This window comes from Budorcas taxicolor, chromosome X, assembly GCF_023091745.1.
Source record: "Budorcas taxicolor isolate Tak-1 chromosome X, Takin1.1, whole genome shotgun sequence".
In the NCBI taxonomy this organism is placed as follows: domain Eukaryota; kingdom Metazoa; phylum Chordata; class Mammalia; order Artiodactyla; family Bovidae; genus Budorcas; species Budorcas taxicolor.
The window spans coordinates 78,721,370-78,865,548 of record NC_068935.1 but is presented as its reverse complement, the minus strand read 5'-3'; the positions used below and the strand labels follow the sequence as shown (position 1 = coordinate 78,865,548).

The window sequence follows — 144,179 nt, the reverse complement described above, 5'->3', positions numbered from 1 at the left end:
TCAGACAGCCATTTTGCTTTTTTGCATTTCTTTTTCTTGGGGATGGTCTTGCTCCCTGTCTCCTGTACAATGTCATGAACCTCTGTCCACAGTTCATCAGGCACTCTATCAGATATAGTCCCTTAAATCTATTTCTCACTTCCACTGTATAATCATAAGGGATTTGATTTAGGTCATACCTGAATGGTCCAGTGGTTTTCCCTACTTTCTTCAATTTATGTCTGAATTTGGCAATAAGGAGCTCATGATCTGAGCCACAGTCAGCTCCCAGTCTTGTTTTTGCTGACTGTATAGATCTTCTCCATCTTTGGCAGCAAAGAACATAATCAATCTGATTTCAGTGTTGACCATCTGGTGATGTCCATGTGTAGAGGCTTCTCTTGTGTTGTTGGAAGAGGGTGTTTGCTATGACCAGTGCGTTCTCTTGGCAAAACTCTATTAGCCTTTGCCCTGCTTCATTCTGTATTCCAAGGCCAAATTTGCCTGTTACTCCAGGTGTTTCTTGACTTCCTACTTTTGCATTCCAGTCCCCTATAATGAAAAGGACATCTTTTCTTGGGTGTTAGTTCTAAAAGGCCTTGTAGAACCGTTAGGTAGGTAGAACAGGGAAAAGGAATCCAAAATGGCAGTGGCTAAAAGACAAGGAGGGGAAAAGCCTGTGAAAATAGAACGAATGAAGGTTCGAGGACCAGAGTGAGGACCTCAAGTAAAACAAACAACACTCCTGGCTGGCCCAGTTTACATAGGACAGGTCCAGGGAGAGAAAAACATATAAAAAGAGGAACCAAAGCTAGCTCGCTCTCTTGCTCTCTCTTCCCCGCGCGCTGGGGCACTCTTCTCTCGCGTTTTTGGATCGACGTGCCCTCACGCCTCGAAGATGGGTTTTCCTAATATCTTCTAAATAAAATAGAGCTGTAAGTAACACTGAGCTGTAACACTGATTTGTCTAAGAGCTATAACACGGTCCGTTTGAGACCTGAAAGCTATAGCACGGTCTGTCCAAGACCCGAGAGCTGTGACATGCCTAGGGGGCTTTAATGTCCATCACTCCAAGTCTTTGTTGTGATGAAACAAAAACTGAGCATCCAGTCGCCTGACATCTATGGTGTCGTGACTCGGGTTTAACCTGGCTGAAACAACCTCCACGCAGAAGAGGCCAAGGACAGCAGGAGCCCAACTCAGTGAAGCTCCCGTGGTAGAAGCTGAACGCAAAGAAAACCCAGCACAGGGGAAGGCCCATCGTGCTGGAAACCGGGACAGTGAAAAATGAACTCAGCAGAAACTCACGCGGCTCAGTGTCAGATTCCAGAAGACCTCTGGTTAAGGTAGGAGGTCCTCGCTCCTATGGCTGGAGGGACATGCCTAACAAAATCTTAATTCCTTTACAATCTCTCATTTCTTGTTTCCTCGAACCTCCCGCCAACAGGCGGGTGGCAGTGGGCATAACTGAGGGACTCTGGAGAGGATACTCCTCAGCATGTCCCAAAGGTGCTATCTGCTGAGCCCCAGTAGCTGTTACACAAGCCGGTGGGGGTTCTTCTGTCCTTACTTTTCTTTGTGGCAAGGATCAGACCAATGAAAACTGTGAGCACCGGTCAGATATTTAGCAAATTTTCCAGCACACTATGAAGGGGATCCCTTGGCACATTTTTCCCACTGCTTTTTTTTCCTCCTGTCCTTCAGCTCTCTTTCCCGGGACTTGAGACCGACCAAAACCCAGGATGCCCGGCTTCAGGACCTAATGAAGCTCAGGCTCTGATGTCTCATTGCAAAAATTCAGTGAGAGACAAAGCGATAGGTAAGAGTTGGACTTGTTAAGATTCAGAGAGAAGCGCCCACTCTACAGGGTACTGGCCACGGAATGCGGCCAAGCTAGGTTTTGCGAGCGGGATGAATTCATATGCTAATGAGTGGGAAGATCATCCCAGCCATTGGGGAACCACCCACTCCTCTGTTTTTTGACAGTGACTTGAAGCTGTCCTACCTCTGGGTGTGTCTGTTGGTTTATAGATTGGGGATTAAGGTTTACTTGAATTTGACTTGTTATCTTGGACCCAGTTGATTTTAATTGGTTTCCGTTATACCTTGTGCTATGTCATTCTTTCAAAGGTTGTGCTCTGCCCTCTTTCTTCCTGTTTCATGCTCTTTTCCTGAGCCCCATCCAGGCCCACAAGGTTGCCTCTACAATCTTCTGGAGAGACAACCAGAAAATAGCTGGCCTTGGGAGGGAAATACTGTGTAATATCCAACCCCTTTATCCTACCTAATATTGGTCACACTGGAGATCTTGGGGACGCCCAACTCCAGTCTGGGGGTCCCAGGAGGTCATCATGCCTTGACCTGCCTAGGGATCTAGTCCTCAAAAGGTTGTCACGCCTCAACCTGCTCTGGGATCCGCTAGTCCCAGGGTTCCCAGGAGGTTGTCATGCCTTGACCTGCCCGGGGATTCAATCTCTAGGAGGCTGTCATGCCTCAGCCTGCCTGGGGATCTGCACCCTGACCCAGGGACGCCTGGCTCTCAGGTTGCAACAGTACTAAGTAGGATGAGGTTACATCATGATATCTATTCCCATCCATGGTGGGCAAACTAGCAATGAGTTACAAACCCCTTAATTCTACCCAGCAGTGGTCATGCTGGAGACCTTGGGGATGCCCAAACTCCAGTCTGGGGGTCCCAGGAGGTCATCATGCCTTGACCTGCCTAGGGATCTGGTCCTTGAAATGTCACGCCTCAACCTGCTTGGGGACCTGCCAGTCCCAGCGGTCCCAGGAGGTCGTCATGCCTTGACCTGCCCAGGGATTCAGGAGGCTGTCATGCCTCAGCCTGCACCCTGACTAAAAGAGGTCCTCCAAAAGTTTACCAATCTGGACTTAGACTCTTACGAGGGACAGGCGATTTTAAAGGACAAATTCCTGTCCCAATGTGCATCAGATATCAGAATTAAGTTACAACAGCTACAGCAGCAGGACCCTGCTTCCTCTTTAGAAGAAATGGTCCAAACAACCACCAATACCTTTTATAACAGAGAACAGGAGAAGGAGGCCAAGGCCCAGGAGAGGGAGAGAAAGAGACAAGGCATGCCCAGATGCTGGCCCCCCTCCAGAGAAGCCCTATGGCAAACCCCGAGTCCTTGAAGGACAAGACACTAGGCAAATGCCTAATCTGTAGACAGGCGGGGCATTGGGCCAAAGAGTGTCCAAACTGTGACAAGTCTAAAACGGCTTGCCACACATGCCATCAACTGGGACATTGGGCGGCACTCTGCCCTCGGGAGCCAAGGGCCTCAAGGTCAAGCGCCAAGCCTTCCCTCATAATGGTTCAAGAGGACTGAAGCAGCCCACTCCAGCCAGGCTGCCTGTCACAGATAACCATCATGGGCCTGGAGCCAAGGGTGCAAATGGATGTGGCAGGTAGGTCCGAAAATTTCTTGGTACAGGGGCTACCTGTTCTGTCTTGATCTCCTACTCCAGAGCCTTCTCCTCCCAAACCTGTACCATTTTGGGTGCTACAGGAAAAAACAACTACTAAAAGATTCACCCAAGCACTTCTTTGTTGCTGGGATGGGCAAATATTTTCCCACCAGTTTCTGGTGGTCCCTGAGTGTCCTACTCCCTTATTGGGAAGAGACATACTCACTAAATTAGGGACCACCCTTGTGATGGGAAGTTTTTCAGCCCCTAGAGCTCTACAGCTCCTGGTTACTACTGAAGAACCCATTACACGTTCTTCAATAGAGAGGGACCAAAAACTATGGGAAAACAAAATTAACCTCCAGGTGTGGGACCAGGGAATTCCTGGACGAGCCCACCAAGCTGAACTGGTCATCATTGTCCTCTGAGATCCCACTCGGTTTCCTAACCGGAAACAATATCCCCTCAAAAGAGAGGCTCGGGCGGGACTACAGCCTTTAATAAATGAATTCCTTGCTTTTGTGGGCTATTGGTCCCCACCAGTTGACCATGTAACACCCCAATCCTCTCAGTAAAGAAAAAAGACGGGACCTGGCGAATGGTTCAAGATCTCCGGATCATAAATGAGGCTATAGTCCCCCTCCATCCCACAGTACCCAATCCCTATGTAATCTTGGGAGAAATCCCACCCAGTGCCAAGTGGTTTACAGTCTTGGATCTCAAAGATGCATTTTTTTGCATACCGCTGGCTACAGAATCCCAATATTTTTTTGCCTTTGAGTGGGAGGCCCCCGGAGAAAAACACCAACAGATGACTTGGACAGTGTTACCTCAGGGGTTCAGAGATAGCCCCCACCTGTTTGGACAGGCCCTTAGCCAGTATCTCCTAGATCTGGACCTGGGGCCTAATGGGAAAATATCACAATACATAGATGACCTACTAATCTGCTCTCCAGATGAGAAAGTGCCCAACAACATGCAATTCAGGTTCTAAACTTCTTGGCAGAAAGGGGATATAAAATCTCCTGTGCTAAGGCACATATGGTCAAGACAAAGGTCACTAACTTGGGAGTTCAGATTACACACGGGTCCAAGAGGCTGTCCTCTGATCGGGTACAAGGAATCCTCCAGTTGCCGTCCCCCACAACTTGGAAACAATTGAGAGCTTTCCTGGGGCTAACTGGGTATTGTAGAATCTGGATACCCAACTATGGTCTAATTGCCCAGACCTTATATGAAAGCTTAAAGGGAGATGATTCAATTCCACTGATGTGGGAAACTCCTCAAAAGAAGGCAGAGGCTACACTAAAACAGGCCTTAACCCAGGTACCTGCCTTGAGGTTGCCAGATCCAGAAAAAGCATTCCAACTTTATGTCCATGAAAGAGAGAGAATAGCCTTGAGAGTGTTAACTCAAAGGTTGGGATCTGAGCCCCAGCCTGTAGCTTACTTATCCAAGAGGCTCGATCCAACTGCCCGAGGCTGGGCCCCCTGCCTTCGAAATCTTGCAGCTATTGCAATCATGATAGAAGATGCTTTAAAACTCTCCTTTGGGGGCAAACTAACTATTTTTTACCAGCCACGAAGTAAAACAACTCCTAAATCGGAGAGGCCATTTATGGATGTCTGATCAAGAATCCTCAAATATCAAGCAATGCTGATGGAAAATCCAGGCCTCACTATATATTGCCTTGTGAGGTTCTTAACCCAGCCACCCTCCTGCCTACCACTGAGGGCTCTCTCCCCTTTCACTCTTGTCTAGAAACTTTGGACCGCTGGACAAAACCCCAAGAGGGATTGTCAGAAGATCCTCTGACCAATCCTGAGGAAATCTGGTACTGATGGAAGCAGCTTTGTCTTAGATGGAAAAAGAAGAGCCGGGTATGCAGTAGTCTCCAATTTTGAGATCATAGAGGCTAAGCCTCTGCCACCAGGTACTTCAGCCCAATTAGCTGAGCTCATAGCCCTGACTCGACCTTTAGAGCTGGGAAAAGGAAAAAAAAATAGCCATTTACACTGATTCCAAGTCTGCCTTTCTGGTGCTACACGCACATGCTGCTATTTGGAAAGAAAGGGGCCACTTGACCACCCGAGGGTCCCCAGTCAAATATGGTGATCAAATTCTTAGACTCTTGGAGGCAGTCCATCTGCCCACTGAGGTTTCAGTCTCCCATTGTAAAGGACACCAAAAAGGGAGCACAGAAGTGGCACGAGGAAACCAAGAATCTGATCAGGCAGCTAAGAGAGCAGCATTACAGAACCATGACCTAATAGGGGTTGCCACCTTAGTTCCACAGACCAATTTGCCAGAAACTCCTTCATTTACTGAAGGTGAGAGTCAAAGCTAAGAGTGAAGGCTTTCAAGATCATATTGGGTGGTTCCAAAAGGAGGGACTCCTTTTTCTGCCTGGCAGCCTCCGATGGAAGTTGGTTAACTCCTTACATGCCACCACTCATTTAGGAGAAAAGGCCCTCCAAAGATTACTAGAAAGGTCCTTCAGAGGAACAGGCTTCCAAACAACTATAAGACAGGTGGTCTCCTCTTGTCCCACTTGCCAATTAAACAACCCCCAAGGAGCTCAAAGACCCCAGCTGGCCCAGCCTGTCCAACGACGTGGGACCTACCCAGGAGAGGACTGGCAGATGGACTTCACCCAGATGCCAGTTTCTCAAGGGTATAAATACCTATTAGTTGTGATAGATAGATTCACAGGATAGATTGAAGGCTTTCCCACCCGGACTGAAAAGGCTGAGGAAGTGGTAAAAAAAACTGCTCCATAAAATCATTCCAAGATTTGGTCTGCCCACGTCATTACCAAGTGACAATGGGACATCATTTACTTCCAGGTTCACCCAAGGGGTCTCAAAAGCATTGGGCATTACTTATTATCTCCGTTGTGCCTGGAGGCCTCAATCTTCGGGAAAAGTAGAAAGAGCCAATCAATTCTTAAAATCAGCTATAAAAAGATAACCCAGGAGACCTCCCTGGGATGGAAGGCGGCTTTGCCAATAGCTCTCCTCCGCACCCGCATTGCCCCTAGGGAACAGCTTGGTCTTAGTCCTTATGAGATGCAATATGGGAGACCTTTTGTTTATGTCAATGACCTCTTCCTAGATCCAGAGGTTCAGACCCTCCAGTCTTATACCATGGCCACTGGGCAATTCCAACAGGATATACGCTTGTGGGGTATGAACCAGGACCCAAAAGATTCTAAGGAGTCACCGCTCCAGGGACTCAGGTCCTAATTAAAGTCTGAAAAGATGGGTCCCCAAAGGCTCAACTCCAGCCCACATGGAAGGGCCCCTACCCTGTAATACTTTCTACCCCCACAGCAGTCAAGGTACCAGGACATGACACCTGGATTCACTACTCATGAGTCAAGCTGTGGAAGAAAACAGAAGAGGACACTCAATACACCTGTGAGCCCCTGGGAGATCTCAGATTCCTATTCAGAACTACAAATGAGTGCCAGTCTAATGAACACCCCCCAAATCTGGTTTCTACGGGTAAGATTTCTCAGGATAGGTCTAAAGAGCCAACACAGCTTGGTAGGGACTGTACTCCAAAACAGACAGGAGATAGATCTTCTGATCCCTGAACAAGGAGGGACTTGAGCCATCCTGGCAATATGAATTTAAAATGGGCTAATGCCCCTACTAGTCCTCGTTATGCTATATTGATGATGCTTATGATTGTTCCATGTACTGACAATTGTCTAACCTGTTTTGTCTCTACCTAGGTCAACAAGCTACAACATGCAGTACCAGTTCAACAAAGATATAAAACTACAGCTGACCACAGAAAATATCACACACCCTTAGACGGACACCGCTATAAGGACTCTGAGGCTTGAGACTAGCAAGAGCGGGAGGCCCAATACCCCTCGCCATTCCAGTTCAGCAGGAAGTAGCCAGAAAGACCTTGACGCTCCTATTCCCAAAGAATTGGGCCTCCCATCTCTTGAGGGGGGAATCTTAGGTAGGTAGAACAGGGAAAAGGAGTCCAAAATGGTGGTGGCTACAAGACAAGGAAGGGAAAAGCCCACGAAAATAGAACAAAGGAAGGTCCGAGGACCAGAGTGAGGACCTCAGGTAAAACAAACAACACTCCTGGCTGGCCCAATTTACATAGGACAGGTCCAGGGAGAGAGAAACATATAAAAAGAGCTCTCTCTCTCTTTCCCCCACGCGCTAGGGTGCTCTTCTCTTCGCGTCTTTGGATCGATGTGCCCTCACGCCTCGAAGATGGGTTTTCCTGATATCTTCTAAATGAAATAGAGCTGTAAGTAACACTGAGCTGTAACACTGATTTGTCTAAGAGCTATAACACGGTCTGTTCGAGACCTAAGAAGTATAACACTGTCCAAGACCCGAGAGCTGTGACACGCCTAGGGGGCTTTAATGTCTGTCACTCCAAATCTTTGTTGTGATGAGGCAAAAACCGAGGAGCATACACTCGTCTGACAGAACCGTTCAACTTCAGCTTCTTCAGCGTTACTGGTTGGGGCATAGACTTGGATTACCATGATATTGAATGGTTTGCCTTGGAGACGAACAGAGATCATTCTGTCGTTTTTGAGATTGCATCCAAGTACTTCGTTTCAGACTCTTGTTGGCCATGATGGCTACTCCATTTCTTCTGAGGGATTCCTGCCCACAGTAGTAGATATAATGGTCATCTGAGTTAAATTCACCCATTCCCGTCCATTTTAGTTTGCTGATTCCTAGAATGTTGACGTTCACTCTTGCCATCTCGTTTGACCACTTCCAATTTGCCTTGATTCATGGACCTGACATTCCAGGTTCCTATGCAATATTGCTCTTTACAGCATCGGACCTTGCTTCTATCACCAGTCACATCCACACCTGGGTGTTGTTTTTGCTTTGGCTCCATTCCTTCATTCTTTCTGGAGTTATTTCTCCACTGATCTCCAGTAGCATATTGGGCGCCTACTGACCTGGGGAGTTTCTCTTTCAAGTATCCTATCATTTTGCCTTTTCATACTGTTCATGGGGTTCTCAAGGCAAGAATACTGAAGTGGTTTGCCATTCCCTTCTCCAGTGGACCACAAGCTGTCAGACCTCTCCACCATGACCTGTCCGTTTTGGGTGGCCCCACACGCCATGGCTTAGTTTCATTGAGTTAGACAAGGCTGTGTTCTGTGTGATCAGATTGGCCAGTTTTCTGTGAGTATGGTTTCAGTGTGTCTGCCCTCTGATGCCCTCTAGCAACACCTACTTGGGTTTCTCTTACCTTAGACGTGGGCTATCTCTTCACGGCTGCTCCAGCAAAGCGCAGCCACTGCTCCTTACCTTGGGTGAGTTGCCCCTCCTGACCCTGAACGTGGAGTAGCTCCTCTCAGCCCTCCTGTGCCCATGCAGCCACTGCTCCTTGGAGGTGGGATTGCTCCTCTCGGCTGCAGCCCCTGACCTCGGACGTGCGGTAACTCCTCTCAGCTGCTCCTGGCTCCTGGGAAGTTAAGTTACTTGGCAACAATTTGATCTTTTTGAGACTTGTTTTTCAGTCCCCCCCCTCAAATCCAGAATCAAAGCAGCCTTTTAGTCTTGGGCTAATTTTGCTCTACTACTGAGGCAAAACTCTCATCAGTATTTTTATCCTGTGTCTTGTGACATTTTGCCATGCAGGATGTGGGAATACAAACGATCTGGTCCTTTTGTGAGCTTTGAATATTTTCCCCTCTAATCCTTTCAGGTGGTTCTTTCTCCAGCTTTAGGTAATTTCTTTACATGTATTCAGTAACCAGTCCTCAGCTGGAAGACTCAAGGAGGATCCTCTGCAGATCTCCTGAGCTTTCTCTATATTCAGCCTTCTTCTCTCTGGTACTTTGTCCTGTGAATTTTAGCTGTCTTGTCCTCCCTGAACTCCCAGCTCTCTCTTCTCAGCTCACAGAAGCTGCTAGGCTCTGCTTAGATTCCACCTCTCTGCACAGTAGCCTAGAAACTCTCTACTGATAGTATGCTAGAACAGTCATAAGACTCAGCTTGTTTGTTTCTCCTCTTTCTGTGATCATTATCATGTCCTGCCTGAGGTCCAATACCTGAAAACTTGTTTAATAGTCTGTCCATTTGTCTTTGTGGCAGGAAGGTAAATTATTCTATCTTGGCCACAAGTTGAAATCCCTTCTGGCTTTTTGTGAGACTGTGGCATGAGATTTCAGAAGTCTTATTTTTCTGAGCAATGAAGAAGCCCAGGATGTGGCTCTGAGAGTGGAGGCTGAAAGGGGATGGAGATCAAAATTCCTGGAGTAAAAGCAGAATAGGAACTGGAAGGCTGGATTGTTAAATGAGTCATTCATATGGATGCTCAACTGGCAAACTAAGTGGGGGTGGAACTGGCATTATAGACAGAAGGAGGAAGATGGCAAAGGGCCTGGAGGAATAAATTAGCAGTAGCTTCAGAGAACTGTAAAATATTTCTTATAGCTGGAATATAAAGTACCCAAGAAGCCATGCCAGGAAATAAAGTAGACTGGTGACTATATTTGAAGGATGCTGTCTGTTATACTAAGGAATTTGGATATTTTCTTGAAGGCAATTGATAAAGTCAGGAAATTGGGAAGCCGGGGAGTCAGATGATCATCCAGATTAATTCTGGAGTTGTCTAGCTGATGACAGGACATGGGGTAGAGAGGAAAACTGAAAGCTGGATTCAAACATTCTTACTGAATAAACAAGGGTGGGATCATAGGCTTCCACGGTGGCTCAGTGGTAAAGAATCCACATGCAATGCAGGAGTCAGAGGAGGTGCAGGCTGGATCCCTGGGTCAGGAAGATCCCCTGGAGGAGGGCATGGCAACCCACTCCAGAATTCTTGCATGGAAAATCCCATGGACAGAGGAGCCTGGTGGGCTACAGTCCATAGAGTTGCACAGAGTCAGGCATGAGTGAAGCGACTTAGCATATATGCATGCAGACAGTTATAAATCCAGATACAGCCTCAAAGGAACAGAAATGGTTCACCCATGAGTGGGTGGACTTGACAACAGAGAGCAAGGAGAAAGCTTCCCTCATTCGCCCTACTGCTCCTCACCTTTGTGGTAATCAGAGTGTGAGAGAAGAAGCGGCCTCCTTCTGGAGAGGAGCAGGAAAGCAGGAGCCTCAGGAGACAACCCCAGATCAGTTAAGGACTGGAAGGAAAAGCTCAGCAGAGAAAGCCAATGTGTCAGAGGGCACAGTGGAAAGGGCTTTCAGAAATCAAATAGTGGCAAAAACAGGTTGCGGGTGCATGTGGAGGAAACAGAGCATCTGGGGCTCTAATATCAGTCTTCACCTCTTTTCCAATCTTGCAAAGGTGGTAACACCTCCTCTACTGTCATTTGTTTTCAATGCCCTTAATGTGCTCCATTATAACTGATTTTAGTTTCACTTGAACATATTTCTAACTCTTACTTTGCTTTCTGTTTAAAATTCATATGATCAGATTGACGTATTTCCAAGGAAATACTTTCTCTAGCCCTCATGAAATGTGCTCTCTCTGTAGCAAAAATCTTGTCATTCTGATATCTTAAGTCTTGGTCCAAAAGGCCAAATTGCTTTCTCTGACCCTGAGAATTTGATATCCTCCCTGCTCTTCCCAGAGCCCTTCTTTTAGTGGATGAAGAAATGGCAGTGCCCCCTTTCTCTCCCAGGATCGTCAGCTTTTGCCCAAGCATCCTTCCACAGAACTGCTTTGCAAGTTATTTGTAGATGTGCCCTTCAGCCCTGTTGGAGGTGCCAGGAGCAGATAGAAGTCAGAAGGTTAGGTGGATGCTATGACATACTCCGTATTCATAGTGGGAAGATGGCACTGCGTTCAACATTACTTGACATACAATATTTAATTTTTGTATACCTAGTGATAGTAAAAAAATTAAAATCTCCAAAAATGTATTTGGTAAAGAGTAAGTTTCACTTCTTTCTGTATCCCCAATTCACTTCCCCTCCCTGGAGATAACTACAGTTATCAGTTTCTTGAATATGCTTCTAGAAATATTCTATACATTTATCAACTTATTTCCTCTTTAAAAGCCACAGATAGTAGCATCATATACCTACAATTTTGCTTTTTTCACTTAAAACTATATCCTGAAGATCTTCCTAGGTCAGTCCCTATAGAGCTGCTCATTGTGTGGCTGTGTAGTAGTACACTGCTAGTTATACCATAGTTCATTTAACCAGTTTCCCACTGGCAGACTTTTAGGCTACTTCCAATTTTTTGCTCTTGCAAACAGTGTTTCAGTGAATATTTTTGTACATGTGTCATTTCAAACATACATTTATAGAGTATATACAGATTAAATATGTAGGTTATATATAGAATGCATCACTTGAAGTGGATTTTCTAGATCAGACTATGGCACTATTGCTTTTGATTGGCCCCTGAGGAAGCTTTATCCAGTGATCTCTTGAACATGATGGCAGTAAGCCATCCACTTCCACAGTCTCCCTTACTGCTGCCAAGGGCAACTGTTTCCACTTCTTTTTGTTTCCACTTACAGAATCCTCCCTCTACTTCTGTGGAGAATGTGATAAAACATCTTTTCTAGTGAGTGTGCAAAGCCTTCACGGAGAATGCTCTGTTTCTGTGGTGTAATGTGGCTGGTTCAACTTGTTTTTCTTTTCACATTTTTCTGCTTATCATCATAACCTTGGTTATGAACCCCTCGGCTAACCTCCTGGTGTCTTCCTTCTCCTTTTCCTCTTTTTCCTACACCTCTTTCTCCCTTCCCCCTTTCTCTCCCTCCTCTTTGTTCTCCTTTTCCTTCTTCTTTTTCTCTTCCACTTCTCCCCTCTTCCTCCTCCTTTGTGATGGTTTCTGATGGGTCAAGTTGCTAGACTACAGTCCGCAGTTATTGAATCAAAATAATCTTGCTGTTTGCAGATGTGAAGTCCATAAGTAGTTGGCTTTAAGTAAAGGAGATTATCCTAGATATCTGGGTGGGCCTCATTTAATCAGTTCAAAGGCCTTAAGCTGGGGCTTCTCTGATGAAGAAATTCTTCCTGTGAACAGCAGTTCCAGCCTGCCTTTCTTGACCAACTGCCCTACAGGTTTTGGACTTGCCCAAAACCAGCCCCTATAACTATGTAAGCTTGTTTCTTGCAATAAATCTCTTAATATATAATCTTCTATTGGTTCAGTTTCTCTGGTTGAACTCTGACTGATACATCCTTCAAAGTATTTTCTCCATCCAGTCTGGGAAGTCCTCATTTCATTGACAAGTGTAAGAAGGTACTCCTCAAACTCTTTTATCTGTTCCTTAAGGTGGAAGGTGAACTTCAGTAAGTACTTACCGAGGGCCATCATTGCCTCTGATTGGAAGGAAACCATTCTTCAGGTCCCAGGAAAGGTTCCCCAGCATCAGGAACAATGTGCTTGGGTTGTCTTATTAGTTGATTGGTTGATGTCAGATCACTGTTAATTGCATTAAGAAGAAAGTAAAAATCATTGAACAAAAAAAATGAGAATGGGCAAAGTATAAAATAAATATCTCTGTGTCCATACTGATATAAATAAGTGATTGACTGAATGAACAGATAAATACATGGAAGAGAAGAGGCAAATCTCCCAAGCAGAAGAATTTCAAATAATTTACATAGGTAATCTGCCCTCAAAGAGATGGATCATTACTCTCTATTTCCTAAGATTGAGTGGGCATAGTGACTTTCTTTCAAAAAGTACACTGTGGAAAGAGGGAGGGAAGACTAACTCTATAGTGTAGAAATCTGACAAATGCTACCTCAGTCAGGCTATCAAGTTCAACATCAGTCGTGCAAAGTCATGTTGATACTACATATTGCAGCTATGATGCAATGAAAAGGCACTTTACCTCTGTGGTCTTCTCCCCCAAACCCATAATCCTAGTCTACTCATGAGAAAAACGTCAGAAAAATCCATGTTGAGGGACATTTTGCTAAGTAGTTGACCAGCACTTCTCAGAACTGTCAAGTTAAAGTTAAGTCACTCAGTCGTGTCCGACTCTGCGACCCCGTGGACTGTAGCCCACCAGGCTCCTCCGTCCATGGGATTCTCTAGGCAAGAATACTGGAATGGGTTGCCAAACTGTCAAGGTCATCAAAAACAAGAAAAGTCTTAGAAACTATCATGATCAAGGAAAAGCCTAAGGTAAGACATGACTAAATGTGATGTGGGGTCGCAGATGGGATTTTGGAAGAGAAGAAGGACATTAGGTAAAAACTAAGTAAGACTGAACAAAGTGTGGACTTTTATTAATGATGATGTATCTTAATAATAGGGATGGATGGATGTTGGGCATATGATAGTTCTCTGTATTATCTTCTCAGTTTTGCTACAAATGTAAAAGTGCTATAAAAAATAAAATTTATCTCTGAAGACAATAAAAATATCAGTGATTGCCAGAGGTTCTGGGAAAGAAGGAAGAGAGGGTTGAATAGGCAGAGTTCAGGGGGGTGTAAGGCAGTGAAATAAAACTGCATGATACTGTAATGGTGGATAAGTGTCATACACATTTGTCAATGCCCACAGAATGTGCAACAAAAGAGTGAACCCTACTGTAAACTATTAACTATTAGACTTTGTAACAACGTGTCAACATTGGTTCCTTAACTGTCACAAATGTACTACACTGTTGCAAAATGTTCATAATTGGGAAAATTGTGCATGCCAGAGTTGGAGTGGTGGGAGAGGGAGAGGTGGGTGGGGTGAGTATACAGAATTCTATGTAATATCTGCCTAATTATTCTGTAAACCTAAAACTGTACTAAAACACTGTCTACTAAAATAAATGAAGAAAGAACTTGACTATCATTTCTCCAAAGAAGATATACAAATGACCAACAAACACTTGAAAAGGTGTTCAATGTCACTAGTCATTAGGGAAATGCAGCTGAAACCTACAGTGAGATACCACTTTGCACCCACTAGGATGGCTATAATTTTTTAAAAGTAAAATAACATGTGTTGGTAAGAATGTGGTAAAATTGGAACCCTCATGCATTGCTGGTGGGAATGTAAAATTGTGCAGCCACTGTGGAAAACAGTTTGACAGTTCCACAAAAATCTTTTTAAAAATAGAATTACTGTATGATCCAGCAATTCCACTCCTAGATATTAAAATAATTGAAAACAGGTATTTAAACCATAACTTACCAAAACTTGTACACAATTGTACCTATCTCAGTATTCACAATAGCCAAATAGTGGAAACAACTGAACTGTCCATCAATGGATGAATGAATAAATAAAATGTGATATAGCCATACAATTAAATTTTACTTAATCATAAAAAGGAATGAATTACTGATGTATGGTACATAGATGAAGCTTGAAAACATTATGCTATGTGAAAGAAGACAGACATAAAAGGTCATATATTGTATGATTCCGTTTTTATTAAATATCCAGAATAGATAAATCCATAGAGACAGAATGAAGATTAGTGGTTGCCAGAAGCTGGGGGGCACTGGAGGAATGGGAAGTGACTGCTTAATGGGTATGGGGTTTCCCACTGGGATGATGAAAATGTTTTGGAACTGGATAGAAGTGATGGTTACACAACATTTTGAATATAGTATATGCCCCTGAATAGCACACTTTAAACTGGTTAATTTAATGTTATGTGAATTTTACCTCGATTTAAAAACCAAGGAATGTACAAAGTACATAGAGAAGGAAACCACTAACTGCTTTAGGAGAGGTCAGAAGATGGGAGGATGGGAAGGTTTAAAGCAGTTTTCAAGAAAGTATTGTTTGAATTGAATTGAGTCAATCAATGTATGAATCAACTATCAAACGTTTATTGTGGGCATGCAAATGCCAAGCACTAAGGCACTGAGGATATATATATATATATATATATGAATGAATATGAATTGAGGTCTTATTTGCCCCCTCAGGGAGCTCATAATCTGGTTGGGAGAGACAGACACATAAATAGGCAATTGCAGGGCCTTGTAGTAAGTGCAGTGATAGATGTGTGCACAAGGTATTGTTTTTTTTTATTTTTTTATTTTTATTTTTCACAAGGTATTGTTGAAACACACCCTTGGAGTGTTTGAAAGGATAGGTAGGTAGTATGAGTGAAGAGGGAGAAGGAAAGTAATTTTAGTAGAGGGAACATAACAAGCAAAGGCATGGAACCAAGATAGAAAGGGTGTGTGTGTGTGTGTGTGTAGGGAGTAATTACAAGTGGTTCCATGTTGTAATAGCAAAAATTTTCAAAACAGCAAGTGGCAAATGAGGTTCAAAGCAAGAGGATGACAATCGGGCTTATATTTTAGATAAATCCCTCTATTAACAGTGGAGACTGGGATTGGAAGGGCATGAGACTAGAGGCAGGCAGACTAGTAGGAGGCTGTTGCCATAAGTCTGGTTGAGAAATTATCTGGGCCTGAGCCAGGGAAGTGGTAATTGGGATAAAGAGGAAAGATCAGAACCAAGAAATGCTTAGGAGATAAAATGAACAAGACTTGAGGATTGAGTGGATGTTGGTGGCGAGGGAGAATCAAGAACAACTCTAGGCTTCTGTTTTGTGTGATGGTATGATATTTGTCAAAGGTATTAGTTGATAGCAATAGAGTCTGACTCCAGTTGACTAAAGAGAAAAGCCAGTTTTTAAACGAAAGAGTATTGAGGTGCTCCCACAAGTGTTGGAAGGGTTGGAGCTTGAAGGCTAAGCTTCCAGGAACAATGCCCCAAACCATTGCAGAAGCAGTCAGATGATACAGGTAATACACGTAGAGCCCAAAAGGAAACTGCTACTGATGCTGCTGCAAGAGGTCAATCTTGAAAACACTGGGAAATCTCTGATAGCAAAACTGGAAGCTCTGCATAAAGCTGGTTTCCCCATGGTGCTCAGTTCTGAATCAGTCTCATGCAGATGTTTCTGAGTGGAGAAGTGGGGGGGCTGGGGGGGGGCCAGCAGGTAGTCCTGACTCTTACACAAGGGAGACAGAGCTCATAACATGCAAATACTTCCATATGTAAAAAGGTATTCCGATAATGAGGACAGCCACAAGTATAACACACACGGTGCTGCTGTCAGCTAATGTAGAGGATGCAAGTTTGCAATTTCCCCTACGTTCCGGGGGTTAAGACTTGGCCTTCCAGTGCAGGGGGCATGGGTTCAGTCCCTGTTGGGGAACTAAGGTCCCACATGTTGTGGGGTGCAGCCAAAACTTTTTAAAAAGTTTTTGGGGATGAGGGTAATGAGTTCCATCTCAAACTTGTGTAGTTAGAACACTCAGCTATAGATGTCTGGAAGGTGGTTGGGGTATTTGAAGGTCCCAGCATAGAGGTAGCAGTTAAAATAACAAGAAGAGGTGGGATGGCCCAGGGAGAGCATGTAGAGTGAGACGAGAAGACAGAGGATAGAATCCTAGAGTGGGAAAGAAAACTTCCCAGGATTTCTCAGTGCCCCTGTAAAAAGCCTATAACACAGGAATGTATACAATGTAAAGATGGAGAATGTTTGCTTTCACTTCCCCTGCATTTCACTTTTTACATACCTTGAGGATATTTCTAGTCCTTTGTCTAGCTCACTGCTGTGATCCAAAGGGATGATAAAACTTCTCTTATCTCTCCAAGAGCTCCAAGCAGTGACAGCCTGGACCAGGTCCCCAGGTGAAGTGCCCAAGATTCCAGGAAGACTGAGCACTATTTCCCTAAGTATTAACACTTCAAAAGGGATAAAGCCCAGACTTTGGAGATGTCTCTAGGCTGTAAAAGCTGGAGACAGGGGACTTATCTGGCTTTTGGAAGGACATGCTGACCTTACAAAAGATTGGTATAAGAACCAGGACTCTTTCCAGCTCCTGTCCCAGGAACAAAGGGTTTTCTCTTTCCTTTTGGAGGGGAGCAGGATGGCTGTTTCTTTCCCATATATAAATGGAGAAAATCCACTGTTCTCTATCCTTTATCTTGGGGGTGAATCCACCATTCACATAGAAAGTTTCCATCAGTTCTCACCCTGTTGCCTGTGGGTCCAGGTATGGTGGATTGACATGGTAATATTACTCTGGCTGTTGATCTGGTTCTGAGTATCAAAAAAAACAAAAACAAAAACAAAACAAAACAACTTATCCCTGATCCAGGTGTAGTCTGCTTCTTTAGTATCCATACATATATATAATGTACATAACTGTGCAAGTGGGGTAACACCTCAGACCCCTTGACAAAAGTTCTTGGCAAAACATTGGGGAAAATAAGCATTTAAACGGTGGAAGGAGGAAGAGATTTTAAAAAGAGAGTACAAATGAAATAATGCCATTTGCAGTGAGATGGATGGACCTAGAGATAATTATACTAAGTGAAGTTAGAGAAAGACAAATATCATATGATATTACTTATATTTAAGGCCTTAAAAATGATACAGATGCTTATTTGCAAAACAGAAATGGATTCACAGATATAGAAAACAAATTTATTGGGGACTTCCCTGTCAGTCCAGTGGTTAAGATTCCATGCTTCCCATTCAGGGGCCATGGGTTCAATCTCTGGTTGGGGAACTAAGATCTCAGATGCTGTACAGACCAAAAAAAAAAAAAAAATTATGATCACCAAAGGGGAAAGGAGGGGGGATAAATTAGGAATTTGAAAGGAACAGATACATACTACTATATATAAATTAACAACAAGGATCTACTATGTAGCACAGGGAACTATATTCAGTATCTTATAATAACCTATAATGGAAAAGAAACTGAAAAAGAACATAGATGTGTGTGTGTGAATCACTTTGCTATATACCTGAAACTATCAGTTCAGTTTAGCTGCTCAGTCATGTCCGACTTTGCGAACCCATGGACTACAGCACGCCAGGCTTCGATGTCCATCACCAACTCCCGGAGCTTGCTCAAACTCATGTCCATTGAGTCGGTGAGGCCATCCAACCATCTCACGCTCTGTCGTCCCCTTCTCCTCCTGCCTTCAATCTTTCCCAGCATCAGGGTTTTCCAGTGAGTCAGTTCTTTGCATCAGGTGGCCAAAGTATTGGAGCTTCAGCTTCAGCATCAGTCCTTCCAATGAATATTCAGGACTGATTTCCTTTAGGATTGACTGGTTGGATCTCCTTGCAGTCCAACGGGCTCTCAAGAGTCTTCTCCAACACCACAGTTCAAAAGCATCAATTCTTCAGTGCTCAGCTTTCTTCCATCGTAGCTCAGTTGGTAAAGAATCTGCCTGCAATTCAGGAGACTCTGGTTTCATTCCTGGGTCAGGAAGATCCGCCTGGAGAAGGGATAGGCTACCCACTCAAGTATTCTTGGGCTTCCCTGGTGGCTCAGCTGGTAAAGAATCTGCCTGCAATGCAGTAGACCTGGGTTCAATCCCTGGGTTTGGAAGGGTCCCTGGAGAAGGGAAAGACTACCCACTCCAGTATTCTAGCCTGGAGAATTCCATGGACTGTATAGTCTGTGGGGTCGCAAAGAGTTGGACACAACTGAGCTTCACTTTCACTTTTCAGCTTTCTTTATGGTCCAATTCTCACATCCATACATGACAACTGGAAAAACCATAGCTTTGACTATGTGGACCTTTGTTGGCAGGATAACAACCTCGTTATCCTCAATGAGACTATGAGCCATGCTGTGTAGGGCCACCCAAGATGGACAGGTCATGGTGGACAGTTCTGACAAAACGTGATCCACTGGAGAAGGGAATGGCAAACCACTTCAGTATTCTTGCCTCAAGAACCCCACAACAGTATGAAAACGCAAAACGATGTGACACTTGGAACTGTCACAACATTGTAAATCAACTATACTTCAATAAAAAGTAAATAAAAGAAAATGCCTGAAAATAATATTGCCTACAAAACCAACAAGGATCTACTGTATAGCACAGGGAACGATACTCAGTATTTTGTGATAATCTAGACAGGAAAAGAATCTGAAAAGGAATATATATATATATATATATATACACACACACACACACACGCACACATATATTTATAACTGAATCATTGTGCTGTATACTTGAAACTAACACGATATGGTAAATCAACTATACTTCAATTAATAAATAAAAATAAATTTTAAAAAAGAAAGAGGGACTTCCCTGGTGGTCCAGTGGTTAAGACTTCATGCTTCCACTGTAGCAGGCATGGTTTCGATCCCCGGTTGGGGAACTAAGATCCCATATGCTATGCACAGTGTGGCAAAAAAGAAAAAAAAAAAGTAATGCCCAGAGAAGTACACAATAACCAGGCAACTGAATGAATTCCATGTGATGGAAACCTAAGAACAAGAACGTTTCAAGGGGAAGGCAATTATATGCAGTGTCAAAGGCATAGAGAGGTTCGATAACATCAAGACTGAAAAGCCTTGGCAGTTTGGAAGTCACTGGTGACTTTTCCAAAAGAAAATTCAATAGAAACATTTTTCAGTAGTTTGAGGCATGAATGAATTTGAGGAAGTAGAGGCAGAAACCATAGGCTACTACTATTTGGAGAGGCTTAACCTGAGAAGGTAAAGAGAGTAATTGGCACCTCATGAAGATTTCAGGTCAGGAAACATTTTTTTTTTTTTTAACAGGAGAGACCCAAGCAGGTTTAAGGATAAGAAAAGGTACTACAGATTGAAATCAGAGACAGAGGGATAATTGATGGGGCAAATTGCTAAAGGTGGTTGGAAAAGATGGCATATAGGGCCCAAGTGGGTGAGTGGATCTTGAACAGGAAGGTGGGATGGAGACAAGGATGGTTGTGAATGTAGGTTTGTCTGTAGAAGAGATTAGACAATGAATTTAATAACTAGGTGGAGGAGAGAAGGGTGGTTGGTAGAACTGACACAGAGTGAGAAGTTTGTGGGGCTGGTTTGGCAGACAGGAAAAGGGAACTGAGGCTGCTGGTGAGAGAGTAGTTCAGGTGATCAAGCATGACGTTAAGAAAGGTTGGGAAGAGAAGGAAATGAGGCCAGGAGGGGCTGGGAGATTGGGAGAAAAAATGGAGGGTGCAAAGGACTAAAGGGGTAAAAGAGGTATATGAGGTAAAAGAACAAGTGTCCTGTGAGACCCTTACTCCTGAGGGATCAGGTGGAGAAGAGATTGTCTCAGAATGGAAAAGTGAAGGGTTCAATGTTAGAGGTGAGCAATTCTGGGCCACAGTAAAGTTCAAGATGTGGTGCTTTGGGTGCAGGTGGCTTAAGTGGAATGGGGAAGGTAACTGAGAGGGCCAAGGGACCCAGAGGTTGCTGGTTGTGTCATCTCCATGGACAATGAGATTTCCTAGTATGAGTACCAGGAATTAGGGTGGAGTGGGAGGGCATGGGGGAGGCACCAGTCTCCTTATTTAAGAAGGGAGGAGTGAAGGATACCTAAGAATTTTCTCAGCAGACTGAGATGGAGAGGATGACCAGTCTAGATAGAGCAGATTAAGAAAAGGCATGGCTGGAAGTGTGAAACAGCCTGATCTTTTCAGGGAACTGAAACCAATATGAGTGTGAGCACAGAGATGTGGCAGCAGATGAGGCTGGATTAGCAGGTGGAGCTGACATTGGAGGCACAGCCACTGAGAGGTCTTAAGCAGAACATTGACATCATTCTGATTTGTGTTTTAGATTTTCTAAGGTGAAGTGTGGAAAACTAGAGTCAGGTAGGGTTAGAAACCAGTTAGATATAGTAGTGTGCTATTTATAAAATAGATGACTAATAATAATAGACCTACTGTATAGCACAGGGAACTCTACTCATTATAATTGCCTATATGGGAAAAGAATCTAAAAAAGAAGGGATATATGTGTACATATAGCTGTTTCACTTTGCTGATTTCCTAGGCAAGAATACTGGAGTGGGTTCCCATTTCCTTCTCCAGGGAATTTTTCCAACCCAGGGATCAAACCCATGTCTCCTACATTGCAGGCAGATTCTTAACCATCTAAGCCATCAGGGAAGACCCATGTGTCATGTCACTTCTGTATGGGAAAAGAATCTGAAAAAGAAGGGATATATGTATACATATAACTGTTTCACTTTGCTCTACAGTAGAAACTAACACAGTATTGTAAATCAACTATATTCAAATAAAAATTTGAAAGAGAGAAACCAGTTAGAGGGCTCTGGCAATTGCCTGGGCCAGTACCAGGGAAGTGGCACTGACAGAGGAGGTGGAAGATGAATTTCAGAGCTATTTTGATATCACAATTGTGTTTTTGCAGCTCTACACCCTTTCACCTATTTTCAGCATATGCAGTATGAAGCCTGCTAGGTTTATCCTTTCAGTTTATGTATTTTATGGTTCAGCTCTTCATCATAGAAGCTTTGATATTATCAGTAATATCTCCACTTTGTCCATTGTATAGGACAGGGTATGCACTTATCAAAGATTTTGGTCTCAATGAATTTACTTGTCTTTGCTTTCCCCACCCACTACCAAATCCTTCAGTTAATCTGAGGCTAGAATATGGGGTTGGGCTGTTTCCCTCTTTTTGTGCTCTATTGCCTGGAGCTCACATGTGGCAAATCCGAAGGGCTAGTATGGTATATGAGAGCTGAACTCAGTATGTGAAACTGACAGCCTCTAGTTAGCACTTTGCTTCCTTTTCCAGGGTTACTCTGCCATTTGTTGCAGGTAGGATTCTAATGTGGTCCCCAGGATTCCTGCCCTCCTGGTGAATACACACCTTCTCCCAGATCTTTGCTCAAAAACTAATCTAGGTGCTGCTGTGAAGGGATTATGCAGATGTAATTCAGAATCATCTAACTTAAAAAAAACACAAAAAACTAGATTATCCTAAGTGAGCTGACCTAACCAGCTGGGTCTCTCTTTAGTCACAGAAGACAAATACTGTATGATTTCACTCACATTAATGTAGTCAAATTCATAGAAACAGAAAGTAAATTCCAGGGGCTAGAGAAGGGGGAAATGGGGAGTTGTTTAATGAATCTAGAGTTTCAGTTTTGCAAAGTTTAAAAGTTATAGAGATCTGTTGCACAGCAGTGTGAATATACTTAGCACTACTGAACTGTACACTTAAAATGGTTAAGATGGTACATTTTAAGTTATTTTTTATCACAGTTTTTAAAAAGTGGGAGAGATGGGGCTCTTTCTGGTGAGATTCAAAGTGCAAGAGGAATTTGACCTGAGGGAGATTCTCCATTGCTGACTTTTTGGGTTGCCTCTACCAGCTGAGAGTAGCTTCCAAGATGACTACTATTAAAGATGTGGAAACTGTGGTCCTATGACCACGAGGAACTAAAATTCTGCCACAACCACATAAGTTTGGAAGAATATCTGAAGTCTCAGATGAACCTACAGCCTGACATCTTCATTTCAGCTGATGAGACCCTAAGCAGAAGACTCAGTTAACCTGTGCCTGGATTTCTTTCTTTCCTTCTCTTTAAAAAAATATTTATTTATTTGGCTGCACCAGGTCTTAGTTGTGACATGTGGGATCTATTTCCCTGACCAGGAATCAAACCCAGGCCTCCTACATTGGGAGCACGGAGTCTTAGCCACTGGACCACCAGGTAAGTCCCTGTGTCTGGATTTCTGATCCATGGAAATTGTGAAAAAATAAATGTGTGTGTTGTGTGTGTGTTTGGTATATGTTTTTAAATGAAAATTTTATTTATACACTGTATATGGAAGTAGATACATACATTCGTGTACAGTTTATTTCCAAAAGTGTGCAAGAAATTGCTATTATTTATTTACAAACCAAACCACATATTGCAGTCAGTGGACTTGGGATGATAAGTGAGGTTCTAAATACAAATGGTTTTACACACCTGATTTGAAACAGAGAAAAAGTATAAACTACAGCAGTCTGGTTTGCAAGTATTAATCTCATGACACACCATGATTATAAAATTTCTAACCCAACGTGTACTTATCACAAATTCCATAAGGATTTTTCATCATCTCTAGATGTAGAGTTTGTAACACTTTTCAGAAACAGCAGCTAAACATTTTGTCATGTCATAATTGATTAATAAAGAGTGATTATAAAAAAAACCTTCTTTACCAGATTAAAAAAGTACTAAAAGAAATGAAATTTGTGATTACTAGCATATCAACACTTTATTCTAGAAATGCAAAGTTATTTATGGAACTGGCAATTGTTCTTTATTGGAGTATTCAACAGAACTGTCTATTGCTGATAGTAATGATTTCATTTTTCAAAGACTTCACATTTGAAGAGCAAGGACCTACTGTATAGCACAGGAAACTATATTCAATATCTTATAATAACTACAATGGAAAAAAACCTGAAAAAAAATATATGTATGTATAACTGAATCACTTTGCTGTATACCTGAAACTAACACAACACTGTAAATCAACTACATTTCAATTAAAAAAAAAAAAGAATTCACAGAGTCCCCTGGTGGCCTAATGGTTAGGAGTCTGAGGTTTCACTGCCGTAGCCTGGGTTCAATCTGTGGTCAGAGAACTGAGATCCCACAAGTGGAGCAGTGCAACTAAAAAAGAAAAAAATGTTGATGAAAAGCAATTACAATATCCTGCTGCTAAGTCGCTTCAGTCATGTCCGACTCTGTGCGACCCCATAGATGGCAGCCCACCAGGCTCCCCCGTCCCTGGGATTCTCCAGGCAAGAACACTGGAGTGGGTTGCCATTTTCTTCTCCAATGCATGAAAGTGAAAAGTCAAAGTGAAGTCGCTCAGTCGTGTCCGACTCTTCGCGACCCCATGGACTGCAGCCTACCAGGCTCCTCCGCCCATGGGATTTTCCAGGCAAGAGTACTGGAGTGGGTTGCCATTGCCTTCTCCGCATTACTGTATACATATATATATAAATACCTATTATGGAGTCTCATAAAGCAATATCTCTCACAACATGAAATGTACAATAATTAAAGCTGCAATTTCTGAAGGCATTTATTTATATATATATTTTTATATTTATTTATTTGGCTGCATTGGATCTTAGTTGCAGCATACAGGATCTTTGCTGCCTCATGTGGAATAGAACCCCAGTTCTCTAGCCATGGCACGCTCAGGCCCCTGAGTACCCGGGCTCAGTTGCTCTGTGGTGTGGGGGATCTTACTTCCCCAACCAGTAATCAAACCCATGTCCCCTGCATTGCAAGGCAGATTCTTAACTACTAGACCACCAGGGAAGTCCCTCTGAAGCCATTTTATAGAGGAAATTATTGTTTTAATTAATTAATTTATTATTTTTGGCTGCCTTAGGTCTTCGTTGCTTTTGTGCTGTCTTTCTCTAGTTGCAGTGCACAGACTTCTCATTGTGGTGGCTTCTCTTGTTGCAGAGCACAGGCTCCAGCCTCTGCAGGCTTCAGTAGCGGCCCCATGCGTGCTCTAGAGTGAGGGCTCAGTAATTGTGGTGCAGGGGCTTAGTTACTCCACTGCATGTGGAATCTTCCTGGACCAGGGATTGAACCCTTGTCCCCTGCATTGGCAGGTGGATTCCCAGGGAAGCCCTCTGAAGGCATTTTAAACAAAATGTTTAGACTTTTACCTCTAGCAGAGACATTGCACATAATCTATTTAAGATTTTAGTAACTTTTATCTTTTTATCCAGTTTCAATAATACTGGCCCAGAAATTATATACATACATACATACATACACACACACACACACATATATATTTTAAAATACATATGTATATTAATATATATTAATATACATATTAATATACATATTTTTTGGTCATGTAGCTTGCAGGATCTTAGTTCCCTTATCAGGGATTGAATCTGGGCCTTTGGCAGTGAGAGTGCAGACCACTGGACCACCAGGGAGTGCTTACTTCAGCAGCACATATACTAAAATTGGACCACCATGAAATTCCTTCCCTTCTATTTTTAACTAGACTCTTTGAGTATCATGTAAAATTAACATTTTACATTCTGTTGTACTACCTATGTCTAATGGCTCTCTATGTATTAATACAAAAGTGTAAAATACTGCAATAAACTTTTCTTTTTATACATTTATTTTTTGGCAAAAATTTTTTATTTTAATTTATATACTGTTAGAACCTAATAATTTCAGATTGCATTATAACAGGGCATATTTCTTTAAAGTATTTTATCATCCAGCTTCACAAAGACACATTAAAAATTGTCTTTCTGAATAGAACAGTATTGACATTTTCCCTCTAAAATAACACAAAATTTTAAAAAAAGTTAACATTTAAACAGATAATCCATTTAAAAAATGGGCAGATGACCTGGACAGACATTTTTCCAAAGAAGACATATGGACAGGCACATGAAAAGATGCTCAACATTGTTAATCATCAGGGAAATGCAAATTAAAACTACAATGAGATATCACCTCACACCTGTCATAGTGGCTGTCATCAAAAAGAACACAAATAAATGTTGGCAAGGATATGGAGAAAAAGAAACCCTCATACACTGTTGGTGGGAATGTAAATTGATGAAGCCATTGTGGAAAACAGTATGGAGGGTTCTCAAAAAACTAAAAATAGAACTGCTATATGATCCAGCAATTCCAATCCTGGGTACATATCTAAAGACAATGAAAACACTATTTGAAAAGGGACATGTATCCCAATGTTCACAGGAGCACTGTTTACAATAGCCAAGGTATGGAAGCAACCTAAGTGTCCATGAACAGATGAATGGATAAAGAAGATATGGTATATGAATACAAAATGAAATACTTCTCAGCTATAAAGAATGAAATTTTGCCATTTGCTACAACATGGATGGACCTGGAAGCTATTATGCTTAGTGAAATAAGTCAGAGATAGAAAGACAAATATTGCATGATATCAATTACATGTGGGATCTTAAAAATAAAACAAATAAATGAACATAATGAAACAGAAATAGACTCACAGATATAGAGAGAACAAACTAGTGTTTACTAATAGGGAAAGGGGAGGGGAGAGGCAAGAGGTAGGGAATTAAAATGTACAAACTACTATGCATAAAATAAGCTACAAGGATATATTGTATAGCACAGGGAATACAGTCAATATTTTATAATTAAAAATGGAATATAAACCTTTAAAAATTGTCACTATATTGTACACCTAAAACCCTATATAATATTGTACATCAACTATACCTCAATAAAAAAAGAGTAAAGTAAAATAAAAATGTGTTTCAGGGAAGTCCAAAGACTTCTGTGCACCATGGTTTCACACAAAGCACATGTAAATGCTTCTAGAACATTTTAATATACACTGGCTCTCTGACAACACGTGCCATCTAATATAGATGCACAAGATTTTTAACTCATTCTTGCCTGGAGAATCCCGGGGACGGGGAGCCTGGTGGGCTGCCGTCTATGGGGTCGCACAGAGTCGGCCACGACTGAAGCGACTTAGCAGCAGCAGCAGCAGCAGATACATCTTAAATTGTTTAAAAATAAATAACTTTGCAAAAGAATAGTTTAAATGTATTACATTAATTTGATAACAAGCTTACAACTGTGTAATAATTCTTAATATGAATAGCTTATAGTGAACACAACTGGTATTATTATAATAGTCTGCATCTTCTTATTAGGTGGAAACATCAGAAAATGAGAGAGGAGTTTCCACAACAAGGTATAATCAGCATCTGCCAAAACTCAGTATTTTCCTCTCAAGTCAAAAGAAATAGTGCCATGATATTATGGCTTTGTACCTTTTCTTGGTAATATCTCAATTCTGACCTTAAAGAACAAATAGAGAAAAAAGTAGGGATACAGATATGTTTGAATGACAAAGCAAATAAATTTGACTTAAGACTTTTACCCTTAAAAAAAAAAAAAAGACTTTTACCCTTGTGGTTAAATGAGGCTAGGGAAAACTTAGCGACAAAGGAAGAAACATCTTGAATTACATGTGTCATCTTAGATAGAAACATTTTTCTTGTGCAAATGGAAACATTTTCTAGACAGGGCAATATCAAAACACTATGTTACAGCATTGTGCAATGAATAAACACTCTGCATTTCAAAATAAAAAAATATTAGGGATAATCACCCCCACGACTACTGAATCAGAGGTAAAATGTTTAATGATTTCAAATTACTCAAGACTTGGCTAAATTTAAAATAAACAAGTAAAAAACTTTCAAAAATGGCAGTACATATGATAGGCAATAAGACTTCCATATATCTCATATGGTTTAATATTTTTCTTACACAATGCTTAAGAATTTCCACACTTTTTTCCACTACAGTCTTTGGTGGGGGCAGAGGTCAAATCTAGCACATTTTACTAGTGACTACATTAAGGAGAAATATAAATTCAACTGCAAAACAATGTTTTCTTTTTATCTAAGTCAATTCCAAACCTAATGTAAACTTTAATATTGCACGAGAATCCTCCAATCCATTTATGCAAATTAGTGGTACAATCAAGTTCTACCAAGAAAATGTTGACTAAACTGAAGAAACTGAGATAAAGCGTTCACCATAGGAAAGTACAGATGTAAAAACTTGCTACCATAGGAATCTAAATTCATGTAATATTTATTTAATAATAGTTCTAGTTCCATAGGTCTTTATATGTTATGTCAATTTGTATCAGTGTTTATAAAGACAGAAAAGGCAACAATTTCTAAATTGGCAGGCTACATTTCTTCAAGATTTTTAAATGCAAGGCCATTTTTATAAAATATAGAAATCACTGGATGAAAATGAAGGCAACAGAAAAACTGAACTTTTCACAACCAAAAGGTTAGCACAACCTTAAAAACAATTTAGAAAAAAAATTGTCATAAAAGATAAATTGCAGATCTTCATTTTATTACCCAATCTACGTCAATTCATAATTCTAAATCTTTCTACAGTATAAGATTAAAGATCTTTTTTAGTGTATATGTAAATTCTGCATTTTATCACATGGGCATGTTTCTTCAACACTATCTTTTGAAAATAGGCCACTTAAATAGACCACAATTTTTATTCTAAAAATTTCTTTCAGCTTAACTTCAGGTTGCATACAGGTGAAATGTGTTCTCAATGCATAAAAATCACAATGGATAGCAGCAAAGGACTTGGGGGGGGCATAGATTAAGGAGAATCTGATAATTTACATTGTATTATTTTGCATATGATAAAAGACAACTCACACTTCTCAAACCTTTTGGTTCTTTTTAAAGAACCAAAAATGAACTCAAGACATGTTGGCAATACTTCCTCACCCCTAAACAAATTGACTTTTCTTTTCACTTTAATTTTGAACAGTTATGGCAGTGAAAGATTTTGATAGTAATGTAAGTTTATAAACTATAGTCCAGTCTCATTTCTGGAACCCGAAGTGCAAGATGGAGGGTTCTCCTAATCTTTCAATAATTCTTCATTTTGTTTGGCAAAAGCAGTTTATTAAATAAATCTATTCTGATATGCTTACATATAAAAAAACAGCACAGGTGTGGCAAAGAATGCACCTGCAGGAATCTTGATACTTGATTGGTCAGTCTGACAGGGTAAACTGCATATCCAGGTAACAGAGACCTTGAATAACAAAAAGCTCTATTTTCCCAGTTTCTGGCTGAATGTTTAATTAGATCAGCAAATTGTCCATCCATATCTGGTTGTTCATAAAAGCAAAACCTAACATTTGAGCACTCAATTCTAGTGTAAAGTGTTTTACTATGGGAGTGATAGCTGGAGCTTAAAAGATAACGGTCATCAGAACTAGCTGGAGCAAGAAAAGAACCATCTGGCATTTTTGCTAGATTTCCTTCCTTCTCCCAGCATGTGATTGGTCCCCAGCACTATCCTTATTTCGCAAGGTTTTTCAACTCCTCTGTAAAGCTTGTCACAACCATAAGACCACTACTCTTGCAATCATAACTCTTGCAACCACAGGAGCAGAGTCAGGATCAAAATTCATATGATAGCACACATACTTTCAAACACATGGACATCTGTGCTGGTAAGTCCAGCGATGTTCATTTGGATTTGATTATTCTGTAATGGTGAGTGTGGAGGGACATCATCATGACTCACTCTTGGGATTTGCAACGTGACACCTGTGGTGTCAATGAACAAGCTATACATAGACGGATCCACGAAGTTCTCTAGGGCAACGACTAGGTCCTTGTCTTCCGGATTTTCATTTTGGGAGAAAGAGTTCTCTCTGGATTGAGAAGGAACTGCAGAAACTTACATGGGAGAACTATCCAGACAATAGCTAGGCTATCCTTCCAAAGCATACATTACCTCATTTCTAGGCACAAAATATCAAACGCAGTATTTTTTTAAATTATTTATTTATTTTTGGTTGTGCTGGGTTTTCATTGCTGCCAAGAGGGCTTTCTCTAGTCGTGGCAAGTAGGGACTGTAGGGTAAGGGAGTCAGTGAAAGCGAGGTTCGGAGAAAGAACAATACGGGCACTTTAGAGGAACAGATCACCTTTAATGAGGTGAGAAGGGGCAGTAGTCAGATTAGTGAGCTGCTGCACTAACCCAAGAAAAGAGTAAGTATATATAGGCATATATGTGGAAATCTGTCTTAAGGGGGCCTGTTCTTCTCCAAGGTTGTTCAGAATAGTTCTCTCTTAAACGGCTGGGGCAAGGCATTTGGAGATCTGCCAGAGGCTGGGACGGGCTGGGAGCTGGGTGTAATCAACCTGAACGTCCATTTTTTTTCTTCCAGTGAGAGAGTTCTTTGTTTTGCATGGAATGGTGGGGAGGACCCGGAGGGGATTTTGAGCCTTTCCTTCACGGACCACCCTCCATTGTGGTGCCCCGGGTTCTCAACGCTCTCTAGTTGAGGAGCACAGGGCTCTAAGTGCATCTGCTCAGTTGCTCGGAGGCATGTGACATCTTCCCATATCAGGGATCAAACCTGTATCCCCTGCACTGGCAGGCAAATTCCTAGCCCCTGTACCAGGAGGGAAGTCCCAAGGGCAGCCTTGAGGCATAAGTCCAATAACTACAGGTTCATTGAGGGAAGATGCAAATCTCCATTCTGAGATTCTAAACTCTTCAATTATTTTGTTCTCAGCACACAGTTTCAGTCTGAAGACTGAAAATATTTTCAGACATCATTCTGTGTTGGATCTGGATTGGAAGAATGAACCAAGACTTTGAATCTTACTTCCTCCATTTTGATACAGGCCTCCTCAAGAGTTTGCTGGTCAAGAGGCTAAGGGGTATGACTATAGTGATGATTGCCAAGGGAAGTGGACCTTATTGATCTTTCAGAAGTCACATCTTTAAAAACGACTGGTGCTGAGGAGAAGACACTGCATCCTCATCTGGCAGAGCTCCCAGAGGGTGCGATCCTCTTGCCTTTCTGCTTTTGTTCTGCAGAAAGCCACCTTTTTAAGGTACCCATTAGGCTTTCACTCTTTGATCTGATCTATTTTGTTCTTTTTCATCTTCCCTGTTGATATCCCAGCTGGCCATGTCTTTACCATAGCAGCTACCAAATAAGGAATCATGTTTTCCAAACTCACTGGCTAGTGATGGTTGCTGTGCTACCATGAAATCAGTTTCATCCTTTTATTCGGGTTCAACGATTTCCGGAAGGTTTTTAAACAAATTTTCTTTGTTATGACTGGTTAGCTAATCCGGGGGGGTGGAGGTCGATCTCTCTCTGGAACAGTATCCGCAAACATCTGATGAGCCTGTGGTGCTACATCTGTGTATTCTTCCCGCTTCACTGAACCATTTGGTGGCGGCGGCCAGAGCGTGTCTCAGGTTCCCTCACCGAGCGCTGGTGCAACTGCTGCAAAATATGTATTTGTTTCAAGCCGCTAAGTTGGTGGTAATTTGTGAGACAGTAGCAGAAAACTAATACACCATTAGCGGTGTTATTAAGGTGGCAAAGTTTGGGGTTGTGGTGGAAGAAGCACCTGGTTTGTTTTAGATGATTCTGAATTTTGAATTGCTACCCATAAAAGGGAGAAAACAAAACAAAACACTAAACAGAAATCGGTGTGAAAGAGAACACACAAAAGCACCCCCTTCAACACCTAGGTCAGGCCTTCTTCGTCACCCTTCTCCAGCCTGAAGTGACTGTTCCCTTCTCAGATATTTACAGACACTGATGTATTTTATCACCTTTATAATGCTCTTCTTTTTTATGCTCTAGTGGCTTTCTGAGTCTAACTAACTGGGCTTCAATTTCCTTGAGGGCAAAGATCTTCTCGTTGATTTTTGCATCTCCCACAGTGCCTTGCACAGACTCTAGTAAATGTTACTTGATTGGCCAAAGAAGATGGTTTTATCTGGTAAGTCCTTCAAACTAAACCCTCCAGGTGCTACTCCTGGAAAGCACCTGGAGGGGGTTCTTGAGATTCCAACAGGGTGTGTGTGTGTGGGGGGGGTGTTTCCTTATTGATTCACAGTGAGCCCCACCACCCAGCTTTTCCCAGCAGCATCCCTTGATTCCTCTCTCAGGAGAAGGAAACTTAGACACAAGTATGGATGGGCCAAATAGCTGGCCCAGCTGGCAACATAACCTGGCATTGAAGAAGAATTTTACTTAATTAGCTAAGCACCCTCTACTCAGGAAGGCCTAAACATCTGCCAGTGGAATTTGAGAAGTCTGTTATAAAAGTTGAAAAGCTGATTTTATTCACCACAGATCAAACACTTGTAGTGAGGGGTGGGGCACCGGGGGGAGTGGGGTGGGGGGAAGGTTTTATCAGTTAAATTAAGAGAAGAAGCTGGTGCCCAATTTCCAGGAGAGTTTGTGCAGTGAACTTTTTCACTGCACCTGACTTTTAATTATGGATGTAATAGAAGAAATTATCAATATTACAAATTTCTTCTGCACTTATATCCATAATTAACAGTATGTGAACTGTCTCAAATAAAGCAAAATTTGAGGACCTAAGTTTTTTTAAAAATAAGAGTGGTCAGATGACTAGGTAGTAGAAACATTTTGAATAAACTCACGGACTTGTTGTCTTAGATCAAGGACTATTTTTTGGGAAATAAAAAGGCTCTGAGAGCCCCAGCTTCTTGCCTTCATTGGTTTGTAATTTCTTGCTAATGTGGCAAGCTACTTTAATCCTTTCTGGAACAAGAGATGCAATAAAAATTAATACCAAATGTGACAAAACGTCTGAACAGTGGACTTGAAACTGCAGGAGGATCATAAAGAACTGATTTGTTCAAGGAAGCGCAGCAGTTTAGTCTCTAGATGTGTGGTTTAGGTAGATGGCAAATGAATCAATTTATCATTGTTGAGCTGCCTTGAGTTAAATGGTATCACTGATTGTAACAATTCACAAAGCAATGTGGTGGAAATGAAGTCAACTCGGAAGGGTCATGGATTTTGAAGAATATGAATCTTTAACATTTTTATGGCTGCTACCTTTGCAGTGCAAACTGTCAGCATGTCCCTGAGTTGTGAAGCATTTGCCGTAATACTGTGGGCAAAATTATCGTGAACACCAAGAGGATTTGGAACTTTCGGGCTATATGGCCAAAATCTGAGATGCTTGGGTTCATTTGGCCCTGAGAAACTCAATCCTTTTAATCAAAGTGCTTAAACCAATGGCTGGAATCAGAACTAAGACGTGTTCAAATTGGAACTCTCTCTTTTGAATTCTAGACTTTGAAATATAACCATTTAAATTTACTTGCTCAGAACTGATTCATCATCTTTCAACTATACGAATGAAGTTGATGAAACTTGTATACGCCTTTGGCATTCCTATTAAAATCTATGCTCTTTGCTAGGTAGTAGACTATACCATGGAGAAGGCAATGGCAACCCACTCCAGTACTCTTGCCTGGAAAATCCCATGGACGGAGGAGCCTGGTGGGATGCAGTCCACGGGTTCGCTGGGAGTCGGACACGACTGAGCAACTTCACTTTCACTTTTCATTTTCGTGCATTGGAGAAAGAAATGGCAACCCACTCCAGTGTTCTTGCCTGGAGAATCCCAGGGACGGGGGAGCGTGGTGCGCTGCCGTCTATGGGGTCGCACGGAGTCGGACACGACTGAAGGGACTTAGCAGCAGCAGCAGCAGCAGCAGCAGCAGCAGCAGACTATACCACTGGCAAAAGTATCATTCAAGTGTATAGTTTCTTTTAAACCATCCGCTTCGCTAGTAAAAAAAACTTGGTGGCTCCTGTCCCAGACAGTGCCCTAACAGCCAGTCGGGCTGACACGGCTGCTCGCATGCGCTCTAGACATAATCGTGTTTGTCGCAATGGGCCCTGCGCGGAAGGTTACATAGGAGCGATTGACTTTGATTATAGTCATTTTGTTGGTAGCACTGGTTACCGCGCTACTTCCGCGCTGGTACTTGATTGTAACAGAAAGTAGTTCCGGTCCGTGTTGTTTCGGCCGAGGAGCCGTCGCCGCCATTTCAAGACCGTGAGAGGTAGATGGCCAACCAGAGTTCTAGGGTTCGAAAGCTGTAACTGTTGCTGCTGCTTAAGCCTGCCAAAGCACTGGTACGGCTGCTGCCCTCGTGCTCCTACCTCTAGAAACATTATTGCCAGTAGTGGCGGCTGCAGGATTCAATCACCCCCTTCTTGCACTCGCTCTAGAAGCTCCAGATGGCGTCTTCCGTGGGCAACGTGGCCGACAGCACAGGTACCGGTGTCTGTTCTACTTTGGCAGACGCCCCCTTGGGGTCTCGCGCCGTCCTCTGCCTCTCATCACTCCCTCCCCTCTGGCCATCCCCATTGCATCAGTGGCATCGCTAAGCTTTTCGGCGTCTAGCGGCATCTGATCTGGGTTTTCTGCTGTCGTCCGTTCCTAAAACATTTTCTCTCGCTTGCTTGCTTTTTGCTTCCTTTCTTGCTTTGTAATCCTATACATTTTCTAGCCTTCTGCTCTCTCGGGATCCTTCTACACCTGCGCGCTTAGACTGTCTCAGAATGGACTGCATTGGAATCCCTGCCCTTCTCGCTGCCTTTCATTCTCCTTCGCAGTCGTTTTCTCCCCAGTTCAGCTCACCGCCCCCTTCTCTTCCCCCTCCACCCCGCTCCCTTTAGCCCGATTTGGTGGTCCTCTGTCAATGTAGGGCGGAGGTGCCGTGCCAATGAAATCGTATCCTCACTTTGCATCACCCCAAGGACGAGCGCAAGCTCCTGGGTGCGCTCCGAGTAACCTCTCCAGCAGGGGATTTTGAGCAGCACCGCGCCTGGCAGCGCCTGTGTGCTGTGCCTTGGGTTGAGCGGCCCCGGTTTCGATTGGAAATTTCCAGGGGTTCCTTTTGCCATCGCCCAATTCCACTCGCTGCCCCCAGCCTGGATTTCCCACCCTGTCCTCCTCCCTCCGCTCCCGCGGGGAGCCACACCCTTTCCTTCGCGTGGTTGCCAGCCCTGCGGTCCGTTTCCTACCCTCGGGGAGAAACCACTCTAGTGCGGGGGCTTCGGCATTGACCATCCTGCCCGCCCAATTTTCGCTTTGTGTTACTTTGTCCTTGTATTCCTCCGCCGCCGTCTCTGGGTCTTCCATCCCCATTCTTTAGCCCGGTATTTCTTTATTCATAGGGGGTATATTTTTTTGAGTTTTCATCCCTGCTTGAAGAGTTTGTAAAGCAACTGGAGTGTAGCTGCACAAGTGCAAGGCGGTTGCCCTTTTAGACAATTAGTCTGAGAGCATTTAGTACTAAAAATAAGAGAACTCCAAATTATAGGAGTGTCCTTCAGCTGCCTTTCCGTATTGAGGCTATTTGGGGCGGGAGGGAGGGGGGATTGGGCTGCGGTTCTAAGGTTTCCCACGAGGTTATTTTTTTGTTGGTTTCTCAGTTGAGATATGTCAAGGGTTTTATTGTTCTTGGACATTGTGCACTAAGAGATGAATCTTCAATTGTATCTTATATTTGACTGTAGGTAGTGAGATTGGTAGTGTTCCCCTCTCGCTCAGGGATTTTTTTTAAAGATTTAAGAGTCTGTCCTAGATTCTCTTGTTCTAGCTTGCCCTTTTCTTTATTTTTTGGCCGCACCATGCGGCTTGCGGGAATCTTAGTTCCCCGGACCAGGCATGGAACCTGTGCCCCCTGCAATTGGGAGCGCATAGTCTTAACCGCTGGACTACCAATGAAGCCCCTGCTTGCCCTTTTCTGCCTGTTATTTTATTTGAGAAAGTTGTCATTTCTAGTGTTAAAATAGCAGATAGGCGGCTTTTGAAAAGTTGATAAAGTATGGGTTAAAAATAAAGAGCAAGGAAGGGAGTTCAAGAGACTTGTTTAAAATAGATACAGTGAATAGTGAAGTCGCTCAGTCGTGTCCGACTCTTTGCGACCCCATGGACTGTAGCCTATCAGGCTCCTCCGTCCATGGGATTTTCCAGGCAAGAGTACTGGAGTGGGTTGCCATTTCCTTCTCCAGGGGATCTTCCCGACCCAGGAATCGAACCCGGCTCTCCCTCATTGCAGGCAGACGCTTTACCGTCTGAGCCACCAGGGAAGCCCCAAAATAAATGGGACCGAATTGAACAGAAGCAGAGTGAGCTGGGGAACAATAGCAGTCTGGAATTCTCCAGGCCAGAATACTGGAGTGGGTAGCCTTTCCCTTCTCCAGGGGATCTTCTCAACCCAGGGATCGAACCCAGGTTCCCCACATTGCAGGCAGATTCTTTACCAGCTGAGCCACAAGGGAAGCCCATAAGAGGTATAACCGTCCACAAATGTGGATGCAGGTCTCTCTGCTCTTAACGTTAGTGGTCAGCTAGCTGTGCCTTGTTAGGAAATTTACTTTACTTTCCTGAGTATACAGTTCATTTGCCAGGTCTAATGATTGAGGGTCTAGGCTCAATATTAGCTTCTCACTTGGAGCTTGGTAGAATTTAAGTTATTTAATTTGTAGAAAGTTTCTTACTCTGTCTTGTGGAAGTACTGTGGTCAAATTCCCAAGTAATGTATCATTGTTAAAGTATTTACTCTTGAGACTTAGGCAGCTTGTTGTTGTTTTCCATCTCTGGGCTTTAGCTGTATATTCTTTATCTTTTTGTATCTGAACAAAGTTACACACAGCAAAGTACATTCATTTATTATTAATTTAGTTGCACTTTATTGAATGGTTTTATATTTTAGCATTTCTCCATTCTTTAAAAAATTCATTGCAGTTGTAGGTAACTGCTTAGTTTATATAGGGTTGTTTGCAGTGTTTTAGTCCTTTTAGTCAGTATCAGAGCTCTTTAGAAAATGCTAGTGTTAAACCATCGTGGGTGGGATTTAGCTAATTTGGTCTCAGTGTGAGTTTGGAATGGTTACAGGAGCAATATAATATAATCTTGGATTTTGATTTAAAATGTTTGACCCCTTTAAATATTTTGGCTCTTGACAGATGAATTCATCTTGTTTATCAGCTGTTTTAAAAATAGCACCTTGACTTTTAGTTTTTTCCCCTTATGCCTGTTTCTAGTGTCACCCTTAAAATAATTTAAAAATTAAGTTGTGAAATAATACAAAAGCATGAATATAATTTGAAGAGTTAACCACACATCTGGTGTCCCCACCCAGGTTAAGAGGTAGATTGTTACCAGTACCCCCCCCCCCCAATCCAACCTAAAACATGGGACAAAGTATTAAGTTTCCCAGTAGGTTATTCTGACATTATTACATCTATGTGACCTTGCAAATCACATATTTTATATTTCGTTTCTCTATGTTAACTGAAGTATAAGGAATAATGTTTAGTAGTGAATCTTTAGATGCTACATCCGATTTGTAATTTAAAATACCAAGTATTTTTGGTCATAAAATATAATCTTATTTGCAAGTAAATATTTCTGTCTAGGCGGGGAATTCTAAAAATGCCAATTCTGCACCTGATGTTAACTTGGGGGTATCGATAATGTGCAGAACATTCTAGTGCTTTACATAGTTTCAAGCGTTTTCATCTTTAAGTTTAATATACCATATTTTTACATTTTTTTGTTTGCATTTCTAACTTTTTGTTTTCCCCCCTCCTTCCCTCAAATGTTTTGATGATTCTCCAGAACCAACGAAACGTATGCTTTCCTTCCAAGGGTTAGCTGAGTTGGCACATCGTGAATATCAGGCAGGAGATTTTGAGGCAGCTGAGAGACACTGCATGCAGCTCTGGAGACAAGAGCCAGACAATACTGGTGTGCTTTTATTACTTTCATCTATACACTTCCAGTGTCGAAGGCTGGACAGGTAGGAGATGTGGGGGTGATGCTGGTGATTGCTGCCTCTGAGTGCTGAGCTTGAAAAATGTTACTTAAATATCTGAACTTGAAATTTTTCCAGTTCTGGGTTTCACCTGGAGCCACCAACGCACATCTGCTCTCTTGCCCACTTGTGATAGGCCCAGCTGCCAGTTTTCTTCCCTTCTTTTGTGGTGGTGGTTGTATTATTGGTATAACTAGGAACCTTTTCTAGATTTTTCCACCTACGTCGGCTGCTTTTTTAGAACTCTTTTTCAGGTAATAAATTATTCTTGGTCTACATCTGAGCATCCAGTCTCACCTTTGTAAGATGTGTCACCTTGAGGGACAGAAGTGTTCAGAGATAATAGTGTATATGTTGCGGTAGGAGGTGCATATGTAGTTCAAGTTGCAAATGCCATCATTAAATCATTATGATGTACTACTTTTAGCTAATCAGTTCAATTAATCAAGAGGGAAGAATTTGTGTTCTTGGCCTTTTAATAAATTGTCACTGGCTTATTTAGACATTTAAAGATGTGCATCATTGAATTTTATCAGCAAATGGAGACTCATGCACATAGCATTTTCATTCTTGATCTTATTGATCATTGTTTACAATGAGGCAGTTTGGTAATGAGACTAGTTAAGAATTTTCTCTCTTAAGAAAAAAGTGTTCCGATTTGAACTCCGAATGCCTCCACGTCTGAAAAACTTTGATTTCCACAATTTTTCCTTCTATGAGCTAGTTAAAAGATAATATATTATTATATAATGATCATTACCCAGGATCTTCAAAAACTGTTGCATAAGGGCCATACCTTCTTTCTGTAACATGCATACCCATGCATCAACACTTTTCCCCTTTTCCAGATCTGCCCACTTTAGTACTCTGGCAATTAAACAGAACCCCCTTCTGGCAGAAGCCTATTCAAATTTGGGGAATGTGTACAAGGAAAGAGGGCAGTTGCAGGAAGCAATTGAGCATTACCGGCATGCATTGCGTCTCAAACCAGATTTCATCGATGGTTATATTAACCTGGCAGCTGCTTTGGTAGCAGCAGGCGACATGGAAGGGGCAGTACAAGCTTACGTCTCTGCTCTTCAGTACAATCCTGTAAGTATAATTTTAATGGTTATTATTTTCCTTTCACAAAAGCCTAGAAAGAAGCATAGTTTGATACTTTAGACACTAAAATAGGTTTTTTTGCATGGAATAAAGTCAAGAGTTTGGAAATGTTTAGTTTACTTAAAATGATGAAATTGCTTTGACCCAGACCTGTGTTGTCATCTTTAAAAAATTCATTTTATCTAGCAAGTTATTAGCATAAAAATTACCTTATTGCAAGAGAGTCTTACATCTATTTCTGGAATGCCTGTAAAAGTACAGAACACATGATATTGTTTCTTTGGGCTCTTTTGATTAAATTTGGATAATTTCTGCTATAATGTATTCACAACAGGGAATTGATTTTCAAGGAATAGTGGTAGCAGGGCCTTAATCTGTAATATAGACTAGTTAAAATGAGATGTCAATGTATGGATCCATAACATGAAAACTAGGCTGCAAATTTTTTCCCTCAATATCCTATTCTCTCTTCTTTCAGCATAATTAGAAGTGGTAAAATAGAGGTAATAGTATGCACACAAGGCTTTTGATTAGTCCTTAAAATTTTTTTTTATCTAAATTGCAGATGTTTTCTGGGAAGCAAGTGAGGCCCAGTTGGCGGACACGTTCAGTGTGTTAGGGTCTCTGAAAGGTACACAGAAAAAGTAAGACTTGCCCTTAGAACTTTTGATGTAGTTAAGGAAATAAGATAGACATAAATTTAAGAGGAAAGTGATAGAGAGATTATAGGTTCCAGAAAAAAATTTAGGGATATGTTTCTAAGCTGTGTCGTCAACTTTTAGCTTTGCAGCAACCCAGGAAGTGGTTAATAGTTAACTGTTATGGCTACCATTTATTTAAAGTCTACTGTATGCTCAGACACTGTGCCAGTCAGACATTGGTCTTTCTTAATGCTCACAATGATCTTTCAAAGTAGATGGTATTCCAGTTTTATCACTTAAAAGTAATGGAGGGGTTATGTAACTTGGGAGCAAATAGAATGATGAAGTGGATATTGAAACCTGAGTCTGAATATCTTGAAAGCAAACATTGAAGAGAGGAAGAAAGACAAGATAAAAAGGGGAAGAGGTGCTCAGAGGGCACTCATTCCTCAAGATAGCCCTTGAGCACAGTGTGAAAACCATTCTGCTATCCCTTAATCCTTATTTTACAGGTAGGAGACTGAAGCTTAATTTAGTAGTTTATGCAAAGATCTGAAATCACTTTTTATCAGGACATCTATTAACAGTTGTTTTTTTTTTTTGAGTTAATTTTAAGTGTAAAATTTTAAACTTTATTTATTGTTTTTTGTATGGATACAGTGTATCCTTGGAGGTAGCTGATACTAATTTCTTAGGTATCCTTTTGGAGATACTCAATGGGTATATATGTAAATTTAAAGGACTTCTTGTAATTTTTATTGCAGTACTATCTAGCTAGTTACAGAAAGTTTTAGGTACCCCTGTATGTGCTGCTGCTGGGGCTTGGACCTTGTTCTTGCCAAGGTTCAGGGCTTACTTGTGCATCTAACTGTGATAGTAAGTTCTTTCCCTTTATTAATTAGGTTGGTCCCATCCTTCACTTGTTAATTGCATAGACATTCATTTGTGTCCTCTTACCTAGCCGTGGGCCCAAACGTCTTGAACTCTGCTCCCCTTTGCTCAGGTTTCCACGTGTGTGGCAGAGCAGTCATTGCTGCTGACAGTATACCAAACTGCAGGAGTATGATGAGAAAGAAAAACTAAAGTGGGAGACAAAACCATGCATTTCAGTATCTAACCTGTTAACAGAAAGCTTATCATTGTGCCCTACCAAAGAAGTAAGATAATATGAAAATAAGTCATGGGACTACCCTTGAAGGTATTGAACAGCTCTGCATTCCCTGCTTTTGTTTCTACTAGTGAAAGGTGCTGCTTTATTTCTCTGTCTTTACCAGTGAGAATGAGAAAGAGATTGTGCCTACTGCCTTGATTTCACCTAAATATATCGTAGTGATCATGCTTTAATTCATTTCAGAGTATCTTGTCTTAACTAGATTTAAGAGCTTCCCAATGCACTCTGTGCGTGCTCAGTTGTGTCCGACTCTGTGATACTATGAACAGCCTGGAGGCCACTCAGGCTCCTCTGCCCATGGAATTTTCCAGGCAAGAATACTGGAGTGGGTTACCATTTCCTCCCTGGGATCTTCCCAACCTAGGGATCGACCTCGCATCTCCTGTGTCTTCTGCATTGGCCCGCAGATTCTTTACCACTGTGCCACCTGGGAAGCTCCTAACTAGATTAAAGCTTACTGTCAAATGTCTTTGTCAGTTCAGGACTGACAGAGAAACTTGAGTCTGTCCTTAATTGTGCTTCTGTCACAGTGCATTGCTGGCCTGAATCAGAGTTGTAGTTGGCCTTCTGTGAGAAATAGTTAAACTCAGGTTATTCTGGTTTTGCTGTAGTGAAAAAGTAAAATGTTATGGCGGTAGTCTTGGCAACATGTTTTCTCTTTTTCGTTTGTCACTTTAGGTTAATGGTATGTCAGTTTGGAAGTTATTCTCTGACTTGGTTATAGAAATTACTTTTAAGAAGTAGAGCTGTTTCATATTTTTACATTCTGAATTGGCTTCCATAATGTTGGGTGATTTAATAATTTCACTAAAATTTTAGTCCATCGTATTTGAATGTACTATTGCAGCTGGTAATCTTCACATGATGACTCACTAGAGTTGCTCATACTTGACAATCCCTTTTATGAATTATGTTTAAAATGTTCTTTGTAAAATGGCTGTAACCCTGAGTTGCTATAAGGAGCCCTGTTTCTGATTCTATAGGTTGTACTTCTGTTTTGATTGTGGAAGCATAGCACTGAGATCTGCTGGCATCCTGACCATCAAGTGTTACTGTCTTTTGTTATTTGTTACTGTTGCAAGCCTCACTCATACAGCTAAACTGTAGAAAAACTTATACAGTCATCCGTTGGTATCCATGGGGGATTGGTTCCAGAATCTGTGGGTGCTCAAGCCCTTAGTATATACCTTACCACTTAAATAAAGCAGTGTAGTATAGTTGGCTCTTCATGTCCATGGGTTCCTCACCCAAAGATGCGGAGGGTTGATTGTATTTCTATCCCTCTCTGCTTTGCTCTTTTTTAAGTTTGCTGTGCATATGTCACATTTAAATATTTGAGTACTTATTGTATGTACAATACTTTGTTAGGAACTGGGGAGATGTGTTGGAGGGGGTTGTGGATTATAGCATGAGCAGGACCTGACCCATAAAGGAAAAAAGTTGTAAGCTCCTCAGATGATTATTATTAGAGTATTAATCATGAGGTTTTCTTGAGTGGATGCTTATAACCTAAGCATTCTGTAGGAACGTAAATAGCAAGTAGACTTCCTTGTCTGAAGTGGTGAGTCAAGTAGTAACAAGAAGTAAGCGTAGTAGAGGAGAGTCAATTGGAAGATTTAGAAAGAATAGAGAGGCTGAGGAGTTTGAATTTAATTTGAGAGGCAATTGAGAACTACTGTAGGCTTTTATCCAGAGAAGGCAATGGCACCCCACTCCAGTACTCTTGCCTGGAAAATCCCATGGGTGGAGGAGCCTGGTAGGCTACAGTCCATGGGGTCACACAGAGTCGGACACGACTGAGAGACTTCACTTTCACTTTTCACTTTCATGTACTGGAGAAGGAAATGGCAACTCACTCCAGTGTTCTTGCCTGGAGAATCCCAGGGACGGGGGAGCCTGGTGGGCTGCCATCTGTGGGGTCGCCCAGAGTCGGACATGACTGAAGTGACTTAGCAGCAGCAGTAGGCTTTTATCAACCCGATTTTATTTCCCATCTATGTTGGGTGTCGGGGGTGGGAGGCTCTAGGAGGATAGGTGGGAAATAGATGCTATCTTAGGAAGGGTTGTTGTACAGGAAATTCTTACTCATTTCCATCTTACCTTTATTCATACTATTTTCCCTTGTCTACAATGCCCTCCTCTTTTGTCTGTTAAAGCCCTACTCATCCTTTAAGGCCCAGCTTTTAGTGTCTCCTTTGAGTTCATTTACTTCTCTAAAATTCTTTACAGTTATGTGGCTGGTTAATATGTATGGGTTTAGTGTTGCATGAACAAAAGTTTGCTATAAGAAACTTACCAGATTAACCATCATTAACATCTGTATCTACTTTGTGTTTAAAAATCAGTTGGTAATTCTGAAACACTGTAGAATAGATAAAAATTATTTTGTGATCCTAACTCTTTGTTGAACTAGATTATTTTTGCAGCATTCCCTGTAATCAGAAATACTGTTAAAAGTTTAAAACTAGAAGCAGCAGAAAAGTAGCTTGTAAAATTTATCCAAGTAGAGTGAAGGCTAGGCTGTCTTGGGGAAATAAAAGTAAAACTCAGAGCAAGGGCTTCCCTGGTGGCTCAGTGGTAAAGAGTCTGCCTGCCAATGCAGGAGACACAAGTTCAATCCCTGATTTGGGAAGATCCTACATGCTGAGGAGCAACTAAAGCCCGTGCACCACACCTATTGAGCCTGTGCTCTAGAGCCTGGCAGCTGCAACTGCTGAGCCCACGTGAGGCAACTACTGAAGCCCATGCACCTTAGAGCCTGTGCTGCACAAGAGAAGTCACTGCAATGAGAAGCGCATGCACCGCAACTAGAGAGTAGCCCGTTCTTCACAACTAGAGAAAAACCCGTGCTGCAATGAAGACCCAGCACGGCCAAAAACAAATAAAATTTTTAAAAAGCAATGTTTTACATGGGAAAAATGTATGTGTTTGTCTTTCCACATAGATTGTAGGCCCTTTGAAGATAAGGATTCTATTATTTCCCCACAGTTTCAGGCATATTGTTGAATAAAGGTTTGCATAAAAGATATTAAGTTGGTGCAAAAGTGTGGTTTTTCCATTGTTGAAATTTGCTGTTTGATATTGGAATACATTCTAAATAAATGTGGTTATGTTATATACATCATTTTAATGCACATTTCTTGCATTAATTTTTTTTTTTGGCTAATGACTTGTTAGGTTGGTGAACAAGTAATTGTGGTTTCAGACCATGGATTTTAAATCATAACTAGGCTCAAACACATTTTTGTTAATCAAAATAAGAACAATTATAACCAACACATTTTTGCTAACGAGAAATATGTTTATTCCTGTAGCATAAAAATCCGTGCTTTGGGCTTCAATGAACTTTTGGAAAGCATTTTCTGCATTTTGCTGGTCATGAAAGCATTTTTCCTGAAAAAAGTTGTCAAGATGCTTGAAGTGGTAGTCAGTTGGTGAGAGGTCAGGTGAATATAGCAGATGAGGCAAAAGTTCGTGGCCCAGTTCATTCAACTTTTGAAGCATTGGTTGTGCGATGTGTGGTTGGGCGTGGTTGTGGAGAAGAATTGGGGCCTTTTTGTTCACCAGTGCTGGCTGCAGGCATTGCAGTTTTCAGTACATCTCATCGATTTGCTGAGCATACTTCTCAGATGTAATGGTTTTGCCAGGATTCAGAAGGCTGTAGTGGCTCAGATGGGCAGCAGACCACAAACAGTGACCATGACCTTTTCTGGTGCAAGTTTCACCTTGGAAAGTGCTTTGGAGCTGCTGCTTGGTCCAGCCACTGAGCTGGTTGTTGCCAGTTGTCCTATAAATTCCACTTTTCAGCACACGTTGCAATCTGATTGAGAAATGGTTTATTGTTGTTGCATAGAATAAGAGAAGACAACACTAAAAAATGACTTTTTTTTTTCAGTCATCTCATGAGGGACCCACTTAACTGAGCCTTTTCACCTTTCCCGTTTGCTTCAAATGCCAAACAACCATAGAATGGTCTACGTTGACTTCTTCAGCAACTTCTCATGTAGTTGTAAGAGGATCAGCTTTGATGGTGGTTCTCAATTGGTCATTGTCACCTTCTGATTGTCGACCACTGTGCTCCTCCTCTTCAAGGCTCTTGTCTCCTTTGTAAAACTTCTTGAACCACCACTGCTCTGTACATTCGTTAGGTGATCTTGGGCCAAATGCATTGTTGATGTAGTGAGTTGTCTCTTCTTTATGACCCATTTGGTAGTTGAGTAAGCAAATTGCTTGAATTTGCTTTTTGTCTAACATCATTTCCTTAGTCTAAAATAAATATAAAATACACAGCAAGTAATAAGTTATTAGCAAAAAACATAAATCAGGAAACACATTAAAATGATGTATAACATAACCAGATTTATTTAAGAATGTATTCCAATATTGAATAGCAAAGTTCAACAATGCAAAGCCACAGTTACTTTTGCACCTACCTAATACTTGCTGTTTATTTAATATTTATATTTATTATATACTTATAATTATGGAAATGATGTTAGAAAGCAAATTAGAGTGATTTTCTTATTTGAGTTCAAAATGGGTTGTAAAGCAGTGGAGACAACTCAAAACATCAACAAGACATTTGCCCAGAAATACCAGTGCGGTGGTGGTTCAAGAAGTTTTACAAAGGAGACAAGAGCCTTGAAGAGGAGGAGCACAGTGGTTGACAATCAGAAGGTGACAATGACCAATTGAGAACCACCATCAAAGCTGATCCTCTTACAACTACACGAGAAGTTGCTGAAGAACTCAACATCGATCATTCTATGGTCATTTGGCATTTGAAGCAGATTGGAAAGGTGAAAAAGCTCAGTTAAGTGAGTCCCTCATGAGATGACCAAAAATAAAAAAAAAATTATCATTTTTTAGTGTTGTCTTCTCTTATTCTATGCAACAATAATAAACCATTTATCAGATTGCAACGTGTGCTGAAAAGTGGAATTTATAGGACAACTGGCAACAACCAGCTCAGTGGCTGGACCAAGAAGCAGCTCCAAAGCACTTTCCAAGGTGAAACTTGCACCAGAAAAGGTCATGGTCACTGTTTGTGGTCTGCTGCCCATCTGAGCCCCACTACAGCCTTCTGAATCCTGGCAAAACCATTACATCTGAGAAGTATGCTCAGCAAATCGATGAGATGCACTTCAGTGCCTGCAGCCAGCATTGGTGAACCGAAAGGGCCCAATTCTTCCAGGCCACAGTGCCTGACCACCCATCACACAACCTATGCTTCGGAAGTTGAGCAAATTCGACTACTTTTGCCTCATCTGCTATATTCACCTGACCTCTCAACAACCACCTACCACTTCTTCAAGCACCTCAATAACTTTTCGCAGGGAAAATGCTTCCACAACCAGTAGGATGCAGAAAATGCTTTCCAAGAGTTCATCAAATTCTGAAGCACAGATTTTTATGCTACAGGAATAAATAAACTTATTTCTCATTGGCAAAAATGTGTTGATTGTAATGGTTCCTATCAATAATGATGCTTTTGAGCCAAGTTATAATGATTTAAAATTCATAGTCTGAAACTGCAATTACTTTTGTACCAACCTAATATTAACCTAGGAATGGATGCAATGGGCCAGGTTTGAAAAATGTGGTTCTTCTAGTAGATATTTTTTTGATACGACGAATGGATCAGAATAGGTTTTGAACTTTGGGGGAGAACAGTGGTATCCTTGAATTTTGAATTTTCTAGAAATTAGTTATTCATGCATGAACGTTTGAATTTCCAATGGGAGAATTGGATTTCACTATGATATTTAATATATGTTTTACCTTCTAAAATTGCTTTATTATTTTATAGTGATCTTGAAGATAATCTATTTTAAACTATGGGCACTGTGTTAACTTGATTTAGCATGTTGTAATGGATCTAAATGATGTAACTAAATATTTACATATACTGGGATGTAACTAAATATGACATACACTGTCAGCACTTGGATGGCATGCATCCAAGAGTTTATAGAAACTGGAGGGTAAAATCATGCAACAGTTGGCCAAGATGTATAGCCCATTAGGGTCATTGTTGGAGAAGTATTGCAAGACTTCTGATTACTATGGCTCAGAAAAGGCATAGGAATTGGTAAAAGTCCAAAGATGTATAACCACAGTAATCAGATGTAGTAGAAGGAGTTTGTATGAGTAGATTGGATTGTTCAGTCATGGTCTGCCAAAACAGAAGGGTAACCCTTAAAGTTTAGGGGGAAAAAATCATACAGAGAAGATAGCAAGGTTATATAATTCATTACTTCTCAGAGTGTAAATAGGGGTAAAAAGTACTTAGACTCATTAGAGGAGGAGAAGTCTGTAATAAGATTAATGATACCTATAAGGATTAGTGTTAGCCTTTTGTGCTTGAGGTCACAGGAGACAACCTTTCTTCCCCAAAACACCAATCATTGTTCAATGGACAGACATACCATGTAGCTCATGGAAGTGACCCAGAATGGCCAACCATAAGGGTTTTCTGTGGCAGCCTATTCTTTGCTGGCTGACTTTTGGTTCACCTGATGGATAATAATATACAGTCACAAAAGCTGTTTATCAGTTAAATTAATCACCTGGTTCTGGAAACCATGATATAGTTGCATATAGAATAATATGTATGATGATACTCTGGCACAGTTGACTGAATTTCACTTTCTAGGCCTTAGTGTAAGGCTCTTAGACCCATGAAACAATTTAGAATGATAAGCTTACTCCCTATTGCCATTGTCTTTGCTTGTTGACTGACAAGGCAAATAAGGACAAATAAAAATTTAAGCTCACTGTCCTGACCTGTCTTTCATACTGATGAACAGACTGGTGAGTCAGATGACTAGTAACACAATTGTGCTGCTAATAAAAAGTGGAGTCAACTGCTTTTCATTATTCGCCCACTCAACTCTAATGGCACTTAATACTAATGAATAATCTAGTGCCAGGTGCCAGGATTAAAGCTTTGGTTGGATGGTAATCCTTTTGTCTATAATAGTGAAATGAAGTCACTAAATAAGTTTCTAAATGTGTCTGACAGCCTTAGGGTCAGGTTTGCTGATAACTAATCACAGCTAAATATTTTTTTCCACTATGGAAAATTTTTGACCCTTGATATAGTAGTGGTTCATAATAACCTTGAACAAAATAGTTGAACAAACACTTGATGCTTTTTTTAAACATGACTACCATTTGGGGAGAGGAGAACTATAGCAAGGCCCATAGTCTTATCTGAAACCGCTGGGATCAAATGCATCTTACAATTCAGAATTTTGAGGACTTTAGAAAGATGATAATACCATATATAACCCCCAGGTGAGTCTGGAGCAGCACCTTCTAGTACAACACATATTTCTGCAGCAAAAGGTATGATTGTTCATACTGAGTGGGACCAGTAAACTCTGTAAATAATTTCATTCCAGTTCAAGTCAGATTTAATCATCAAATGAGTTTTTTAAATTTTTGGAATTTGGAATTGAGGATGAGGGATTGTGGTTCTGTACTGAAATTTGTCAAGCAGTGTCTCTAATTGATAGAAAAAATGGAGCTAGATGAATAGAAGTAATGTCAAGATATCTTTGGTTGACGAAGCAGAGTGTAATTAATGCCAGAATATCTCTGGGTTTCTAGGATTTGTACTGTGTTCGCAGTGACCTGGGGAACCTGCTCAAAGCCCTGGGTCGCTTGGAAGAAGCCAAGGTAGGTGTTTGATAGAACACATTTAAACATCAGTGTTATGGAAACTTGTACTTTTTGCCAAGTCTTCAACTCTTCATTGAGCTATCTTCACAAAACAGTCCTATGAAACTGAGGAAAACTGACGGCATGAATCGCCTCAGACTAGAGCAGGGCCAGGCTTTGGCATTTCTGTTCTAAATCTGGGGGTAAAGCAAGAACCTGAACATTTTGGAGCCTTTCTGCTGACTAGATCATCTTTATAACAATGGGCTCCGTCATGATCTTGTGTGGGAATAAATAACATTCCATTAAATCTGAGGCTTGCCTGCTGGTGACAAGCAGAGCGCCTGTGATTTGGCTCAAGACTCCTATATGATGCAGGTGCCATTGAAAATGCTGCTCTTCTAAGTCCTTTGTGGCTTGTAAGTGGAGAAGAATTTCATCCAAATGTTACCCTATAATACTGGCATTTAAAGTTCTTATTTAACCTTCCTCCCTTCATCTTCCTCACCCTTTTTACAGTGGAAGAAAGGCTGTTAAATGATTGCAAATTAATAATTGGAACATCCTCCCCCTTTCTTGTCCCCACTCCCTCCCCCAAGTTCCTTTTTCCTCTTTTCCAATCCTAGTTGTTTACCTTCTTTTCTTCCTTACTTCCTTCTTTTATTCTTCCCACCCCACCTCCTTAAAAAAAAAGTCAGAAGGACAAAGCTGGTTTGTTTGAGAAATGGACTGATCGAAAGAAAACTTGCCAAAGTGGAAAGGTGGCTTTTAGCATTGTGTTTCCAAATAATGAATTTGAACACCAGGTTGGGTTATTAAAGCTTTTGGTATAATTTTAAATTAAATTTGTAAATGAAATTGTCTTGTTACAAGCCACCTTACGCAACCGCGCTGCAGGGGTGAGGAGTGGGGAGAAACCAGAGTGCTTCTGAAACTCCCACCTGTTGCTCTGAGCCCCACGCGCATGCTAATACGTGGAGTGTATGCGCAGCGTAGCTGTCTGTTTGCTTCATCCAGGGAGGGACAAGGCTTTTCAGCACTATCTAATGTTAAAAGGCACTAGTTTTAAGTGCATAGCTCATAAATTCTGCTGACACTTTGGATTAACCTTATGTAGGTTTCCAGCTAATGAATTGTAATTGATTTCAGTCTTAGTTGATAAATCTAATTGGTAATTTATAGAACAAATATTTGATAAGCTTCTATTAATTGTCACCCCACCAAGCGGACAGCTAACATGAATTGCACTTCACTGCAGCTTTAGAGATCGGTTTAGGCTGAGACATTGCGCCTGCCTTAGGTTGCTGACTTCTTTATTTCAGAGCTCTGGAGACACCTAGTTTGAAAAATGTTACTCTGTTTTTTGTGAGAATTTAGTGAACAAGAAAATACTCTTGAGTGAAATGCAATGTATTTCTTTTGTAATCAGTGCATTTGAAAATTCAAGCCAGCATATTCCTAGTAGATGGAAGCAAAATTCAGTTGTCTTTGTAGAAAATAAAGAGCCTTTCTTCCAGCAAAATCCCTGCTGTATGCAATAGCCCTGATTAACCCTCTCCCTTCTGCATGTTTCCCATATTACAGACTTGAGACTGTCCTCATTCCCATATGTAATAGACATCCAAAGAATTTCAATTGCTTTGTTGAACTTTTACTAATGATCTTGTTTTTATTTTCTCTCTTGTTTTTGGTTTTTCACCATTGATATTGTATTTAGAAGGTTTCAGGTGGGTGAAACCTCCTATTCCATGCGTAAGGTGCCTCGCTGAAGGGAGCTCGAGGCCTGGATCTAGGGCAGACACACACCTCCTCCTCTTCCAGCAAGGAACGCACCGAAAAGTCACATGATGAGAAATATGGTAACGGGTTTGTAACTGCCACAGCAAAACAATTTGCCTCCATGCCTGAATCTTCTGTCTTGTGGCTTCAGAAACAGCTTAAAATAATTTTAATACAAGCAAGTTATGTAAGAAAATGTTTTATACTGTAGCCACAATTCTGTCAAAGATAAGTAAAAGTTAATTGATATTAAAAATTATTAGAGATAATTTACTAGTAAAAGCTTCTAACTCTTCTTGTTGTTCATTTTTTCCTTTTTTCTTCTTTGTTTGGATTGCAGCATTCTGCTCTTCTGATGATGCGCTGTGACCCTGCAGTAGCGCAAAGGCTGCGCAGCGTTAATGCGCAATGCGTGCAAATGAGCCCCTGTGAACGGTTGACTAGATGAGTAATCTGATTGACTGGCTCCCTCAGTCCTATTCTGTAGCCTTTTTGGATAAAATTGGGTTTTAACATACCTTGAGTCCAACTAATCTCATTAAGAAAATATTCTCTATGGGCCTGTCTAGTAGATTAATGGATCTGGTTGGCCGTTTGCTGCGTCTAGGGGTGTTCTCTGTAGCGCAGCAGTTCGCAGCGATTGCGCAGTGCGATGCTGTTAGGTTGCGCAAGCGATGTTTGCGCTCGCATTACAGGGACCTCAACCTAGGTGCAATCCTGTCATATGAGGTTTCAGCTTCAGTCCCCCTTGGAGACAAGGGCATTGTGAGGATGTGACTGACAGCTTGGCCTTATATCTGCCTTGGCAGAAAAACATTTTCCTCCTCAGCATAGTTTGACGTTAGTGAGGAACAATATTGTTTATTTAGAGCAGCATTTCCCAAAATGTGTTTTATAAGTATTATCATGAAATGTCCAATATTCCATGATCAACTAAGTTTAGGGAACCCTCTGTATACTGTTAAAGGCTTAGGGAAGTCCTATAGTCAAGAAACCTATTTTCTATTTTCTTATTTGATCATGAAATCTTTTTTTCCTGGTAATAACTATTATCACCTTGTAGAACACACTTTGGGAAACTTGAGTAGGGAGGATAGGTGGGAAGAATTTAGCCTTAAGTTGTACCTCCTAGATACCATTTGAAAACAGTAGCAGGAGCCCTTGGGTGTTCAGATAAGAGAAGTCTGGCATGGAGTCTTAAGGCAACTGACTTCCTGGTTAAGTCCCAGTGTAAGGGTTGGTTATCGGTTGGCAGAACTGAACATGGTGGTTTGCACCTGGGTTCTGGTGGCGCAAGCGCAGGAGCAGCCAGCTGTGGCAGCGCATTAGTTTTGGCGCAAGCGAGCCTATGCTGCAGGGTCACTTTTGGCTGGTCAGAGAAGGAATAATGATATCACCTTCTTCCCCCTCCCCCAATCTTTTTTTTTTTCCTTTACAAATTTTCCCCTTTCCCTTTACCTCCTTCCCCTCCCATCTTCTTTCATTAACCCCTCCTAAGGCATGTTATTTGAAAGCAATTGAGACGCAACCGAACTTTGCAGTAGCTTGGAGTAATCTTGGCTGTGTTTTTAATGCACAAGGGGAGATTTGGCTTGCAATTCATCACTTTGAAAAGGTTAGTCATTAAACTAATAATTGGTATTTATGAAATACTTATGTATGCAGGGTGTTTATATTAGAACTGAATAATAGTCCTTTACTTAAGTAGACATGTAATATCTTTCTCTGACAGTATTATAGCATTTGCTGGATGGTATATGGCAGTTTCCAGTTTTGCATTGAAGATGTACTTTAGTAATTAGAAATTGCTTTTTTAAAGCAGCTTGAAAAGAAGCAGGGTTGTAAAGAAGCAGGGTTCCTTGGTGAAAAGACTGACTGCAGATCTGGGGCGGGAAATGTACAAAATTAATCTGGAGTGCCAGAGTCTGTCATAGCAGAAAGCATGGAAGTTTCGATATTTTTATGTCAGAAGTACTCAGGAGGAAACTGGAAGAGACTTCCACTGTCTAAAAATGGGCATTGAGCATCAGTGGGAATAATAATTGAAATATTATTGAAACTTATCAAATTCTTTAAATTCATGAGTGCATAATTATTCTCAGAAGAAATTCATGGGTCATCTCCAGAAGATAAGGACCAATTCATTATGAAAACTGGTTAAAAAATTGTCCTCTCCTGTGTCAACTGGACATCAGGGTAACCCAAGAGTTGATAGGAGAAAGTTTCTTTTTATACAGGTGTTCCAGTTAATAAATGAAGTAGGTTAAATGATAGAATCTGAGTATCACCATTAATTTAGGCATTTATCAGTGGCAAAAAAGAGACCCAACCAGACATTTTGTACCTTGTGATAGAAGTAAGTATTGATACTTCCATTAGCGAAGTAGCCTTTTCAAAAGAGAAAAGAACCCAAATCTGATTAAGCTTGTAGTTCCACCAATTTATAGGAAGTAACATGAGATGGAAGCATAAACATGTTAAAGATACCATAGGAGTGCAGTCAGCAAATTCAAACTGTGGGAAGCTGTATAGAACAATGATCTGACCTCTTCAACAAATTGCAGGAATAAAAATGGAGATTTAAACTTTTAATTTAAAAGATTAAACTCACATGTTAGTTGTATGGGTCTTATTTGGATCCTGAATCAAAGTTAATCAGAAATTGGACCACTGAATGGATACTTGATACTAAGGAATTGCTGTCATTTTTAAGTATGATATTGGTATTGTGGTTATGCTAGGAAAAAATATTCCTGTATTGTCCCTCAAATAGATTTTGAAATATTTTTGAGAGCTCTGAAAATTAACTTCACAATGATCTGGGAAGAGGGCAAGTTAGGCTGGAATATAGATTAGATATGATTGAACATGACTTTTTCATTGTTGAATCTCGGTAATGGAGACTTGGTTTATTATAGTCCTCTGCTTTTGTATATATTTGAAATTTTCCATAATAAAAAATTAGTGGGTGGACATCTATCGCTATAGATAATCTAACTTAAGTGCAACAAAGTTGCCATCTATGAAGAGGAAGTATTCTTAATGAATCTTAAATATATTCGCAGTTCCTTCTTACCTTTACCTTTTCAGGGTTTCAGTTCAGGTTTCTGCTTTTGACACTATAAGAGTACCTACTGGGACTTCATGGTGGTCCAGTGGCTGAGACTCTGTGGTCCCAGTACAAGGGACCTAGGTTTGATTCCTGGTCAGGGAACTAGATTCCATGTGGCTCAACTAAATATCCTACATGCTGCAGAAAATCAAAGATCCTGACTGCTGCAACTAAGACCTGGTGCAGCCAGATAAATAAAGTTAAAAAGAAAAAAAAAGAGTACCTACTCTTGCTCAGTGGTTCTCTTTGGTTGCACATGAGGAGCTTGTAAAAGATATGGATGTCCTGGCCCCATTTTCATTTTTAAAATTTTTATTTTATTTTACTTTTTGCCTGCAGCCAAGACACGTGGGATCTTAGTTCCCTTATCAGGGGTTGAACTGTACTCCCTGCGTTGGAAGGCAGAGTCTTAACCACTAGATCTCTGTGGAAAGTCCCCCAGCCCCATTTTCAGAGAATCTGATTTAATTTCCCGGTTATAGAACTCAGGCACCATTTAGGAAGTGTTAATCATTCCAGTCGTGTCTGACTCTTTGTGACCCCATGGGCTGTAGCCCCACCAGGCTCCTCTGTCCATGGAATTCTCCAGGCTAGAATACTGGAGTGGGTTGCCATTTCCTTCTCCAGGGGATCTTCCCGGCCCAGGGATTAAACCCTGGTCTCCGACATTGCAGGGAGACTTTTTACCAACTGAGCCACCAGGGAAGTCCTACCATTTAGGAGGTGAATTCTGATACAGTGCCAGGGTTGAGAATTACTTCTGTGGATATATCTGCTTATATGTTAAGATAGCTTCAGAACTATTTGGATAAGACCATTTAATGGTTAGCATCCCATTGTAGTAATGTATCTTACTGAATATATGGCTCTAATTACATATGTTACTAATGTCTGAGTATACAGTTGTAGTTATTGAAGTATATATTTCCTTTCTCAGAGTTTGCTGCTTCTTCCTGCCATTATTTTTTTAGAAAACCTAGGCTTCATTAACTGAGAATAAAATAGGGCCAGCTATTAGAAGTATTCAGCTGAATAAAATTGGAGCAGACCCAGTTTAAAATTTTTTCCTTCAGGACACATTTTACTCATATTACATAGGAAGTTATTTTGATGATATTGTGGCTTGTGAATAATGAATGTACTGAAATAATTGGGTTTTAAAAATGAAAGAAATAATATCTAATTATACTAGAAAATGTAATGGGACATCTAAAATTATGTCAGAATTAAGAATTGTAATTGGGAAGTGAGTCTGAAGTTCTAACTTCCTCTAAGTAACTATCTTGCAATTTTTAGGCTGTCACCCTTGACCCCAATTTTCTGGATGCTTATATCAATTTAGGAAATGTCTTGAAAGAGGCACGGATTTTTGACAGGTGAGAGAATGTTCTGTTTGGAGTCTGTTGTATCAACACTTGAGAGTTTGGACTGAAATTATTACAATGGTTTGTTGAAATGCACTCCTTTTCTACAGTGTTGCTTTCCCTGATCAGGTCTGCTGTGTTACCTTTTATTATTGCCTGACTTTGCATTGTTGGCTTTTCACAAAGTCACTGTCTGTCTCACTAGTTTAGTTGAAATTTCCTTTATTGTAAAACTATTGAAATGGTTATCTTTTAGACAAAATTATTCCTTCTTAATGGTTCAAAAAGTAAAGTAAATCCTGAATTTTAACTTTGTGTTGTTTTCAAAGGAAAGCCTGTTTCTTATGTGGGTATAGAAAACTTTTCAGTGTAAAAATACATTTTATAAAGGTGCAATATTGATTTTTGAGATTTAGTATGGCATGAATTGTAACAAAGCATCCACTAAAGGTTAGCTGTATTGTGTGTGTATGTTTTATTTACAGAGCTGTGGCAGCTTACCTTCGTGCCCTAAGCTTGAGTCCAAATCATGCAGTGGTACATGGCAACCTGGCTTGTGTATACTATGAGCAAGGCCTGATAGATCTAGCAATAGACACCTACAGGCGAGCTATTGAACTGCAACCGCATTTCCCTGATGCTTACTGCAACCTAGCCAATGCTCTCAAAGAGAAGGGCAGTGTAAGGATTTTTATTCACTTTTTCTTTGTTACCTGGTGGGATTTTTTTTAAAGTCATTTTTGTATTTATTGTCATTAAATATTGAAGCGGTAAATTGTTTGACTTCGGAGTTTCGGTTGAGAGGAAAAATAGCAAAAATACCTGTTTCTGGACTAGGCTTAACTAAGCAATTGTTAAAATAATATCACTGGTGGCTCTTTGATTCCTCTGTATAGGGTTTGAATAGTTTGTTTTGTTTTTTAGGTTGCCGAAGCAGAAGATTGTTATAATACAGCTCTCCGACTGTGTCCCACCCATGCAGACTCTCTGAACAACCTAGCCAATATCAAACGGGAACAGGGAAACATTGAAGAGGCAGTTCGCTTGTATCGTAAAGCATTAGAAGTATGTTGAGGGTGGTGTGATTGGGTATTTTGTGTGATAGTAGAGGGAAGGCAGTTAAATCTGCCATGTCATCTACCTCTTTCGTAAAAATAAATAGTGGTTGAATCATTCATTGAACCAATTAATTGAGTAGCTAAAGTATGAGTGAGGTCCTGTGTAACATTCAAGAAAGTCCTTAACATTGAGTTTGTTATTTTATGTGTAGATAAGATCTGTATAAAAATTTAAACAGTAAGCGACAGTTCAAGAGGAGTTATCAGTAAGTATATAATTTCAGTGCCTGATGGCTATAATGTTGGTTGGTTAGATGTGGTAGCAATTTCAAAGAGAGAGATGCTAGAGTTACCAGCATAAATTAAGATGAGGAGAGGTCTGCCTCATTATGTTTTGAAACATGGAGAGGTATAAAATAAAGAGGTAGAATTTGAGCTCTTTGGCTTTGAAGAATGCATAGACTTGGAGAAGGTAGAGAGAAGTATAGGGATATAAAGGTGCTTGAGCCAAGTTCTTGTAAGTTATTACTGCTGTTTAAGCTAAAGTTATTTTTTTAAACCTCAGTTACCATTTTTAATCTTTATAGGTCTTCCCAGAGTTTGCTGCTGCCCATTCAAATTTAGCAAGTGTATTACAGCAGCAGGGAAAACTGCAGGAAGCTCTGATGCATTATAAGGAGGCGATTCGGTAAGAGACTCCCAGCCTTATTTTTTCTTTCAAGGTTTTAAATGCTTGGTGTTTGGCACATTTGATATATGGCACTTTTAGTAACAGCAGACTAAATTAACATTACAGGGTTAAAGGTTTTAGTACTAGAGAAATAAAATCTTTGTTCTGTCCTTTAGAATCAGTCCTACCTTTGCTGATGCTTACTCTAATATGGGAAACACTCTAAAGGAGATGCAGGATGTTCAGGGAGCCTTGCAGTGTTACACTCGTGCCATTCAGATTAACCCTGCATTTGCAGATGCCCACAGTAATCTGGCTTCCATTCACAAGGTACTATTTTTTAATATGTATTTTATTATATGTGCATCTTAGTAGGTAATGTTTTTAATTTTAGGGAACATTTTAACCATCCCACTTTTATTTACTTCCAGGATTCAGGGAATATTCCAGAAGCAATTGCTTCTTATCGCACTGCTCTGAAGCTTAAACCTGATTTTCCTGACGCTTACTGTAATTTGGCTCATTGCCTGCAGGTAAAGAATAACGGGCCAGTAACTGGCTTTCAGGGTTGTAATCTCTTTTTAATTGTTATGTGCCATATTAATCCAAGCTTGGTTGGAGACAGTGTTCTCTAATGGGTTATCTGACATTACTTGAGGCCAAAGACACATAAAATGTTAAGTCGTGGAATACGATTTACTGGATAATATCTTCTTTTTGCCTTCTCTAGATTGTCTGTGACTGGACAGACTATGATGAGCGAATGAAGAAGTTGGTGAGCATTGTGGCTGACCAGTTAGAGAAGAATAGATTGCCTTCTGTGCATCCTCATCATAGTATGCTATATCCTCTTTCTCATGGCTTCAGGAAAGCTATTGCTGAGAGGCATGGAAACCTCTGCTTGGATAAGGTGCAAGTCTTTTGTTTTAATCTTTTTGTTGTAAAGTAAGACACAGATACAAAAAACTGTGTGAATTAGATTTATGGCTTAGTGAGTTATCATAAGGTGAACACCACCCAAGTTGAGAAATGAAGCTTTGTGAGTGAGCCCAGAAGCTCCTTCCATTGTGTCCTGTCTTTTATTTTTATATTTAGCTGTACCAGGTCTTAGTTGTGGCATACAGGATCTTCAGTCTTCATTGTGGCATATGCAGTCTTTAGTTGCAGTTCACAGGATCTAGTTGCCTGACCAAGGATCAAACCCAGGCCTTTGCATTGAGAGCATGGAGTCTTAGGCACTGGACCACCAAGGAAGTCCCTGTCCTATCTTGATCATAATCCCTTCCATTCTATAAGGCAGAATCCTAACTGAAACACTACCAGTAGGCTGATGTTGTTTTCCTTTAGTTTTAAAATCATAGTTTTTAATAATGTATTTTATACTCACTTTTGAGAATCAGAGCACTACTTGATAAAAGGTGGGAATTTACTTAGCAGAATAGAGTGGAGTGCTAGGTCTAATTCTGTTTTTTGAAAATGTTCCCCTACAGAATTTTCTTCTAAAATGTAGGGTTTGTCATACTCTGTCCACTTTGCTTCCTTCCTATAACTTTTAGACTTGCTTGGGCTATTTCACTGGCCTCAGAAACAGGTCACAGTATGGACCATGTTATGTAAGTTGCTAAGGTTGCATTGAACTGGCTATATGAATTAAAGAAGTATTCTGGGCACAAAACCATTCCCAATAGGTGTGAGTTGTGTTTTTAGTCAGTTTTCCTAGGTGAAAGTTTACATATAGATTCAATTTTACTAACAAGCCTTGAATTCCATTGTTAGATTAATGTACTTCATAAACCACCATATGAGCATCCAAAAGACTTGAAGCTCAGCGATGGTCGACTGCGTGTAGGATACGTGAGTTCTGACTTTGGGAATCATCCTACTTCTCATCTTATGCAGTCTATTCCAGGCATGCACAATCCTGATAAATTTGAGGTAAGACTCGTGTTTCCCTAGAGCCACTATTGTCGCCATTAGGTGTTAAGCCCAGTGTCTTTTTAGGAAAGATCTGAGCCAAGGTTATTAAATACATATTATGTGCTACCTTTCAGGTATTCTGTTATGCCTTGAGCCCAGATGACGGCACAAACTTCCGAGTGAAGGTGATGGCAGAAGCCAATCATTTCATTGATCTTTCTCAGGTAGGTGTAACTCTTATACTTAAGCTTTTTAATTTGAGCAAATAGTGAATAAAACTGTTGACGTCTAGCTTGTATTTCTCCTGACAAATATTTAACATCAGCTGTTTCATGCCTTTCCTGGAGAAGGGAATAGCAACCCACTCCAGTATTCTTGCCTGGAGAATACCATGGACAGAGGAGCCTGGTGGGTTTGCCCATGGCGTCGCAAAGAGTCAGAAACGACTGAGCGACTAACACACGCACGCACACACGCACATGCATACTACATGCCTGTGGGCAATTGCTTTGATCTTATTTCCTTGATTGTTTACATTTATTACATTACATTTATAATCATCATGGATTTTGCTGAGGTTGCAGTTAAGTAGAAATATGATATATCTCTGCTTGGACATAGAACTTCTCTGGGGATTGAGCTAGCACTTGTGACAGTAGATATCTAATATTACCTGAAAAAGTTGAGCAAGATGGTGGCTTGGAAGAACAAACAGGTCATTTAAAGGGCCTTTGCCTTTAAATCTTTATTTCTATACTTGGCTCCATTGCTATTTTCTCTAGGAGCTAAAGTTTTATGATAAATTAAGATTGAAACCTGTGAGGGAATGTTGCTGAAGGTATGGACTAGAGTTTTTTCTTACAGGCCCTTTTGGCCACTTTGGTGATTAACAGAGGTATGTATGGTATGTCTAGTAATTCATATAGATGAATCATTGAAGTCCTAGTAGAACTGCAAGACTCTTGTCATTTCATAAATAATTTGTACCCAACATCTTTTGCGTTATAGCTATTACTTTGGAAGTACACCTTATCATTTTTGGTGTAGGGTTGGACTCTTCTGTGACCAAGCAGCATACGACCCTCCATCTCTTGAGACCTTTCAGGATTCACTGCTTATTGACTGAAGTATAAACTCTTTAAAATATATATATCTTTTATACATATATATTAATTGAAGCATAGTTGACATACAATATTAGTTTCAGGTGTGTGTGCACTCGCTAAGTTGCTTTAGTTGTGTCTGACTCTTTGAACCCTATGGACTGTAGCCCCCCAGGCTCCTCTGTCCATGGGATTCTCCAGGCAAGAATACTGGAGTGGGTTGCCATTCCCTTCTCCAGGGAATCTTGGCAACCCAGAGATCAAACCTGTGTCTCTTGCATCTCCTGCATTGGCAGGCGGGTTCTTTACCACTAGCGCCACCTGGGAAAATTTCAGGTGTACTACATAGTTAATTGATACTTGCACATATTATGAAATCACCATGAAAAGTCTGGTAATCATCTGTTTCCTTACAAAGTTACTACAGTATTATGACCATATTCCTCATGTCATAAGTTATATCCCTGTGGCTTGTTTTATACCTGGAGGGGTTTTTTTTAAAGTAATCTTCATATATGTAAACTTCATATATGAAGTCCAGACTCTTCAGAATGGCCTTCACAACCTTTCTGAGTTTGACTGCAACCTTGTTTGCCAGTGCTTTTCACCCACCATCAGCCTTCAGTTATACCCCACAGCAAACAGAAGTGATCTACCCATTTTTTTCAACCTACTGTGCACTTGACTCTGGTTCCTTATTCATACAGTTCTCTGTGAGATTATAATTCTTCCAACTCCCTCAAACTCTTAGCCATCTTTGGACACCCATTTCAAATACCATCTCTGCTATGAAGCCTAGTTGTTCATACATTCAATGTAGAATTAAACTCTCCTTCCTCTGTATCCTGTTTCTGTGATACTGTGGGCCCATTTTAATGGCACTTAACCATATTTTTACTCTGCATTAATGTTTTCTTTATTTGTGTTCTTGTATTTTTGCATCTGGGAATTTGAATTCTGTTTAATATCATTAAGGCTAATTGAATCAGTCTGAGATTGTACATAATAAATTTTTATTTTTTTATTTTTTTATTCTGTAGATTCCATGCAATGGAAAAGCAGCTGATCGCATCCATCAAGATGGTATACACATCCTTGTAAATATGAATGGTTATACCAAGGGTGCTCGAAATGAACTCTTTGCTCTCAGGCCAGCTCCTATTCAGGTAAAGGAAATAATGATAATAATAACAACATTCACTATGTTTATTGGGCTAAAAAGACAGTGGTATGTTTTCCCCCCTCTGATTAACTGTCCTTTGACACAATAGGATAGACGTGCCTAACTTATGAAAAAAGTGTAGTTCTTGAAAATGCATAGGGACAAAGAATTATAGGTAAGGACACAATGCCCACAGGTACATGTTTATGGAGACATGCAGTTTGTAGTTGATGTAAACAGTTGTTCTGTATTATAAATTGGAAAAACAGTTTAGCACTTGGAAGTTTAGTCTGAAATATTACTTGATTGCTCTTGGCTAAAGAAGTCCACCCTCGTTTGTTTACTTATTTAATTTTAGACCCTTTTGATGAAGGTTCTTAGTTTTCCATCTGATTTTTTTTTTTTTTCTTCTAGGCAATGTGGCTGGGGTATCCTGGGACTAGTGGCGCACTTTTCATGGATTATATCATCACTGATCAGGAAACTTCACCTGCTGAAGTTGCTGAGCAATATTCTGAGAAGCTGGCTTATATGCCTCATACTTTCTTTATTGGTGATCATGCTAATATGTTCCCTCACCTCAAGGTAGGTAAAAAAACAATACTGTAGGGGAATTGCAAAGAACTGTAGTCATTTATTTTTTACTACTGTTCCTGTGCATCCTAACAGATATGTCTGAAACTTTTTTTTATTAGAAAAAAGCAGTTATCGATTTTAAGTCCAATGGGCACATTTATGACAATCGGATTGTGCTGAATGGCATCGACCTCAAAGCATTTCTTGATAGTCTACCAGATGTGAAAATTGTCAAGGTCAGAACCTGGTCAATATTGTAATTGAAATAAAGTTATCTGCATTTGGGATCTTTTCCCTAATGATGTATTTTGTGTGTAATTATTTTAAGATGAAATGTCCTGATGGAGGAGACAATGCGGACAGCAGTAATACAGCTCTTAATATGCCTGTCATTCCTATGAATACTATTGCAGAAGCAGTAATTGAAATGATTAACAGAGGACAAATTCAGATAACAATTAATGGATTCAGTATTAGCAATGGACTGGCAACTACCCAGGTAAGAAGAGAATAATAGAATGTACTGTGTACCACCAAGTATGCATTTATCTTTTTCAGATCTCATAACTCTAGGAGGTAAGCATCATTACTCCTGTTTTATAGATGAGGAAATGAATTTGGGGAAAACTGGCATCTTATATAGGTTTGTTTGATTTTAAAAGTCACTTGTATTCAGCCATCAGATTACTTAATGAGTCTTCTGTGTTAATACCTTGTTATTCCCTGCCTCTGTGGCTTTACTCTTATCAATGGTGAAATATCTGTAGACATCGTACAGTTTCTTGCTTCTATATAACTCATCCTTTCCCCAGTTAAATCTTACTCATCTCTAAGACTTTCAGTTCAGACAGCTCCTCCGACAATCTGTTTCTGTCCATATCTGTAACCTCTCCTTCCCTGCTCCATTGGTACCTGTATTCTCTGCTTCTGAAATATTTGGCATGTATCTTTACATCCAGCACAACACATTCTAAGTCCTGGGTTTGAATGTATTTGCCACTGAATTGAATTACTTTAGAGCCTGTGTCTTAGACTCCGTAATGTAGTATGTGCTCAGTAAATATATATTGCTTGTGTACTTGAATAAGTGAATGTGTAGCTCTGTCAAGAGATATAAGGCAAGCATCTTTGGCCTCTTAGGAGTTAAAAATTTTAGTGGTATAGCAATTTATACAGAGGGTGCTTGAAGTGAATTCAGGTGAGTTGAAAAGACTGCTGTGTTTTTCCCCCCCTTCTGGTTAACTGTCCTTTGAAACAATAGGGCAGACATGCTTGACTTAAGGGAAAAAAAGTGTAATTCTTGAAGTGTACAAGGGCAAAGAATTTTGAATGTAGAACACAATGCCCATTTGTATGAGACGTCCATCACACCTGGAATAGTTACATAATAATGTAAGGTAGTCCCCAGATGTGTGAGAATTGTAAGATAAGACTATAATTATGTATATAGATGCTCAGAAATAGTGGTGAGGTGAGGTGCTTTTACAGAGATTGTTTGGTAACTGAAGTTTAGTCCTGAAAGGTGGATGTGATTTAGAAAAGGACATTTCATTCATGAAGAAAAAGAGTGAGAAGAAGCTTGCTATTGGATTTATACGATTTTGAAGAGAACTTTTTGGCTAGAGTGAGATGTTTCATAGTGCAGTCCACCCCAAATTAAGATAGTGCCCTAACTTTTTTCCTTTAACTTAATGCGTCACCAATATTTTCCCATTGTAGTATAGTTATATGACTTTTAATGGTTATACCACTTTGCATCATAAGGATTCTTTATTGATTGAAAAATATTGGAGTATGTTGACTTTAAGTATAATCGTCATTCATATTCTTTTTCTTGTTGTAGATCAACAATAAGGCTGCCACTGGAGAAGAGGTTCCTCGTACCATTATTGTAACCACACGGTCTCAGTATGGGCTACCAGAAGATGCCATTGTGTACTGTAACTTTAATCAGTTATATAAAATTGACCCTTCCACTTTGCAGATGTGGGCAAATGTGAGTATGTGTAGATTCATTATTAATGTCTAGAGATTCTAGAAAAGATTCTGTATATAGGCCGTCTTGCTGAGGCTGCCTGCCCCTCCCCCACCCCCATTCAGGAACTATTGTGCTCATGTCTAATTTTCAAAAGAGCTGTAGATTTCGGCAGTTTTTTATTTTCTTTCATGTGTCTAAATATCACATTATGGACTTTTAAAATTGATGTATTTAAAAGCAAACTTCTTCAGGCCAAGTGGTAAATATTTTTGGTTTCTCAGTCCATACTGTCTGTCATATCTACTCAGTTCTGCCATTGTAACAGGAAAACACCATACTTATGTAAATGAATGAACGTAGGTATGTTCCAATAAATTTTTATTTACAAAAGCGGGCAATACGTGAGATATGTCAGATTTGGCTCATAGGCTATATTTGCCAGCTCATGGTCTAAGCTGATAGTAAAGCTGTTAATGTATATTCATCCGTGTTTAGTAGCATTCTTGCAATATTGTAGAGTTAAAACTAGGAAGGAATTGGTTTATGCCGTTACCTCTATCAGTCATTTCATTGTACTACTTCGTGTAAGCAGGACCTCTGAAGGTTCTAAACTTTGCTATCCATACCTGGTTTTTATTCCATAGAGCTAAAATGGAGATAATTCTTGGTTGACTTTTTTTCTGATCAATATCTGGGTTTTTTGGTGTGTTTTCTTTTTTTTTGAAGGAGGAGGGAGGGTGGGGGAGAAGAGGAAGCAGATGAGTTCAGGTTTACTATCCCTTAGTTTTCAGTTCCCCATTTCAAAAAACCTGAAAACCAAAAACATGTTCATAAGTTTGCGGTAATTTATTTGGTAGCGAAACTGCCTGAAATGATGTTAAGCTATTTATGATTCTTTATTTTATTCCATTTAGTATGAATATTCCTACATCTTGGTGGAAAGATATTAATATGTTCGTTTACAGGAAGTTGCTGCTGAGCACATTATGTAATTTATACTTATGTGCTACTTTTTAAAAATCTGAAATACTCTAAATTCTGAAATCTGTCTGTTCTCATGACTTTGAGTGAAGGGATGGTGAACGTAATTGAATAGATGTGGATCTAAATCAGGTTGACAAACTGTGGCCAGTGGGCCAGATCCAGTCCGCTGCTTGTTCTTGTTTTGTTTGTTTGGTTTTTCGGTTTGTTTTTGGTCACAATGTGAGGCATGCCAGCTTTTAGTTCCCCAATCAGGGATCAAACACACACCCCCTGTGGTAGAAGCACAGTCTTAACCACTGGACTGCCAGGAAAGTCCCAACTGCTTGTTTTTGTAAATAAAATTTTATTGACACACAGCTATGCCTACTAATTTACATATTGTCTGTGGCTGCTTTCCAGTGACGAGGGCAGAATTGAATAGTTATGACAGAGTCCATGCTGGCATTAAAAGCAAAAATATTTGCTCTCTGGTCCTTTACAGAAAAAAATCTGCCGACCCCTGATCTAGATTGGGCAAATAAAGTTTGGCAAATGTGAGCTAACTTTGTTTGTTGTACCATGCTGGGGAGTTTGAAAGCTGAAATGGAAAATTCCTATCTTGTGGACAAAAACCACTCCTAGTATCAGTTCCCACAGGACATAGCTGCCTCAGATTTTTCCAATTAGTTACTTGTTTTGTGCTTCTTGCATCAGTCTCCTGTTTCTTTGAACTGTGTTTGGGGACAGCTAAGCAGAACACTATAACCCAGTTGATCTAATTTATCTATGTGAAAAAAAAACTTAAGTTCACAGTAGGCTGCTTTCTGGGTGAGAAGCATAGAGTATGGTATATGGTAGAATTACTAGAAATTTATGGGAGCCTTTCTTGAGACGGGCAGAGCTATTAATACTTGTTCTTGTTTTCCCTATTTTAGATTCTGAAGCGTGTTCCCAATAGTGTACTGTGGCTGTTACGTTTTCCAGCAGTAGGAGAACCTAATATTCAACAGTATGCACAAAATATGGGACTTCCTCAGAACCGTATCATTTTTTCACCTGTTGCTCCTAAAGAGGAACATGTCCGGAGAGGCCAGCTGGCTGATGTCTGTCTAGACACTCCCCTTTGTAATGGACACACCACAGGGATGGATGTTCTCTGGGCAGGGACACCCATGGTGACTATGCCAGGTGAGTTGTTTCCTTATTCTTTTAAAAATCTCCTTGGAAGAAACACTTCCAGGTGAAATCATATGTACTAGAAGCAATATTTAGGGCAAAATGATAGAAAATGAGACTTGTTCAGGTCTGAACATGCCTCATCTGCATTGTGTGGATATTTAAACATAAATAACATTAATAACTGTCTGCTGTTTGCATTCTCAAATGTGCAATTATCTTTTTTTACTGCAGGAGAGACTCTTGCTTCTCGAGTTGCAGCTTCCCAGCTCACTTGTTTAGGTTGTCTTGAACTTATTGCTAAAAATAGACAAGAATATGAAGACATAGCTGTGAAGCTGGGGACTGATCTAGAATAGTAAGTAAACTTTTCCATGAAAAATTATATGGTATAGTGAAGGAAATAAGGAAAATTTAGAGAGAATTTAGGTGTGAAATCATAAAATAAGGGTAATATAAAATAAGTGAATTAGTTGTATGCTCTCTGGATGAGATAAGAACTTTTTATTTTTTATTTAATTTATTTTGGCTGTGCTGTGAGGAATGAGGGATCTTAGTTCTCCAACCAGGGATCAAATCCTTGCCCCCTGCAGTGGAAGTGTGGAGTCTTAACCACTGGATTGCCAATATATAAAGACTGAAGAATATTTACATTTTAAATCCTTTAATAGGAAAGTAAACAAGGAAATGACAACTGACCAAAGTAGAAAATCAAATAGTTAACAGGAAAAAGTTTCAGCCTCTGTCGTAGAAATAAATATTTCTGTATGTACTTATTTATTGGCTGTGCCATGCTGCTTGCAGGATCTTAGTTCCCTGGCCAGGAACTGAACCCATGCCCTTGGGCAGGGTAAGTGCAGTAGCCTAACCACTGAACTACAAGGGAATTCCCTAGTAGAAATAAAATAACATTGAGGTATACCCATTATTTGGCTATAAAGTGAAAGACTTTTAATATGATACCAATGATGAGGGAGCACTGAGGTGCTGGACTTTTCATAGGTTGGTAAATAAATTGGTGCAATCTTTTTAAAGCTTTAAAAAAAAAGCCGAATCTTTGACCCTAATAATATCCAGGTACAACGTAAATGCTTAGATAAATGATGCTTTATCCATACAATAAAATAGTGTTATTACTTAAATGAGATTTTTCTTTGGGTATTATGGGTGATTTTTTTTTTCTTTTTGTTTTTCTGAGAAGTAGCATATTATGTAGAAGCTTAAAGAAGCACCCTCTTTGAGTTAGACTTCCTGGATTTGAATCCAGGCTCTCATAATTTTCGTGACTTTGGATAAGTTAGTCTTTATGTGCCTCGGTTTTTCCATCTGCAAAATGGGGATGGATGATAGTACCTACTTTGCAGAGATGTGAGGTTTTTGTTTTTGTTTTTGTTTTTTGTTTTTTTTTAAGATGTGAGGATTTTAAAAAGGTCTTCCATGTGAAGCACTTACAACAGTTCTTGGTACATAGTAAGCATTCAACAGATGTATGTTAAGCATTTATTTATTTTCAAAATTTTCTCCATTGAACATCACGTACAGCTAAGAAAAATAAGTGAAAAATTTGAGACCGGGCATTAAATATGAAGCTTCAGGTCCGTCATCCCAGAGATAACTACAGTAAATAATTTAGTGTATTTTTTTTAATGTTTTTGGAACTTAGCTGATTTCATATAAATAATGCTTTTCCCCAAGATTTTGTTGTGAAAAATTTCAGTTTTATAATAAACACATACTTACCACCTAGCTTCCACCACTAATATTCTTCTATACTTTTACCACATTTATTTCATCTATTTATTTCTATACCCGTTTAGTAATCCATCTTATTTGAAGTAAATTATAGACATCAGTGTTTTTACTTGAGAATGGACATCATTAAGAGTTTAATATTTGCTTCTCTTTTCTTTTGAGGTAAAATTTAAATACAGTGGAATGCACGAATCTTTTTTTAAATTTTGTTAATTGAAGTGTAGTTGATTTACAACATTGTGTTTCTGGTGTATAGCAGAATTGATTCAGTTATACACACACACATTTTTCATTTTCTTTTCCATTATGGTTTATTATGGGATATTGAATATAGTTCCTTGTGCTATAAACTAGGATCTTGTTTATTTTATATATACGATATACGTGTGTGTGTGTGTGTATGCTATGTATAGTATCTGCTAATCCCAACTGGAATACACAAATCTGAAGTGAGTTTTGAGAAATACCTTTATAAGCCAAACCTCCAACAAGATATAGCATATTACCATCACTCCACAAGGTTGCTTCACACCCCTTCTCAGTTGGTCCACCTCACCAGCCCTGAGAAGACCACTGTTCTGAATTTTTTTGTCACCGTAGTTTATTTGGGGCTTACCAGGTGGCACTAGTGGTGAAGGACCTGCCTGCAATGCAGGAGATGTAAGAGATGCAGGTCTGATCCCTGGCTTGGGAAGATCCCCTGGAGGAGGGCATGACAACCCACTCCAGTATTCTTGCCTGGAGAATCCCATGGACAGAGAAGCCTACAGTCCATGGGGTAGCAGAGTCGGCCACCACTGAAGCAACTTAGCATGCACACACGCATGCACATAATTTACTTAGTCTTATTAGAACCTCTTGCAAATGGAATCATACATTATGTACTCTGAAGGCTTCTTTCACTCAGGATAATGTTTTGAGATTCATCCATGTTGTTGGCTGATATCAGTAACTCATTCCCTTTTATTGCTGAGTAATATTTCAGTGTATGGATGTAGAGTGCTGAGATTCAGAATTTTATTTGGAAGATAACATTAATATGGTTATGGTTGGTTTGAGGCCAGTGGATATGCATAGCCATTTTACTAGTTTCTGGCACAGCAAACAATAAAATAACATTTTAATTAATTTAAAAACTCTTCAGGAGTCTTCCAGCTTCTGGTTTTAAAGTAATAATTGTCTCTATATAAGAATAGTTTCATGACAAATGATATATTCAGAACAAGAGTCGAGAGTGAATTCTTTCCCGTGTTCCCAGAAGAATTGATTTTTTTTTCCTGTTTCTGAACAAGTGATATTAGGAACACTTTTAAAAAAAATTAATTTATTTTAATTGGAGGATAATTACTTTACACTATTGTGATTTCTGCCATACATTGACATGAATCAGCCATGGGTGCACATGTGTCCTCCCATCCTGAACCCCCCTCCCATCTCCCTTACCACCTCATCCCTCTGGGTTGTCCCAGAGCACCAGTGCCCTGCTTCATGTATCAAACTTGCATTGGTCATCTATTTTATAGGTAGTAGTATACAAATTTCAATGCTGTTCTCTCAAATCATCCCACACTCACCTTCTCCCACATAGTGCAAAAGTCCTTGAATATAGGATCATTATTACCATCTTTCTAAATTCCATATATATATATATATATATATATATATATATATATATATACACACACACACACTGTATTGGAGTTTCTCTTTCTGACTTACTTCACTCTGTATGATAGGCTCCAGTTTCATCCACCTCATTAGAACAGACTCAAATACATTCTTTTTCATAGCCGAGTAATATTCCATTGTGTATATGTACCACAACTTCCTAATCTATTCACTTGCTGATGGACATCTAGGTTGCTTCCATGTGCTAGCTATTGTAAACAGTGCTGCAATGAACATAGGGGTACATGTGTTTCAGTTGTGGTTTTCTCGGTGTGTATGCCCAGCAGTAGGATTTCTGGGTTGGATGGCAGTTCTAATTGCTGTTTTTTTAAGGAATCTCCACACTGTTCTCCATAGTGGCTGTTACCAGTTTGCCTTCCCACCAACAGTGTAAGAGGGTTCCCTTTTCTCCACAGCCTCTCCAGCATTTATTGTTTGTAGACTTTGATGGCAGCCATTCTGACTGGTGTGAGATGATATCTCATTGTGGTTTTGATTTGCATTTCTCTAATAATGAGTGATGTTGAGCACTTTTTGATGTATTATTAGCCCATCTGTATGTCTTCATTGGAGAAATGTTTGTTTAGTTCTTTGGCCCACTTTTTGATTGGGTTGTTCATTTTTCTGGTATTGAGCTTCATGAGCTACTTGTGTATTTTGGAGATTAATTCTTTGGCAGTTGTTTCATTTGCTATTATTTTCTCTCATTCTGAAGATGCCTTTTCACCTTGCTTACAGTTTCCTTTATTGTGCAAAAGCTTTTAAGTTTAATTAGGTCCCATACTGTTTATTTTTGTTTTTATTTCCATTACTCTGGGAAGTGGGTCAGAGAGGCTCTTGCTGTGACTTCTGTCAGTGTTCTGCCTATGTTTTCCTCTAAGAATTTTACAGTTTCTGGTCTTACATTTAGACCTTTAATCCATTTTGTATGGTGTTAGAAAGTGTTCTAATTTCATTCTTTTACACATAGTTGACCAGTTTTCCCAGCACCACTTGATAAAGAGATTGTCTTTTCTCCACTGTATATTTTTGCCTCCTTTGTCAAAGATAAGGTGTCCATAGATACATGGTTTTCTCTCTGGGCTTTCTATTTTGTTCCATTGATCTATATTTCCGTCTTTATGCCAGTACCATACTGTCCTGATGACTGTAGTTTTGTAGTATAGTCTGAAGTCAGGAAGGTTGATTCCTCTGGTTCCATTCTTCTTTCCCAAGATTGCTTTGGCTATTGGAGATTTTTTTGTGTTTCCATACAAACTGAAATTATTTGTTCTAGTTCCATGAAAAATACCATTGGTAGCTTGATAGGGATTGCATTGAATCTATGGATTACTTTCAGTAGTATAATCATTTCACTCTATTGATTCTTCTAATCCATGAATGTGGTATATTTCTCCATCTATTTGTGTCATCTTTGATTTCTTTCATCAGTGTTTTATAGTTTTCTATATATAGGTCTTTTGTTTATTTAGTAAAATGCATTCCTAAGTACTTTACTCTTTTCCTTGTAATGGAGAATGGGGTTGTTTCCTTAATTTCTCTCTCTTTTCATATACATTGCAGTGTATAGGAATGCAAGGGATTTCCTTGTATTAATTTTATATCCTGCAACTTCATTGATTAACTCTAGTAATTTTCTGGTGGTATCTTTAGGGTTTTCTATGTAGAGGATCATGTCATCTGCAAACAGAGTTTTACTTCTTCTTTTCCAGTCTGGATTCCTTTTATTTCTTTTCTTTGGTTGCTGTGGCTAGGACTTCCAAAACTATGTTGAATAGTAGTGGTGAGAGTGGGCACCCTTGTCTTGTTCCTAATTTTAGAGGAAATGCTTTTCAATTTTTCGCTGTTGAGAATAATGTTTGCTGTGGGTTTGTTGTATATGGCTTTTATTATGTTGAGGTATGTTCCTTCTATGCCTGCTTTCTGAAGAGTTTTTATCATAAATAGGTGTTAAATTTTGTCAAAGGCTTTCTCTGCATCTGTTGGAATAATCATATGGTTTTTATCTTTTCAGTTTGTTAATATGGTGTATCATATTGATTGATTTGCGAATATTGAGGAATCTTTGCATCCCTGGAATAAAGCCCACTTGGTCATGATGTGTGATCTTTTTAATATGTTGTTGGATTCTGTTTGCTAGAATTTTGTTGAGTATTTTTGCAATTATGTTCATCAGTGATATTAGCTTGTAGTTTTCTTTTTTGTGGCATCCTTGTCTGGTTGTGTTAGATTAGGGTGATTGTAGCCTCATAGAATTGAGTTTGGGAGTTTACCTTCTCCTGCAATTTTCTGGAAGAGTTTGAGTAGGATAGGTGTTAGCTCTTCTCTAAATTTTTGGTAGAATTCAGCTGTGAAGCCATCTGGTCCTGGGCTTTTGTTTGCTGGAAGATTTCTGATTACAGTTTCGATTTCCGTGCTTGTGATGGGCCTGTTAAGATTTTCTATTTCGACCTGGTTCAGTTTTGGAAAGTGCTTTTCTAAGAATTTGTCCATTTCTTCCAAGTTGTCCATTTTATTGGCATATAGTTGCTGATAGTAATCTCTTCTGATTCTTTGTATTTCTGTGTTGTCTGTTGTGATTTCTCCATTTTCATTTCTGATTTTGTTGATTTGATTCTTCCTTTTTTCCTTGATGAGTCTGGCTAATGGTTTGTCTATTTTATTTATCTTCTCAAAGAACCAGCTTTTAGTGTTGTTGATCTTTGCTATAGTCTCATTCATTAATTTTTCACTTACTTCTTCTCTGGTTTTTATGATTTCTTTCCTTTTGCTAACTTTCGGGTTCTTCTGTTGTTCTTTTTCTAGTTGCTTTAGGTATAAAGTTAGGTTGTTTATTTGATGTTTTTCTTCTTTCTTGAGGTAGGCTTGTATTGCTATGAACCTCCCTCTTATGGATTTTACTGAATCTGATACATTTTTGGTTGTCATGTTTTCATTTTCACTTGTTTCTATGCATATTTTGATTTCCTTTTTGATTCCTTCCATGATCTGTTGATTTTTAAGAAGTATGTTGTTTAGTCTCCATATGTTTGTTTTTTATAGTTTTTTTTTTTCCTGTAGTTGGTATGTACATTGTGATCAGAAAAAGAAGCTTGAAATGATTTTAATTTTTTAAAATTTGCCAAGGCTAGATTTTTGGCCCAGGATGTGATCTATCTTGGAGAATGTTCCATGTGCACTTGAGAAAAAGGTGAAATCCATTATTTTGCGGTGAAATACCCTGTAAATAGCAATTAGGTCTAACTGGTCCATTGTATAGTTTAAAGCTTGTGTTTCCTTGCTAATTTTGTTTGGTTGATCTATCCATAGGAGTGAGTGGGGTATTAAATCCCCCACTATTATTGAGAACACTTCTTTTGTATCTAAATAACCAACTCAGTTCATGTACAAGGGGAAAATTATAGCAGTAGACATTGCATTTTTCCCCTGGAGTGTTTTCCTATTTCATTAAAATATTCATAAAATGAATACTTCCATCTGTTTGTGCCTTAGCTATTGTGAATGGCGCTTCAGTGAACATCTTTGCATGGCCAGATGTGTCTGCATCTCTGATTTCTTTTGAATAGATTAAAAAGGTTATTGACAGGTCATACGGTTATAAACATTTATGGTTCTAACAGACACATTGCTAAATTGCTTATTGAAAGAGTAAAGCAGTTTACATTCTAACCAGTAGTACATAGGAATAGATATGTGTCATTGCCAAGAATTGTTTTTATTTTAAAGGTAGGAATAAGATGAATGGAGAAAGCATGGTATCTCTTGGATATACTTGTTTAGGAAAGAATTAAATTTTTTCACAGAATGTGGGGGTGAACGCCATTATAGGTGTTTAACATTTTGTTATTTGTGATCTTTCACTGTTTTAGCATTGAGGTAATGGTGGGCCAGTCAGAAGAGAAAATCTTACAAAAAAGTTTGGCCATGTAATTTACCACAGAGGTGTTTAGGTATTTATGGGAGCTAGTTCTGAGTTTCTGTTGTGATTTATAAATTTGGCTCCTTTTTATTATCCAGCCTGAAGAAAATTCGTGGCAAAGTCTGGAAGCAGAGAATATCTAGCCCCCTGTTCAACACCAAACAATACACAATGGAACTAGAGAGGCTGTATCTACAGATGTGGGAGCATTATGCAGCTGGCAACAAACCTGATCACATGATTAAGCCTGTTGAAGTCACTGAATCTGCCTAAATAAAGACACCATGTACACAGGAGAATTACCCCTATACCTGAGCCTCAACCTTCTGGTGAAAGGGAACTAGATATGTACTTTTTACTTATCTGTATGGTATCATCATGTTGCAGATGGGTGACAAATAATGATAATACAATAGCACAGCCAGACTTGCTTCCTGCATGATAGGGAGAGACACAGGAGATGGGAAACTGCTATTCCACAAGGAGTCTCCATAGGATTTTGCAGCAACCAGGTGGTGCATAGGTCTGGAAGGTCTGATCTCCCTTGGTCTTCCATGGGATGGATAGTGTGGAGGGGAGAGAGAGATTGTCCAGCCGTTTTGTGATTCCATGGATTGATGAGTCTTCTGAATTAATTTTTTTCTTTATATTTTGGGTATTGGAGCTTTTAAAAATGTTTGGTTTCAGGTATTTTTATTCATGTGAAGTGTATATGATTCTCTTGAGATAAGGTTTTAAGCTAAAATTTTCCTTGTTTTAGTTTCTGAACTCTACCGATTAATGGGAACTTTGCTGGTGTAGTCTTTTTATAGGTTTTATAAACCACTTGAGCCTATATCAGTCGTTTTAGTGTCTGACATAATGTCTGGAGCTATCAGTGCTTTCTTGGTTTAGATGATGATGATGACAACGATGACGATGATGATGATGACTTAATATTTTTCCTGGTCTGTTTCCTAGTTCCTTCTTCCCCTCCCCTGACTTTAAAATTTTTCCTGTAACTTGGCTAACAAAACCAAGTCTGATTCAGAACCTCCCAGAGTGTTTCTCTTAAACATATCATCTGGTGCCAAATGAAAATTCTTAGGAGTGATTATTAATTATGAAGGGCACAGTTGTGGTACTGTCATTGATGATAATAATATAGGTTTTCTTGGCCTAGAGTCTTGACCTATTTCACCAGTGTTTTACCTTTGACTGTCCCTCTATGCTGCTTCCAAAAGTGATAATGTGTGATAATATTTTTACCTTCATTTCTGAAGTTTGTTTTTTAAAGTGAGTCCTGTTCTTCCTATTTCTTTCAGCAGAAATGAAATCCCAGGTAAGTATTCAAATCTTCGATCAGTAAGTCACAGTTATCTCTGATACATCAAATAACTTTCATCAAAAAACATGTTATAGGAAAAAAGCTCTAAAGGACCAGATAATGTATATGAGTAATTATTTTTCAGACCTTCTAGGGTATCATGTGTAATAACTGTCTTCTGGACTTGATCCTGAAGTCTTTTCGGACTCAGCCTCAGTAGTAGCAAACTGCACTGCTACTTGGTTTGGAGTACAAATTAGACTTTAGCCCTCCTGGAGCTTGAGTTTTTTGGTATTAAAAAACCATAGGAATAAAATTGAATTTCAACAAAGGATGGAGAGCTTGAGGCTTAAATAAGCCAACATATGAACATATGTTTTTGTCTTGCTGTACTGCACATATGCTATCCAGTAACAGGTAATATTTTGTCTGCTAGTAGTGTTCTAGATTATAATGTCTTTCCAAAGTGCTGAGGCAGTGCACCTATTTTGTAGTTGCAGCTGATGCCTGAATGTATCCTAGCTGACAAATTATTGATTAATAAGAACTTTCTGAAATTTCTGAAAGATTCATACTATTAACCAAAATCTGAGCAAAGAGTCTCAAGTGTAATTCTAACCAGAATTACATGTTAATGAACTTGTGTACCTTTTAACAATGTAAATGAAAGAACATCAGTTTAGGGATTTCTTAATTTATTTTTTATCTAATTAAGATACCAGTTAAAGGTTGCCAGCTTGGTTGCAAATAAATTGATGTTTGAAATTCACCAAGCTACTTAATGTGGAATAGGATAATATACTTCCAGTGCCCTCAAGGCTGTGACCTTACAGCCATTTTACATAGCACATCATTCCTCCTATAGGGATGAACCTTTTCCTGGCACGAAAAGTAGCCGCTCTGGTTGAAGCTTTGCTTATTGTAACAGGCTTTTGTTTCCAGGTAACATGTCTGTGGAGGACTTATTTCTGAATAGAGATATAGATATTACTGGAAACTACTTGTTTTTTTCTATTATACTCTGCTTTATCAAAGAAGTAAAACATTTAAATTGTGCTACAGAAATTCAGATGTTGTCTTGCAATCTTTAAACAATAAATGAATGATTTGCCCTTAATATGGCTGATGTATTTTGTGTTCTGTTAAATTGAGCATTGGCTGGAATAATAGGGTCCTCCAATGATGAAATCTATATTTCAACAGTTCCAAACGACAACAGGACCAAATTTCCTTATAGTGCACCTATGATAATAAGAATTATTTCATTTTCTCAGCCATGTGTGGTGGAGCATGGGTCAGGTTGGTGTATAATCTATTAAGACTTGAGAAAGCCTGAGACTCCCAGCACACTCACTTGTGCTTGTTCCTGTTTAGCTGATAACCATTCTGGCTTCATCTACCCTTGTAGTCTCATTGTTTATGTGGACTGTTCCTTCCCACTTTGTATGGTGATTGAACTCAAAGACAGGTATGAGGGAGGAGGATATCCATGTATCAGGGACCAGAACAGGCAGTTCAGGTGCCTGTTTTCACAGAGATATAAACAAGAATTTGTTTCCAATAAAATACCTGGTGCTTTACCTCCTAAGTTCTGTGGACTGTGACCCTCAAAGCCCTAATGTAGGTTGGTGTTTGTTTCTTGGAAGATGGAACAAGAAAGGTATCCAGTAACTTAGTCATAAATACTTACCACCCTCTTGACTATTTATCAGGAATCTGCATCAGTTATTTTCAGTCTGCTTCAGCTCCTTCTGCCTCCAGTCTAAACGAGTTTCTTACATACCTTGAATAAACTTGTGTAACTTACCATTTGATTCCAGTCCTAAATCCACTCTTTACTTGAAGCACATGTCTTTTAATACTAACTACAGCTAATGTTCAGATTCTTTCCCCAAACCTCTGAGCCACACAGTTATGTAAGCCTTATTTTATGGAAGCAGCTTATAGAGGTAAATTGAAAGTTTCTTGTAAGAGATAAGGTTATAATGATAAACCTTTTTTAACCCAATTTCTTAGCAAATCAGAAAGTACCTTTATATATGTAGATAGGCAGTTTGGTGCTTCAGACTAAATTAGTGCTACTGGAATTTGTTCTAGCTCCCTGCCACTTTTTAGCCACTGATTGCTATAAAATGAGAGTACTAACATTGCTTTTTTAAACTGTCTGTAAGGATTAAATCCAAATAAAACGTTTGGAACCATTTCTAACATGATATAAACTCATTGTTATTAATATTTTTAAATGCCAAGGACATTTTGTTTGTATTCTGTTGGCCAAATGCTTAAATTATGGGATGTATGGGTTTTTGCCAGAGAATCGGGCACAATATAGAAAGCATTTGCTTACCTCTGTATATGTGTGTGTGTGTGTGTGTGTGTGTGTGTGTGTGTGTGTGTGTGTGTTTTAATCTACCCCCGTTTGTTTTTCTTGGTGTCAGGAGTGAGTGCCAAAAAGCTTCAAGTTAACTCCTCTTTTTCTGCAGAATTCGGAGGGTTCTGGAAGCGGGCATCACAGTTCAGTGTTGCCAGGCACTTTTGGGTTGCTGCTTCACTCTTATCTAGGGGTCTGGCCTGCGTGCCGGAGCCCCCGCCCGCCCCCGCGCCTGCGCCGCCCACGCCCCCACCCCCGCGGCCACCCCCCACCCCCGTCCCTGCGCCCGTGCCCGTGCGCCCGTGCGCCCGTGCCCGTGCGCCCGTATGCCCGTGCGCCCGTGTGCCCGTGCACCCATGCGCCCGTGCCCGTGCGCCCGCACCTGCGCCCCGCCCCCACACCCCTATCCCTCAACTTCATGCGTGATTGGGGGAGGGAAAGGAACCTAGAGGCATGGGCAATTCAAGCAAGAAACAGGGCTCGCTTATCCAAGTCCTTGCAAATGATGAAATTGTTCTGGAGGATTTGGCTCGGTTTTTCCCTGTCGCCCCCCAAAATGAAGGATTGCTAAACTACGTCATCTGTGTGAAATGGCGCGGCGCATTCACTGTGGAAAGAGATGGACGTGATTCCGGAAGTACTGTTCCAGGGCGCCAAATTCATAACCGCGAAAATTTGAATCTGCCTGGTGAACACACTGATAGGTGGGTACAGGGAGGGCGGGAATACGTCAGTTCCTACCGCCAGCTGAGCCCGGGCCCTATAAAAGGGCTTGCGCTTGGTGTTCGTTACAGTTGCTCGGGACCTTGCACACCACGCACTTGTCCGAGGAGAGCAGCGACTGACTAGGCCAGAGGCTGCAGAAGCAGGTAGGTGAACGGAGGGTACCAAAGCGAGAGCAAACCTTGAAACTTGTTGCGGTTGAGCAGGCTTCATTAAAGTGAGGACCACCATAAGCCCTGGACGCTGATTTTCCGTGAATCTTGAGACTGAGATTTTGGCAAAATATTTTGCCTGTTTGCACCTAATACTTTTGGAAGAAGGAATTTTTGTGCATGTGTTAGTGATATTAACTCTGCTAAAGATGGGGGATGGGCAAGCAGATATACCAGTTTGGGGCATAAGGAAATAGGCCTGGGAGGTGGCATGCAGCTGCAGCAGGGTGGAAGGCTGACCGGCTGGAGTTTGGAGTATGGCGGTAGGGGCAGGTGGAGGCTGGGTAGGGGTGCATGTATGTTCCTGGGGGTAGGGTGGGGGAGGGGTGGGGTAAGGTGGGGGAGGGGTGGGGTAAGGTGGGGGAGGGGTGGGGTAAGTTTTGGGAGGGAGGCAGGGGTGTCAATGCCTGATCAGCTAGGGGTGAGAGGCAAGTGTGGGAGGGGGGAATGGAGGAGCCGAGGCCCTACTGGTGCAAGACTCACTGCGGGCGCGGAGAGGTGAGATGGGGGAGGGGTTTAGGTCCCTGGCGAAGAGGAGGTGGGAGTCGAGGCCTGATTGGTGCAAGGCTGTCTCCAGGCAGCAGCAGAAGGGTCTAGACCTGTTTGTGTAAGGACCTCCTGGGGAGAAGAGGCAGAAACAAGATGAGTGGAAGTGTGCGTGAGGGGTGGTGGAGGTGTCGAGGTCTTATTGGTTCAAGACTGGAGGGAGGAGGAGTCTAGCCTTGATTGGTGCAAAGGTGGCGAGAAGAGGGAGGGGGAGGCAAAGGAGGGGGAGAGGAGGCACTGTGTTGAGTGTGACGGTGAACAGAGGGTTCGAGGCCTGATGAGTGCAAGACTAGCTGAGGGAGAAGGTGAGAGTAGGAAGATGGAGGTGTGGGGGGAGGGTGACCTGATCCCCTGTGGGAGGAGGGGGTTGGGGAGTTTGTGAGTTGGATTGAGGTGTGTGGGGATGTGTGGCCTGGTCTGTATAAGTCTAGCTCTGAGCAGAAGTAGGGAGATGGCGAAGGGGGGTTGTGAAAGCCTGATGGAAGACTTTCTTGGGGTGCGAGGTAGAAGTAGGTGAAACGAAGATGTGGGGAGAGGGAAGAGAGGGTGGTGATGTGTGTGTGGGTTAGGAATACATTTAAGGGTGAAAGAGCATTGGGCCAGGGACCTAGTAGCGCATGCTAAAGCCATATAACGGAGAGAAAATTGATCTGGAGGCTGATGAATGATTGCTCTCGCTTATTTTTGTAATAGGTGGCGTTGAGGTGACTTAACATCAGGAGCCCCCATATGCTTTGGGCGTTCTGACTGATGTACAAAGAATCTTGGTGGAGCGAGGTGGGAGAAAGGTCGACAATAAATAAATTTAAATACTTATTTCATGGAGTGAAGTTTTGGTTTCAGGTTACAGTGAAGAAGCTGCTTAAAAGCAAATGCAGAGTGTAGAAACGTCTAATTGGTTTTGGTTTCTTAACAGATGTAGACATGTCCGAAGAAAGGGCTGGCCGTTTGAAGGTCGAGGATGATAAATGGTGAGATTTGAAAAAATTGTTTTCTCTTAGTTTAGTCCTACTCTGTTGTCAAATCGATTTTCTCAAAAAGTATACATTTATGTCATTTAGAGTCTATAGAATGTATGATTTGGTTAGTCATAAAATGAGAATTGTGAGAAGAGATCTTAGAATCATGGGAGTCCAGCCTCCTATCCAATGCATAAACCCTCTATATAAGAGCTCTTTTAGTGGCCAGGAGTATACAACTCCATGAAGCAACTTTATGCATTGTTGAACATAATTTCTAGAAAACTCGTCATTCTGATGACCATCAAGTCTGTCCTTTTGTTATTCACACCCCATTGTTGTCAGTACTCCCCTCTAGAGGTGCACAGATGAAGCATTTTTCTTCTTCATGATAGGTATTTTAAAATAGTTGTCTCATCTCTTAAGTCTTCATTCTCCTGAAAGGTTGCTCTCTTTTTCTCCTTTCCAAGTAAGATAAGCATACAGATAAGTGTATGGTGTGGAAGAAAGTAGAAACCATAGACTAGGGAGTCTAGAAATTGACCCAAATGCATATGAAAATATAGTTCAGGATGGGGAAAAAAAGGCATTTCAAATCAGTGGGGAAAAGATAGATTCACTGACAAATAATTTGAAGATAATTGGTTGACCATTTGGAAAACAGCAAGAATTAGATTCTTACCTCATCACTCCTTATAGCAAAATAAATTACACACAGATAAAATACTTTAAAATTAGAAGTGAAACCATTAAAAATGCTAGAAAATATAGCTGGATTTTATTTCCAATAATTTTGAAGTGAGGAATGTCTTTCTAAATTTAATATCTTAACAAAAACATAAAAATGAACAAGAAACTGAAAAAAATATTTGTATTACTTATGATAAAAGTCTATCTTCCTTAGTCTACAAAGAAAAAAGTAACAATTAGGGAGTTCCCTGGTGGCCTAGTGGTTAGGACTCTAGGCTTTCACTCTGGTGGCCTGTGTTCATTCCCTGACTGGGGAACTGAGATCTCACAAGCCATGTGGCATGGCCAAAAAATAAATAAAAGCAACAGTTAAAAGGTGAACAAAGAGAAAATGGGCAAAAGTTTTAGAAGGTAGTTCTCTGGGGAAAAATACAAATGGCTTATAGACATTAACATTTATTCAAATTTTAATTTTATTATTTAAAGGAATTTTAAACAAGTTACCATTTTTCAAATATCAGATTAGTGAAGATTTAAAAATGTTGATAATACCCAGTGTTGGCAAATCCATAGGGAAATTTCATGCAGTCATGGTGGGACTGTAAATTGGTACAACCTTTTTGTAGTGCAGTCTGGCAATATGAAAATTTTAAATGTCCATGTCCTTTGAGCCAGTAATTCGACTACAAGGACTTTTTCTTTTTAAAAACAAGTGGTTGTTTCATACGTGTTCTTTTTGTAGTTCACTCTTACTTTCTCTTGACTCCTTCCGCCTACTTCTCCCATGTCCCTTCTCCCTGTAACTCATGCTCATTGGATCACGTACAAACGTACACAGACTGTTTTGGTCTTTGTTCAGTTCTGTGGATGAAGGATGTATGATTAATTACTAGTGCACTGAGAAATACATACAAGGATGTTCACTGCAGCATTGTTTGTAATAACACAGATTTGGAAGTTTATATATCCTAAGGGTGTACTTGAAATAAATTATGGATCATCCAAAAAAATGTGATAAGAACTATATATGCTGATAGTAGAAGTACTAAGATCTATAAAGTCAAAAACTAAGTTGCAGAATAATTCATAAAGCATAATACTATTTATAAGAAAAAAAGTTTTGTGCACTTGACTTGTAGGGGTATGTCCTTTGCTTGAGAACTTTCTGAAAGAATAAGAAACATTATTTATTTCTGGGAAGTGGGACTGTTGGAAGAACAGGGACAAAGTGTTTCTCTACTCCTCTTTTCAGTGTATTTTATCAGTCACAAAACTGGTAAACACTTTTTCTTGATAGCCATTAAAATGGGGAGGATTAATAAAAGAATGCAGCAAACAAACATTTGGAAACATATCTTAAGAAGTAATAGAAAGAAATGCTAATTTAAAATTATTTACTGCTTAAATTAGCAAATTTTAAATATTTAGTCTTATTATAGTAGTATTCCTGACACCGTAAACTAGTATGACCCTTTGGAAACAAATAAGGAAATGTACCTAGAGCTATAAAATTCGTCCTACTTTAGACTGAGTAATTTGACTTCTGTAACTCAATCCTAGAAAAATCCAATTTATGAAAGTAATTAAATGCACAAAGATGCTAGGTGTGGCATTCAACTAAAGAATCAAAGTAGTGTGTGTGTGTGTGTGTGTGTGTGTGATCAGAAATGCACAAGGTAAAGTCCCGGCTCTCTCCATGACCCTCAGTAACATGCCCCAAATAGGGAATTCCCAGGGCACTTGGTTGGCATTAGTTCTCCCCTAAGAAGCAAGCAAGTATATTCTGCTTTATAAATCAGCCCCTTGAAAACTTGGTTAACAGGAGTCACTCCTCTAGCATTTGATGAAAAATTGAGAAACCTGAATTCCTGAAGCTATAGATGCAAAGACCAGATGCTGGACTTCTGCTTGGAGATTGCTCTTGAGGCTGGACAGCAACCTGCCAGGCTCTCCACCTGCCCCCACTGCAAGTTAGGACCATTATGTCAAGTATCTGGGCACTGTATTTTCATTAATGCAGGTGATATTGTTACTTGTTTATTTTTGCTTTAGGCTGACTCTGTACTTTGGGCTGTCTCATAGATGGGCATATATATGTAATTAATTTTGGGGGGGGAATTTTTTAAATTGATAAATCATTGAGACAGTATTGAGTAGATATTTTAAAAGGCCCCTTGTTTAAAAATTTATTTATTTTTAATTGAAGGATAGTTACAATATTGTGTTGGTTTTTGCAATACATCAGCATGAATCAGCCATAGGTATACATATGTCCCCTCCCTCTTGAGCCTCACACCCCTCTAGGTTGTCACAGAGCCTCAGTTTGAGTCCCCTGAGTCATACAGCAAATTCCCACTGGCTGTCTATTGCATATTTGTTAGTGTGTATGTTTCCATGCTACTCTCTCTGTTTGTCCCACCCTCTCCTTCCTACCCCTCCCCTCATCCATAAGTCTGTTCTCTATGTCTGTGTCTCCATTGCTGCCCTGCAAATAGGTTCATCAATACTGTCTTTCTTGATTCCATATATATGTGTTAATATATGATAATTTGTTTTTCTCTTTCTGACTTACTTCACTCTGTATAATAGGCTCTAGGTTCATCCACCTCATTAGCACTGACTGAAATGTGATCCTTTTTATGGCTGAGTAATATTCCGTTGTATATACTTATCACAGCTTCTTAATCCATTCATCTGTCGATGGACATCTAGGTTGCTTCCATGTCCTAGCTATTGTAAATAGTGCTGCAGTGAACACTGGAGTACATGTGTCTTTTTCAATTTTGGTTTCCTCAGGGTAGTAGTGGGATTGCTGGGTCATATGTGATTTTATTCCTAGTTTTTTTATGGAATCTCCATACTGTTTTCCATAGTGGCTGTATCAATTTACATTCCCACCAACAGTGCAAGAGGATTCCCTCTCCAGCATTTATTGTTTGTAGATTTTTTGATGATGGCCATTCTGACCGGTGTAGGTGATATCTCATTGTGGTTTTGATTTGTGTTTCTCATGATGTTGAGCATCTTTTTGTGTGTTTACTAGCCATCTGTATGTCTTCTTTGGAGAAATGTCTGTTTAGGTCTTTTTCCCACTTTTTCTCCCCACTTTTTGATTGGGTTGTTTGTTTTTCTGTTATTGAGTTGCATAAGCTTCTTGTATATTTTGGAAATTAATCCTTTGTTAGTTATTTCATTTGCTATTATTTTCTTCTATTCTAAGGGTTGAGTTTTCATGTATGTAATTAAATTTTTAAGTGGAAAAATATTTCTTAATGAGATCCAATAGACAAAAAATCCTTTAAAAATGAGGTTCAGTGGGATGTGGGTGGGAGGATGGAAAATAATGAAAGGGATCTTTGGAACCACTTTTTGAGATTCATTCATTTATTCAGCAAATATTTATTGAGTACTGACTTTGTACTTAACAGTATGAAACAGACACACTTCGAGATCCATGTACAGGTTACTGTCTGAAATGGGAGATAGATGCATGTAAACAGGCAATAAACAGTATAGTGTGGTAAATGCCGTGAATGGGGGAGAAGTACATGACCCTATAGGATCTTGTTTAATTTTCATAGTAGCCCTCTGAGATAAATGGTTCATTGACAACTGAGGCCCAGGTTTGACTTGCAGAAATCTAGGTGAGCGGTAATGATGGTTTAGAGTAGGGTGGTGATAGTGAAGTTGGAGAGATTTGGATAAGTATAGAATATATTATTGTTCAGTTCACAGACTTTCCCCACATCTTAACATTTCTGAGGCTGGGCTGCTTCATACATTTGATAGCATGTCATCATTTGATAGTGTTTTTTCCTTTCTTAGAGGTACATATAATGATGTATTAGATTAGATGAAATACACTCTAGAAGTAGAGCCAACAGGTCTTGCTGATGGATTGGACATGAGAGGTAAGAGAGAGCAAAATCAAGGATGACTTCTAAATTTTTGGTTTGCATTAGTGGTTGGATGGTAGTGCCATTGACTGAGCTCAGAAAGGAACAGAATGGAAGGACAAAATAAAAAAGTCTGTGTTGGTCATGTCACACTTTAAATACTTAGTAAATATCCAAGATACCATATAGATAGGTGGAGTTCAGTGGAGAGTTCAAGGCTAGAAATATAAGATTGGAGGACATGGGGTCTAGGGATAGTAGAATGAATGACCCAGGAGAGAGGGGTCAGTCCTGCAGCACAGCATGGAAGGTGGCAGGAAACAATTCCTTGAGAACTGCAGGGGAGAGATCCAAGGAATAAGGGAGGGTATGGCCTTAGATAGTGGAGGGGACACTGCATTCCTTGTTAAGGCAGAGTTGGTTATAGTTACAGACAGGTCAGTAGATTTGTTGGTGGGAGGATGAGGGTGTTCCTGCGTGATTACCTCTTATTTTCCCAGTGATTTATGGGACAAGGTCGTTGAGGAGGTTTTGGCACTCTGACGGCAGAAATGCTACTGAGATACATAATACAAAGAATAGGGGACTGGTTTTCACTGAGCAATCAAAGCCTAATTCATATTCTCTGGTGCTCACTGAGTAGTTTTTTTTTGTTTTGTTTTGTTTTTAAGTGCAAGATTCTTTGTTTTGTTAATGACTACCACACAATAAAAATGCAGAAATCCCATATTGTAAAAATTACCCTGTTAGACTCACTTTAAAAATAATTGGATCAGAAAAGCAAATGGGTCACCTAGTGGGCTGGCTATTATAGATGATAAATAAATGGTTGAATCAATGAATGAATGAACCATGGATGTACCCATCCTATTTAATTATTCCATATTTATTCAGAAATTACCAGTAGAATACAGGCCCATGTTAAAAATAAACAATACAGAAACATCTAAAGTAAAAAGTGAGAGTCAACCTCACATGTACACACCCTCCCATTCTTTTGAAGTAATAATTACTAATAACTTGATATTGATTCTTCTATATCTTTTTCTGTAGTTAAGGAAAGCATAATCTGTATGGTTTATGGCTTCAGTTTTAAAGGGAAGATCTCTGGGTACTTAAAAGTTTTCAAGGGCTTTTATTTGATATATCTTGAAAGCTTTCTAATATGATTTCTTAGTCCTTCCATGGTAGAGTTCTGGGTAAGCCAAATGGCTTTTCTCAGGTGCATATATTTTCTAATATGCACCTAGTAACACGAGTCTTTAAACACTTTCTAGGGACTTGGACTCCTGGTCGTACATTTTACTTGAAAAGGGTACTACATTCTACTTTTTTGACCACCTATTTCTTCCTTAGTGCTGTCCTCAGACCTTTTTACTTTTCCTGTTGGTTACCTGCCAACCCAGAATTCGATGTTTTCTCTTTGGGGATTAGAGTGGAACTCTGTTGTATAACTTTCTGTGTCCTGTTTCTGATCCCTGGTTCCTTTTATTTGACCTCTAAAGAAAATCCGTGTGTGTGTGTGTGTGTGTGTGTGTGTGTGTGTGTATGTAACACAGAAGTGTGTGAAAAGATAGATGATGTATGAATCACATTTTAGTTTATATGTAGTGATGTATTTTGATAATAGATTTTATATAACCAAAGTCACGTTTTGACCCATACCTAGGAAACCAAGAGATTTCATTCTTGATTGAACAAAAATGACTTGAAGCCTACTATTGAATAAGTCCAGTGTACAATGACCAATAAATGAATAGAAAACTTAATCAAGGGGGTGAGCCAACATGTGTGTTTAAAAGGTATATAATCAGTCCAGTAATCAATCTCAAGGCCAAAATAAAAGTCTACAAGAAGTGGTTAAGGCTGATTTTTTTATGTAAAACCTTATAAATATTTTGTAAAACCTAATAAATATTAAAGCAATATAAATATATGTTAAACTTTAGAGCTATGATGCCCAATTTCTTCAGCACTTCATTTTCCTCTGTTAGCTGTCTGTCACAATAGTTCATGATAAGATTACCCATGAGTAGGTCCTAGAATTGGAACCTGGCTCCAGCATGGAAGTATGGCTTTTCTGAGCTGGACTTTGAGCCTCTCTGAATCGTCATGAGTGGCTGATTTAGGGGATGTCCAGTCACTTGCTTTCTGGTGAGCTAAAGAACCCCCATCTGGAATGTGCTCTGGTGTCACCTCAGTACAGTTGTCCCTCAGTATCTGGGGTAGGCGGGGATTGCTTCCAGGGCTCCTCTTGGATACCAAAATCCTTGGATGCTTAAGTCTCTTACATAAAACTGTGTGATAGTTGCATATGATGTATGCGCATCCTCTCATGTACTTTAAATCATCTCTAGATGACTTATAATACCTACTACGATGTAAATGCTACGTAAATAATTGCCATCACGTAGCATATTCAACTTTTGTTTCTTGGAACTTGCTGGCATATTTTTTTTCTGAGTGTTTTCCATCTGAGGTTGATTGAATCAGCAGATGTGGAACCCTTCAATACAGAGGGCTGACTGTAATGTGAAGCTAGAACAACCAGCCACGCAGCCTGCTGCTAGCTGGGGTAGAATGAGTGCTAGGGTCTCTGGCAGATTGTGAGGCCGGGAAGCAATGGACCCAATGCCATGGTTCACCACAGGGAGCAGTTGCAGGTTTGAAATCACCCTGTGTTTTCTCCCCAAGAAATGCACTTCAGCATTTGTGCATTTACTCAGGTAGCAATCCCAATCAGTAGATCCTCTTCACGCAGCAAAGCCCCAAAAGGTGTCCCCCTTGCTCTTTTGCCCTTTTGATTTTTAACTGTAATCGCTGCATTCTCAAGTCCTTTTCCCTGTGGTCCCTTTCTTGGAATTCATTTTCATATCTCTATTTTTATGTTTAACTTTATTTTTTACTTTTTGGCCATACCTCTTAGCATGTGGACTTAGTTCCCCAACCAGAATTTGAACTTGCTTCCCGTGCATTGGAATGTGGAGTCTTAACCACTGGACCACCAGGGAAGTCCTCATATTTTTAAATAGAAATATACCACTGGGCAGAAAACAGGCTTTTCACTGATAGCTAATGATACTCAACTAGCATTCTTTCCCTGACTTTGTGTAGTAGAGCACAAAGCGGCTTTGAGCAGCTTGTGGCTTTTAATTTTTCTTCTCTTCCACTACTGTGATCTTCATTTCATAAGCCCTTAAAGCCTTTTTACATTTCAGAAACTCAGATTGGTGGTTCTTTTCATATGAGATTTTTGACATTTGGTTGCTAATATTGTTAGTAGCTTTCCTTTAAAACAGAACATATAAAAAAAAATAAAACAGAACGTATGTTAGTAGCTTTCCTTTAAAACAGAATGTATTTTATTTTGCAGTCCCATTGTTACTGTGGACTCAGACACTGATGAAGAGCCTGACTGCTGTAAGTAGAGTCTTCTCAAAGCAGTAATTTACAGTCTAAAAGCGTAATTCAGCCATGTCTTCGTAGAGATGACTGAAATGTGATTTTGGACATTTGGTATAAGCTGTTCTAGCTTTGTTTCCTCTAGAGCTCTCTAGATTGGTGAAACAGAGTTTATTTCCCTACTGTGAGGAACAGAGGATGTCCTCTGTGCTTCTTTTCCAATTTGCTTCCTGTCCTTTTTTTCATTATAGATCTCTGTACTTTTTTATCTCCTCTCTGTCTCTCATGGGAGATGACTTAAGAGTCCACCATAAATTTTAACCAAGTCTAATTTATGGACTTTGGTTTTAGGGAGTTAAAGACATAGGTAATCAGATTTGACCATGCTTCACATGCTTTCTAATGCCCTCTTTCTTTCTCTGATTCAGATATAACTGGAGTGAAGATGAAAAAGGAGACCGTTAGGTGGGTAGAATTGGTGAAAATTGACTTTTTTAAAGGAATAATGTTTGGGTAAGATGATTTCAGAATAAACATCACATTTTCTCTGTGAATCCTATGTTCAGGGTTATAATGGGTGTTGGATCTCACACCTGGGTTCAAAATACTAGACTCCTTATCACTGGCTCATTATCTAATTGGTCAGTTTCTTCTTCATAATGTCTCTTTGAACCATCCCTTAACTTCTAGTCTCCACTACTAAGACCTTTATCAATTTTTACCCTTGTATTCATGCAAGAGCTTCTTAAGTGGGCTCCTTAGCCTGATTTATTCCTCCTCTGATCAAGTCTGTATTCCACTTCCAGATTAATCTGAGACACTGCTTTGATCATATTAATTTTCTATTCAAATTGTCTATCTAAGGGAGATCAAATAGGTAAGCCTAGGAGTTAAAGTCCTCTGAGAATTGGCCATAACCTGTCAGCATTATCTACTGCTTTTCCTATTTAGGAGTCCTCTGCTACACTAAGGATTGTTGCCCAGGTGCCAAACTGTAGTGCTAAATTTACTGGAATGAATCTGAAATAACTTGTTTCCATATCAGCTCCTTGAATCCTGTAGGAATGTGCATTGGTCGTTTCTGTTTCCCACACTAAGACGAAATAATGCTGTCAAGTGGGAAAATGTTTTTCTGGCTAGTTCTGATTTATCTCTGTTGATTATTTTTACAGCATGCAAGCCACCAAGCCTGACACCAATGTGTGAAGTCAGCAGTTGGCAATCAGCTGAAATTCTAGAACTGAATAATGCATTGTATAAAGCTATCTATTGGAAATGATCGGTTTTGTTATTTATATTTTTGAAGTTAGGTCTATTGAGGTATGATTTACATACAGAAAAACTCACCCTTTTTAGGTATACAGTTTGATGAGTTTTGACAAACGTATATGGTATGTATATGGAGTAGGTACTGTAAACATCACCACAAAGATGCAGAATTTCCATCATTGCCATTTACATTTTGAATGTCATAGATCCTTAGAAATATCCTGATTTTCAATATTATATGCTATAGAGCCCTTGACTGAAAATAAATTTAAGAATATCCAATTGGTTTCTTCCTGTCTCCACTAGATAGATGTTGAACAAATATGTAAAGAAAATCCATTTCGAGGTGTCTTCCTGGAGTGCCCACAGATCTTGATCCAGTTCTGGGGCCTTCTATCTGTGGGATGCTGTAGGAAGGGTGGATTTGAGGAAGAAGGTGATGTGTTCAGTTTTGGGTATGCTGAGATTGAGGGGCCTACAGGCAGGGCTGATACTAAAAAAATTTAACAACCAAGAGATACAAACAGGGATTAGTCAGGATTGCTGCCTGACTGGTTCAAACAGACACCACCAATAAACAGTTGGTAAGGCTGTACCTGTGTAGACTGACTAAAAATTGACCCTGCCCATAGGACATCCAGGTAGGAGATTGGCACTATGGAGCCAGAAGTCAGAAGCAAAGTTGGGCTGGTGGATAGATAATGTTTACCCAATCCTTAGGGATTGATTGGCTTGGCATGAAAGGGACGTGGATAAAACCTGGGGATGAACGAGGAAGGGAAATGAGTGAGAAGGAGTGGGCAAACAAGTGAGAAGAGAACCAAAATCAATAGTGTCCCAGGAGTCAAGAATTTTAAGGATGGAATGAATGGTCAACAAGAGAGCAAAGGTCTGTAAACTTGGCAGCTTAAAAGTGGTGAATATGAAGGAAATGGATGAATAGATTTGTGTCTGTAACGAGGGCAGACAAGTTCTCTAGCAGCGTTTTAAGTAGTTTTCTCTCTCATCATAAAGGTATATCACACTTATACACTGTGTAGGAAATAAAGGTGGTGAATTTCAGCCTTCTGGAACATCTGACCCAAAAACCTGGAGAGCTGAAAATGACAGTTCCAGAGGTGTGCCCACAACACCCACATCCTGGGTGTCACAGGGATACTGCTCACTTAGAGAGGTGGTGCTGGCTTTGGGCTGCAAAGAGTAGCACCCGGGAAAAACCTCCCCACCGAGGCTGCCTCTCTGCATCTGTGGCAGGGGGAATCTCAATGCGGATAAAGAGAAATGGCAATTAGACTTTTCCTTAATCATTTTCCCCTCACACCAAAACCATTTGAACACATACCCTCTGACACCCCACTTCAACTCTCAATACTAGACAGATTCCTCCCTTTGAAAGTATTTAGGCAGATGGAAAGGTTTGATAGGAAGTTAGGAAAGATGGAAAATCAGGAACAATGATTGAGTGGTTCCAGAGGAGGGGAACAGAGTTACTTTAGGAAACCAACAAAATCATTTCAAAGTGATTTTGCTCACTGGAGAAAAGTATAATAGAAAATGCAATGAAAAGAAGAATGTTGCTTTCATGCTTTTGTTTTTCTCTGTCCTGTCACTCAGCTACGTGGTGATTGACTCAGACTCTGATGATGAATACGTCCCTAAGAAAAAGAAACCTAAGATACGTGAAATAAGTAGCAAAGGCAAGTATACTACTAACTTAGAGAAAGAGCTGTGCAGTGCAGCTTCACCATGCACAGTCATCTCAGGATGAGTCGGCAAACATTCTGTTTTGAATCATTCCGTAGTGAGTGCCACTGTTTTTCCTTCCTGTGTGCTGGATGTGGATATGGCTGGGTCCCCTGCACTCCCTGGTTAATTTCCTAACAGAGCAGCAGCTGTTCCTGCTACCGTAGAACCCAGGCATCACCCTCTGTAGGGTTCTTACCTACTGAGCATTATGTTGCAGGAGCAGAGGAAGTTAGGAACTCAACCTGAGCAACATGAAGATTGCCCTGCTCTTTTGCCTTCCACTCTTCATCTCTCTCTGTGTGTGGATGACAGGGAGGAGGAAGGGACTCATTCTTTCCAGTCTGATGGAGATGAGGACGTGTGAGGCTTATAGGCTAGCTGGCGGTGACTTCTCAGGGGTACGCTTGTTTTCTCTGTCTAGCTGTTTGTCTTTGCCTTTTGCTACCTTCTGTATATTTTCTAGAGAGTCTTGTTTTTCTTAGTGTGTATTTGCCATAACAGATCCTTGCCTCTTTGAATTCAGAGGCCCTCATCACCTTTCAGCAGGTGTGGAGTTTTACCTGCAATTCAGAACCTGTTCAGTGGGTTGAGACATAGGAAGACTAGGAGCTGCTTAAACCTTTGGGATAGTATTTTATTGATCTCCATTTGCTTAGGACCCGACATAGGGCAAGAGACACGGGCACCTGCTTAAAGTACTGGCACCCTTCAAAATACTGGCTGCTGCTTTGGTAACTACCCCCCGAGCTAGCATTGGCCAGATTCTGCTAGTTAACCTGGGATATCAGAGCAGGGAAAGGATAGGTGGCTTGGAACCCTCATCTCCTACTGTTTCATCACCTGTCCCATCTGATTTCTTTTTTCCCCTCCTCTCTAGCTCTGAGTAGATTGCCTGAGCAGGGTGCAGGTCCAGGTGCAGAGTAGGAGGTGTAACATGACAAGCTTCTGCAATGTACACAGAGCCCCAGGGGAAGTAGCTTTAGCGTAGGGGCCTGAATGACAAAGCCAAAGTCAGTTGCTGACTCTTTTAGTCAGAAGATCCATAAATCGGGTTGATTCACAATATTTTGTCAGTTTCAGGTGTGTTAGTTTCATAGCAAAGTGATTAGGTTACTCACACACATATATTCCTTTTTTCTATTATTTTCCATTTTAGTTTATTACAAGACATTGACTATAGTTCCCTGTGCTATACAGTAGGTCTTTGTTGGTTATCCATTTTACACATTGTAGTGTGTATATGTTAATGCCAAACTCCTAATTTATCTTTCCTCCCTCGCCCACCTCTTTCCCCTTTTGTAACCAGAAATTTGTTTTCTAGGTCTGTGAGTGTTTCTGTTTTATTAATTTGTTCATTTTTGTCCCTACTTTTTAGAATTTAAGTTGCACATGGGAAATCTTTAAATCTTCTAGGAAGGATGACTTTTTTCCCATAGGAACACCCACTGCTTTTTCTGTCCTTACTGCATATCTGCAGTTCTTTTTTTTTTTTAAGTTCTTTGATAATTAATTTAAATCATAGATGGTACTCAAAATATGTTATCCCAAATATGGAATTTTAGGATAAAGAGTTTTTGCACCATAAATACATTTTTATAACTTGTCTGTGCTGTGATTTATATTTTTTACATCCAGAATCGTAGAAATCTAGATGCTGAACTCTGAGCAGAATGCAGACAGCTTGTGTCTTAGGCATGCTGCCCCTTGTTTCTAGATGAACAGATGGGTCCTCCATGAGGCTAGGGACCATCCCAGTGTTCCCATGGCCTCTTGGTGCTGGCATCAGAACTTCTGTCCTCATTTTCACATCAGTGGTTCTGAGAGCTTTGGACTTATGGACTAGTTTAAGAAGTTTTGGGGGATAACAAAGGATTGCCAATTTTTAATTTTTCTAATGATGGAAATAAACTCCAACTATCATCTGTCATCATAATTTCATAAAATAAAGAGTGCCAAAAGTTTAATGACAACATAATCTCAAAATAAAGTACAGTCCTTTAAGTTACAGAAGCCAGGCTTGATTCGCAGGGAGAACCCACTTTATTATTCTCTCTCTCTCTTTTTTTTTTTGCTTTGGCCCAGTGAAAATATACAAGTTTCAGACCTGTGGGAACCCCTGAGCACCTCCATGGTGCTACTCAGAGAATGTGATTTGAAAATTGCCTCTGGGTTTGAATTCCTATTTTATCTGTCATTGTTCTCAGTAAGATAAAGTAGCAGAGGGAAAACAGTCTAAAATAACTGGTTCTTAACTATGATTCATTATACCACAGTTCCTGGCTTGTTTAATTTGTGCTCAATAATCTGAAGTTGAGGGGGGTGTGAGGGTGGGGGGGGTATGTTTATACATGATTGTGTTTCGAATTTCAGGTAAGAGGCAGAAAGTGTCTGATACTAAGAAGCAGCTGACCCAGGAGGCTCCAATAGTTATCACTGATGATGATGATGATGATGATGATCTGGAAAAACCTGTGGTGACAGAAAATGGTTCGTGTGATCAGAACAAAATTATCAAAACTGAGGAAGAGAAGGATGAGTTTGCTGTCCTCCAGCACAAGTTATCTTCTGCAGCTGGTAAGCAGAGTCTTCTGAAAAATCTCTGCCAGCTGCCAAATGATGATCCTAAAGCTAAACCAGAGATTTTAGACAGAAAGTTGTCAACTGATGAAGAGCCTATGCCTGTGGTGGAACAACCAAGGAAAAGGAAAAATAAAACCAAAAACATAACTGTGCCACCTGGTAAGCCAATCAAACCAAGTATGTCTGTCCCACTGACTAAGCCTAGTGCAACAAGTGTGCCAGCCAGGCTCGCTGTTCCTTTTCCCCCAGATATGTTTGTCTTGTAGAGTCTGTCTTGCTTATTAACCCTCTGCCATGTTTCAGCAGCTCTCTAGTGGCCAAGGGTGGCAGCCATCACAGTGAAAAGGCTCTTTCTGAGGAGGGGGAGGGATGGCCTTGTTGTCCTCATGCTCCCAGGCTTAATTGCCACTTTGCTGTAGGAAGCTGTAAGTCTGAGCTGCTCCTCCCTCCCAGGTTCCCAAAGTTCCCAGACTTCATCAGTAATAAGAGCACTTACATAACTGTGTTAAGTATCTTTCCGAATCTGTCCCCCTAGTCGATGGTGAGCCGCCTTTTCTTTTTTCTTGGCTGCTCCGTGCAGCATCCGAGGTCTTAGTTACCTGACCAGGGATCAAACCCATGCCCTCTGCAGTGGAAGCACAGAGTCTTTACCACTGGACCATCAGAGAAGCCCCGATAGTGAGCCTCTTGGTGAGAGGGTTCTCACTCATCTTTTAGTCTCTCCCAAAGTCTCGCCTGGTAGTTGGCATGTAATAGATGTTTAATAACTTTTAGATGAATGAATGGCGCTACCTCCTAAATACATGAATTTCTAGCTAGTTCAGTTCAATTGCTCAGTCATGTCCAACTCTTTGTGACCCCATGGACTGCAGCACGCCAGGCTTCCCTGTCCATCACCAGCTCCTGGAGCTTAACCAAACTCATGTCCATCACATTGGTGATGCCATCCAACCATCTCATCCTCTGTCGTCCCCTTCTCCTCCAGCCTTCAATCTTTCCCAGCATCAGGGTCTTTGCCAATGGTCAGTTCTTCACATCAGGTGGCCAAAGTATTGGAGCTTCAGCATCAGTCCTTCCAATGAATATTCAGGACTGATTTCCTTTAGGATTGACTGGATCTCCTTGCAGTCCACGGGACTCTCAAGAGTCTTCTCCAACACCACAGTTCAAAAGCACCAATTCTTCGGTGCTCAGCTTTCTTTATAGTCCAACTTTCACATCCATACATGACTACTGAAAAACCATAGCTTTGACTAGATGGACCTTTTTTGGCAAAGTAATGTCTCTGCTTTTGAATATGCTGTCTAGGTTGGTCATAGCTCCTTTCTTCCAAGGAGCAAGCATCTTAATTTCATGGCTGCAGTCACCATCTGCAGTGATTTTGGAGCCCCCCAAAATAAAGTCTGTCACTGTTTTCATTGTTTCCCCATCTATTTGCCATGACGTGACGGGACCAGATGCCATGATCTTCGTTTTCTGAATGTTGAGTTTTAAGCCAACTTTTTCACTATCATCTTTCACTTTCATCAAGAGGCTCTTTAGTTCTTCACTTTCTGCCATAAGGGTGGTGTCATCAGCATATCTGAAGTTATTGATATTTCTCCTGGCAATCTTGATTCCAGCTTGTGCTTCATCCAGCCTGGCATTTCTCATGTACTCTGCATATAAGTTAAATAAGCATGGTGACAATATACAAGCTTCACGTATTCCTTGCCTGATTTGGAACCAGTCTGTTGTTCCATGTCCAGTTCTAACTGTTGCTTCTTGACCTGCATACAGATTTCTCAGAAGGCAGATCAGGTGGCCTGGTATTCCCATCTCCTTAAGAATTTTCCACTGATAAATGAATTTCTAGCTGGAGCAACTAGCAGTGTGGGTACTAGACAAAGGAGAGAAAATTTGGCTTGTATACTGAATAAAGGTGCTGCCTAGGATGGGAACCACCCTCCTCAAAGCAAGTGTGTGAGCTATGCCACACCATTTCTTATACTGCTTGTGCCTCTCTTGTCCCCACAATCTAACCTTCTATGGTATATTCATGTAGCTTCATAATAGTCCTCGGTGCCTAGGATAGAATCCTGCCCCACTTACTCCGCCTGCAGCTCTGTGACTCATGTAGGTAAAATCTTTCATGCCAGCTACTAGAGTAGGATGCATGCTTCAGAAAGAAGCTTTTAGTTTATCCTTTATAGTTTTTATCAACACTAAAATGTACTCTGGGCTTGTTTGTGGGGGCCTCTCCTGGGTTTACCTTCCTGTTAGTTGCCAGTTGGTACCAATTTCCAGGGTGTGGATGAACTATTATCTTTTCAGCTGTTAAAGAACGAAAGAAGCGTAAGCCTTCAAAGAAGAAACCCAAGACACCGAAATCTGAAAAATCCAAGCCTGGGTATGTACTGCTCACAGTCAGTGGCTCAGGAATTGACTGCACAGTTGTCACATGCGAAGCCATTCACTGGTCACGTGGGAGGGTCTTTGAGGAAGTGAAGGGGTCTGGTGGGCAGCATGGAACAAGTTTTATATCCCTGAATTGGGAGGATAGACTCAGCAGCAGGAGGAAGATGGGGAGAGGAGGAACCTCTGTGTCCCCTTCCTCCGTCTCCCTAGCAGAGCTGGTGTGGGCGCTCCACGCAGAACCTAGCGGTTCTGGGCAGACTGGAGCTTTTACCCCCACAGCAGCTCTGGCTTCTGAGATTTCCTTTGTCTTTAGACTCAGATTGTTTAAATGATGTATAGCCAAACAAGATCATTTTTTTTCAGGCTAGATACAGCCCTGTGGCCACCAGTTTTCACAGAACTAAAAGCAAAGGCGGTAGGAATGGTGAGAAGGTAGAATGAATGTGTTCCCATCCATTGGAATTGAGGGGAGGCAGTCAAGATTATCTTCCAGGGTTTCAGATGAACCCTTAAAAAAAATTTTTTTTTAATTGAAGTGTAGTTGATTTACAGTATCATCTCAGTTTCAGGTATACAGCATAGCAATTCAGTGTGTGTATTTTCAGATTCTTTCCCCTTAGATGTTATTACATAATATTGAGTATAGTCCCCTGAGTTGTATAGTAGATCCCTGTTGATTATCTATTTTATATGAACCCTTATTCTTACTACCTATATATTCTTGCTAATTTTTATATCTTAAATGTTAGGATGAAAGGGATCGCTTGCAGTCCATTTATCTTTATTAAGCTATATGTTATGTATATATTGATACTGGTATTAAATTGTTATATTGATAGTGAAAACAGCAGGTTGTTTAGACCAATGACATGTTAATGCTCAAAGGAAGCAAAAAAAAAAATTAATGCATTTCCTCACTTAGATTCTAGGAACTTCACTTTTTCTCTTAAAAATGTGATAGAGTGAACATACTTTTTTTTTTTTTTAACTTGCATTCAGGAATAATGTATACTTCCATCTGAATTATGTTACAAAAGAAGGGGTATATTTGAAGGACTGTATGATTCCTTTTTTTACCTGTATTTTAGGGCAATAAATGCGTCTTAAGGGAAGAAGAAAAGTGATATGTCAGGCGTGAGGGCAACAGAGAAACTGGACTTGAGTAGAGAGGCTTTCTGTTTCTGCATTTCTCTTCAGTTTGGTGTACCGTTTCTTAGATGGGCCCTCTTTTAGCAAAGCTTCTTCTCTGGATTCTCAGATCCATATTTAAGCTGCTTTGCTTCTAGGGACATGTGTCTTGGGTAGGTCCCAGGTTGCTTTGCTAGAGAACGTGACGAATGAAGGAAAAAGCTGCTCCTTTCTGTCGCTGTCCTCTGCCTTATCCAAAGAAGGCTGGCCTGTTGGGACTCTTCACTGTTGCCTTGCTGCTTCCTGTTTTAGTCTGTAGGCTTCCTGTTCTCAGCATTGTTCCCTTGGAGGCTGCTGGCTGGTCATGGTGTCTGATGTACTTGTCTGGGGTCTTGTTGGTTCCTCTGATGTGGAGATGCTCAGCCTGCAGTAGAGTGGCATCACCACTGAAGTGAAGGCTTGCTAAGCCACAAGCTGCTTGACATGAGCACAGACACATGCAAGGGTCATGCTCTCTGCTGAGGTCTATAGAGGGTTTAGGTTTTTATCTGCCACCTTTTCTGATGCAAATTTGCTTTCAGAGCTAAATAATTGGAGGCAGAAATGTTAGTCACCCATATCAGGTTTTGGGGTGAGAGATTCTATCTTTAGCTGCCTTTGTCTTGTCTGGTACTTTTCCCCCACCTGCAACTCGGGCACCTCTCATAGGGTTTTATTTTGTGACTTAAGGGGTAACAAGTGTCTTGGCAAAATCTCCGTTTCAGAAGTTCTGTTAAGTCAGAAACACTTCCCTATGTTTGCTAGTGGTTTATCTTTTCAGCTCTGTGGGCTGATCTTTTTGGATTTGTGGACTGTCCAAGCCAAGATTAAAATGTTAAATAGTTATTACAAGTGTGTTTTTTTATGGGCTCTGCACTGTTCTTTTTTGTTTGTTTGTTTGCACTATTCTTTGTGCATTTGAATTATGCCTTGAAAGATGGGACAGCAATAGTGGTCTAATGGAAAGACCACAAGATTTGGGTCAGTATATTCAGTGTCTCTGAACTTTGGGTAAGTCATTTAACTTCTGAACTTTTGTTTTGTCATGTGCTAAGTGGAAATGGAAAGAATAGTAGTGGCTTCTTTGGAGGATGGTGTGAGGATTAAATATGATGATGTAAAAAAAAATTCTTGGCAAATGATGAAGCTCTCCACAGAGGGTGGGTCTGCGGAGAAGTGAAGGTGTGACTATTCTAGGCCGTGGACAAATAGGTTTTGCCAAGGTATGAATGAACTATGCGAAATGTCAGTCCATGTCCTGGGAACATTTAAGTTGCTTGCTTTGGCCAGAGTGGAAATGGTAGCTGGAAATAGAGGTTGGAACCAGATTGACCTGGGCCTTAAATGTTAGGCCACACAGAGAGGGACATCACTGGAACATGGCCTAGGAAAATTAATCTGAAGGTGTATGTGTGTGGTTGGATTAGAAGAAAAAGAGCCTGTAGGTAAGGAACACAGTGGGATGTTATAGTAGCAAGGCATAGAGAAGAGGACAGGAACTTGACCTAGGGTGATGACAACAGGTTGGAAAGGAGAGGCTGGCTGGAAGAGATGATGTGAAGCAGACAGTGATCTGTCTTTGTACCTAGTTGAATATGGGGTGAAAGAGAAAATGGATTTTAAAATGTCTCAGGTTTTTAGCATATTGTAACAGAAGTTGGACAATTAAACACATTTAGCTGGAGACATACTCAGGTTAGTGAAGTCAAGTCGCTCAGTCATGTCCAATTCTTTGCGACCCTGTGGACTGTAGCCCACCAGGCTCCTCCGTACTCAGGTTAGTTGGTTGGAAGTTTGCACTGGGCACTTGTGAACTCAGAACTAGATCTTAGGAGAGAGGTGGAGACTGCAGATCCAGGTATGGGATCGCTCCTTTTGGGGTTGGAACCATGGGCTTCACATCTCTGACACTGTGCGGGGAGTGAAGGCGAAAAGGCTATGAATGGAACCTTATAGGAGATGCCCTTGTAGCAGGAGCTGGAAGGAAGAGAGACCAGCGAGTCTTCTAAGTCTCTCTTGTCGTAACCTGTATAAATGCATTTCTTCTGTTGATTTCTTTCACTCTATAAAACTCAGCCTTTTTTACTTTTGCAGGGATTCTCAGTGCGAAATACCTGGATGTTTCTTTCATGGCCTTGAAAATGTAAAGCAGTATTCTGGAAGGAATTACAAACGAAATAAGGATGAACTGATTCAGAAAATCTACACTCTGCTTAACAGATCTGTCTTTGATCAAAAGGTAGAGTCAGTGAATAAGCACCTATTGAACACTTGCTGTATGCCCAGCTCTCTTGGGTGCTGGGAGGTGTGCAGATGTACTAACTGTATATTTCCTGCCCTTGAGAAGTGAGTTTAGATGAGGAGGGGAGATGAGACATGCATATGTGAAAGAAACAGAATGTTTTGTGGGTTATAGTATATGGTCCAGACTGTTACTGCCATAGGCGATCAGCAGAGGGAGAAATCACTGAGAGCCTGAGCAAGTTGGGAAATAGGATTGCCTGGAGGGACTGAGACTTGTTTTGGGTCTTGAAGGATGGTAAGGGGAGAGAACAGCAGTGGTTGGGGAGATGACAAGTGTTGAGGCTTGACTATCTGGAAGAGAGGGTTTGTGTTAAGGATACTAGGAAACAGCTATGGGACCTTGGGCGTTACTGAACCTCTGTTTGCTCATCTGTAAAGTGGGGGCAGTAGTAGTATACCTCCTGCCTACTACACAGAATCCTGACGTGCCTAGAACAGGACCTGTGATATGGTGAACAATACATGTTAGCTGGTGTAGGCCTGGTTAATAGAGGGTCTTGGGAATCAGGTTGGAAAAATGGAAATCAGTAGGCACCACTGCCCAGGAATATGATATAACATGGAGTGGCTGCTGAAAGAAATGGTTTTGTCAGTGGTATGGGGGTATGGACTGGATCGGAGAGAATCTGGAGGCAGAGAGACCTGTGGTCGTTAGGTTTTTCAGACTTTATTGTCTCTGGTGACAAAACTTTCTGCATGGAAAGTTCTTAGATCTTTCTAAAGGTTCCCCAACCTTTGGAGCCGTTCCTGATGACACTGGTATTACATCAGATGACTCTGATGAGTGGAACCTTTAAGTGTTCTGAGTTGCACGGTCTCTGTCTCCTAGCCCAGCAGAAGTGTCCTTTCCTTGGCTGCCCCTGACTTTTATCTCCATGCAAGGGAGCAGAGATTCTGCATTCATATTCTTGCAACAATCTTGTCTTTGCCTGGGCTTCAGTTTACATTTTATTCTCCCCAGAATGTTAGATTTGCACAACTCTTGAGTTGATATTTTCTGGTCTGCTTAGAACTGCTTTTTGATTTGTTCTTGTTTGCTTTTTGTTCTCAGTTGCCGGAGAAAATCGACATTGGCTGGAATAATAAGATGCTGAGAACTGCTGGCTTATGCACCACTGGCAAGCTTCGATACCCTAAGAGAGAGCGTTATGCTAAGATTCAGATTTCTCTGAAAGTCTGCGACTCTGCAGGTGACAGTGGGAGTAGGGTGGCTCCTCTCCGTGCTTCCTTCCCACAGCTGAAGGGCTTCTCTTGGGTGCTGGTGTCCTCCGGCCGCCTGAATCACAGCCTCCCTACCACTCCTGGGTTGACAGGTCTACTGTGTGTTGCTTAGAGGACATTATTATTGGATGTCTCACCACCACTGAGAGTCTAGTTTGTCCATATTTCTGCCAGGCCTAACTTAATTTTTGCAGCTCCCCATTACAGGCGGCAGCATCTCCATTCTCCCAGTAACAAGTTCAAGGGTCCCTATATCTAGCCTATCACTGGATGTTCATAATGACTCTCCTATTATCATTCCTTCTCTGTCTTTGCCTTTGCCCAGCTATGGACCCCTGTCACCTCAGTTTTCTCCCTGCTCCGTGCTATTTCCTGATAGGAAACCTCAGGCTTGCCAATGCCTGGAGTATGGCTTACGAGGCCATTGTACTCTGCCCCCCTCCATTGGCCAGTCTTGTCTCTGACTACTCCACCTGTGCTTTAGCTAGCCTTTCTTCACGCTGGCTTTGAAAATAGACTGCACACTTTCCTACCCCAACCTTGGCTCACTTTTCCCACCACATCCAGCCAATTGTTAATTGCCCAGCTTTTCCATGGAGCTTCTCCTCACCAAACCCACTGATGTTCTCGGAGGGTGGCGACTGGGTCTCAGCTGGATGTATTTGTAGCAGTGTCCCATAAAAAGAGCACACTGGAGCTTTTCTGAAAGTACTTGCTCACCTGAGGCTCTCTGCCATTAACAAAATTGGGTTGGAATAGGTTGAAATTTCACTTTCAGCATCCTGGGGAGATAACGCTTCTTCCTGCCCACATATGCTTGTGGATCTGGTCGGGTGGAAAGTCTAGGGGTGGCTGGGTAACAGACCACGGGTAATTGGTTTAAGGCTCAGGATTTCTTTCCATTCCTCTCCTAAGACCGACTCCGAGACACTTTGATCCATGAGTTATGCCATGCAGCCTCCTGGCTGCTCGATGGCATCCGTGATTCTCATGGTGACATGTGGAGATACTATGCCCGAAAATCGAATATGGTGCACCCGGAGTTGCCCAAGGTCACCCGTTGCCATAACTACAAGATTAACTACAAGATTCATTACGAGTGTACTCAGTGCAAATTCAGGTAAGACCCTTCTCCTTAGACTTTTCCAATTATGTTTTTACTGTGGCCTCCACATGACTCTTCAGGAACTACATGGCTATCTGACTTGAGGAGTAAAACTTCTCTACACTTTTCTGTGATGTCTTTCTCCATTCTCTTCTGCTTTGAGCTGGCCTGACCATAGCCCCTTCGTGGTGTCCCACTTTCTGAGATCCCACAGAAAACGTCTGGCTTTGGACCCAAGGCCAGCAGCTCTGAGAAGATGTGGAGGTACAGTAACTGATTCCTTTGCTCTGTGGTGTCTCTTTCCTCCTTAGGGTCGGGCGCTATAGCAGATCGCTGGATACCACCCGCTTCATCTGTGCCAGGTGCAAGGGCTCTCTGGCCATGTTGCCACTAACTCGGAAAGATGGAACCCCCATTAAGCCCCACGTGAGGCCATTTGCCAAATATGTACAGGAGAATTATAGAAAAGTCAAGAGGGAGACAGAAGGGATAACTCATGGGGATGTGATGAGAAAGCTCAGCAAGGATTTTTTTGCCAAAAAACAAAGTCAGGGTATTTGAGGTTATCTGAGAATGTATTTGTGTGAGATGAGTCATCTTTGGCTTCATCTATTAGTAAGGAGTTTTAGGAAGATATATTTGATGCTGTGAAACTATGAATATTAGAATTTAAATTCTTTGAAAAACGCTTCCTGTTGTTAATGATGATTGTTCTTCCCCAAGGATTCTGTTGTTGTTAACCATTTTGTGCTGATACTCAAAAGCCCTTTGGATATACCTTGGATCTTACTTATATGCTATTCTTAACATGTAGAACAAAATGCAAAATATGTAGAACAAAATGCAAAATATGTAGAACAAAATGTGAACGTGTAGAACAAAATGCAAAAGAGAAATAAGTTTTTGAGAGTGGCGGGTTGAGAGAAGGAGAGACATGCTGCAAAGAGAACATGTTTTAAAGGCAGTATTTCAAAACCAAGGCTTCTGTCTGATGGAACCTGTTACACCTACATAGAAATAAGAGAAATGTGCTTCACGAATTGAGTTGCTCTTGACATTGTATGAAGTCATCTGAGCCAATGTGTTTGTTCGTAAAATAAAGAAGAAGCCACCTAAGCAGTGTAATTGTTCATAGAATAAAAATAAAATGTTTTTTGCTGTTTACTTGTTAGCAAAGTCTGTTCATTGACAACCCATGTCCCGAGCGGAACAAATCCTTGGGTCTTTTGTCCAAGACCCCTGATTTCTTTTTTTTTTTTTTTTTCCTACAGTAAGGTTTTGAATACATTTTATTTCTTTTTTTTTTTGTCTTTTATTTTTACTTTATTTTACTTTACAATACTGTATGGTTTTGCCATACATTGACATGATCCCCATGGGTGTACATGCGTTCCCAAACATGAACCCCCCTCCCACCTCCCTCCCCATAACATCTCTCTGTAAGACCCCTGATTTCATAAGCTTTCCAGGATGTGTCTGGAAGAACAGCCTCCACTTCGGGTTTCTCTTGGACTTTTGTGACTGCCCCTAAGCACTTAAACAACCTCCCCACTTTGGGGAGGTATCTGGAATATAGGCTGGAATCAATGTTGTACTTGTTTGTTATTTCTGCCAAAACAGATTACCAGGAGGTTAGTGACTTAACACAAATGTATTATCTTCCATCTCAAGAGGTCAGAAGTCTGGTGCAGACCTCAGACCTCAAGGTGTGGGCAGGGCTGAATTCCTCTCCGGAGGCCCTGGGGGAATCAGTTTCCTTGTCTTCTCAGTGTCCAGGGGCTACTTGCATTCCTTGGTTTGTGGCCCTCTTCCTCTGTCTTGAAAGCCAGCAACATCTCTTTCTTTGACTCTCTTCCTGCCTTCCTCTTTCCCTTTTAAGCACCCTTGTGATAATATTGGGCTCACCCAGATAATCCAGGAAAATCTCGATTTCCTTTTGCCAAATAAGGTAATGTATTAACACATTCACAAGTTCTAGAGATTAGAGTGTGGACATTTGGGAACTTGTTATTCGGCCTACCCCAAACATCTTTACTAGTCTAGCATCACTGATAATTTTTATAGGCAAGATGTGTTATTCTGTCATCTTTCCATCTTTCCTTCGTTTTGCAGATGCTGAGGGTGTTCTTTCAGTGGCCACAAACTGAAGTCTTAAGCACAAGTCTAGATGGGATTGGGTATATGCACAGGGTAGTGCGAGTTTCCCTAGCTGAATCCTTGGGTCCTTCTCCAGTCCCACCTCCAGCTATATCGGCAGTCTCAGCAAAGGCCCAGCTGGCCTGTGAAACTGGATCATGGCACACTGGTGACTTCATCAGGGAGAACTGACAGTGCAGTGGTTCTACCCCTGCCAAAGTAGGGTCCAACCCTTTGCTTAACTCAGTAGCCCTGTCATCTGCCTTCCTGGCGAGCCCTGATAGTTTCCTCCACTCCCACCCCAGCTATAGCTACAGGAAGGTGCTCCCTGCAGCCCACACATGTGTTGTTAAGTCATTGCCCTATCTTTTTTTTTTTTTTCCAATCCCCCTCCTGTTTTTCTTAGTCAAAGCCTGTGTCATCTCTAACATGAATAGCCACTACAGCCTTGTAACCTGTGATGCCATCACCTGGGTCCCAAGCTAACTTTCAGTCTTTTCAATCCTTTCTTTATCTGAACCTTTAATTCTAGCCAGTGTGGACCACTTACCATTCCTCCAATAAGCAGCACTGCTTTTAGCCTTCCCACCTTTGGTATACTACCCTCTCTGCCTGGAAATACCATCTTTCCTTCTCTTTACCCTGGACATACTACTTGCCCTTTAAGTTTTGCTCATTTCTCCAAGAAGTCTTCCCAAATGGCTCCAGCTACAGCACTCTGAACGTGTGCCACACATTTGCCTCGTGGCATAGACTGCTCGGTAGTCCCCTACACATCTTCCTTGTCAGTCTAAGCTTCTGGAGTGCAGGGACTCTTTTATTTATGTCTGAAAGCCCCTTCCCCAAATTATGCCTAGACAGTGTCTAGCCAGCTGGTCGACTAACTGCTTACCCTGCACCCACTCACCCTGTGAGTGATTGGTGTACCCAGGAGGTCAGAGGAGGGGAGACAGGCAGCATTGGTTGGCACAAACCCAGGGCCAGACAAGGAGAAGCAGGAAGAGCATCCCCAGAGGCTGGGCAGGGCTGGCTGTAATGATGCACTAACACAGTGTGGTCCTGTTTAGCTTGTTTATTGAAAAGTTTGAAGCAGTCTTACGTGTAAAAGTCAAAGTGAGCAAATACAGCAGTGTCAGAAACCACTGCCAGTCACTGTGGAGCATCATGCTGTTTGCCTCATGCTCCCTGCATATGGGGAAGGCTGAGGCCTAGTTGGCAAGAGTTGGGAGGGTGGTGGGGTTCTGCACAGCCGAGGTAAGAAGGGCCTGAAGGCAGCCACCCCTGAAGCAGTGGGATGGGGCAGGGCGGCCACGGAGCAGTGATGGCAGAGCCCTCAGAGTCAGGAGGGTGGCTCCTTGGGAGACTAGGGCCACAGGGGACTCCCAGGAGTGTGTGCTGGGGAAGTGAGTGAGGGAACAGGCTGGAATGTGGCAGGGGGAGAGGGATCCCTATCCCAGCCTCACAGGCCTGAGTAGGAGGCCTCTGTGGTCTCAGACCAGGATGAATCTCGGCGGGAAGCTGACGGCTGCCGCTGGTGGCCCCTCTGGTCAGGGCAGCCCAGACGCATGAGTAGCACCCACATCCGCTCTCGGAACTTGACACCCACAAAGGCGTAGAGCAGCGGGTTGAGGCAGCAGTGCATGTAGCCCATGCCCGACGTGACTGACTTGGCTACGTCCACACGGCTCTCCCGGCCGCAGTTGCGGGCTAAGGCCCCCAGGTCCATGAGGGTGTCCACCAGCACCACCAGGTGGTAGGGGGTCCAGCAGAGGGCGAAGGCCACCACCACCACCACCACCAGCCGCATGGCTCTGAGCCGCCGCTGGCCCCTGGAGACCAGCAGCACAGCCAGGATGCGGGCGTAGCAATAGGCCATGACTAGCAGGGGCAGCAGGAAACCCGCGACCAGCTGCAGGATGCGCAGAGCCGTGCGGCCCTCCTGCGGGAAGTTGTACTGGCAGTGGGTGGCGTTGAGGCGGTTGTCATGGTGAGAGGACAGGAAGATGAAGTCTGGGAGCGCAAAGAGCAGACAGAGCCCCCAGACTGCCACACAGGTGAGGGCCACGCGAGCTGGGGGGCCCCGGCGGTAGAACTGGGTGGCGTGCACAATGCTCAGGTACCGATCGAAGCTGATGCAGGCCAGCAGGAGGGCCCCTGCATAGAAGTTGATGTTGAAGAGTGCACCCGCCACTTTGCAGAGGCCAGAGCCAAAGACCCACTGGATGGCTGCATCCACTGCCCAGAGAGGGAGTGTCAGCACCAGCAGTGCGTCGGCCACGGCCAAGTGCAGCAGAAAGGTGTCAGTGCTGCTCAGGGCCGCCCTCTGGCTCAGCAGCACGACTGCCACGACGCCGTTCCCCAGAAGCCCCAGCACAAAGAGGAGGCTGTAGAGGACGGGCAGGAAGGTGCGGTCGAAGTTGAGGCTGAAGTCTTGTGGGCAGGGTGGGGAAGTACAGCAGAAGTAGGTCTCATTTTCTCCGTAGTCATAGGAAGAGTTTTCCAGGAGGTAGGCAAACTCAGAGGCTTGGAATTCTTGGCGTTCACTCATCTGCGGAGGGAGGGAGGGCATAGAGCGTGTGAAGGCCTTGGAAGTTGTTCTTTTGAGTAGGAATTTGGGATGAACACACTACTGTATGTAAAACAGATAAATAACAAGGGCCTACCACACAGCACAGGGAACTAAGTAGCTTGTAGCTTATCTATAATGAAAAAGAATCTGAAAAAGAATACATACATATGTCTGCATAACTGAATCACTTTGCTGTATACCTGAAACCTTGTAAATCAACTATACTGCACTTCAACAAAAGTCACTCCTTGAAGATTTAGTCTGAGGAACCTTTCGTAAAGCAGCTGGGCTTCAGGCTGCCACTGTCCTGCGTTTCCTTCCAAACTGACCCCCCGAGCTCCATCTGCCCGGCCTGGGTGCTGGGCTGATAACTTCCCTTCTTAAAGCCTGCTTCTCTCTTTCCCTTCTGGGTCATCCCATCAGCACAGGGATTGTGAACCAGAGGGAGAGCTTCCCTTCTGTCCCGAACCCTCCCTGCCCCTTCTCTCCTTACCCTTTCTTCATGGCTTATGGTCCTCAGTTCCTGGCCACGCCTAGTTCCACCACCTTCCTCCCCAGGCACCTCCCCACAGTCCCCTCTCCCAGTCACTGGCCCTCCTGTTCCCTCCTCAGCCCTTGCCTTGGGACCCCAACTTCCTGCCCCCCATGGGGCACCTCTACAAATCACTGCTGCCCCCAACACAAGTTTCTGACCCTGTATTTCCCCTCCCCTACACCAAGGCTTGCCACCCACCAAGTTGGGTGGCTCCCCCACTAAGCTCTAGTAGAAATATTCCTTCTCCCCTTCTCCCACCTCCCCACAAACCATCCCAGAGCTGTGGGTCTCCCAGGTGCCAATTTAGTCCAGCACGGAAGATCAAAGTTCCAAGTCAGAGCTGAAGGGAGCACTGGGGGCCGTGAGGGGTGAGCCTCCACCTCATGCATTTTGCAGATGAGGCACCAAAGCCAGAAAGGGGAGGGACTTGCCTGTGGTCATTCGCAAGTCAGTGGCCAAGGTGGTTTCCGAATACCCCGTCCTGTGCTGCTTCTATGCAATCCCTGCATTCTGTACCTGTTCACCCAACCCTCTGGTGGCCCTGACTTCTGGGCCAGTCCTGACGGTCCCCTCATGTCCTAGACTCTCCACTCATAGCTGTGGTCTGGCCTGGTTGGGCAGCGGCACTTACCTCGGGGACCGTGGCTGGGCTGGTATGCTGGCTGCTGGGCCGTGTGCTGCCTGCCCCTCTGCTTTGGTGCTTGTGGTCGGGAACCTGCGCTACACAGAGGAAGTGAGGGTTTCACGCGGTTCTCAGCAGCAGCCTCTTCCATGGGGTATCTACACCAGACCTCCTTAGACCTAAGGCCACGGGGTCCCTACCCCACCATCCCCCTGGCCCAAGGTAGCTGCTCTGGGAGTTGGCCACAACCCTGGGACCAGAAAGGCTGGGGCAGCGGGGCATGGGCAGGTGCTTTGAGGAGAGAGGTCTGAGGGAAAAGCAGGTAGCTGACAGGGGCAGGGCAGCCCTGCTGCCAGGGGTAAGATCCGCTGCTCATCAGTCCTGGGCTGGAGTTCATCTCACATGACTGTAGACTGGGTTGCTAAATGTATTAACTGTATAAAGGAGATTAACCTTCTTAAAAACTGAAAATATTTGAGAGCAGTCCAACACACAAATTCTAGTCCTTCACCATTGCCCCTCCCCGCTAATCAACAGGAGCAAGGAACGGGAACTGCTAGTAATGAACTGGCCATGTGCTGGGGGTTGCTTCAGGCACTTTCTCTGACACTGCCTCATTCTAGCCACACAAGCCCCTTGTGTAGGCAGTATCCCCATGGCTAACCCGGAAACGGGAGAGGCCTTTGCCAGACACAGCAAGTAAGGGTAAGTGCTAGGATAGAACTCACAGTTGTCTGACTCTCCTATTACTCTGCCCTTACTCTGCCTCACACTGGCTTCGGTTGTTTTTGGATGGATAAACAGTGATGTATTCATGCAGGTGAGAACAGATGAACTAAAAGCTAGATACTTTAACATGGAGGCATCTAGAAAAGCCAATGGCCAACAGTGGAAGAAGCAAGTGATAGAAATCTGTGTATCGTTTGATACCACTTATGTAAATTTGAAAAACCACACACACAAAACAATACCGTCTTGTTTTGGATACAGCTGTTTGTTTTAGAAGGGTAAAGTAGGGAATGAACACACCGCAAATCCATGAGAGCAGTTGCTTCTAGGGCAGGAGAAGGGTTGGGGATCTCTTTTTTTAAGGAAAAGCTGTAAAAGCGTTTGTGGAGCAAAGCAGTCTCTTTGTAGCTGTGCACTGCAAAGGTTCCTCCCCCACCTCGCCTGGTGCCCCCTCCGCCCTCTTCTCCCCTCTCTGCTCTCATTAACAGAGGGGAGAGGTGGCCCTTTGCCTCTCCAAGCAGTTTCCTTTCTCCTCACAGATGAAAAGCAGAGAGAGGGAGGGAGAAGAGAGAGACTGAGACAGAGGCCATGGCTTTGGGGTCCAGTTTTCAGTCAGAATGTGTCACCTGAGACTCCAGGCTCAGGTCTGGAATTCAGCTCAAACTTTCTGACTAAACGCACACTTGGGAGGCAGCAAGGCCCTTCCCCACCTCCTGTGGTCAGAAGACATGACTTTTCTCTCTCTAAGCAGCTTGTCACTTGCAGGATCCAGGCCAGAGGGAACTAAGGGCTTGGAGGAGGTCAGGAGCAACACAGGTAGGGGAGCGTGGGAGGATTCCAGAAGCCTTGGCAGTTAGGAAAGACAGGACTTGGCAGGTGACGGCCTGCGGGTGGGGGCGGGGGAGCTGGGACCATGGTTTGCAATGCTATCCCATGAAGAGTTTCCATTCCCTGGGCTCCTATACATGATAGAAAGGAGGAAAACAAAGAACTCTGTTCAACGTAAAGGGAGTTCTTGTATTCTGCATTTATACCCTTCGCCTGCTTTTTGGTATCAGAAAGATCTTTTCTTTATGAATTGATGGTGACAATAGTTAACAGTTTTGGAAATATCTTGTGTTGGAAGAAGTTGACAACCTGATGTGGGTCTTCCAGACATGTTGGAGTGCAGAGGTCCCTGTGACATTTCAAAGTCTGTGGATCTCAGGTCTCCTTCCTGTGTCCTAGTCTCCTCATTTGCCACCTGGGGACCACTATCCCCACCTTCATGGGTTGCTGGAAAGGAAAAACAAGAGAAGTTCAGATAAGACCATTGGAAAGGGGCAGAGAGCTTTCTTTTCTGAGTTGGGCTATATCCTGAGAGGCTAGCCTGGGCTATGGGGCGGGCTGTTCCCGCTGCTCCCTGTGTGGCCAAGATGCAGTATGTGTGTGTGGGCTCATTTGCTCAGTTGTGTCCAATTTTTTTGTGACCTCATGGACTGCAGCCCACCAGGTTCCTCTATCCATGGAATTCTATAGGCAAGAATACTGGAGTGGGTAGCCACTCCCTTCCCCAGGGCATCTTCGCAACCCAGGGATTGAACCTGCTTCTCCTGCATTGGCAGGTGGATTCTTTACCACTACCACCACCCGAGAAGCCTGTGATGAGGTGGGAAGAATGGAAAAAATGCTGAATTTGTTTGGCTCCAGCTCTGACTGAGCCTTGTTCAAAGAGTGTGACCTTGGACCAATGACATAACAGTTTTGAGCTGGTCTCGGCAGGGTTGTTACACGATGATCTGAGATGACCAAGGCTGTGAGGCCCCTGCACAGGGTCAGCCATTAATAGAAGCAGAGCTGAGAATGTTGAGTGTGAGGGATACTGGCCACAAACCCTGAGGTGCTGGGAGCCCTTTCACATCAGGGACATGGTGGAGGATGGATCCTTCTGAAAGACTGCCCCTCGCCTTAACTGGGAGGGTTTGACCAGTCCTGGTCTAATCCTCTGGCTAAGCCATTATGTCACCTTAGAAGGATCATTTTCTGTCTCTACCTTGGTTCCCTCATTTGGAAAGTAGGGATAAAAATAGTAAACATATGTCAGGGCTGTTCTGTGAACTGTAAACAATACATGTGGCACAGAGTAACGTACCCAGTGAGCAGCAGTTTCCTCCCCTTCTAGTAACTTTCCAGATCAGCCCCTCCCAAGGCTGCAGAAGGTCAGATCTACAGTGGGCTGCTGCTGTCTCTCACAGCTCACATGCCTGAGAAATTGCCTGGGTCATGGTGCCAAGCCAAGTCCTCACCTGGCCCTCGAATTTGGCCCCTCGTGTCCCAAGAAGCCCCCAGACCAGGTCCCAAGCAGACCCAGTCCTGGGGAAGACCCACCTAGCCAGGGGCCTGCACCCTGAGTTCTGGTGGCTGTGCCCTTCTGCTTCTGGCCTTCTGAGCCGCCAGGGGGGAAGCTTGAGAAGGAAGTTACTCAGAGTGAAGCTGCTCCGGGCCCCACCTGTGGTCAAGGTGTGAAATGTGCACCTGTCTCTTCTCTGCCACCCCTCCCCCTGTTTTTTTTTTCTCTCTTTCACACCTCTGGGCTGTGGTTTGGGGAGCTGGGAGGCTCAAAGATCTGAGCCCTGGGCCTGGTCCCCCACAGGAAGGAGGGCCTCCACAGCTGTCTGTCAGGCCAGCCAGGGAAAGGGGCCACTTCCTCCTCCTCCCCCTCAGTGTCTGCTGTTTCACAGCCTCTCTCGCAGCTTCTCCGAGTGCCGCTGGAAGCCCGGCTCCCGAAGTCCTTTGGATTTGGCTGCCTGTCCCCAGCCTCCACGGGCGCAGGCTCAGTGAGGCTCAAGCTTTCTGTGGGGTTCAGGCAGTGGCCTAGGCTGGGGCAGAGCCTTTCTTACACGAAATGAAGAAGAATCCTAACCCCAGGAAGGAGTATAGGAGGCCCAGGCAGTGCTGGGACTCTGCTTCCTTCTGCCAGCTCTGGATTTCAGAGGAGAGCTTAAATCACAGGGAGGCCCAGGGATTGGGAACCACCCCTCCTTTGCCCTCTTCCCTGTAGCTCTGACCCTGATGGAGGCAAGTCCTTCCTAAGTGCTGGGGCCCTGGGCTGGAGCCTCAGCAGTCCAGGCCCATGAGACTAAGCCCCCAAGCTATAGGAAGGAGGATGTTGCTGCCATCTGTCAAGTGGCAAAGAGAGACAAGGCATGTCAGGCCATGGGAACAGGAGATGCCAAGGCCAGGAAGTGAGGAAGAGCTTGTCAGCCCGGGGGCAGGCAGTCTGGTTGGAAAAGAAGGTATGTGTGAGAGTAGGGAGAGGGCTGGACAATAGTTCAGGACCCAAGCCATGGGAACAAGCACAATGACCTTCCTGTTATCCTGTCCACATCCCAGCAGTGCCTGGGAACTGATAAAAGTATCTTCTACTTGGCAAGTTCTTGGCTTTGTAACACATGATCTCCTTTAAATCTTTCAGCCTCCCGGGGAGGCAGAGCTTGCTGTACTCATTTTGTAGAATGGAGTGAAGGTTCAGAAAGGTGAAGCGACCTATCCCAAGCTAGTCAGCTAGAAGGGTTTGTCACAACATTCCTATCCAGGCTACTTTCTGATGTGCTCTCCCAATACTCACACTCATGCCCAAGGATTGGATCTTTCAGGAGGCACACCTTATTCACCATGCAGCTTCACCCAGGCATCTTGTGTAAGGGCAGGTGTTCACCCGTCGGGGCTCATGCCCTAGAGGGAGCTTTGGTGGACCTCACCAAATCTCCATTCTTCTGCCCTGCTCCTCCTCATTTACTAGGGAGAGGAAATGTCAGAGTCTCTAGGATGAGGAGCCCAGAGGACCAAGCAAAAATCTGCCAAGTGCCAGACCCCTTTTGTGACACTTGCAGGAGGATCTCAGGTGCTTCTGGAAGTCTCCATTCCACTGCAGGTTCCTGAAGACCCGACTTGGAGAATTCCCCACATCTGCAGTCAGTGTGCATCTGCTCCCATCCCGCCTCGTTCTTGGGATGCCAGCTCTGCTCTGGGGCCTGTCCAGACTCTCCAGAGGTGCAAGTGGCGACATTGGCAACACAAAACATTTCTATCATGGAAGGCTGACTTTGATGAATTCTTTTTTTAAATCAAAGTATAGTTGATTTATAATGTTGTGTTAGTTTCTGGTGCACAGCAAAGTGATCCAGATATATATATATATATATGAATGCATGCATGCTAAATCACTTCAGTCACGTCCAACTCTGCAGTGCTACGAACCATAGCTCACCAGGCTCCTCTGTCCGTGGGATTCTCCAGGCAAGAATACTGGCATGGGTTGCCATGCCCTCCTCCACATATATATACATATATTCTTTTAAAAATATTCTTTTCCATTATAGTTTATTACAAGATATTGGATATAGTTCTCTATGCCATACCAATAGGACCTTGTTGTTTATCTATTTTATCTATAGTAGTTTGTATCCGCTAATCCCAAATTCCTAAACTGATGCCTCCTCCACCCAGTTTCCCCTTTGGTAACCTAAGTTTGCTTCTATGTCTGTGAGTCTGTTTCATAAGAAATTCATCATATTTTAGATTCCACATATAAGTGATATCAAATGGCATTTGTCTTTGTCTGACTTACTTCACTTAGTATGATAATCTCTAGGTTCATCCATGTTGCTGCTAATGGCATGATTTCATTCATTTTTATGGCTGAGTAATGGAGCCTGGTGAGCTTCCGTCTATGGGGTCGCACAGAGTCGGTCATGACTGAAGTGACTTAGCAGCAGCAGCAGCAACATTCCATTGTATATATACACCTCACCTTTATCCATTCATCTGTTGATGGACATTTAGGTTGCTTCCATGTCTTGATTATTGGAAACAGTGCTGCTATGAACATTGGAGTGCATCTAACCTTGATGGATTCTTGAGTTCCCATCACTCCCACAGTGACCAGGTAGAGGCTATTCCCCTGCGCTGCTTGGCTGTGCCACCCCATGGAACAAAGTCATTGGCAGGCCCAATGTTTGCCTCTTAAACTTCCTTGGGTCACCCAATGGAATGAGATCAAATGGGATAATAAGACAAGCTGACATCTACTGATTACATAATTATGCACCAGGTACTATTCTGAGAGCTTTATTGGGATGAACTCATTTAATACAACTATGTAGTAACTATGACATTACTCCTATTATCATCCCCATTTTACAGACAGCAGAAACACAGTTTAAGCAACATGCTCAAAGCCACAGAGCCAGCAAGCAGCAGAGAACTCCCGCTCTCACCCATTACGCTATCATGCCTTTTAAGGTGAGAGGGACTGGGATGGAGAGTGATGTTCAAAGAGGACAACTTTTGGCCTTCTTTGTAACATTTTACAAGGAGATCACATTCACTATTACCTGCATGATTTTAAAAAAAAATCCAAAAGGAAAATAAAATTAAGCTAAAAACCTGGGACAATTGGTGAAATTTGAACATGTTCTGGAGATGAGATAAAAACCTTATACCCACGCCATTTTGCAAAGTTTGATAATGCAAATGAATATCTGTATAAATTATGACTGAGGAATTTAGGGGCAAAAGGCTATCACATCTGCAACTTTCTTTCATATAGCTTGGAAAACAGATATGCAGAGTGAGAGAAAATGCACAAAGTATAAAGGCACTGGGTCAGCGTGCTAATAGTTGGTGATACCGGGAAAGGGTATAAAGGAGGTCTTTGTACTATTCTTGAAACTTTTCTGTACATTTGAAACTATATCAAAATAAAAGTTACTGAAAGGATCTCTGTCATGCAGGATGGGTTTGGTATCAGATGCCCTTCCTAGGATAAGTTTAGAGGCTTTGTGAGAAGAAGGTGGGTCTGAAGTGGCCTGGGAGCAAATACTCTCTGGCTGGGTCCTCTGGCCTCATCCCCAGGAACTCCCTTCCGTGGCTCAGTCCCCTTCCCTCCTCTCCTCCAGCCTCCATTTGCTTCTGGCTTCTTCCCTTCCCCTTTCCCACCATCTGGCTGCCTCCAACCTCTCGGCCTGGAGTTCCTCCCAAATTTCCCCACTGCCTTCTGAGCCAGGAAGGGAAGTATCACTGGCTCTCTAGGTGGAAGGCACTGGCCCCATGTACTCCTCCAAGCCCTTCACGACCTCTCAGAGAATATAGCCTGTGCCTGAAGCTGTCAGGGTGACCCCACTCTTGGCTCAGGCTGGTTGAAGAGAAGGGATTGGGGCTTGTGTCCTTCAGAGGGTGTCACCAGCTGAGAGCCTGGAGTTCTTGTTCCCAAAAGAAGTGGTCCTGCCACGTTGGGTGAGGACCCTGCCTGGGAGGCTGCTCTCCCTGAGGAGCCAGTGGTCTGGGCAGGGTGTTTGGCTGCTATTGGGCTGCCACGAAGAGGAAAAGGCACGCCCCGGAAACTATGGTGCCTGCCACTAAGGAGCTCCACTGAGCAGGAGCTGCTGAATGGTAGCATCTCTCCCTGGGTCCTTATCTCGAAGGGAACCCAGTTGTGTATTAAGCTGGCCTCCCAGGAGAGCCCTTTGCTGATGAGCCTGACTCTGGTCTGAACTCTACCTGCCTGGACTCTGGTCTAGAAAATTCCTCAGCTAGCCAAACTAATTTCCAAAAATCCCATGTGATGGTGGCCTGGGGGATTTTTTGTCCACATGTCCTGAGAAGGCTGCCACACGTTCTGGCCTTGCCTCTCATTTGTGTTGGTCCCATATTTCTCCAACTAGGGAGCTTCGCAGGTGGTGCTAGTGATAAGCCAGTGCAGGAGATGTAAGAGACATGGGCTTGATCCCGGGTCAGGAAGATTCCCCTGGAGGAGGGCATGGCAACCCACTCCAGTATTCTTGCCTGGGAAATCCCATGGATAGAGGAGCCTGGTGGGCTACTGTCCATGGGGTTGAAAAGAGTCAGACATGACTGAACGACTTAGCATGCATGCAGGTGCTAAGTCATCTGCACAGGTACAGGCACTCGGGTTCATCTGGCCAGAAATGAACTGGCTCCATGCCGAGCAGTGTGGCAGAGCAGGTGAGCAGATGGACTCTGGAGCAGCCTGCTGTCCAGGCTGTCTGGATTGGATTCCCGGCTCTGCTATTTGCTAGCTGTGTGTCCTTGCACTGGTTACTTCCCTGCTCTGTGCTTCGGTTTCCCTCTGTGGATGAACAGAGTTAGTATGCTGCATATGTCGAGGTGCTCCAGACAAGGCCTGCTGCATGGGCAGCACTTCCCTCCTCACTATGGCTGCTGAGGTCCTCCCAGGACTGGGTACAGCCCTGGGGGCAGCTTCATTTTAAAAATATTTGTATTTATTTAACTTTTTTTATTGAAGTATAGTTGTTTTACATTGTGTTAGTTTCTAGTGTACAGCAATAGTTAGACATATATATCTATCCTTTTTCTTAATCTTTCCCATTATGGTTTATTGCAAGATATTGAATATAGTTCCCTGTGTTCTACAGTAGGACCTTGTTTATCTATTTTATAAATAGAGTTTGTATCTGCTAATACCAAACTCCCTCCCCCCCTCATTTCCCACTTCGGTAATGGTAAGTTTGTTTTTTATGCCTGGGGGCAGCTTCATTTGCATTGAGGTACTGCACACCCCGAACTGGAAAGCCTAAGCCTTGGTCCTGAGTTGCTGAATTGGTCAGAGCGCTGACGTCTTTGTCTGTGGGCCCAAATGACAGATCCCAGTGCCCAGGTCTTCTGGTGATGGGGTGAGAGTTTCCTTCTAGATGCAGAGGGGACTAGGTGAAGAAGCTGAGCCTTGCTCTGGACTAGGGACTTAAAAGGAGCTTGAGGAGACACCAAATTGAAAACATGCTTTCCCTTGCAATATCCACAAGTTCCTCACTCACAGAATATCATGTTAATTGCCGACTGGGCTGAAATGTCTGTTGATGAGGGGACAGAAAACAACAACAATAATACCAATCAGTAACGCTTATATAGCACTTATCATGCCATTCGAAGCACCTTTACACATACATATCCTAACAACTCTTTGAGAGATTCTATTTTTATTCCTATTTTAAAGGTGAGGGAACAGACTCAAATAGGTGAAGTAACTCATGAGGTGAAACAGCTGGTAAGTGACAGAGCCAGGCTTTCAAACCCAGCAGTCTGGCTTCAAAATCCACACCCTTAACAACCCTGCTCTACTGTCTTGAGTTTGAAAAGGCTATTACATGATTTCATAGAAGCAGAGGCTCCTGAAGCTGAGCTGCAGCTGGGCCCGGGATGAATGTGCAGCTCAATACGCAAATCCTAAACCTCAACCAAGGTTCCAGAGTGGCGAGGCCAGCGCGGGGGCTGCTGCAGAAACGAAGGCAGGGCCACTCCTGTGACAACAGAGGCTCCTCAGGCATATTTCACAGCCAGTGCCAGAAGGGAAGTGAAGGACAAGAGTCTGGAACGTGAGGTGGTTACCATGGAAACCCACAGTGTGATGAAGCTCCAAGCTCAGATGAGCCTGTCTGGGTCTATTAAAAAAAAAAAAAACAATTGATATATATAGTTTTTAATTCTAGACTTTTTTTTAAGAGAAGGGCTTAGAACAAACCCTCTGTGAAATTCAGATGAATTTTTAGCATATTTGCTAGTGACTGCAGTCTTTCATATAACTACCCAGAGGATTTATAAACTACTATAGTGGCTCAGCTGGTAAAGAACCTGCCTACCAATGCAGAAGACACAAGAGATGCAGGCTCAATCCCTGAGTCCAGAAGGTGCCCTGGAGGGGGAAGTGGCAACCCACTCTGGTATTCCTGCCTGGCGAATCCCATGGACAGTGGAGCCTGGTGGGTTAGAGTCCATAGGGTTGCAAAGAGTCAGACACGGCTGAGCATACATGCTCATGCACAGTGGTGTATAGTGTAGCTGAAGAAGTGCTTGCATGTGAAGGGGCGTAGGATAAGACAGTTGAGGAGAATGGGTGTGAGGAGACGGTTTGGGGCAGGTAGGTGTGAGGAGACAAGTTAAAGGGAGGGATAGTGTTCGCTGAAGTGTGAGTAGCAAGGGTGGCAGGGAGGGGAGAGAGAAGGTGATTTACAGCTGGAATCCACAGCACTGATCGGCCACCCCTAGTCCAGTCTGCCTCTCCAGGGTTTCCATTCATCTTTGCTGGGAGGATGGCATCCACTGTGGCTCCTGATCTGGTCCCCTACCCTCATGTCAGGTCTGGGACGTTTGGCATGAAAGGGGTCTGTTTAGCTTCTTTGAACTCCAAATTAGTGACAAGGAAACTTCACTTTCTCACGTAATACCTCTTCCCGTTCCTGCTATTGTTATCCCCAAACACGAGTTATCTGTAGGACGCACTTTGGCAAATACCAGTACAGAGAATGGAGGCTGTTCTCTCGCCTGCTTTCAAAGCCTTCTGTGATCTGGCCTCAGTCTCCTGTGCAGCTTGATTCTCCTCTCTGCTTTGTGCATCCTATATGGTAACCAAACTGAGCCCCACACTGTTGCAAGCATACCCCAAGTTTTCATGCTTGGTTGGTCTCTACCTGAGGCCTGCCCACTGTCTAGGACTCAGACGTACAGCTCAGACAGGAAGGCATTACAGAGTCCCTTTATCTGGACACCATGGCTCTGCCCTGAGGGCCCTAGGTGATAAGGCTGACAGAGAGGAGAGGTGAGAAGACCCAAGGCAAGAAGTAGGAAGTTTCAGTACCCTCTGCCTACCTTCCAAAGATAGAAATGGGTTGAACTTCTTCTGTGGGGCAAGTCTCTGACTAGAAGTGTCCTTGACCATCTGATCTCTCTCCTCCAGCCTTCTTCCCCTTGGAACCACTCACTTCACTGGCAATCATTGAACAAGTACAGAAAGACCAAGACAGGCTCAGGAAGACCTCAGCAGGAGTCCTACTGAGGACAGGAACTGTGCAGCATGGTAGTAGTAAATGGGCTTTGTTTGGTGTCTGACAGGCCTGGGTTTCAATCTCGTATTGGCCACTCAACAGCTATATGATTTGGGTAAATCACTTCACTTTCCTAACCTCAGTTTCCACATCTGCAAAGTGGAGATGATATCTACCTCATATGAAAAGAACAAAATGTTTGTTTAAAGGATTACATGAAACAAATTTAGGAAAATCACCTGGTGAAACACCTGGCCTTCTTTGACAACCACTTTAAAGTAGCCACCGCATCCCTTTCTGTCCCTTTCAGTTCAGTTCAGTCACTCAGTCGTGTCCAACTCTTTGCGACCCCATGAACCGCAGCACGCCATGCCTCCCTGTCCATCACCAACTCCCAGAGTTTACCCAAACTCATGTCCATTGAGTTGGTGATGCCATCCATCTCATCCTCTGTAGTCCCCTTTTCCTCCTGCCCTCAATCCTTTCCAGCATCAAGGTCTTTTCCAATGAGTCAGCTCATCGCATCAGGTGGCCAAAGTACTGGAGTTTCAACTTCAACATCAGTCCTTTCAGTGAACACCCAGGACTGATCCCCTTTAGGATGGACTGGTTGGATCTCCTTGTAGTCCAAGGGACTCTCAAGAGTCTTCTCCAACACCACAGCTCAAAAGCATCAGTTCTTCAGTGCTCAGCTTCCTTTATAGTCCAACTCTCACATCCATACACGACCACTGGAAAAACCATAGCCTTGACTAGATGGACCTTTGTTGACAAAGTAATGTCTCTGCTTTTTAATATGCTGTCTAGGTTGGTCATAACTTTCCTTCCAAGGAGTAAGTGTCTTTTAATTTCATGGTTGCAGTCACCATATGCAGTGATTTTGGAGCCCAAAAAAATAAAGTCAGCCACTGTTTCCCCATCTCTTTCCCATGAAGTGATGGGACCAGATGCCATGATCTTCGTTTTCTGAATGTTGAGCTTTAAGCCAACTTTTTCACTCTCCTCTTTCACTTTCACCAAGAAGCTCTTTAGTTCTTAGTTTTCTGCCATAAGGGTGGTGTCATCCGCATATCTGAGGTTACTGATATTTCTCCCAGCAATCTTGATTCCAGCTTGTGCTTCTTCCAGCCCAGGGTTTTTCATGATGTACTCTACACATAAGTTAAATAAGCAGGCTGACAATATACAGCCTTGACATACTCCTTTTCCTATTTGGAACCAGTCTGTCCCTTTAGCTTATTTGATATTCATTATCACCTGCTGTTTATTTGCTTATTTATTGATTGATCACTCCATTAAAGTATACTTTTCACAAGAGATACAGTTTTATTATTTTAATTACTATATTCCTAGGGCCTTCAATAGTTTCTGACTCATAGTAAGGGCTCATATATTTATCGAGTGAGTGCATGTATTTATATATAGATGGCTATAACTCTCATGCATACGACCTGGCATTGCTGCTGTCAAGCATGTGACCTAGCACAAGGTGTGTATTCTGGGAAGTACTTTTCTAGGGCCTGTGTTTGGGAAGGAGAAGGCAATGGCACCCCACTCCAGTACTCTTGCCTGGAAAATCCCATGGATGGAGGAGCCTGGTAGGCTGCAGTCCATGGGGTCGCTAAGAGTTGGACACGACTGAGCGACTTCACTTTCACTTTTCACTTTCATTCATTGGAGAAGGAAATGGCAACCCACTCCAGAGTTCTTGCCTGGAGAATCCCAGGGACGGGGGAGCCTGGTGGGCTGCCATCTATGGGGTCACACAGAGTCAGACACAACTGAAGTGACTTAGCAGCAGCAGCAGCAGCAGCAGTGTTTGGGAAATAAGGTATATTAGCATAGATGTTTGGGGAACTTCTGCTATAAAGACAAGAGTACTCAAACTCATTTGGTTATCATATTAGTTTACTAAGACTGCCGTAACAAATTACCACAAACTGGGTAGTTTAAAACCCCAGAAATCTATTCCTTCACAGTATTTATAGGCCAGTCATCCAAAATCAAGGTGCTGGCAAGGCCACACTCCCTTCAGAGGCTCTAGGGGACAACCTGTTCTTGGCTCTTTTAGCTGTTAGCCCACTTTCCGTGGTGGCTCAAGGGGTAAAGAATCCACCTGCAATGCGAGAGACCTGGATTGGATCCCTGGGTCAGGAGGATCCCCTGGAGAAGGAATTGGCTACCCACTCCAATATTCTTGCCTGGAGAATTCCATGGACAGAGGAACCTGGATGGCTACAGTCCATGGGGTCATAATGACTTCGGCATGAGTGAGTAACTAACACTTTCTTTCAGTTTTCCACGTGCCTTGGCTTGTAACCATGGCTCCAATATTTGCCTCCATTTTTGTATGGCCTCTCCCTCATCTATGTGTCTGTCTGCTGCTACTGCTGTTAAGTCGCTTTAGTCATGTCTGACTCTGTGCGACCCCATAGACGGCAGCCCACCAGGCTCCCCCGTCCCTGGGATTCTCCAGGCAAGAACACTGGAGTGGGTTACCATTTCCTTCTCCAATGCATGAAAGTGAAAAGTGAAAGTGAAGTCACTCAGTCGTACTCGACTCTTAGTGACCCCATGGACTGCAGCCTACCAGGCTTCTCCGCCCATGGGATTTTCCAGGCAAGAGTACTGGAGTGGGGTGCCATTGCCTTCTCCCTCTATCTCTCTCTTATAAGGACAATTGTGATGGCATTTAGGGCCCACCCAGATAATCCAGGATTGATTCCTCATCTCAAGATCTTTAACTTAATTATATCTGTCAAGATCTTGTTTCCAAACAAGATGACACTTAACCGGTTCTGGGGCCTAAGGCTGGACAGATCTTTGGGAACCATTATCAGCCAACCAGTCACTGTCTGCCCTATTTCCCACAACTCCTCTACTATTTTGAGAAATGGTGAGCTGAGAAAAATGGGTTTTTAGAAAGGATAGAAGTGAATATGGGAGTAGAGCACAGGAAGAAACAACTTGAAAACATAAAAGGATATTATAATTGTCAGGCTCTCCTCAGGGTGGAAGAACGAGGCTGAATATTGACCAAGATCTCCTGCTGATTCTTTTTGTGTGTCAAGGACTAGGACCCACTGTGTACAAAGACATGGGGAGGTAATTACACCAGATAGAGAGTGATGACCGCGCTGTACTTATTTAATTAGGCCAGGGAGGGTGTCTGGGTATGGGTGGTTTTCAAGAGCTCTCCAGGTAATTGTAATGAGTAGCAAGAATGGAAAAACCACTTGGACAATAGTGTCCGTATGATGAGAATGTAAAAATAGAGCTGTTAGTGAATACTATCTATAAGAATAGTAACAAGGTTCACAATGTTGACATCCATAATTAACCCTCTTGACCTTCTCAGGGAGATAACAAGGAAAGTGCCAGGAGCATTGGCTGCCTCTGTAGGGGGAGGGTGGGGAGATGCTCAGTAAGTGTGAGGGACAGAGGCAAAGCAGAAAGGTGTCTCTGGAGCTACAGATGTGTGAGAACCTCAGCCCCCAGCCAGAGTCTACAGGACCAGGGCTGGCGGGACAAAGGGACCCAGCAGAGAGCTGCCAAAGGTTGCGGGAAAGAAAGAGGAGGTGATGTTTATTTAATGAAAGAAGGGAAAGCCCTTGGTCTGGGCCCACTGGTTAGCAATTCCCTTCTGGCCCAGCTGGAGGAGGCAACTCTGCCACAACCGCTGAGGCTGAGGCTGGGGGGTCTTCAGCAACCCTGCTGCTTCTCTGAATGAGCAGTTGGCCTTTAGGATGGGCCAAGTGTTTTTGGTACTAAAGTATTAAATATAAGTTTGAGGTTTAAGCTAACTGGTATGAGGCTTTATAATGATGGACGAAACCTTTTTGATGTTGGTGCTTCCAGAAAGGAATACTTCCTTTTTTCATGGGGGTCTTTTTAAAAACATTGAAAATTTTTTATGTTGGAATATAGTGAATTAACACTCCATGGGGTCTTAGCCAGGGCTTTTCTGTCCACTATCTCCTTAATCCCCTAGCTCTCTGAGGAAATAAGCCAGGCAGGCATTATTACTAGTTTTTCCTCGTTTAAAAAATTGTGGTAAAATACACATCACAAGGGGCTTCCCTGGTGGCTCAGACAGTAAAGAATCTGCCTGCAATGTGGGAGACCCAGATTTGACCCCTGGGTCGGGAAGATCCCCTGGAGAAGGGAGTGGCTACCCATTCCAGTATTCTTGCCTGGAGAATTCCATGGACAGGGGAGCCTGGTGGGCTACAGTCCGTGGGGTTGTAAAGAGTCAGACACGATTGAGTGACTAACATTAACTAACTATACATCACATAAAGCTTACTATTTTAACCTTTGTTGGGGACAAGGAATCATAGATACATTTTTATGATAGGTAATAGATTCTTCACATATAGAATATCACATTTAGCTTCAAAATCCCAAATTATTTCAGTCTACTGAAAGGATAAGATGGTGGCTTTGAAGCTGTCTTTTGTAAACTTCAAAGCTCTCACTTATTTTGGATAATTATAAATATCAGGGGGCTTCCCTGGCGGCTCAGTCAGTAGAGAATCTGCCTGCAATGAGGGAGACCTGGGTTTGATCCCTGGGTTGGGAAGATCCGCTGGAGGAGGGCATGGCCACCTACTCCAGCAGTCTTGCCTGGAGAATCCCCATGGACAGAGGAGCTTGGAGGACTACCGTCCATGGGGTCGCAAAGAGTTGGACATGACTGAGCGACTAAGCATGGCACAGCACATAAATATCAGGAAGAATACTCTATTTACTGCATTTTATGTCTGACTCTCAGCCTTCTCCCACAGTGATGGGGTGGAGTAAGAACTATATGTCAACGTGGATTCAGACTCTTTGTTTTGAGTTATTTAATTTAGACATATTATTTTAACATGGACTTCTTTAGTGGCTCAGATGGTAAAGCGTCTGCCTACAATATGGGAGACCTGGGTTCGATCCCTGGGTCAGGAAGATCTCCTGGAGAAGGAAATGGCGACCCACTCCAGTACTCTTGCTTGAAAAATCCCATGGACGGAGGAGCCTGGTAGGTGACAGTCCACAGGGTCATAAAGAGTCGGACACGACTGAGCGCCTTCACTTCACTTCATTTTAACTTACGTGCTTTTACTTTGGCAGCTGGCATGCAACTTTTAAAAACTGTGGCAAAATACACATAAAGTTTACTCTCTTAATTATTTCTGGGTACAGTTCAGTGGCATTAAGTATATTCGAAGTTTTTTACAACCATCACTACTATCTCCAGAGCTCTTTTCATCTTTCTCAACTGAAATTGTTCTCATGAAACACGAACTCCCATTCCCCCCTCTCTCTAGCCCCTGGCAACTACCATTCTACTTTCTGTTTCTATGCATTTGACTACTCTATGTACCTCATGTAAGTGGAGCCATATAGTATTTGTCCTTTCTTGGCTCGTTTATTCCACTTAACATAATATTTTCAAGGTTCATTCATGTTATAACATGTGGCAAGACTTTCTTTTTAAGGCTGAATAATATTCCATTGGATGGATATATCATATTTTATTTATCCATTCATCCATCCATTTTGGTCTTTCCCATTTTTTGGCTATTGTGAATAATGTTGCTATGAACAAGGATTATTCTTATTTTGTAGGAAAAGAAAGTGAGGTTCAGAAATGATGATATAGCAAATAAGTGATAGGACCAAGATTCAGATGCTGACTTTGCCCAAATCCATACCCATTGTCTGGTCTAGTGAAAGTGAAAGTCGCTCAGTCGTGTCTGACTCTCTGTGTCCCCATGGTCTGTATGGTCCACGGAATTCTCCAGGCCAGAATACTGGAGTAGGTAGCTGTCTCCTCCTCCAGGGGATCTTCCCAACCCAGGGATCAAACCCGGGTCTCCCGCATTGCAGGCGGATTCTTTACCAGCTGAGCCATCAGGGAAGCCCCGGTGGCTTTTGTCTGGGCTAGACAGCCTCCAAGAAACAGCTGCCCTGCTCTCCCTCTCCACCCTTCCACCTCCAACAGCACTTAGTACCCTGCAAGCTGGCAATTCACACTCCCTGGAAGCTTGGAACAGGCCTACATAGCAAAGACTCTCATGGGGAATGAGAGTCTCATGGAGAATGAGGGGGCTTTAGCTTTCACAAACCCCAGGGGCCAAGTGGCTAGACTTTTCTGCTTGGGCAACATTTGTGCCTGTTTCTTACCAAAAGGAAGATGTTGAGGTCTCTCCTTTCCTAGTCTGTGTCCTGCCTCCCAGGGCACCCTGACACCCTGGTCTCCTATAGGGCACACTTGAACAAACATCACCACTAAGCCCCCAGGAAGAGCTGGAGGAAGAGACTGGAAAGTTCCTGCCTGGAGTTTTCTGTCTCGGTTAGGTCTGAGAAACAAGTCTCTTACAAGCTGTATGGCCTTCACTTCTTTCATCCTCCAGCTGCTGTCGACATTTAGAAAGGAAATACCTCATCAAAGCTTTGCATGACACTTCTGAAAACACCTCTGCATCTAAGCATGTGGGAAAATCCCTGAAGGTAACCCTGTCTTTCTTGCCTGCTTCTAAGGAAAGCCAGCCCCTCCGATAAGCACAAACGATAGAAGAATCAAAATTCCCTAAAGACGGGCATTAAACCTTCAAGGTATTTCAGCCACAAGTCACACTCCATTTTGTGTTTCAGCTATGCCATAACCCAGGCAGTCGTCTCACCAGGAGTGTGGGAAGGAACGGAAGAAGCAAACTGCACAATCCAGGGAATCCAAGTGTCACAGCTGGTGCGGGAGAGAAGCAGGCTATAGCTTGGGCAGACAGTGGTTTGAGTAGACTCTGTTGGTTTCTATTTGACAGCCACGTCCCTCCCTTTCTTTCCCACAGGGGAGCCTTTCTCCCACAAAAGAGGTTGGAAATGCCAGGCACTCAGTTTCCCAGCCTCCTTTACAGGTAGGAATGGTCATGTATGATGACTAATATCTGAACCGTGGTACATAAGGGGAAATCAGCTAGAAGGTTTCAGTAAAAGGAAGGATTCCCTGTCTTAGAGAAATTGGTGAGGTCTGTTCCTCCTGTAGCTTCTTGTCTTTTGATATGGCTGTGTGAAGCAGCCATCTCACAGTTAGGACAAACCCGAGGACAAATGTCAACATGCTTAGCAAATTGGAAGGATGGAAAAAGTCTGGGGTCCTTGATGAAGTCTTTGTGCTCCTGAATAATCCCCGAGACTACTCTGGGTTTATGAAGTGAGGTGAAAAAGTCCCTATCTTGTTTTACTTGCAGCCAAAAACTTCCTCACTTGCACAGCATCTCAGAGTAGACCATGGGAAAGCAGAGGTCAGCTTGTATCAAGTGAGGAAAAGGGCATGAGGCTGGGGCCAGAGTCCATGTTGCCCAAGTTTGTGCCTGAGGAAGGCTCAGGCTCCACCTCTTGTAGCCACTTAAGAGATAGCCTAGGAAAGAGAGCTACTGATAGGACCTAGGTCTGTGAGCACAGGCAAGACCAGGCTATCCGGTGATAACAGCAAAAATATCCAAACCTCAGAGGGTTAACCAAACAGAACTTTATTTCCCACTCACATTAGATGTGCAACACATGTTGACCACGGCTTGACTCACCATAGCCACTCAAGGACCCAGGCTGAGGGTGGTCCCACCTCAGCCCCTGCTCTCATGGTTACTGCAGTCATGGGATGAGAATGAGATGAACTGCAAGCTGTCCCCTAAAACTTCATTGGCCAAGGCAAGCCACACAGCCACATCTAACTTCAGTGGGGGACAGGATGTGCAGTTCAGCCATGAGCCTGAAGGAGGACCCATTTGTAGACCTAGCTGCCTTTAGCACTCGTCTCTAGTCAAGGCTTGGTTTTTAGATGGATTGGAGGGCAAGGGGAAGATATTGATTTCTCAGGGTCCATGTGGCCAGGGCCAGAGGTGGGCCATCTGTTCTACCCACCCTCTAACATCCAAGTATAGAAGCAGCAAACATGATACCAGTCTTGCCCAGTGCTCTCTTAGAGCCCCTCGGGATGGAAACAGTTACACTGGAAACAATGTCAGGACATTAAAAAAGCATCGTTTTCCTCTGTCAGGCTGTATTTATTCCCTATTGCTGCTGTAACAACTTATTATTAACTTAGTGGCTTAAAATAACACAAACTTATTCTCTTACAGTTCTGGATGAACTGTAAGAAATGGGTCTCACTGGACTAAAATCAAGGTATCGGCAGGATCGCACTCCTTCTGGAAGCTCTAGGGAAGAACTGGTTTCCTTGCCTTTGCCGGCTTCTGGACACTGGCTGCATTTCTTGGCTCGCAATCTTTTCCTCATCTTCAAAGCTGGCAAGGTCAGGCTGAGTCCTCAGGCTACCATCTCTCTGGTTCTTTCACTCTGGCTCCCTCTTCCACTTACAAGTACCCTTGTGATTATATTGGCCCACCCAGGTAATGCAGGAGAATCTCCCCATCTCAAAGCCAGCTGACTAGCAACCGTAATTCCATCTGGAATCCTTAATTACCCCTTGATGTATAATATTAATGTAACATATTCACAAGTTCTGGGATTAGGATGTGAGCATCTTTGGTGGGGTGGGGAGGGGAATCATTCAGCACCCTCCCCCCCACCACAGGCCTAGGAAGAAAGGAGTCTCCATCCTAGGAACAAAAATGTCAACATCATCTGGGAGATGCCCCATGAATATGTGGGGCTATAGCCCCATTTAAGTGTTTTAAAGTTAGATCAGATATTGTCATTTTCACATTATTTTTAAACCATAAGCTCTAAGATTGCTTTACTCTGATATTAGATCAGTTTTAATAAACCTACTCAGCAGTGAATTAGTTCATCCTTTTAGGTGTCATAGGCTGAAGGCTGCGTTTTTCCTTCTTGTATTTTCCTCTTTCTTCCCACAACCCCACCAAAATGAAGTCAGCTCTGAACTTTACTGTCTCAGGAGAGGTACATAGCCTGGTAGTGGGAGGAGAGAGAGAACTGTGGTCTCTAGACCCTGCTTCCTAGTAGTGCTCTGAGGAGCTGGTAATTCTCCAGAGTGGAGTGCTCTCTTCTTCACCCAGTTCATCCAGAAATACCAGGGCTCCCAGCTGTCTGGAAGATTTCCTCAGCTTTCTACAAGAGCAGCAATGGGCAGGGGACAATGAGGACAATTAGTGGCTTGGTAGCAACTTACATACTATGGATGATTGATGACCAGATGGGGCTCCCTCAGATGTCTGGCACTGTGGAAATTTCCAAGATCTATCTTGGTCTCAGGGAGGCAGGAACTGCAAGAATGACTCAGGTAGAATTTCCCAACCCTCTACTGAGATGGGGTGAAGAATCGAAATTAAGTTGATTTAGAAAAACAATAAAGAGAAGTACTCTTTCTTGTAAGAAGGAAACATACTTTTCAATCTGCCGAGGAGCTTGGGCACAGTGGGAGCGAAGGCAAAAGGGAGCCACCCAGTTGCTTGGGAAATCACATGCTTAAAATGAAGGTTTTAGTTTTCTTTATCCACAATCAGAAAATACAATCTCTTCTATGGAGCATTTTATATGAAATAGCATTATAGGAAGACTGAGAGAATGGAAAATAGTTGGGGTACCCTTAATGAACATCACCTACATAAAATTTTCCAGCCTTTTTGGAGAGCAATTGGGTAGTCTCCAGAAAACATGCATCTTCTTTGAATCAGCAACCCCAGCAGAACAAGTGCTCAAAAATCTATGTATGAGGATATTCTCAAATAGATTTCTTCCTCTCTAGCCTTCCTCCCAGGGTTCAAGCTGGCATCTCTCACCTGGCCCAGTATAACAGACTCCTTTCTGATTTCCCAGTGCCCAGTTCTGCCTCTCTATGGAAAGGCTGCTCAGAAGACAAACCTAATCATATACTTCCCTGTTTAGAAGCTCCATGATGGTCTTCTCCACTACTTTCTGTACACAGGCCAATGCTCTAAGCTTGCCACACAAGGCCCCATTAACCTGGCTTGTTAACAGCGACCCCACTTTCCAAGCATGTTGCAAAGTTCATTCACCAAACCGATCAACAGGCCTTTTGCGTCTCTGTGCATGCTGTGCTCATCTGCTCTGCTCTAACTCAGTTGCCTCCTTACCCGCTGAGAAGCTCTTCCTTTCATAAACTGGTCTTGAATGCTCTCTGCAGTAGTAGGTGTTTCTCCCTTGGGCTCCCACAGCACTGTGTGCAGCAGGAATGTACATTAGCACTTTGGGTTGTCATTTTAAAGACGTTTCTTTCTCCTCTATGGATGAGTTCTTTGGAAGTACAAGCTATGCTTGTAATCTCTATATTTCTGCCATTTAGTAAGATTCTCAATAGTTCTCTCTGAGGATATGGTTTCAAACTTGTGCAGTTCCTCATTCTCCAAAGTCACCTCCCTTTGGTCTGTCACCTCAGGCTGGAGGGAGGGCTAGAGGTCCTGGAGCTAGAGATTTCCCCAGTCCAGTGAGACGGTGGGGGCGATAAAGTCTACTTTTCCTGAGATGGCTCAACAAAAGAACCCAGTATCTGTCACTCTGTGTGATCATGGGCAAATCATAGTTTTCCAGACTGTTTCTTCTCAATAAAATGGACATAATAATAATGGCTACCTCTAGAGACTGTTGTGAAGGTACTGATGGATGAAGTCATGTATTAATGACTTCCAAAGGATCACTTTAGCTCAAAGTGGCACAGAAAAAGAGATATAAAAAACTAAGTCCCTAATTTAGGAACCTGATTCATACAGATGAAACCCTTCTTATTCCATTCCCACTGCTCAAACTAAGCACATGCTTAATTCTGCCTTTACCTGTGGGACATTGTCCTCTTCTCTCCATGCTATCTTTTTTTTGAATTTTTTTTTTGGCTGCACCCTGTGGCATGTGAGATCTTAGTTCCCAATCAGGGATTGAACCCGTGCCCCGCTACATTGGGAGTATGGACCAGCAGGGAAGTCCCCATGCTATCTTTTTTAGTCTATCTCCAGTGATAGAAAATTATCACATCTCTCCCATGACATGGTCAACTGGATTTTGGAGCCACAGATCCACACTCCAATTTCAACTCTGCCATTTCCTAGCTGCATGAATTGGGGCTGGCTACTTAACCTCTCAGTGCCCCAGTTTCTTGGCCTTCTATTTCCTAAGTATGTGATAAGGAATAAATAAGGCCATGTAACTTGTTCCTTTCATTTTCAGTAATCTCCAAGTCTACTCTTATTCAGCCTCCCACACATTTAATCACACCTAGGATGTCTTCTTCATTCAACCAGAGTTTCATTTTCAAGATTTTAAATGTGGAAATCCACTTTTCTGAGTATAACTTCTGTTTCTTTCAGTTCTCTTTCTTCTACCAGAGTCAGTCTGTCTTCAGCTTGGCTCCTGGCCCCTCAAGCCATCCTCATTCTCCCAGGCCACCTTAGTCTGGTCTCAGCCACCCCTCTGCCAAGTCAGAACCCTGTGTCTAGCCATGTCACTGTGCTTTCACCAGCTCCTTGTGCTTCCACACTCCTTTCTCTGGATGCTCTCTGGGCCTGGATAACTGCTTACTGTTTTAGTTTACAAATGTCCAGATTTGCAGGAGAGAGTGTTTTACTCCTATGCTATGGGAGTAGAGGACTCCTCACCCGAAAAGCCTGCCTGCTTCTCCTTGATCTTCTATTGCCATGGCTGGGGAAGAATTGTCTCCTTTCATGCCAACAGTCTCCTCTGACGGGTACCCTGGCTCCTACCCCATATCGTCTCCTCAAGACCTTGCTCCAACAGTGATCCTTTGTATCATTCATTTACCTCTGCATTCGTTCTTTCCACATTTCCCTCCAGCATATAATATACTCAGATCTCTTCCATTCTGAAACCATCTTCTCGCCCTCCACTCCAGAGACCACCCTACCCTAGTCGCTCCCAACGTGAAACGTTTTCAGAGAATAGTCTACACGAGCTCCCCACCTGATCATAACCTACTTCCTTGTTATCTGCTTCTGCCACTTTATTTTGTTGCCAACCCGGCGACCACTAACAGTCTCCTAGCTGCCAGACTCAAATGGAAGTTGTCACCCTCTGTACAGCGCTTGGCACTCTGGCCTAGCTGTCTTTTTGAGGCACTCTCCTCTGTTGATCTTCGCTGCTGCTTTATTATGGTTTTCCCTCTGTCTATTCTCTTTATTGCCTATGAGGCACTTCCTAGACACGACTCACTCAGTGAACACCTTTACTCTTATGATTTCAACTGGGTGTTGGCAGACTTTCTCTTAAAGGTCAGAGAGTAAACATTTTCAGTTTTGTGGGCCAAAAGGCAAAATCAAAGCTTTTATGTAGGTACTTACATAAACATTTAAAATATAAAAATTGTTTTTAGTTCACAAGCTGTACAAAAGGTGGTTGTGGGTTTGATTTGGTCAGTTGGCTATAACTGACCTTTGGTTTCAACCACCATCTCTGAGCAGAAAACTCCCCAATTGATACCTCCAGCTCCCGCCCCTCTGGAGGGAACTTCTAGAGTTCCGGACTTGTGTTTCCAATTGCCTACAGAATATCTATACTTTGCTATCCCCCACACACCTCAAGTTCAATGTGTTTAAAAAAAAAAATCCATCTCCCCCAAATGGCTTCCTTTTCCTGAATTCACTATTTTTGTTAATGGTGTCACGATATCCTCAGTCACCCAGTCCAAAGGCTTTCACACAGAAGGAACCTTCTTATATGAGGAAAGTTTGCCGTTTTGTTTTATTCAGGCTATTAACTGATTAGGTAAAACACACCCACATTATTGGGGGACAGCTTGCTTTACTCAGTTGACTGACTGAAACATTAATCTCATGAAAAAGCACTCTACTGAAATACCCAGATAAGAATGTCTAGGTGCTCTGTGGACCAGTCAAGCTGACACATAAAATCAACCACACAGATAGTATGGACTTCTTAACAATATTTAGTATTCCAGTCTGTGCACACAGATGCCTTTCCATTTATTTGTGTCTTTTTTAGTTTCTTTCAGCAATGTTTTGTAGTTTTCAGTGTGAAAGTCTTTTGACTCCTTACTTGAGTTTATTCCTCAGTATTTTATTCTTTTTTGATGCTATCATCAATGGAATTGTTTTCTTAATTTCCTTTTCAAATTGTTCTTTGTTAGTGTACAGAAATACAACTGAATTTTGTTTGCTGATTTTCTGCCCTACAACTTTGTTGAATTTATTAGTTCTACAGGTTTTGTGTCTGTGTGAGAGTGTGTTTGTGTGTAATCTTTTGGGTTTTCCATGTACAAAATCATGCTATCTGCAAACAGAGATAATTTTACTTATTTCTGGTTTGGATGCCTTTTATTTCTTTTGCTTTCCTAACTGCTCTGGTTATGACTTTCAGTATGTTGAATAGTAATGGTGAGAGTGGGCTTCCTTGCCTTGTTCCTTACCTTAGAAGAAGAGCTTTCAGTTTTTCACCACTGAGTATGATGTTCATTGTGGACTTTTCTTATATGGCCTTTATCATGTTGAGGTAATTTCTTTCTACTCCTAGTTCTTTGAGTGTTTTTATCATGAAAGAATGTTGAATTTTTTATGTGATTTTTGTCCTTCATTCATGTTAATGTGTTTTATTACATTGATTAATTTTTGTATGTTAAACTATCCTTGCATCCAAGGGATAAATCCCATTTGACTGTGGTACATAGTTCTTCTAATGTGCTGTTGAATTCATTTTGCTAGTATTTTGTTGAGGATTTTTGCATCTGCATTCATCTGGGAAACAGGCCTGTAGTATTTTCTTTTGGTGCCTATGATATCACAGTAATGCTGGCCCACGGAGGAACGTGATAGGCTGCAGTCCATGGGGTCGCTAAGAGTCGGATACGACTGAACGACTTCACTTTCACTTTTCACTTTCATGCGTTGGAGAAGGAGGTGGCGACCCACTCCAGTGTTCTTGCCTGGAGAATCCCAGGGACGGGGGAGCCTGGTGGGCTGCTGTCTATGGGGTCACACAGAGTTGGACACAACTGAAATGACCTAGCAGCAGCAGCATAAAATGAGTTTGGAAGTGTTCTCTCTTCTTCAATCTTTTTGGAAGCATTTGAGAAAGATTGCTATTAATTCTTTAAATGTTTGGTGGAGTTCTCCAGTAAAGCTATCTTTTCCAGATTGTTTTTTTTGTGTGTGTGTGGGGAGGTTTGTGATTACTGATTCTATTTCATTATTGGTCTATCAGGTTTTCTGTTTCTCCTTGATTTTCTGGTAAATTGTGTGTTTCTAGGAATTTATTCATTTCTAGAAGTGAAATGTTCAATTGTCTAGGTTGTTCGATTTCTGGCCATACAATTGTTTATAATATTCTCATATAATCCTGCTTGTTTCTGTGGCATTGGTTGTAATATTTCTTCTTTTATTTCTGATTTTACTTACTTAGTCTTTTCCTCTTAGTTAATCTAGCTAAGTATTTGTCAGTTTTGCTGATCTTTAAAAAAACTAAATCTTAGTTTTGTTGATTTTTTCTGTTCTCTTCCCTATTCTTTATTTTTTTAATCTCTGCTTTAATCTTTATTATTTCTTTCCTCTGGTAGCTTTGGGTTTAGTTTGTTCTTTTTCTAGTTCCTTGAGGTATAAAATTACGTATTTGATTTGCGATCTTTCTTCATTTTTAATGTATGCATTTACAGTTATAAACTCCCAGCATTGCTTTCATTGTACCCCATAACTTTTGGCATGTTGTGTTATCATTTTTTCTGTCTCAAGGTATTTTCTAATTTCCCCCATGACTTCTTTTCTGACCCATTAATTGTTTAAGAGTGTGTTGTTAAATATTCATATATTTATGAATTTTCCCACCTTCCTTGTGTTACTGTTTTCTGGTTTCATTTACTGTGATTGGAAAAGATACTGTGTGTGATTTCAGTTTTCTTGAAGTTGTTAAGGCTTGTTTTGTGGCTGAACATGTAGTTTATAATGGAGACTGTTCCATTTATGCAGGGGGATGTGTATTTCACTGTTGCTGAGTAGAGTGTTCTGCATATGTTGTTAAGTTCAGTTGGTCTGTAGCATTGTCAGGTCTTCTATTTGCTTGTTGACCTACTGTCTGGTTGTTTTATCCATTATTCAAAGTGGGATATCGAAGTCTCCTACCATTATTGTGCTGCAATGTATTTCTCCCTTCAATTATATCAGCATTTGCTTCCTATATTTAAGAGCTCTGAGGTTTGGTGCCTAAATTTGTGAAATTGTTATATCTTGTTGATGAATTGACCCTTTTAGTATTATATAAGACTTTGTTGCTTGCTACTGGTTTTGATTTATAATCCATTTTATCTGATATTTGTGTAGCCACTCCTACTCTCTTTTTGCATGGAAAATCTGTTTCCATCCTTTCATTTTCAGCCTGTGTGTGCTCTTAGACCTAAAGCAAATCTCTCGTAGACAGTGTATATGGATCCTGTTTTTTTCTAATCCATTCAGCAAATCTATGTATCTTGGGAAGTTTAATCCATTTACATTTAAAGTAATTATTGATAGGAAGGACTTACTATTGCCATTTTGTTAATTATTTTCCATCTGTCTTGTAGCTTTTTTGGCCCTCCTTTCATCTCTTATTGCTTTCCCTCCTGTTTCATGGATTTTGCTTTTTGTAGTGATATGTTTTAATTCCCTCCTCTTCTCCTTTTGTATATATTCTACAGATATTTTCCACGTGGTTACCTTTGCAGTTATATAAAACATCTTTAAATTATAACACTCTATTTTTAAATGGTTAAAAAAAGCTTCAGTTACATATAAAAACTGAATTCTCTCCCAGATCACTGCCTTTTTACGGTATTAAAAACATACATCTTTCTTCATTGCATACCCATGAATATAGGTTTATAATTATTTTTGTGTTTTTCTTATTTAATTCTATTCACCAAAACTATCATTGTGTTTGGTGCATGTATTTGCCTTTACCAGAGAACCTTATGTTTTGACATGGCTTTGTATTGCTGTTTACCATCCTTTTGTTTCAATTTGAAGCACTTCCTTTAGCCTATCTCGTGAGCAGGTCTAGTGGTGTAGAACTCCAACAGCTTTTGCTCATCTGGGAAAGTCTTCCAGTCTTGTGGGAGTGGGGCCCAGTATCTGAGATGGCTGTGCAAGCGCAAGAGTGGACAGCTGTGTGGGTGAGGGTATCTTCCTTTCATCTCTCTCTGTCTCTGCCTCTCTTCCTTGTATTCTCTTACATGATAAAACTTCCTATGTAGAAAGATTAAAAAGCACATATAAATTTACACAAATTGAAAAATAACCTAATTGCCCTAGCATACAGTTTTGGTTGGCACAGAACCCACTTTCTAAAGTACCACATACAACAGTTTGACCAAATGTTTCATCACCACATGCCTAAGCGTAACAACTTTTAAACCTGCCATAGCTTTACCATTATGGCTCCAAGTCCAACCCTTCCTATTCAGTCAATTCTAAAACTTTAGATTCTGTAACTTACAGCTTGTGGTACCACATTCTAAATCAATTAGAATCTGAATTTAGCTCCAGTAACAGGGACTCCAAAAACAGTAGCTTAAACAAATTAAGTAAAATTTTATTTCTATTTAAGGAAAAATCTGAAGATGGGCAATCAAGGGCTGAAATAGTACTTCCTGATGCTTTCAGAAATTCAGACTCCTTTTGTACTTCTGCTCAATGTTACAATGGTCATTTAGCCTTCACAAAATGGCTGCCTGATCTTCATCCTTCACATCTGTCTTCAAGGCAGCAGAGAAGAAGTGAAGGTAAGAACAAATGGAGATTAGTCAACTGATTCAGCTCCCCACTCATGTTTCTTTGCCATAAAATATATTTGTTAAGCATTTAGGTACTTTTAGGTAAGAAAGATGATCTGATTTCACTGCTAGTTTCAGCAGAGTATATTGTCAAAGAATGATATATCCAGTGTGGAGTTGGCAGTGGTACATCAAAACAGATTTTAAACAAAGAGCAGTCAATCTGCAAAAAGATTTATAATAATAATTTAAAGCTTCATGATCTAGGATCATTCCAATTTAAAACACTACGAAATGAGACCGTCATGAAAAGTAAAATCAACTTCTGATGGTAAGAAAAGGAATGCTGGGTAAGAAGAAAACTAGCATTTGCTGAGTTAAGGGTACGAGCTTTCCATAAGATGGATATTATTCTTCAGCGGGAAACCTTGCAGATACAAAATAAAATCCAAACATTTGGTCATGTAATACAAATTTTACCTGAAATAAAACCAAAGCAATAGATTCTGGTTCTGGCTTGTCAGCTATTCCCTGCACTAACTTATCTGCAGAAGCACCTGGCCAATTTGAACCTAGTGACTCTTTATGCATGCTGAATGGGGCTCAGGTAAAATAACTCTGTAAAATGACAGAGCTGAAAGAGGATTCTGCACCCTGGGGGAGTTATCAGTATTCAATAGGAGATCTGGATTTCATATTTTTGTTTCCTTATTATAATTCAAATGCATTTCTGGGTGTGATCTTATTTTTGAAAAGGAATCTGTGTCCTCTGCTTACACTTAACAAGAGTAATTAAAAAAAAAAAAACCTACCCTAGCTTTAAGGAGCTGACATACACATGACATACACACAGTCCCAGCCATGGGACATGCTGAGGTCACCTTGCTTCCTGAGCAATTTTCCCCAAAGTGCTATGGGCTGACTTCTACTTATGTCTCACTGGCCAGAATTTAGTCATGTGCTTATCCCTCTTTGAGGAAGACTGGAAAATGTACTTTTGTAGCTTGCACGTATTGCTGCCCCCAACAAAATTAGAGTTTGTTAACATGCAAGAAGGAAGAAAATATCTCATGGGGGCTATTCTAACTAGTTGGGACAGAAAGGAATTTATCCCTTGCAGAATTGTTAGAAGAGCTATAGAAGAAGCTGTAGGCAAAGCTCTCAGAAACACTGCTGCTTAATTTGTCTTACTAACCTCAGAAACACTGCCTCTATGGTTTCCATCCATGCCAGGGAAACCATGACCTCTGCCCAGCAGTTTCCTAACGTCACGTGCAAATCAAAGCCTTCCACAGAAGTACCTTACTGGTGAGAACCAAATCACAGGCTTGCAAGGAATGTTGGAAAATGTAGATTAAGAAAATTATCTGAAGAAGATAGGATTCATCTTCTAGTGGTGAGCAAGAATATTTCATTGATTCTAAGACAGGCTTTTTTTTTTTTCTACATTTTCATGTTTCTAAAATGAGCATACTTTTGACAGTGCCAGCTGTTGGTGATCTGCCAGTTTTATGATGTAGTTTTCATTACTTCTACGTACATGAAACCCGCTTAGAAAGCATCTCCATTGACAAGGTGCAGATGGGGGTCTCAATTCGGGAGGGAGTCCTGGACCCAACATGTGAAGCACTCTTTATAAGTGGTGTCCCACCAAAGAATTGCATGTGGTACAAAACTAGCAACACTGATAATTCTGAGTTGAAAAGGGACTAATAAAATTCTATACTAAATAGTAAGAACTGCTGGAAACATCATAAATTTATTTAGCTTTTCTGTGTATTTCTAAGAGATGTACACCTAAATAAATGTAAATGATATGTTTCAATAAGAACAAGATAAGAACATCTAAATGATAAGGGATTGACTCATTGCACCACTCTCGGGAATTGAACCTGAGGAAATCATTTAAAAGAAAAAAAATTCTCTGAGTGTAAAGAAGTTTACTCACAACAGTGTTGTTTATACGGGCAAAACCCCATGATAGATAGGTATATTTTCAAAAGCGACTAATATCTGTTGAAACTTTACTGTGTGCCAAGCCCTCTACATACATTATGTCATTTGACTCTGACAACAGCCATGTAACGTAAATACTAATCTTATCCCTATTTCATATATGAGGCACACATGATAACTTGTCCAAGGTCAAGGTGCCTGCAAGGTCAATTCCTGGTGAAGGAACTCCTCTTGTATTGCAGTTGGCCACCATGTTTCCTCACATGATGTTTCCTCTGTGTGTCTATGCAGAAAGAGACAGACCGCTGGTATCTTCTCCTCTTATAAGGATATCAGATCCTATGGGATTAGGGCCCCACTCTTATAACCTCTATATGTGCTGTGCTTAGTCTCTTAGTCATGTCCACCTCTTGGTGATCCCATGAACTGTGGCCCACCAGGCTCGCATGTCCATGGAAATTCTCCAGGCAAGAATACTGGAGTGCCCTCCTCCGAGGGATCTTCCCAACACAGGGATCAAACCCAAGTGTCCCACTTTGCAGGTGGTTTATTTACCGTCTAGCCACCAGGAAAGCCCAAGAATACTAGAGTGGGTAGCCTATCCCTCCTCCAGGGGAACTTCCTGACCCAGGAATCAAGCTGAGGTCTCCTGCGTTGCAAGCAGATTCTTTACCAGCTCTCTCAATTAACCCTAATCTCTAAAGGCTCCTTCTCCAATTCAGTCACATTGATAGGTTAGGGCTGTAAGATAGGAATTTGGGGGCAACACAATTCAGTCAATGATAGGACTCATTTGAGAATCTAATGAAAGCTCCATACGCCCTCCCAAGAAGACTGTATACATTGCCTCCACAACTCTGCACACAATTTCAGGAAGTTCTTGGACCCCAGGCTGAGAACCATTGTTTTAGATCACCTTCCTCTTTTCCCAGATGGAGAAACAAGAGGTTCAGAAAGGGAAAGTGATTTTCAGCAGGTTAGGAGAGAGGTAGGTCTTCTGACTCCTCATCAAGTGCTTGCCCTACCTTACTTAGCCTTATGTTAGGCCTGTTAGGTCAACAATCCACAGTGACCCCAAAACACTAGAGATTCTGTGGCTGCAGTGAAGGGGAGTGCTTCACCTGGGATGCACAAGTGAGTGAACAAGGCTCTAGCTATAACTGACAGTAAATGGGACAGATTTCATTGTTTCAAATTAGTCAGGAGGTTGGGAAGAAGCTGCACCAGCTTCAACATACATCCACAGGAGTTCTGAGTGTGAGGAGATGGAGGTGCTTCTGTCCTAACAAATGGCAAAGTGGGGACTGAAGAGGTATAGTAAGACTGTCTGCTGGCCTTACATGGCACTGTCCCTCTACTCTCAGATTCCTTCATTTGTGCGCCTCTCACAAGTAGGCCTATTAGATTTCTGCATGAGATTATCTAGCTCTAATATTCTGTACGTCTGTGATTCTGGGGCCGGAACCATGTGGAAAAGATTAGTTGAGGCATTTGGGTTCCAGAATTAAGGGCAAAATAATTTTTTACAAAATGTCTTGTTATGTTGTCCAAGAATTAGCAATAAAGCATATGTAGTTTAAAGAGATGAAAAATCCCTAATAAGCACGAGAAGACCCTTTACATGCTCAGTCATTTAAGGTAAAGTCTCCACAGGAATGCTTCCTCAATTTCTCTTTCAGGTCCGTCCTTAAAAAGGGAGGTGAATTATAATAGCTGGAATTCTGAACAACAAGGTTAGAAGATGAAACAGTATTTATAATGGGAAAAGTCATGTTATCTTTACGCAGAGGGGTGGCCCCAGAAAATGACTCTTGTTTCATCAATCAAAGAGCATTTAAAAAGCAGATCATTCTTCCTATTGACCCTATCAATGCCACAAACCAGTGTGGAGCCTTCACTTGGGCCACACAAGACTAGAAACAAAAGCAGGGGCACTCACTGCGGGGTGGAGGCTAACATTTAAGGAAAATTCTTTCAGCTTTGCTCCCTGCAAAGAACAAGGGAAGGGCTTGAAGGGCTGTGCACACCCACCTACTGCTTCTGTGCCAGTGGAAGGTGGGAGCACACCCAGTCGAGCACATCAATGGTCTCAGTTTCTGTCTGAGGAGAAAGAGGAAGAAAAGAGCTGCTGCTGCGGGGAGCAGGGGTGAAGGCTGGCGTTGAGATAGAAGTGTCGAACGGGCAAGCGAGATGCAGCCCATCCAACCACCAGCACCATCACCACCACCACCTTTATTGGCACAAATAAGCCTCCCAGTCTCAGGGGTTAACAGACTAATCACAAAGAACAGGAGGAACTCCAAAGGCATGGCCGCTGGCTCTTCCCAACACACAGCCTTAAACGATACTGCCCTCGGCTGGTTAAATCGGAGTATTACAATGCAGGGACATTGCTCCGGATTTTTGGCCTTCATTTCTGTTTCTCAGGTTCTTGGTGCTCCACCTCTGAGCGGAAATGGATGGGGAGGGGAGAAATCTCTGAGAAACTGTATCCAAATACATCACTTCCGTGAGTTTCAGCACAAGTTCACAGTTAAATTCTGAATGATAATGTACTACCCAAATATGGAATATTTATTAAAAACTGAGATTGATATTATAATTATGTAAGCATCACTTTATTATTTTTTGTTACAAAGGTATGAGTCCTCAAAAATATAGCTATTAATGTAGGTGAAATAAGATTACTAAGCTCAAGTAGATATGTTATAAACAAAGAAAGTAACTTTGGTTCTACTTCTGGTTAGAACATAATTACAATATGCTTATACTGGATGTTATTTCCCTAAGCATTATATTTTTCTCCAATTATACTGAAACGTAACATAGAGAAAAAAGTCACAATATATACGTGGGGTTTAATAATTGATTATCAAGTGTATACCCCTAAGTCACAGAAAGGAATAGTGTTGACTTTCTCCAACACTCCTGAATTTTCCCTGTCTTATCTTTGAGCCCTGTTCTTTCCTCAAGGAGAATAGGCACACTCTTACTTATGTGCCATCCTTTCTTCCCTTTCCCTCAAAAATTTTATACTATATATGTATATATATTTATATATATATGTAATGTTACGAGTTAGTGTTGACAGCTACTTACAGTTATATGAATGGAATTGTTAAATATATCTGTGTTGCATCTTGGTTTTTCAGTCAATTATAAATTTGTAAGATTCATGCCTATTCTGTGTAGTGGTAGTTTGTATATTTTTGCTGATGAAATTGTATTTATTCACATGAGGAGGATCTCCCAGAACTTTTGGATTTGAAGCCGGAAGGGCTTAAGTTTGGGAGAGCCAGAGGGCTGTGGGAAACAGAGTCCACGCTTAAAGGGGGCATACAAAATCTCACATGCTCCAGGACCCAGGGCTGAAGCAATAATTTGAAAGGAGCTGGGGTCAGAGGCAGCTGCTGATCTTGGAGAGCCTCCCAGAGGGGCAAGAGGCAGCTGAACTCACCCTGGGGACACAGACACTGGAGGCAGCCATTTGCGGAGCTCCATCTGCCACGTGGACACTGGTGCTAGCAAGTGCCATTTTGGAATCCTCCCTCTAGCTTACTAGCACCAGTGCCCAGACCTGCCCATCAGCCTGTAGGCAATAATACCAGGACAGGACAAACTACTAGCCAGGCAGAGATGCAGCCCCACCCACAAGCAAGCCTGCTGCCTTAAGACTCCCTGGAGCTGGACCTGTCAATCAGAGGCCCCGACACACCACACTGGCCCTATACACCAGTGAGAAGGCACTAAGCCCAGGACTCCAGGGTCCTGCAGTCAGAGACCCTGGGACCTCGTTTCTTCCCACACCAGGCCATCGCTAGCCCCAGGACCAGTTTTACCCATCAGTGGGTAAGCACCAGCCCTAGTATGCCCTGGACCCAGCCCCAACCACCGATGGCCCGAAACACGAACTATTGGACCCCTCCAGGGCCCTGAAGCCAGAGAACCCAAGAACCAGCTCCACACACCAGCAGGCAGACAACAGCAACCGGGGTAACTCCAGCCCGGCAGCCTGCCATACCAGGAAATAGGTCACCCACCAGCAGACCCACACCAGCCCCAAGAACCACTGAGTCCCAGCACAGTGTACCAGCAAGGAGACACCAGGTCTGGGACACTTTGGAGCTCTCAGCCAGCAGCTCTGGAATCTGGCCCCACACTGCAGTGTGTGGAAGCCCCCTTTGGGACACCTAGGACCCCACAGCCAGCCATGTCAGGAACTGGCCCCACCCAACAGGGGACTGAAACCATCTCTGGGACCCCCAGGGCCCTGCAGCTAGAGACCCAGGAACAGAAACAGAGCTCTACCCACGAGTGAGCTGGCACTAGCCCCAGGACACCCTGGACCCCAAACTCAGTCAGTGGCAGGACAAACCAGCCTCAAGATACCTTGGCATGTCAGCCAGCTGCCCTCAGAAACAGCCACACTCACCAGCGGAACAAGAAAAAGTTTGGAATACCTAGGACCCCATACCTGGCAATGCAGGAACTAGCCCTACAAAACAATAGGCCTACACTAGATCTGGGATTCCCAAGCTTGCACCTATTCACAAGAGAAATAGGCTCAAAAAACCCTCAGGGACACAGAGCCAGTAGTACCCCACCCCACTCATAATTGATTTGCAGACTCCACACAAAGCAGGGCCTGGCAAGCAGTCAGACCGGAGGCTAGCTAGCCCTATGAGACCATGCTTACATATGGGGCATCCCTAGAGCATATAGCTCTGGACCAGAGGGGAGTGTACTGCCAAGATGCATGGGATGTCTCCTACAAAAGACCATTCTTCCAAGATTGGTAGATGTAATCAACCTACTAAACACATAGGATTAAAAATGAAAATTAGACAAAATGAGGAGACAGAGGAATATGTTCAAAACAAAGGAGCAAGGTAAAACCCCAAAAGAAGCACTAAGTGAAGGGGAGGTAGGCACTTTACCTGAGAAAGCATTCAGGGTAGGGATCATAAACCAGATCAAAAAATTCAGGGCAAGATTGGATGGACAGGGAAAGAAGTTATAAGTTCTTAACAGAGAATTGAAAATCTAAGACAAATTTTAAGATTCTTAGAGGAAAACAGGCAGAACAGCAAGATTCTTTATGACACACCACCTAGAGTAATGGAAATAAAAATAAACAGTGGGATCTACCTAAACTTAAAAGCTTTAGCACAGTAATGGAAATGATAAACAAGGTGAAAATACAGCCCTCAGAATGGGAGAAAATAACAGCAAATTAAAGAACTGACAAAGAAGTAATCTTCAAAATATACAAGAAGCTCATGAAGCTCAATACCAGAAAAACAGAAAACCCAATCAAAGACAGGGCAAAATATCTAAATAGACATTTATGCAAAGAAGAAACAAATGGCTAATAAACAGATGAAAGATGCTCAGCATCACTCATTATTAGAGACATGTAAATGAAAACTATAATGAGGAATCACCTCACACCAGTCAGAGTGATCATCATCAAAAAGCTATAAACAATAAATGCTGGAGGGGATGTGGAGAAAAGGGAACCCTCTTGCACTGTCGGTGGGAATGTACATTGATACAGCCAGTATGGAGAACAGTATGGAGAGTCCTTAAAAAACAAACGAACAAGCAAACTAGGAATAAAACTACCATAAGATACAGCAATCCCACTACTGGGCATATACCATAAGGAAACCATAATGGAAAAGACGTATGAATGGATAAAGAAGTTGTGGTACATATATACAATCGAATGTTACTCAGCCAGAAAAAGGAATGCATTTGAGTCAGTTCTATTGAGGTGGATGAGCCTAGAGCCTATTATACAGAATGAAGTAAATCAGAAAGAGAAAAACAAATTTTGGATATTAATGCATACACATGGAATCTAGAAAGATGGTACTGATGAACCTATTTGCAGGGATGAAATGGAGACACAGACATAGAGAACAGATTTGTGGACACAGTAGGGGAAGGAGTGGGTGGGACGAATGGAGAGAGTAGCATTGAAACACATACATTACCTTATATAAAACAGACAGCCAGTGGGAATTTGTTGTCTGACACAGGGAGCTCAAACCTGGTGCTTTGTGACAACCTAGATGGGTGGGATGGGGTGGGAGCTGGGAAGGAGGTTCAAGAGAAGGGTACAAAAAAACAGAGGAAAGGGACATCTATATATATACCTATGGCTGATTCCTGTTGATGTATGTCAGAAACCAACATAATATTTTAAAGCAGTTATCCTCCAATTAAAAATAATCAATAAAAAAGTTTTAAAAAGAACCAAAAATAAAAAATCTGTAGGAGAACCAAACAGAGCTGAAGAGTACAATAAGTGAAATGAAAAATATACTTCAATGGTAGGTGAGATGATACAGAGGAACAGCTCAATAAGCTGCAAGACAGAATAGTGGAAATCACTGAAGCTGAACAGAAAAAAGAAAGAATAAACAGAAATGAGTTTCAGAGACCTCTGGGACATCAAGCATAGAAACATATGAATTCTGGGGGTCCCAGCAGGAGAAGAAAGAGAGAAAGGGGCAGAGAGCATATGTGAAGACATACTAGCTGAACACTTTGCTAACCTGGAAAAAGAAATGGGCATCCAGGTACTGGAACACAGAGTCCCAAACAAAAAGACCACACCAAGACACATTGTAATTAGAATGGCAAAAATTAAAGCTAAACAGGGGATATTAAAAGCAGCAAGGGAAAAGCAACAAGTTACAAACAAGGGACTTTTTGGCAGAAACTCTGCATGCCAGAAGGGAGTGGCACGATATATTTATACTGGATGCTTGGAGCTGGTGCACTGAGACGACCCAGAGGGATGGTACAGGGAGGGAGGAGGGAGGGGGGTTCAGGATGGGGAACACGTGTATACCTGTGGTGGATTCATGTTGATGTATGGCAAAACCAATACAATATTGTAAAGTAATTAAGCTCCAATTAAAATAAATAAATTTATATTAAAAAATAAAATAATAAAGAGAAAAACCTACAACCAAGAAGACACTACTGGTAATCTGTCATTTCTTCAAATCTGTCATCCAGATTTGAAGGAGATTAAAAGTTTTACAGACAGGCAAAAGCTAACAGTTCAGCATAATCGAACCAGCTTTACAGGAAATGTTAAGGGGACTTCTCGAAGCAAAAAAGAAAAGGCACAATTAGAAACATGAAAATGATGAAAGGAGAAAGTTCACGGATAAAGGCAAATATACAGTTTCCAAAGCTGTATCAATGACTTACAAAGCTAGTGGGAAGGTTAAAAGACAAAAGTAGTAAAATTATCTACATCTGCAATATGTAGTTAATGGATTGTTGTTGTTGTTTATTTGCTAAGTCATGTCCGACTCATTGAGATCCCATGGACTGTAACCTGCCAGGCTCCTTTGTCCATGGGATTCTCCAGGCAAGAATAGTGGAGTGGGTTGCCATTTCCTTCTCCAGGGGATCTTCCCGAACCAGGGATCGAACTCACAGCTCCAGCACTGAGCCACCAGGGAAACCCCTTAGTTAAGGAATATACAGAAAAAATAATGGGAAAATATGATGTCAGAAACAGTAAACATGAGGACAGGAGTAAAAATGTGGGGGCGTTAAAATGTGTTTAAACTTAAGAGGTCAGCAACTTAAAATAATCAGATACAGAAAGAGTTATGCACAGTGTAGGGAATATAGCCAATAACTGTGTACTATCTTGTATGGTGGCACATTATAACTAGAATTATAGTGCTGATCATTTTGAAATGTACAGAAATGATCAATCACTATGTTGTGTACCAGGAGCTAACATAGTGTTGTAGGTCAATTACACTTCAAAAACAAACAAACAAGCGAACAAACAAAGATTCAGAGAAAGATATTTCAGATTTGCACTTACCAAAGGGTAGGTGTGGGGGAGGGGACAAAGGTGGGCAGAAGGGGCACACTTCCAGTTATTAGATAAATAAGTATGAGGGATGTAATGTATAATAAGATAAATACAATTAACATTGCTGTATGTTACATATGAAAGTTGTTAAGAGAATAAATCCCAAGTGTTCTCATCACAAGAAAAATTTTTTCTTTATCTTTAATTTTCTATCTATATAAGAAGATGCATGTTTACTAAACTTATTGTGATAATCATTTCATGATGTATGTATGTCAAATCACTATGCTGTACACTTCAAATTTATACAGTGCTGTATGTCAAATATATCTGAATAGAATTGGAAGAATCATAAGAATATCCTGATGCCATAGATTCAGAAGGACAGGACATCACCTATGCAATATTCCTGCCGAAACGTTTAACCTGAATGGAATCAGGAAGCATCAATCAGACAAATTCCACTGGAGAAGCTTTCTGAAAACCACCTGGACTGGATCTTTAAAAATTTCAATATATCAGGCAAGACTCCCCCCCGCAAAAATCTAGGAAAATGTTATAGTTTAAAGGACACTAAAGACACTGACAGGAGAAGGCAATGGCACCCCACTCCAGTGTTCTTGCCTGGAAAATCCCATGGACGGAGAAGCCTGGTAGGCTGCAGTCCATGGGGTCGCTAAGAGTCAGACATGACTGAGCGACTTCACTTTCTTTTCACTTTCATGCACTGGAGAAGGAAATGGCAACCCACTCCAGTGTCCTTGCCTGGAGAATCCCAGGGATGGGGGAGCCTGGTGGGCTGCCGTCTATGGAGTCACACAGAGTCAGACACGACTGAAGCGACTTAGCAGCAGCAGCAGCCGCAAAAACACTGACAACCAAATGCACTACATAACCTTTATTTGGAAGCAAAGTTTATTTTAGTGTTCAGGTACGAAAACAACACTGGGACAATCAGACATTTTGAATGAAAATCATATAGTAAGTTAATTATATTGTCTCAAAGCTAAATTTCCTGAGTATGATAATTGGATTAAGATTTGAGGCAGACTATGGATGCGAGAGTTGGCATCACTGACTCGATGGACGTGAGTCTGAGTGAACTCCGGGAGTTGGTGATGGACAGGGAGGCCTGGCGTGCTGCGATTCATGGGGTCGCAAAGAGTCGGACACGACTGAGCG

General features: G+C 41.8%; 3 protein-coding genes and 1 pseudogene across 3 annotated transcripts; 2 read left to right on the top strand and 2 right to left on the bottom strand.

Annotated features, from left to right (window-relative positions):
- Window positions 1-30,321: 30,321 nt before the first annotated feature.
- On the bottom strand, window positions 30,322-32,747 carry LOC128069535 (suppressor of cytokine signaling 6-like; annotated as a pseudogene).
- An 881-nt stretch (window positions 32,748-33,628) lies between these two features.
- OGT (O-linked N-acetylglucosamine (GlcNAc) transferase) lies at window positions 33,629-74,573 on the top strand. Its single transcript, XM_052663930.1, has 22 exons — window positions 33,629-33,844; window positions 37,202-37,382; window positions 38,246-38,489; window positions 47,928-47,996; window positions 51,256-51,372; window positions 54,166-54,245; window positions 54,719-54,914; window positions 55,158-55,298; window positions 55,879-55,979; window positions 56,138-56,291; window positions 56,393-56,494; window positions 56,692-56,871; window positions 57,738-57,896; window positions 58,013-58,102; window positions 60,022-60,147; window positions 60,558-60,728; window positions 60,839-60,955; window positions 61,048-61,218; window positions 62,563-62,715; window positions 64,596-64,848; window positions 65,071-65,194; window positions 72,274-74,573. The coding sequence occupies exons 1-22, from the start codon at window positions 33,808-33,810 to the stop codon at window positions 72,446-72,448; spliced, it is 3,141 nt and encodes a 1,046-aa protein (XP_052519890.1). The 5' UTR covers window positions 33,629-33,807; the 3' UTR covers window positions 72,449-74,573.
- Window positions 74,574-76,305: 1,732 nt separating this feature from the next.
- Window positions 76,306-103,417, top strand: GCNA (germ cell nuclear acidic peptidase). Its single transcript, XM_052662694.1, has 11 exons — window positions 76,306-76,489; window positions 76,647-76,721; window positions 78,250-78,304; window positions 89,164-89,246; window positions 91,666-92,010; window positions 94,189-94,264; window positions 97,534-97,678; window positions 98,795-98,933; window positions 99,880-100,084; window positions 100,381-100,495; window positions 103,289-103,417. The coding sequence occupies exons 1-11, from the start codon at window positions 76,306-76,308 to the stop codon at window positions 103,415-103,417; spliced, it is 1,551 nt and encodes a 516-aa protein (XP_052518654.1).
- Window positions 103,418-103,664: 247 nt separating this feature from the next.
- On the bottom strand, window positions 103,665-104,774 carry CXCR3 (C-X-C motif chemokine receptor 3). Its single transcript, XM_052662693.1, has one exon. It carries the CDS (start codon window positions 104,772-104,774, stop codon window positions 103,665-103,667), a length of 1,110 nt encoding a protein of 369 aa, XP_052518653.1.
- Window positions 104,775-144,179: the final 39,405 nt, after the last annotated feature.

Coding starts and splice junctions, on each gene's coding strand:
- CXCR3 (XM_052662693.1), bottom strand. CDS start 104,774: ATGCCCTCCCTCCCTCCGCAGATGAGTGAACGCCAAGAATTCCAAGCC.
- GCNA (XM_052662694.1), top strand. CDS start 76,306: ATGGGCAATTCAAGCAAGAAACAGGGCTCGCTTATCCAAGTCCTTGCA. Junction 76,490..76,646: donor AGATGGACGTGATTCCGGAA/GTACTGTTCCAG, acceptor TGTTCGTTACAG/TTGCTCGGGACCTTGCACAC. Junction 100,496..103,288: donor GAACCCCCATTAAGCCCCAC/GTGAGGCCATTT, acceptor TTTATTGAAAAG/TTTGAAGCAGTCTTACGTGT.
- OGT (XM_052663930.1), top strand. CDS start 33,808: ATGGCGTCTTCCGTGGGCAACGTGGCCGACAGCACAG. Junction 37,383..38,245: donor CAGTGTCGAAGGCTGGACAG/GTAGGAGATGTG, acceptor CCCCTTTTCCAG/ATCTGCCCACTTTAGTACTC. Junction 55,299..55,878: donor TGTATCGTAAAGCATTAGAA/GTATGTTGAGGG, acceptor TAATCTTTATAG/GTCTTCCCAGAGTTTGCTGC.